Source organism: Leptodactylus fuscus, chromosome 1 (assembly GCF_031893055.1).
Source record: "Leptodactylus fuscus isolate aLepFus1 chromosome 1, aLepFus1.hap2, whole genome shotgun sequence".
Lineage (NCBI taxonomy): Eukaryota > Metazoa > Chordata > Amphibia > Anura > Leptodactylidae > Leptodactylus > Leptodactylus fuscus.
The window spans coordinates 332,009,277-332,117,799 of NC_134265.1; the positions used below are offsets into that span (position 1 = coordinate 332,009,277).

Sequence of the window (108,523 nt, forward strand, 5' to 3'; positions counted from 1 at the left end):
CACCTCCTCTGGGCTTCTAATAATTATACTCTGAGGTTGTGAAGAGTCCCCAGAGTATAATAATAGTTTCTGGATGGCGAATCCCCCAAACTACCATTATGGACGGGGACTGGGGGGTAAAGGGTGGCTCTTACAGAGGAATGTACCCCTGGAGATAGCAGGGCATACTCCTAGGGCTATGCATACTGCAGGTTGAGAACCACTGCCCTATATTGTGTCTTCATATGGTGCCAATTTTTTTAAAACAATTTTGTGAGAGAAATAGCAGCATATTACAGGAAGCATTGACTTTTTGGGAGGATGCAGTAGCATACAAAAATATCATATGGTGACTCACAGAACCACCGATTCCCTGAGTATCGCCATATCCACCCTGTGCACACACCTTAGGCATTACAATCTTGTCATGATGGCTTCCAGTAACTAATATTGGGAAAAAAACAAATACAGCGGAGGACAATCTGCGCTATAAAGCAATGATGTCATCCCGAGTTGTACTTTTCATACGATTCCGACTATTTTGATAGGAAAAGAGACGACGCGTTCCTTAATGAGTTTGCATCAGCTTGTAATTCCTGAGTAAATGGAAAAGTACGATCCCCGGTGACTTCAGGTGCCAGAGCAATCATCCAGTTGTGGTAGTCAGTCTGCGAGGAGACTATCCCACTGGGAAGAGTATATCATCTCTGTTGAACTACTGATTTCTCCATAGTAACCCTCCCAGACAGCCGCGTTTCTCGTATAAAAAGAAATATTTTCATCCCATAAGGTCAGCAAGTAATAAAACATTGCTTTAATATTCTGCAGGAATTATACCATCCCATGAGCAGAGGTCAACGCTGTTTCTTAAAGGAGCAATAACCTGAAAATAGGGAAAATATTCAGCTTCATCCTCAGCTCTAGGAGTGGAGACCATTCATTCAAGTTCATTTTAGACTGCCATGTTGTGTGCAAAAAACTCGGTCCGGGTAACAGACACATTTTCTGGACAGACCTCAACTCAACTGAAATGAAATCAAATACATATATACTCGAGTATAACCCGAATTTTTCAGCACAGTTTTTGTGCTGAAAAAGACCCCCTCGGCTTATACTCGAGTCAGCAAAAAAATTATTATTTTTTTTTTTAGGGTGTGTGTGTGTGGGGGGGGGGTCTATGACCAGCCGCAATATCAATGTATAGAATCTCCCATAAAATAGTGGGGAAAAAAGAAGCTTAAAAAAAAATAAAAAAAACAAAAGTTGTAAATCACTCCTTTCCCTAGAATACATATAAAAGTAGAAAATGACTGTGAAACACAAACACATTAGGTATCCCTGTGTCTGACGGTGCCCGGTCTACTGAATATAGGGTATCTGCAGTGCTCCTGTTCCGTCAGGAAGGGGTTAATAGGTGCACTGCAGATACCCTATATTCAGCCAGACTGAATTCCAAGTGGGGGGAAAAAACCCAGTCCTCAAGCTCAGGTAAGGGGCAAACAGACAACCAAAACACCCCCTCCCCTTCCCCAGCAACTACTGCACCCAAAAACTCCCACCATTTTAATTTTTGAAATTTTCCAGTAGCTGCTGCAGTTCCCCCCCCCCCCCCTCGGCTTATACTCCAGTCAATAAGTTTTCCCAGTTTTTTGTGGTAAAATTAGGGGCCTCGGCTTATATTCGGGTCGGCTTATACTCGAGTATATACGGTACATCAGTTCAGACAAGCCTTTGTAGATACAGGAAATATGGCCGCCACATGGACAGAACGTAGCCCTCTGTGGTTTCCTTACACTGCACCCTCTACTCAACAAATACGGCAACAAATGCAGCAACCCATTGGAGGAGGCTGGGAGTAGTAGTATGGTCATGAAGGCTAAGAATTTGATCAACTCCTGCAGATCACCTCCTGGGCTGGTGCATTGCTCCAGGGGCCTGCAGAGGACCTCATATGGTGGTGGCAGTGTTTCCTTCTGTGGGTGTTGTCAGCTTTTCCAAGCCTGATGGAGGTTGGAGTGCCCATGAATGTTGTGCAAGATTAATTTGTATATAGCTGGTCTCGCACACTCAGTAATGGTGGAGGTGCCAGGAGAAGGGTTCTCCAACCCGTTTCACAATGTACAGAGATCACAGCACACACCTTAGGTATTTTTAGCAAACAGTGAAAATGATTGATTTACATCTTGGAAATACAAAAATAAAAACACAATTTCACTGTTTGCTGAAAATATCTAAGGTGTGTGCTATGATCTACATTGTTGTGCAGTAATAAGACTCTGGAGACAAAGACTCTGCAGAACACGATAACTAACAGTTTATACTGTAGAACAGCGCAAAACAACATCCAATTTCTGGAGGTAAAATACTTTTGGTGTTACCCTTGGGGCCTAGCTGGTAGTTGGTGTGCCTTTCCTAGAATCTGTGTCTTCATTGCTGGGGCAGTCTTCACTTTAAATAATGTGCAAAGTCCACAACGTTTCTACAAGTTTCCATTGCAGGGTGTAGACCAGCAGGGTTATCGTGTTTGTCCTACAGGGTCATAGGTCTGAAGTCCATATAACACATCCTCAGATCCTCATCTGGCACACTCTTCTCTTGAGCACAAATTGAGCAGGAATTACTCCCATCTCTTGACTGTGTTCGGGTCATTCTGTTCCTCTATCCACATGAAATATGTGGAGAGAAAAGTCCTGCAAGCAGCACTTTGTTCTCCACATTTTTCGTGTGGAAACCACCTGGACCCTATTATAGTCAATGGGGTCCGTGGGTTTCCTTGGGTAAACACTTTTTTTATGCGGATAGGTTTCTGTTCGGGGGGTTCCCAAGCAGACTCCCCGGACAGAAAACTGAACGCAGATGTGAACCAGGTCTGACCCAGCTGAACACTTTCTGGAGTAGTTTGGACTCTGGCTCAATCTCTCCTCACACTCCACACTTCCTCCTTCTCCTGGTCTCTCCCCTTCCCAGAACGTTCTAGGTTTGGGTTATACCACCTCTCAGCACTCAGTCTGCAGTGATTCAGCCTATTAAACTTATAAGCAGTGACGTAACTAAACTTTTATGGGCCCCAGTGCATTCTTTTGTCAGGGGCCCCCTACCACATCCCTATAGTGAATTCTTGATAGTGATGGTTACGGGTGCTAAGGCATTTAATCTTCCTTAGGCTAAGGCCCCACGGGCCGTAAACGCAGTGATAAAGCGCTGTGGGAAGAACCGTTGCGTGATCGCATTGCGGTTCTTTCCGCAGCGCTTTGAAGAGAAAGTTCACAGTTTTCCTCTGTGGACTTTTTCTTCCCATTATATCTATGGGGAAGCAGTCGTTGGCGTTTCCGTAGATATAATTGACATGCTGCGATTTTCATAGCCGCAACGGCACTGCGTTTTTTTCCGCAAAGTGGGCATGGGATTCACATTAATCCCATCCCCTTTGCTTGCACTGTAAAACGCCGCAATTTTCCCCGCAGCATCTCCGCTGCAGGCAAATCGCGGCGTTTACATCCCGTGGGGCCCCGGCCTTAGTGTGATTAGGGTAATCTGTGAGTCTCCTTGGTTTATGGGCCAGATGGAAGCTGTGATCTCTATACTGATGCCAGTGCTTATGGGCCCCCTAAGGCTCCTGGGCTCCAGTCCGACTGCACCCTCTGCACCTCCTCAAGTTACATCCCTGCATATAATTTACACAATATATACATTACAGAGTATAATAGGTAATTAAAGGCACAAACAAATTATAAACCTCCTGGTGGGGACACTACATGGACAGCACAGATACTGCTACTCAACGCTATCACTGGAATTTGCTGCGTTGGCTTTCGGAAGAAGTCTCAACGTATACCACAAGTCCTACAATTAAAGGAGCTACTGCATGAAAAGTTATTTATATGGATAGAGGATAAATAGATGATCGATGAGAAGCTGACAGATGAGAACATCACCAATCCTAAGAACGGGGCTTGTTTTAGACCTATTGAGCGTGTAGCCTTGGTGGCTGTACTTCTGCTATAGCTGGAACTTTTATTCAAATAAATGAAAAAGGGGGTGTGTCCTCAGGATCAGAGAGGGTCTCAGCAATGTAACCTCTATCATATTACAAGATAAATATTTTTTGTACCATAGCCCCTTTAAGGCTATAACTGTGAAAGGGTTGGCTTCCACCACCTTACGTGGCTGTACAACTATACACTCCAAGAATGTCATCATTAACTCCTTTACTGCAATAGCCCAACAAGGACGGTTTTATATTACACCTTAAATCATTAGGTAAGTCATATGGAATATTTGGGGGTAATTTATCAAGCTCCCTATGCCACAAAGCTGCTGTTAAAAAATTGCACATTTTTGAGCAATGTTGAATTTGTATGAAAAAAATTACTTGTTATGTATGTGTGATGCAATTTTTATGGCAATGTTAAAGGGGTTGTCTGGGCTTAAAGGGATCCTATCATTAAAACTCAATTTTTTTGTCCCTAACACGTAGGAATAGCCTTAAGAAAGGCTATTCTTCTCCTACCTTTAGATGTCTTCTCCTCGCCACTGTTCTGTAGAAATCCCGGTTTTCGTCGGTATGCAAATGAGTTCTCTCGCAGCACTGAGGGCGTCCCCAATGCTGCGAGAGAATTCTCCAGCACCACCTCCATCTTTTTTAGGAACGGCCTCTCTGCGCGTCTTCTTCCGGCAGTGGCTTCAAACTTCTATGCCTCGGGCCTAGGGCAAAGCCGAATGTGCATGCCCGCCGACCACAGGAAAATGGCCACAGTATTGTAAGCAGCCATTTTCTTGTGGCCAGCGGGCATGCGCAGTTGGCTGCCCGAGGCCTAGAAATTTGAAGTCAGCGCCAGAAGAAGACGCGAAGGGAGGCCGTTCCTGAAGATGGAGGCAGCACTGCAGAGTTCTCTCGCAGCATTGGGGACGCCCCCAGTGCTGTTTGAGTGCTGGGGCCCGCCCCCCAGTCATGTGAGAGAACTCATTTGCATACTAACGAAAACCGGGATTTCTACAGAACGGCGGTGCAGAGAAGACATCTGAATTTATTAGTCACCTGCAAATCTGTGGTGGCAAATCCACAGCAAGTATGTCCTGTGAAAACTCAGGCCCAAAGGGATTTTCCATAAATGTTCACTGCATTACCTATCCAACTACCACAGAAGTCAATGGAGCAATGGTCATGCATGCACACTGATCCATTTACACAGAGTACTAGTGGACCCCTGTGCTTGTTATCAAGAGGGCTAGAATTGCAATGATTAGCCGCTAGTGTATGGGGTAGCGCTGCCGAACCTACATTCACTGCTACAATTTGTACAGCTCTTCAGTGCTGCCTTGGGACTGGTGATCTGCGGGGGGAGCCAGGGAATCGCACCCCCACAGATCTAATATTGATGGGCCATCAATCATAAAACCAGATGACCCCTTTAAAGGGATTCTACCATTAAAACCTTTTTTTCTCGTTGACACGTCAGAATAGCCTTAAGAAAGGCTATTCTTCTCCTACCTTTAGATGTCTTCTTCGTCCCGCTGTTTGCTTAAAATTCCGTTTTTCGTTGGTATGCAAATGAGTTCTCTTGCAGCACTGGGGGCGGACCTCAGCGCTCATACATTGGGGGCGTCCCCAATGCTGCGAGAGAACTCTCCAGTGCTGCCTCCACCTTCTTCTGGAACGTCCTCCTCATGCGTGTTCTTTCGGCGCTGGGGTCACACTTGTACGCCTGCGCAGTCGGCTCTGCCATCGGGCCGCAGGCAGCGCCGAATGTACATGCCGGTGGCCATGTTTTTGTGGCTGCTTACGCGAGCATATGCAGTATGCTCTGTACTCCGTTGAACTACAGGAGCATACCATGAACCACATGTGTACCCATTGATTTTAATGACCACATGCAGATGTCTGTTCATATTCCACGGACCACTGGAGAGATGTCTCATTTTTTTGTCCATTTTGCAGACCACAGAGAACCATTCTAGTCTCTGTTTATATGAAAATCACGTACAGCATACAGAGGCCATCCATGTTCATGGGCCAATAGAGACATTGTAACATATAGAAAAATAAATACAGAAAAAAAATCTAATTTTTCTTCAATAATAGGCCTGGTTCACATCTGCGTTTGGTATTCCGTTCGGCGACTCCGCTTGGGGACCCCCTCGAACAGAATACCGAGCGCATTAAAGGGATCCTATCATTAAAACTCATTTTTTTCTGTATACCATGTAGGAATAGCCTTAAGAAAGGCTATTCGTCTCCTACCTTTAGATGTCTTCTCGGCGCCGCTGTTCGGTATATAATCCAGTTTTCGTCAGTATGCAAATGAATTCTCTCGCAGCACTGGGGGCGGGCCCCAGCGCTCAAACAGCACTGGGGGCGTCCCCAATGCTGTGAGACAATTCTCCAGCGCCGCCTCCATCTTCTTCAGGAACAGGTCTTCTTTGTATCTTCTTCCGGGGGTTGGCTTCAAACTTCTAGGCCTTGGGCCTAGGGCAAAGCCGACTGCGCATGCCCACAAGAAAGTGGTCGCTTAGTATTGAAATGGGGTCCGTGTTTTCTGCACAAATCAGGCGGAGAGAAAAGTGCTGCACGGAGGACTTTTTTCCACACTGATGTCAGTTTTGAAATGGCAGAAAACCGATGGACACCCAATGGACCCCTAGAACGGTAGTCCGGCTCTCCATCAATTGGGTCCACCTGGGGAAGATGTGAACCTGCCTTGGGCTAAGGCCCCATGTAGCGGGGCCGCAGCAAAGAAACACTGAGGGAAAAACTGCATTAGAAACGCGTCGTATTTTTACAGAAAGTTTGCAGAGGTTTCCTTGGGAGACTTTTTGCTTCCATTATACCTATAGGGAAATTGGCGGCGTTTCCATTTATATTAATTGACATGTTGCGATTTCCAAATTTCTGCTGTGCTTATTTTTTCCTGCAATGTTTGGATGAATCCCATCCGCTTTGCAGAGACCGTAAGGTGTGCGTTTTTTGCTGCGATGTTTACGCCACGTATAGGCCCCGACCTTAGGGTGGAATTGCTGATTTTAAGGCAGAATCCTGCCCAAAATTAGCGCCAAATTCTCCCGTGTGAACCTACCCCTAGCGTGTTTGGTCTGTATCTGGCGCTATTCACGGAGCACTCTGGCGGGTACTGTTTATGGCGGCACTCTGCATTTTTTTAGGGTGTGGCCAGTATTTAAAGGTGGGGCTTAAAAAATGGGCGGTGCCTTTCTACTTTGCATCTAGATTTACAAGGAGGTGACTGTCTATAGTACTTGTATAATACTGTGTGACTTAGACATGCCTCACACAATAACCTAAACACAAAGTTATCCTGTGTATTATATGGTGGTGAGTCTATGGGAAGTTGTACGTTTTTCCCCCGGCCTCTCTCTTTGCCCACACTCCCTACACCGGCCATGTCCCCTTGCGTGTGTGTGTTTTTTTTTCCTCTCCTTTTCAACTTTTCTCTTCCTCACAGCAACGTCAAGTTCAACGTCTCCTATTGGTCAGCGCCTCAGCGAGCATCCCCGCTGTCACGGGCACTTTACATGACCAATCAACGCGCAGCACCTACTTAACATGCACAAATGTATCCAATCCTGCGCCGGGTGGGCGTGGCTTTACTCGTTGTTGCTAAGCTTCGGCATCTCAATCGTTACCATCCCTTTCACTAAGTTGATTGGGATCTGTCAACGTTCTGCGTGACTCTCCTCCTATCGCCTTTCCCCGCCCCCTAGTCTCGAAGCGCGCTTCCTATTGGCCTGGATGAAAGTGAAAACCACGCCTTGCCGCTTTTCGCGCTCTCCTATTGGACGGCTCGCCTGTCCGTCAGTTTATGTCAAACGAAGCTGTGCTCCCGTTTATATGGACTAAGTAGTCCCCGAAGCGTCTGAACTCCTTGTAGTTCGTCCCACTTCATCTTGTTTTGATTTTTCCCTCTTCGTGGATAGAATATTTTTTTTATTTTTTACCAGAGCAGAGATCTAGTTTTACACATATATATTCTATAGAGAGAGACATATATTTATATAGGCAACTATGGAGTTGAACTCTCTGTTAATCCTCCTGGAAGCAGCTGAATATTTGGAGAGAAGAGACCGAGGTATTTGTCACTGACAGTGGGTGTTATATGGAGGGAGGGGGCTGCCCTGCCTTGTACAGGGGCTCAGATACAAATATATATATATATATATATATATATATATATATATATATATATATATATATATATTATGTGTGTGTATATACATGGATGGCACTGTACATAGGTATATATACTTTACTGTGTCTATATGTATACATACTACACCCCTATATACCACGCTCTCTGTATATATATACTTTGCATGCTCTTTCTTTGCATATTTGTAGATTTTTATGCATTTGCAACCAGAAATTTGCAAAAAAATTCTGCTTTTGCATGCAAAATTTTCACCAACATGGAAGATCTCGTGATTACGGTATGGAATTGGCGAGCAAGAGGCTTGGAAATGTGTCCGACTGTGTGGCAAAGCCAAATTGTTTGCAGAAAATGTAATAAAAGTAGACAATATGTAGGTATATATTATAGATTGTATATACTATGCTATATACATGCTGGGAAATGTTATTCGACTGCTGCAAAGCAAAATATTTTTGCAGAAATGTAATAAAAGTAGACTATAGAGAAGATATATATATAAATATATATATATATATACAGTACATAGTATATATGACTGTACATTATAGACTACATACTGTATATATCAGACTGTACATAGTGTGTGTATATAAATAAATAAAAAAATAAAAATATATATATATGTATATATCTCAGTGCAGTGGTTCTTAACCAGGGTTCGATCGAACCCTAGGCCATATGCATGGATGATTTTGTGTACCAGTAAAAAAAACATATACCTATGTCTTGAATTTGGGAAAAAATCATATTTGATTTATCACTAAAGAGGGGTTCGGTGAATGTGCAGATAAAACTGGTGGGTTTGGTACCTCAAACAAGGTTAAGAACCACTAGTATAGTGTGTGTGTATTTCAAAAATTTTTGTGACCATGTTGCAAAGCAAAAAAAAAATTTGCCAAATTTTGCCAAAATTTATATATATATATATATATATATATATATATATATATATATATATATATATATAATGCTATACCATACATACATATATATATATATATATATATATATATATATATATATATATATATATAAATGCATACTCGTATACACACACACATATACACACACACTGTATGGCGACCCTTGATGCTTTATTTATCTTTTTACATAAGCACCATAGCATATAGCATGATGTAACTTTCTCTCCATATTTGCCAGTGTCATACGTGTTCCTGCAGATTGTATGACCAGAGCGGAGATAGCCACATATAGCATGGTATACAGTCTGTTGTATACAGGCAGTTCACGCCTGTCACTTGTATGTCACAACTACATATGCAGGGACATGTGTTGCTCTGCATTGTATTATTACATACATGTATACGTGCTGTCATGCCGGGACTATGCTCCATGTCAGATGATCGAGCCTTACCCCCTGCCTGTCAGATCAGCTGCAGCTGACACATGAAAGGGGGGGGGATCACAATGTAGTCCTGCAAAGGAGGGGTTGGGATTGTTTAACAATGTAGCAGAGCTGAATTTGTTTACTTTGGGACTCCATTATTTGTGCAACGTGTTAATAAGATATGTTCTTATCTGCAGCTCCTATGGAAAACCATACGTCAAATAACATGCCTGGCGCGAGTTCACTGGGTTCACATACTTAGCTCTGTTACAGCCACATTCCCAGTCAATCTGCCCTGCTGGGCTCACAAACTCCTCTCTGCTACAAGCACCTTATCCGCTCTGCTACATTAAAAAGTGCACAATGGCCTGCACATAATCCGCTCTGCCCTGCTACATGCACAAACAAACCTTGCCAAGTTGCACGCTCAGCCCTGCAACATTCACAAACTCCTAGAAAGCCACATACTCAACTCTGCTACGTTCACAAACTCTTGCACTGCTCAGTTTGGTATGTGGAAACTCAGTTCTGCTCCATCTGTATACTGTTGCACAAAATGCTCCTGTTAACCCTTGTTTCCCCCCCTCTCTTTGCAGAAGCAGAACACGGCTATGCATCAGTTTTACCCTTTGACAGCGATTACTCCTTGAAGAAAACCAAAGCAGCCTCACTATCTAGAAAATCCCAGAATAACAGGTAACCAGAGAAGGCCCCGAGCACCAATCCCACGGAGGACATGAGGGAGGAGGTGCTGTGGGCCGTCGCCATCTTTCCTGCCTGGGCTTGGCTCTGTTTTGATTTCATATAAACACTGCCACGCGTACACCATGCCTGCGAGTCCTGCTCTGCACTTCCCCCTGATCCCTCGCTCATACACACACGCAGTGTCACTGGCGCCGCCGTCCCCTTTCCGTGCACACATCTGCACTGTCCTTGCACTACTTTAATCCTTGTCCTGTCCTCTCCCCACTGATCCCGCACAGATGACACGTCTCTGCTGTGCTGCACCCGCACGCACGCCTTATGGAGATCTCTTCCCAAATTAGAACACGGCCTGTTTCATAACCTGGAAGTCGCTGCCGCTACAAAGCCTAGTTTTACACTTTTGTAACCCCTCATATTCTTGTTGTTTTTCTGTGTGTTACTTTCTACGTGACAGCCCCTTCCCCGCCCAAGAGCTTGGTTGCAGAATTTACAACGCTTTGGTGAAGTTTTGACATTTTTCTGTAGCAACGCGTTTCCTGATTATTCTTTTTTTTTTACCTATAAGGACGTACTAGGAATGGTCTCTTGTCACGCTGGATTTGATGAGTTTTTCAGTACTTTTTATTAGTCACGGAGGATTATGGTTTGATCGACTTTTCTGACATGTCTCTATTAGTGAATACTTAAATTCTTTATCATATACCAATTGTGGTGTGCTGTGCTGTCCCTCTGTTATTCTTCTTGGAAAAGTTTGAATACATTTACCCTTTGAAGGTATGTTCTTTCAGGAGGAATAAGAGAGGAAAAGCACAACAAAGACTCCAGAATTGTTATTTCATGGAGAATACAAGTACTTATGATATCAGACACATCAGGAGACCTAAGTATTGGTCCCGGGAATATGGGCGAAGTTTAGTGTCTGTTATATATGCTAAATTTAACTTCCCTGTGTCTCTGCTTAGACAAAATGACTCTTCTAGGGATATATATAACAATGTAAATTCAGTTTGGTAGAACCACGGCAGGCGGCAACGCTTGTGGCCATAATCTGGACGTTACAAAGCGGGCACCTGAACCTGGCCTAAGCGTCAAATCTGCAGTGCTTTGAGACGGTACTCTCTACTCCTAAATGGCTGATAACAGGGAACAAAAGATAGCATTTACATGATCAGCAAATGCACATAAGAGGCAGTCTGGACCTGAAAATCCAGTCCTTTTATATGTCTAGACCTAGTTTGTACTATATACAGTAGGGCTGGGCAAGTCATCGAAAAATAACTGAAACTGAACATCAACCAAGATAACCCAAGATTTTGTTTGGTTATTAGAATACTCGCACTGAACCGAAACTGTTATTATTATACTGTGGGGTCCCTACAGACCCCAAAGTATAATGATCGGAGGCCCCAGGGGTGATCAAACATAACAGGACAGTGTTACTCACCTCTCCTGGGCTCTGGTGTGCCTCCCTGCTGTCTCCAGGTCTTCTGACTGATGTCAGGCACCGCTGAGACCTGTGAGCCTTTCTTCGGCAGTTTCTGCAGCGGAGTCTCAAGCGTAGGCGTGAACCCAGCCTAAGTAGTCACGTTTTACTTTATCCTTTCCCTCTCTCAGATATACCTACTGCAAATAACTAAGTTCATGTAAAGGAGACAGATTGTTTTGACACTGACTTTCCAGTCTTTACTGTCTGTAAGGCGTCCTGCACCCAGGGAAAAATGGGCTGGATTTGCTGCCCCAGATATAGGGAGACCCAGACTCCTTGCGTCGTAGTGATCTATTACACTAGGAGTCCCTGCATCCTGGTGGCTCTTCTGTCCCATACTATGTACAGGACAGTAGTGCTGCAGGGACTCCTTGTGTCATACATCAATATGATGCAGGAACTCCGGGTTACCAGACCAGATTCAGTCTGGGAAATGCAGGCAAAATATGGTCAAGATATTCCGGACCATATTTGCCTGTGTTTAGTGGCCCAAATTGCATACATTTACCTAATTTGTCATACATGGACTGTGCAGCCAATCGTAGGCCCACTATGTTCACACCTCCATTGGGGTGTCTGTTCTGGTCCTAAGGATGATCAGAGCAATGGACAAAGGGACTGCTAAAATATTGGACCTGACAGATCTCATTGACAATAACGGGATCTGGTGTACGTTGTTTTTAACTGAAAGTGGCGGTGAAAAAGTGACAAAAAACCTCTGCCTAAATGTTGGTCAAACCCCTTTGAATTGCTTTTCACTCATTTTGTCGGAGACCATCAAGAACTGCAATACCCAGATAGACAGCGTGTGGACGAGGGCAGCACTGTGTCAGTAAGAGTGGTGTAGCATCCTGATCATATATTGATACAACTAAAGTCAGGGCCTATACCACGCATGTTCTAGTATTTTGCGAAGGTCTACCTGAGAGGTCGGTGCTCTACGTTGTGGTGTGTACAGGGATCACAGTGTGATAAGGGAGCGTTGGCTTTGTACCTGGTAGACAAGGATGGCATTGTCTCTTAGTAGGTCAGTGACCCTGGCCTGCCGACTCCCTGCAGCTCTGTCCCAGAGTTGTGTACAGACTAAGCAGGCCATACACAGACCAGCCCAGCCCATGGGGCCTCCTGATGGCAGATGTCAGGGGGGATGAAGGGTTGGGCATGTTCTATTTTACATGTCTGATCCGTTTGTTCTCAGAGGAGATAAGTCGCCATCAGAGATGTCTGGTGGCCGCTTAGTTCCTCATCCTGTTCAGAATATATGCATGCTTGGCTGAGCTGAGTGTGTATGTGTATGAGGGGGTTCGCATAGGATAGCTGCCACCCCTGTGTGTGGTGTATGGCTTATATTTATGGCGTATTGATAGGATATCGGTGGGAGTCCGGCTTAAATGGATGCAGGAGTTGCCTAATTCTGTTGGCATCAGTTTGGCTTTTATAAACTGTACCAATAATTTCCTAATGAAATCCTATCCATAGACCAGACCCCAATATGGTGGATTGTAAGGTCATTATTCTGTGTGCATTGTTGTCCTAACCCCTCCCCCCTGACTACGTCTATCTAGCTGCTATCTTGTGGATAACACAGACATGTACAATAGGATTATTTCGGAAATGAATAATTCTTCTCCTTTACCATTTTATTTTCATGCAGTTCAGTCCACCTCGAGTCTCCTCCACTCTCTATTATGTAGCCGTGGGCACTTGGTGTGTCGACATATATCATGGTATCTCCGTATTCTCCTTTAAATTCAATGCTCCTGGGGGAGAACACCTGCATAATATGGCATGAATGGCCACAGGGGCATAGTACAGGCGTTAGTGGGCAATGGGTGACGTATGATGAATCTATACAGCACAGGTCTCCAATATGGTAGCACACATGAGCCCTAAAAGGGGTAGGCCCATCTCGTAAAGTGATGGCTTATCACCACTTTGTAATTGGGGAGGGTCTGAGCTCTGGCACCCCCACTGAACCTAAGAATAATGGGGCTGCTGTGCAGATTTAGTGTCTACGGAGGAGCGCTGCCGCACTACACCAGCATTATGTGCCCGTCCTTCTCCAGTGCCCAGATATTGGACCCTCTTGACCATAAATCAATGGGGTAACCTAGTGATCGCCCGTTACTTGGTGATGCCTATCTAATGCTGCGGTGCCCGATTATTGGCGAGTGGAAAGTTCGCCGGTCATACATTGTAATACATGATTGCTACTAAAACTGAACTTTCTGTATCTGGAAAAGTTAGGTGGCAAACAATATGGACACTTATGTTTTTTCACATCTTTCCCAGACTCCTTGACGTGTATTATCACATTGCACCCCCTGCCCCTGTTCTGTGGGGAAGCTTATATGACTTGTCCTGATTTTGGAGGAATTTATTTTCACGTGACTTGTCTCACCCATATAAAACATGTCCGGGCTGTCATTGGCAGTGGCAGATAATGGCTGCTTTATGCCCAGTGTGTTGACATTACTCCACGGGACGATGGACTTGTCTGCCGCCATTGTAATGCCATGGAAATTGTGAAGAGCGGTTCCTGATTAGAATATCTTATGTCTTCTGCAAGGCAGGGCGGTCCAAAAAAGACAGGCTGTGTACTACCACTATTCCCAGGGATTTATATACAGACATCTGTCATTCACAACTCGCCCACATACCGCCCTCTAGTCACACACGTATGCACAATCCCTGGTCCCGGTTCTTCAGTGTGTACTGCCAGAATAAGATTAGAAATACATGGCTGTTATCACAAAGTAGAATATCCCTGTACTGTGACATCACTGTGTGTATTATCCCTGTACTGTGACATCACTGTGTGTATTATCCCTGTACTGTGACATCACTGTGTGTATTATCCCTGTACTGTGACATCACTGTGTGTATTATCCCTGTACTGTGACATCGCTGTGTGTATTATCCCTGTACTGTGACATCGCTGTGTGTATTATCCCTGTACTGTGACATCGCTGTGTGTATTATCCCTGTACTGTGACATCGCTGTGTGTATTATCCCTGTACTGTGACATCACTGTGTGTATTATCCCTGTACTGTGACATCACTGTGTGTATTATCCCTGTACTGTGACATCACTGTGTGTATTATCCCTGTACCGTGACATCACTGTGTGTATTATCCCTGTACCGTGACATCACTGTGTGTATTATCCCTGTACTGTGACATCACTGTGTGTATTATCCCTGTACTGTGACATCACTGTGTGTATTATCCTGTACTGTGACATCACTGTGTGTATTATCCCTGTACTGTGACATCACTGTGTGTGTTATCCCTGTACTGTGACATCACTGTGTGTATTATCCCTGTACTGTGACATCACTGTGTGTATTATCTCTGTACTGTGACATCACTGTGTGTATTATCTCTGTACTGTGACATCACTGTGTGTATTATCCCTGTACTGTGACATCACTGTGTGTATTATCCCTGTACTGTGACATCATTGTGTGTATTATCCCTGTACTGTGACATCACTGTGTGTATTATCCCTGTACTGTGACATCACTGTGTGTATTATCTCTGTACTGTGACATCACTGTGTGTATTATCTCTATACTGTGACATCACTGTGTATATTATCCCTGTACTGTGACATCACTGTGTGTATTATCCCTATACTGTGACATCACTAGGTGTATTATCTCTGTACTGTGACATCACTGTGTGTATTATCTCTGTACTGTGACATCACTGTGTGTATTATCCCTGTACTGTGTCATCACTGTGTGTATTATCCCTGTACTGTGACATCACTGTGTGTATTATCCTGTACTGTGACATCACTGTGTGTATTATCCCTGTACTGTGACATCACTGTGTGTATTATCCCTGTACTGTGACATCACTGTGTGTATTATCCCTGTACTGTGACATCACTGTGTATATTATCCCTGTAATATGTATAGTATCCCTGTATATGTATTCCTGAGATGTGATATATTTTTTTTTTCTTCTCCACTCACATCCAAAGTGAAATTTAAAATCCTATATATAAAACATATACAATGTATCTTTAGTTATGTAGCTAATATTCCAGCTCCCACAATGCACTGCTCTCTGGAAACAGGAAGCCAATAGAATTTGAGACCTCTTTGGATGTGACTGGAGAAGAAACGGTTGCAGTGCGGAGTTAGCCGGTGACATGTACTTGGAGTTAGTTTTCCTCTAAGGAGTTCAGCTCCGGAGGATTCTCAGATGCCTGATTTTTGCTGTGCAGGATTTGCAGTGATTAGACTTGAGTTTGCTCCCGGGCCCTTTAAGTGAAAGGAAAGTTTTCATGACATAACAAGTGCATAGTGTGACTCCGAATCCCATCTCTGAAGCCCCCACTGTTCCCAGGATTGTCGCCAGCTCCTTCTCAATAGGGTTCTCAATTATTTTCTTTGGTAAAGCTGTTGCAGCATTTTTTTTTGCCTTTTTGTTTAATTAAACATTTGCACTTTTTTGTATAACCTCGGCGTTCAATGTTTTATTTTAATTTTTTTTTAAGAATTCCTGAAAATAATGATTTTCCATAGTTATTGGATCAGTAATATCGTATTATCATTAGAGATGAGCGAGTAGTATTCGATCGAGTAGGTATCCGATAGAATACTACAGTATTCGAAATATTTGTACTCGATCGAATACTACTCGCTATTCGCAGTAAATATTCGATTCAGAACCAGCGTTGATTGGCCGAATGCTATACAGTGTATAGCATTGGGCAAATCAACGCTGGTTCTGCAGCAGGCTCGTCTTTGCTAGTCAGGACAGCTGGCAGCTTGCTGTTACGAGGGAGCTTACTTTTTCTCATAGGAATGAATTGACCAGCATTGATTGTCCAGTGTACAGCATTCGGCCAATCAACGCTGGTTCTGCCGGAGGCTCGTCTGTGAGGAGGCGGAGTCTAATATCAGACCACAGCAGTCTCCATTGTGGTCTGATCTTAGACTCCGCCTCCTCACAGACGAGCCTCCTGCAGAACCAGCGTTGATTGGCCGAATGCTGTACACTGGCCAATCAACGCTGGTCAATGCATTCCTATAAGAAAAAGTAAGCTCCCTCGTAACAGCAAGCTGCCAGCTCTCCTGACTAGCAAGGACGAGCCTGCTGCAGAACCAGCGTTGATTTGCTCCAGGCTTGTCCTTGCTAGTCAGGAGAGCTGGCAGCTTGCTGTTACGAGGGAGCTTACTTTTTACCATCGCAACTGAAAGCGATGTGCAGTTAAAGCCCACGGACCCCATAGACTATAATGGGGTCCGTGCGCTTTAACTGCACAGCACTCCTCCTAAACACTCTCCTCCTGCTATACGTGGACTTGGTGACTCTCCTTTAGTGGAATAGTGGTTTCCCCTGAAACGAGCATTTTTTCCCATAGACTATGATGGGATATGATATTCGATCGAGTAGTCGAATATTGAGGCTCTACTCGAAACGAATATCGAATCTCGAATATTTCACTGTTCGCTCATCTCTAATTACCATAGATATGACTCCCTCCTCCTCCTGCGTCACTGTGTGAGCGTACTCTTAGGCTAGATGGACATATGCATCACAGCGTGAACAAACTTTTAGGTTAAGTTCACACAATGTAACGTTGAGCGTGATCTGGCACGTATACACGTGCCGGCAGATGACGCGCTCAAAATGCTCCCATTCATTTCAATGGGAGTTAGGAGCGTATACGCCGCGTTATTTTGCGGCCGTGATTTTGCGGCCTGTGATTCCGTGGCTCCTGCTCATTTAATGAAAGGAGCCACGGAAGCACAGCCCATTTGTGGGCGACACGCGGGGAACATCCCCATGTCCCCCAAGTGCTGCCTTTGCTTTTAATTCACGGCAGGACGGTTACAGCACGGTTGTCTGCAACTGTCCTTACTGTGTGAACATACTCTTAGACTAGGTTGATATCTGTATCACCATATCGATCTTAAATCACCAGACGAAAATGTCTTACTAGCCCAACTTTTTCGTCCAATGAATTCACTTAATAAGAATGAACATCTAATGGATGGATCTCCTGATTGTCAATGGGGCTCTAATGGATGGGATTTTTTTTGTAAATTTTAAATATAATATATATTTTAAATATAATATATATAGGCCATAACCACCAGAGCATGCAATGCTACAAACCCTCCAAAATACCACGCCCAAAAATGCCACGTATAAGGACTTCTCAGTCATTTTCTGCAAATTTTTTAAGTGCACATCGACCCTCCAAGGGTATTTGATCTGAAAGTAAAATAAGGCGATGTGAAAGGGGTTGTGTGAATGCGGCCTTATGTTCCTAGTTCACAGCAGATTGTCAGGCCGACTACAGACAGCAGACAGAAGAGCTGGGAGCACTGTGTGTAGGCGAGGGGGTCCTCATAGACATGCATTTTGGAGCGCCATTAACCCCCCTCAGCCGTCCATGCAGCCAATGAGATGCCAGTCGTCCTTGGCTCTCATACTTCACATGTTTGCTGGGCAGCGGTACAGGTCATTCAGCGTGACATGAACAGGGACATTTTGTTCAGCTCCTTTGTTGTGGTAACATTTATACCGAGCCCTCCGTCCAAATGTGAGTTTCCTAAAGCAGCAGGTGTCCTCCGAGTGGTTGGACAGCACTAGACGCCGGCTGCAGGTGGATAGGAGGCGCTATCGTCACTTCACTGTCATCTCATATTGAAAACTAAACATGGACAGTAACAGAAAATGCATTTCTTAGTATTGTACCCGTTTGTTCTTAAAGGGTTAGTACTAGTAGTCCTTTTTGTTTTAGACTTTAAAGAGGCATCTCCTCTCCTATATCTGGGTTAGGGTCTCAGAGTTTGGAGCCCCACTGATCACGAGAATGAAGGGGCCATAGTGCTCTCTTCCCCTGCACAATGGCACCTGAGTCTGGGTCTCTGTGTCATATATCAAGCAGTGTTGTCTACAATAAAAGGGCTTCTATCTTTGGAATGGCTGAACAGATTTGGTTAAGCAAAACCCCAAACCGCTCAGGATGAGCGCGCCGATCAGATGATGCATGTCATTGGACTTTGCAGAGCCTTACGTTACTGTGTATTATAACCATGTGTCAGTTTGGCACTATTTTCCAGTTCTCTGCTTGCAGCCTGCGGTGTAAACAATGGTTACAATGACTACGTCCATGCTCAGGTGTATATGTTTGGAATTAATGTGATTGTCCGAATACTAGCCAAAGAATATCGCTATTGCCTAAAGCAGAGATGCTCATCCCAACGCCAAAGTATTACTTGCACCATACTCTATAAAGGGGAACCTTCCCTTTAAAAAAACATGTATGTATGGAGTTATCCACATCATGGTAACCACCCGCCCAGTATCTATGGTGGTTGGTCTGAAATGGGAAATGTCCACAGGAAATTCTCGGCTTATCAGTAAAGCAAATATTTAGTTTTGCTCTTCAGGAACTCCCCTAAATCTTTGGAGCGACTGACCTGTGGTCTGGGTCCTTCCTCCTCTCTTCAGTAATCCCATGTCTTTTAAGAAATTCCCCAGTCTTTTCTTTATATTAAAAATTTTGTTTACGAGCGTTAGAAACCCCCCTGGGTCATGGACCTTTCTGTTATGTCTGTGCATTTATCTCAAAATAATATGTATCCCTTTAAGAGATCCTGAGCCAGGGCCCCCGATTCTTTGTAGATGGGGAGTCTCCTACCTGCTTGAGCCATTCTAATGTATGTATACCATTACTAAGGCCTCATGCACAAGTGCACAGGCCGAGGGGGGGGATTTTTAGCAGAATGTACTGAGACGACATCCGAGTGCCTTCCGTCCCCCATTGGTTTCATTGGGGGCTTCCGTTCCGTTGCGACCTGCTCTATCATCATCGGAACGAAGCCCCTGGGATGGCACACTCATTCATGTCCATGGGGCATAAGGCCGGCCATACACATGAGGTTTGTGATGGCGGTCCGAGCAGGGAGTCTGCACAAGATGTGGACGATCTGGCCAAACACTGGTATTCTCCATAGGCGGCCAACTCAAAACCTCCAACATGGTGGTCCGCAGCAGCGCCCACGTGACAGATTGCCTTCATTTCACGTGTTTGCTGCACAGTGTGAACGTACTCTTAACCTACTGAGATAATTTTGCTATAAATTACAGCCGTATTGCATTGGTTATTGTACCATCTTGGCCGAGTGTGTTTTTGGCAGTGATCTAGCCTCCTGTAAATGTGGTATGGTGGTATTATTTTGGAATTCCGTTTTAGCATCGTGTGGAGAGTTTTTAGGCACGGTATGGCAGTAATATTTGCCATTGTATGGCAGTAGTTGGGTATAGACTTGTTTTCCACCAGTTACATGTTGATGATCTATCTTTGGAGTACGGCAGCCCCCTCCGTCATCCATATGTGATCAGTGGGACTCCAGCATTCAGGACCCCCCTACCCATCAGGTGTTTGAAGAGACTGCGGTGATCAGGATTGCGGCTGCTTCTTCTCTGTGCCGGTGATATCATGTTTATTGATAACATGGCACATCAGCAGCTCAGTCCCATTCAAGTGAGTGGTGCTGAGCTATGATGTACGGTGCAGTGCTTGGTATCCAGCACCTGAACATTGTGGCATCTTCAGCCATCTAATAGGACGGGGTCAATTAATGACCTGTCCTAAGTTATTCAACCATTGCTGAGTTGACCTAACACCTGCGGTCCTCCTAAAACCCTAAAACCCCTCATTCTGGTTCTCCTGGCGCTCTGCAGTATCCCTTTGCTGGGAAGGGTCTATATATAGGATCACGCAGGCGCTGGAATGCTTCGCCCTGGACTAAAATACATGTGTGGTAGAAATATGGTCAGTACAACTATTTTCTGCCTTCCAGTGTTTCTATAGACATATAAATAGTGGCCACGTAATACATGTGCGCTAAAGGAAGGAAGGTCGAAAATACACGACGGAGGTCTGTCTGTGCAGACACATGAGGGGCGTTGTAGATGGAAGCCGTGTTTTTCAGAGGGAGCCTATCACAAGGAATGTGGCCCACATGGACAATAATGGCTGCCATGTATAAAACCTAGCACAATGAAGAATCATTGGGATGGGCCTTGGTAGCTTCTTCCTTAAGGCACCGAAACGTACGGGTTGATATCATGACACCCTGTATATGGTGATGAGTGGTTCAAGGTTTGGACTTGATCGGCCCAACCACCAACTCTGACTCCTCTATTTTTCCACAGTCCAATTTCTTCCTAAATTACAGCCATGGTCAGACAGAAGCAGTAAAGCTCCTCTAATTTAGGGAAAAAAACAGTGATTGATTCTTTTGGCTATGGCCCCACATTGTGGAAATGCAGCTTTTTTTGTTGCAGATTTTGCTGCAGTTTTTTGAGCCAAAGCCAAGAATGGCTACAAAAGGAATGGGGAATCTATAGGGAGTTCTTATACTTCTCCTTCTGTTCAGGCCACTCCTGGCATTGGCCAAAAAAACCGCAACAAAATCTGCAACAAAAAAAAGCTTTTTTCCGGCCCATTCACTTTCAGGGAGGGAAAACCGCCTGGCGTTTTCTGAAGTGGTTTTTACCAAAAAACGCGCAAAAAATCGTCTCAAGGTCCGGACCAAATTACTCCACATGTAATTCACGAGTGAACTTAGCCTTAAGTTTTTTTTTCCAGCCCCAGACTGATTCTGACTACAAAAACGCCTCTGACAGTTTCCCAATAGTTTACTTCTTTGCTCTAGTTATCAGTACTAGAATTGATAGGCCCGAAGCCTGCAGCTCTCCTAACCCCGTGTCCTGTGTGTATAATATATATATACCGTATATACTCGAGTATAAGCCGACCCAAATATAAGCCGAGGCCACTAATTTTACCACAAAAAACTGGGAAAACTTATTGACTCGAGTATAAGCCGAGGGGGGGAAATGCAGCAGCTACTGGAAAATTTCAAAAATTAAAATGGTCGGAGTTTTTGGGTGCAGTAGTTGCTGGGGAAGGGGAGGGGGTGTTTTGGTTGTCTGTCTGCCCCTTCCTTCTGTACCCCCCCCCCCCCCACTTGGAATTTAGCCTGGCTGAATATAGGGTATCTGCAGTGCTCCTATTAACCCCTTCTCGACAGAACAGGAGCACTGCAGATCCCCTATATTCAGTAGACCGGGCACTGTCAGACACAGGGATACCTAATGTGTTTGTGCTTCACAGTCATTTTCTACTTTTATATGTATTCTAGAGAAAGGAGGGATTTAGAACTTTTTTTAAATTTTTTTTTTTTTTAAAGCTTCTTTTTCCCCCCACTATTTTATGGCAGATTCCATACATTGATATTGCAGCTGGTCATAGACCCCCCCCCCCCCTCCTCCTAAAATAAAAGAAAAAAATTTTTTTTTTTTCTTTGCTGACTCAAGTATAAGCCGAGGGGGGCTTTTTCAGCACAAAAACTGTGCTGAAAAATTCGGCTTATACTCGAGTATATGCTTGAGTATATATGCCGTATATATAAAATTCATTAATATTAAAATTATTTTATTATATACAGAATTTGAGATACACGTGTGTGTGTGTGTGTGTGTGTGTATTTTTATATATTTGTGTGTGTATAAATAATATATATTTAGATTTATGTCTGTGATATATATATATATATATATATATATATATATATATATATATATATATATATATATAGACAGATATTTTGACCCTTCTGCAGTATATACATATACTATATTACTGTATATTATATACTCGTCCAGACATTACTGTAGGTAATACATTTTTTTCACTCCCTGTGTAGAGATGGCTGTTACTGATTACAAGTTTTGCCCTTGCTAAAATACAAGGGGCCTCAGTGCTGCTCAGAGGTATAATGTCCTTGTTGCCCATGCCAAACAAGCATTTCATCATGCAAGCCTGCCAGGATTGAATAACCCCCACCCCACCTCCCACTTTAAAAAAAAAAAATTAAGAAAAAAAATAATAAAAACAATGAAAAACAAGACAGTATAAATATATAAAAAATTGCAGAGATTATAAACACATGTGGATATTTACGCGTTTTTATGTTTTGGTGTCCAAAAAAAATGTAAATGAGAAAAACCTGCAAAAAAATGTAAATAAAATGAATTATAATTGCCTACCTAGTAACCTATATATAGAATATACAGAATATTTCTGGGGTATTGCTTATAGTGTCGTCACCAGACAGGGGGGTTAGGTGTATCAGCGTGTATAATCTGGATTTTGAGGTTCTCTGCTCCCTCTTTTTTGAGGACTTTGCCTTTCAGTATGTGGTCAATGGCCGGCTATCTATAATAAAAGAGGCAGCTCCAGACTGTAGACAATAGCAGCGAGCGATGTGTGAATGTCTGCTATTCATTACCATTCAGAGCCTATGCTTTATGTGGAAACTATTAACCCCCCCCCCCCCCAGCCCAAACACAAACAAGGCGGCTGAATAGGCGCACAACAACGGTGTGATGACTGCCTCGTAAACACCATAGGAATGAATATAGTAGCCCTGGGACCTCCTACTGCCAGAACATCCCCTCACCACTGCTTTCAGGGTTGGGTGGAATTTCCCTTTAAATTCCCATGGATCAGCTCATACCCCAGGATCTAGTTTCAGCGCTTTATTCCACCCTATTATAGCAGCCGGGATGTTGAGTTTTAGCCAAGTGGTAGCCACTGCTGAAAAGTGGGGGGAGGAAGGTATAAAACCAGCAGAAATGAGGGTTATTGACTTAGTGCGCAAAGATGTCGTCCTACTGCCATGGAAAGTTCTCACTATACTCGTGAACATTTCTTTGTGGTGGTGCGTATAGATTCTGTATAGCAGGATTAGCTGGTAGGCGAGTACAAGTACCAAGGACTATAGGAAACTATACACCTGACCGAATTGTCTGACAATTATTTTGACAACGTCAACAATAGTTAAAGGGATTCTACCATTAAAATCACATTTTTTTTCTTGTTGACACGTAGGAATAGCCTTAATAGCCACAATCTACATAAAATACATAAATAAATAATCCTTTTAATTAAAGGGATCCTATCACTCCGACATGATTTTTTCTAAGTACCACGTCGGAATAACCTTAAGAAAGGCTATTCGTCTCCTACCTTTCGTCGTCTTCTCCACACCGCCGTTCGCCTACAATCCCAGTTTTTCTCGGTATGCAAATTAGCTCTCTCGCAGCACTGGGGGCGGGTCCCAGCGCTCAAACAGCACTGGGGGCGTCCCCAATGCTGCAAGATAACTATCCATCTTCGTCAGCAGCGTCCTCTTCAGCGTCTTCTTCCGGCGGTGGCTTGTAACTTCTAGGCCTCGGGCTTTGGGCAGAGCATACTGCGCATGCCCACAGGCCACGGGAAAATGGCCGCTTGCACAGTATTGCCCGAGGCCTAGAAGTTACAAGCCACCGCCGGAAGAGGATGCTGCTGACGAAGACGGAGGCGGCGCTGGAGAGAATTCTTTTGCAGCATTGGGGACGCCCCCAGTGCTGTTTGAGCGCTGGGGCCCGCCCCCAGTGCTGTGAGAGAGCTAATTTGCATACCGAGAAAAACCCGGGATTGTAGGCAAACGACGGCGGGGAGAAGACGATGAAAGGTAGGAGATGAATAGCCTTTCTTAAGGCTATTCCGACATGGTAATTAGAAAAAATCATGTCGGAGTGATAGGATCCCTTTAAAAAAATTAATAAATAAACTTCAGACTACGACTATGAACAACATTGACCTTGATCTTTTTTTTTTCCCGAAATATATATATATTTTTTAATTACCACTGAGCTTTTAAAGAGGAGAAAAAATCCTTTGGTCACCAAGAGGTTAACAACCAAGGTCTTTATTAATTTTCGGTTCTGAATTTCATCTCTTTGGTGTATTTCGCTGCCCATGTTTACAGGGAGCGAGGGTTCCCTTGGTAACGCGAAGGGTGTTTTAGCTTCATCAGCATGTAAATGACATCATCACCATCGAGCTAATTATATAGTATATCGCATGGCCGACTGTGTAATTTGTATCCCGGCTGCCTTATGTAATGGGGATTTTTCTCCCGCGTCTCCCTGGCATTCGCTTGGAGACCTTTCTCCGGTACGGCGAGGGTTATTCTTAACGGTAAGGGTTAATTCTAGGTCTTAAAGTGGTGCAGGTTGGGAGTTGTAGTTTTACAGCCCCAGATTGCCCCGGTCGGCCGTCCACGAGACAAATTCGTATTGACGTGTAAAGGTCCCTGGCGATATAACGCAGAGTCCATTAATGTAGGTGTAGTCAATACATATGTTAAAAGGTTCTTGCAAGGTTAAACAGCGCACAGTTGCAATGCCCTGGAGTCTAGACAAAGAGGATAAAGCAGTCTAGAGCCGGGTGAGTAATATACAAGCAGACACGGAGCGTCCTATGTATTATATGAGACCATGTAGTATATACAAAGGTAGGTGAATCACACACCACAGGCGCAGGGGAGACGAACCCTCACGATAGAGACCTACAAGAAAAGGCACAAGTGTAAGTGACGCATATACACCGTATATAACTCGGGTACACCGTATATAACTCGCCATATCCTTTAATAAACCCAAGTGTCCCCATGACCAATATATCCTCATGCAACCCTTCTAACAAAAGGGATTGGCAAAGCGGACCTATTGTTGGTTCTAGTCTCCTATCCTTTAATGGAAGGCCCTGCTTATTGGGGAGTGGGAACGACCGTATACAAGGAAGAACAGTGAATGGGACACAGCACATAATCAGCACTGCGGTCCCTCTATCCTTAGTCCCAGAAGTTGGGGAGGGGATTCAACAGCACATGCTGAGAAGTGATTCCTTAGCATAGGTCATTAATGTCCGATGGGACCTGGGACCCCCATAGATTAGCTACTTAGAAGAGACCACAACGTTCAGGTGAGCGCTACAGCCTGTTTGCTAAATACCAAGCACAGCGCCATACGTTGTATTCTGGCTGTGCATGGTATTGCAGTTGGTATTGAATGGGACGGAGTTTCTGCTCTATCATGTGACTGACTGATGGTATTGGCAGAGGGAAGAGCTTGTTTGTGGAGGTCCGAGGTATTGGGCCCCCATTGATCTTAAGGATAGGCTTCTGACCACTTTTCGCCACTTGCCCCCTATCCAAGGGACGGGTGATAAGTGTCTGATTGCTGGGGATCTGACCCCTTGGACCTTTGGTGCTCAAATGAACAAGGATCGCCAAATCGCCTGTGTGTACAGAGTGGTAATGTGCATGCATGACGTACACTCCATACACTTCTATAGCCAAGTCAGTCTAATAGAAGCGAATAGTGACATGGCTGTACATAGCCGCCCCACTCACACAGGGGGCCAGCGATTGGACCCCCATCGATAATTCCCTGTCCTGTGCACACCCTATTACTGGCAAACCCTGTTGAAGGGGAACTCGGGGAAACTGCAGCCTTCAGGTATAACGTAGGTACAAGTGACAAATCTGTGATTTCAGACCACCAGTGGTTTCCAGGCTCTTTGACTCTGCTCAGCTGTGTCCTCCAGTTACCCACCGTACATCCCCTTTGTGGGTTGGGGCCTCTGTGTATAGAGCCACATGAAAGAGCATTGTAAAGGCGGAGTGCACCCATGTGTAACCAGTCACTCTTCATCTGGCAGACAGAATATTGTGCTTGTCTGAGAGCAGGTGATGATTTATGAGAATACTGCAGGTAGTAGAGGCAGCAGCGGCGCCTCGCACAGGCTGGTACTTGCATTACCACTGACAAATCATGTATATCTTAGTGCAAAAAGTTAAGATTGTGTCTATATTTTTTATTTTATTTTTTGACTCAACCCACTCCAAAAGTGAAAGTGTCACCAGAGCTAATGGAAACTGGTAGAGCGCCAGGGGGAAGTATACTGGGCACGAGAGATAAGGCGGCGGGGCTGGAACATGCTGTACGTGCCACGTTATACGGAGGTGCCTTATAGCAGTGTTACATATTATATCTTTGGTGTTTTAAGATTTACCTCTAGTTTCAGAAAACTTTCAACATCTTATCATGACATGTCAGAAGTTTCAATTGACGGTGGGTCCGTGTGCCGAGAGCCGTGGGCACTTTTGGCTGTGTTAGGCTCTTCTTAGTATAGGATGTCCTAGATGAGTCCATATACTTCTCCTATCCTCAAGAATTGTCCACAGTGCTCACTTCTTCCCCCTTGTTTGAGTGATTAATGGGGTTCTCAACACCCAAACCCCCACTAATTGAGATTTCTGACATGTGACTGTGGCATAAGTATCTGAAATTATGGGGTTTAAGACTCCAAGTGTTATGTGCGGTGTCTTTACTGATAGGCCTTGTAAGTTAAAGGGAGTCTGTCACCAGAGTCCAGTGTATCAACCATGTCCTGCAGATAGATAGGTTAGTGTCAGTGGCGTAACTAGAAATAGTGTGGCCCCGTGGTGAACCTTTGACATGGGGCATCCCCCCCCCCGTTCACATTTCTGCGCACACTATAATACCCCATATTGGCTCCCTGCATACAGTATTATGTCCCCATACTGGCCCCAGTACACAGTATTATGTCCCATACTGGCCCCAGTACACAGTATTATGTCCCATAGTGGCCCCAGTACACAGTATTATGTGCCCATAGTGGCTCCAGTACACAGTATTATGTCCCATAGTGGCCCCATTACACAGTATTATTTCCCCATACTGGCCCCAGTACACAGTATTATGTCCCCATACTGGCCCCAGTACACAGTATTATGTCCCCATACTGGCCCCAGTACACAGTATTATGTCCCCATACTGGCCCCAGTACACAGTATTATGTCCCCATACTGGCCCCAGTACACAGTATTATGTCCCCATACTGACCCCAGTACACAGTATTATGCCCCCTAGTGGCCCCAGTACACAGTATTATGCCCCCTAGTGGCCCCTGCACATAGTATTATGCCCCCTAGTGGCCCCTGCACACAGTATTATGTCCCATAGTGGCCCCAGTACACAGTATTATGTCCCATAGTGGCCCCAGTACACAGTTTTATGCCCCATAGTAGCCCCTGCACACAGTATTATGCCCCATAGTGGCCCCTGCACACAGTATTATGTCCCATAGTGGCCCCAGTACACAGTATTATGTCCCATAGTGGCCCCAGTACACAGTATTATGCCCCATAGTAGCCCCTGCACACAGTATTATGTCCCATAGTGGCCCCTGCACACAGTATTATGTCCCATAGTGGCCCCTGCGCACAGTATTATGTCCCATAGTGGCCCCTGCGCACAGTATTATGCCCCCATAGTGGCTCCTGCACACAGTGTTATGTCCCATAGTGGCCCCTGCACACAGTATAATGTCCCCATAGTGGCCCCTGCACACAGTATTATGCCCCATAGTGGCCCCAGTACACAGTATTATGTCCCATAGTGGCCCCAGTACACAGTATTATGCCCCATAGTAGCCCCTGCACACAGTATTATGCCCCATAGTGGCCCCTGCACACAGTATTATGTCCCATAGTGGCCCCAGTACACAGTATTATGCCCCATAGTGGCCCCAGTACACAGTATTATGCCCCATAGTAGCCCCTGCACACAGTATTATGCCCCATAGTAGCCCCTGCACACAGTATTATGTCCCATAGTGGCCCCTGCGCACAGTATTATGCCCCCATAGTGGCCCCTGCACACAGTATAATGTCCCCATAGTGGCCCCTGCACACAGTATTATGCCCCATAGTGGCCCCAGTACACAGTATTATGTCCCATAGTGGCCCCAGTACACAGTATTATGCCCCATAGTAGCCCCTGCACACAGTATTATGCCCCATAGTGGCCCCTGCACACAGTATTATGTCCCATAGTGGCCCCAGTACACAGTATTATGCCCCATAGTGGCCCCAGTACACAGTATTATGCCCCATAGTAGCCCCTGCACACAGTATTATGCCCCATAGTGGCCCCTGCACACAGTATTATGTCCCATAGTGGCCCCAGTACACAGTATTATGTCCCATAGTGGCCCCAGTACACAGTATTATGCCCCATAGTAGCCCCTGCACACAGTATTATGTCCCATAGTGGCCCCTGCACACAGTATTATGTCCCATAGTGGCCCCTGCGCACAGTATTATGCCCCCATAGTGGTTCCTGTGCACAGTATTATGTCCCATAGTGGCTCCTGCACACAGTGTTATGTCCCATAGTGGCCCCTGCACACAGTATAATGTCCCCATAGTGGCCCCTGCACACAGTATTATGCCCCATAGTGGCCCCAGTACACAGTATTATGTCCCATAGTGGCCCCAGTACACAGTATTATGCCCCATAGTAGCCCCTGCACACAGTATTATGCCCCATAGTGGCCCCTGCACACAGTATTATGTCCCATAGTGGCACCAGTACACAGTATTATGCCCCATAGTGGCCCCTGCACACAGTATTATGTCCCATAGTGGCCCCAGTACACAGTATTATGCCCCATAGTGGCCCCAGTACACAGTATTATGCCCCATAGTAGCCCCTGCACACAGTATTATGCCCCATAGTAGCCCCTGCACACAGTATTATGTCCCATAGTGGCCCCTGCGCACAGTATTATGCCCCCATAGTGGTTCCTGTGCACAGTATTATGTCCCATAGTGGCTCCTGCACACAGTGTTATGTCCCATAGTGGCCCCTGCACACAGTATAATGTCCCCATAGTGGTTCCTGTGCACAGTATTATGTCCCATAGTGGCTCCTGTACACAGTATTATGCCCCATAGTGGCCCCAGTACACAGTATTATGCCCCATAGTGGCCCCTGCACACAGTATTATGTCCCATAGTGGCCCCAGTACACAGTATTATGCCCCATAGTGGCCCCAGTACACAGTATTATGCCCCATAGTAGCCCCTGCACACAGTATTATGCCCCATAGTGGCCCCTGCACACAGTATTATGTCCCATAGTGGCCCCAGTACACAGTATTATGTCCCATAGTGGCCCCAGTACACAGTATTATGCCCCATAGTAGCCCCTGCACACAGTATTATGTCCCATAGTGGCCCCTGCACACAGTATTATGTCCCATAGTGGCCCCTGCGCACAGTATTATGCCCCCATAGTGGTTCCTGTGCACAGTATTATGTCCCATAGTGGCTCCTGCACACAGTGTTATGTCCCATAGTGGCCCCTGCACACAGTATAATGTCCCCATAGTGGCCCCTGCACACAGTATTATGCCCCATAGTGGCCCCAGTACACAGTATTATGTCCCATAGTGGCCCCAGTACACAGTATTATGCCCCATAGTAGCCCCTGCACACAGTATTATGCCCCATAGTGGCCCCTGCACACAGTATTATGTCCCATAGTGGCCCCAGTACACAGTATTATGCCCCATAGTGGCCCCTGCACACAGTATTATGTCCCATAGTGGCCCCAGTACACAGTATTATGCCCCATAGTGGCCCCAGTACACAGTATTATGCCCCATAGTAGCCCCTGCACACAGTATTATGCCCCATAGTAGCCCCTGCACACAGTATTATGTCCCATAGTGGCCCCTGCGCACAGTATTATGCCCCCATAGTGGTTCCTGTGCACAGTATTATGTCCCATAGTGGCTCCTGCACACAGTGTTATGTCCCATAGTGGCCCCTGCACACAGTATAATGTCCCCATAGTGGTTCCTGTGCACAGTATTATGTCCCATAGTGGCTCCTGCACACAGTATTATGCCCCATAGTGGCCCCAGTACACAGTATTATGCCCCATAGTGGCCCCTGCACACAGTATTATGTCCCATAGTGGCCCCAGTACACAGTATTATGCCCCATAGTGGCCCCAGTACACAGTATTATGCCCCATAGTAGCCCCTGCACACAGTATTATGCCCCATAGTGGCCCCTGCACACAGTATTATGTCCCATAGTGGCCCCAGTACACAGTATTATGTCCCATAGTGGCCCCAGTACACAGTATTATGCCCCATAGTAGCCCCTGCACACAGTATTATGTCCCATAGTGGCCCCTGCACACAGTATTATGTCCCATAGTGGCCCCTGCGCACAGTATTATGCCCCCATAGTGGTTCCTGTGCACAGTATTATGTCCCATAGTGGCTCCTGCACACAGTGTTATGTCCCATAGTGGCCCCTGCACACAGTATAATGTCCCCATAGTGGCCCCTGCACACAGTATTATGCCCCATAGTGGCCCCAGTACACAGTATTATGCCCCATAGTGGCCCCTGCACACAGTATTATGTCCCATAGTGGCCCCAGTACACAGTATTATGCCCCATAGTGGCCCCAGTACACAGTATTATGCCCCATAGTGGCCCCTGCACACAGTATTATGTCCCATAGTGGCCCCAGTACACAGTATTATGCCCCATAGTGGCCCCAGTACACAGTATTATGCCCCATAGTAGCCCCTGCACACAGTATTATGCCCCATAGTAGCCCCTGCACACAGTATTATGTCCCATAGTGGCCCCTGCGCACAGTATTATGCCCCCATAGTGGTTCCTGTGCACAGTATTATGTCCCATAGTGGCTCCTGCACACAGTGTTATGTCCCATAGTGGCCCCTGCACACAGTATAATGTCCCCATAGTGGTTCCTGTGCACAGTATTATGTCCCATAGTGGCTCCTGCACACAGTATTATGCCCCATAGTGGCCCCAGTACACAGTATTATGCCCCATAGTGGCCCCTGCACACAGTATTATGTCCCATAGTGGCCCCAGTACACAGTATTATGCCCCATAGTGGCCCCAGTACACAGTATTATGCCCCATAGTAGCCCCTGCACACAGTATTATGCCCCATAGTGGCCCCTGCACACAGTATTATGTCCCATAGTGGCCCCAGTACACAGTATTATGTCCCATAGTGGCCCCAGTACACAGTATTATGCCCCATAGTAGCCCCTGCACACAGTATTATGTCCCATAGTGGCCCCTGCACACAGTATTATGTCCCATAGTGGCCCCTGCGCACAGTATTATGCCCCCATAGTGGTTCCTGTGCACAGTATTATGTCCCATAGTGGCTCCTGCACACAGTGTTATGTCCCATAGTGGCCCCTGCACACAGTATAATGTCCCCATAGTGGCCCCTGCACACAGTATTATGCCCCATAGTGGCCCCAGTACACAGTATTATGCCCCATAGTGGCCCCTGCACACAGTATTATGTCCCATAGTGGCCCCAGTACACAGTATTATGCCCCATAGTGGCCCCAGTACACAGTATTATGCCCCATAGTAGCCCCTGCACACAGTATTATGCCCCATAGTGGCCCCTGCACACAGTATTATGTCCCATAGTGGCCCCAGTACACAGTATTATGTCCCATAGTGGCCCCAGTACACAGTATTATGCCCCATAGTAGCCCCTGCACACAGTATTATGTCCCATAGTGGCCCCTGCACACAGTATTATGTCCCATAGTGGCCCCTGCGCACAGTATTATGCCCCCATAGTGGTTCCTGTGCACAGTATTATGTCCCATAGTGGCTCCTGCACACAGTGTTATGTCCCATAGTGGCCCCTGCACACAGTATAATGTCCCCATAGTGGCCCCTGCACACAGTATTATGCCCCATAGTGGCCCCAGTACACAGTATTATGTCCCATAGTGGCCCCAGTACACAGTATTATGCCCCATAGTAGCCCCTGCACACAGTATTATGCCCCATAGTGGCCCCTGCACACAGTATTATGTCCCATAGTGGCCCCAGTACACAGTATTATGCCCCATAGTGGCCCCTGCACACAGTATTATGTCCCATAGTGGCCCCAGTACACAGTATTATGCCCCATAGTGGCCCCAGTACACAGTATTATGCCCCATAGTAGCCCCTGCACACAGTATTATGCCCCATAGTAGCCCCTGCACACAGTATTATGTCCCATAGTGGCCCCTGCGCACAGTATTATGCCCCCATAGTGGTTCCTGTGCACAGTATTATGTCCCATAGTGGCTCCTGCACACAGTGTTATGTCCCATAGTGGCCCCTGCACACAGTATAATGTCCCCATAGTGGTTCCTGTGCACAGTATTATGTCCCATAGTGGCTCCTGCACACAGTATTATGCCCCATAGTGGCCCCAGTACACAGTATTATGCCCCATAGTAGCCCCTGCACACAGTATTATGTCCCATAGTGGCCCCTGCGCACAGTATTATGCCCCCATAGTGGTTCCTGTGCACAGTATTATGTCCCATAGTGGCTCCTGCACACAGTGTTATGTCCCATAGTGGCCCCTGCACACAGTATAATGTCCCCATAGTGGTTCCTGTGCACAGTATTATGTCCCATAGTGGCTCCTGCACACAGTATTATGCCCCATAGTGGCCCCAGTACACAGTATTATGCCCCATAGTGGCCCCTGTACACAGTATTATGTCCCATACTGGCCTCAGTACACAGTATTATGTCCCATTGGAGCCATGAGGGCGTTGCTGCTTATCCCTTTGGAACGCCCTCATGGATACAAAGAGCTCTTTTACCTATGGCTATAAACGGTGATCTCTTAAAACCAGGACCAGGTGATTGTAACCTATCTGTGGGGCTGGGTCTATCTGCAGACACGACTCCCTGCAACGTCCTTTGTTATCCAGGAACTTCCATTTCATTACCCTGAGCGCCTCCAGTAAAAGCCTATTTTTCCCCTTTTCCAGGCCTGTGATGTTTTAGTGCGCCTTTCCCTTTAAGAACCTCTGCTGTTTGCACATGGTAGTCATTTTGGCAGATTTGTGTAATTCATCTTCTCTCCTGATCAGCGAATAGACTCAGAATGTGCAGCATAAGCAGAAAATGTTCCTGAAAAGTAATGTAAATATTCCTGGCCTCGTGATTTATGTCCCTGGAGGTTACAGTATTGGCGTCCACCCCTGTGCAGTCCTCCGCCTCGACAGCTCCAGCGGATTGGTTTTTGGTGTAAAGTTTTCAGATGTCTACTATGTAGTGTGTAAACATGTCTGCCATGAGCGCTGTTACTTGTACAGACACATTGTATACACTGCAGTGCAGCTCTACGTGTAGGGATTTATATATATGACGCTGGGATTCTGCTGTGATGCTACAATATCAGGAATGTTCATGTGTGCAGGTTTTTTTGATCTTGCATCCATTATTTGTATCCATTAAACCAATGTAAAAAACATAGTGTGAATGGAGCCTTGTATTGTTTGCAAGGATCCCTTGCAGTCCATACAGGCTGCAGCAGATGCAATGCAGGGGCAGTAGGGGTGACATCAGGGGTGCAAATTCTGCTTAAAGTTTGGCTTCGGAAGGCCGTCGCCGGCTCTGCTATGCCGAGGTGTGTCCGCTGCAGCTGCTTTCCTGCCATGGCTCAGGTTTGAGGTGCAGGATCAGACATCTGTTATAGCGAGGAGCTATGGCCGTCCTATCAGCTTGTGACAGGGCTTGTTTTCAGTGAAAATACGCAGTAATTGAATACGCCCGCTGCGGAATGAACATTTGTTTTCATTTCTGGCCTGAACATATGTTTCATAGCTTTTACAGAATCCAGAAGGTGCCAGGTGGAGGAATCTGATGAAAACACTAAAAAGCCCCATAGATTGCAGCATTACTTACCCAGCATTCCTTGTAGGCTTGGATGGAACAGTTACTTGGTATCATCCTGAACCTCCTGGTTCAAGAGTAGATTTGCAGCATCAGCTACATAGGCTGGTTTATAGCAGAGGACAGGAAGGTGAAATATGTCACCAGGGTGGTGGAGTTGGAAATATATTATTAAAATGTATACATGTTATAGCTCCTGTCTGACCACGGCTGTCAGCTATTTATGAAGGAGTTGGAGTCAGTGGTTAGGCCTGCCGACTCCACTGACTCTGCAGCTGTATCCAGTCATACAGAAACAGCTCCTCTCCTATTCAAGTAATAGATGCAGAGCTGCAGCCCCATCCCCTGTATAGCCATGACGCTGCCTATTACTGGAATAGGAGCAGAGCAGTTTCCAGCCTCGTCCACAACAGAAGGCAACCGGGTCAGCCGATCGATGCTTGGTACGGGTGTAGGAGCCCCACCATCACCTGTGGATAGGTCCTCAGAATAAAATAACGCTTTGGGGCCAAAAAAAACCCTTTAAGGCCATGTTCACACTCTGTTCTGCCCTTGTACTTCTCTTTTTGTATGTCTATTTTCTGTCTTAATTTTTCTGTCACTCCATCTTTATTGAGAGGTACAAAAAAAGCAGAATACGACATAACGCTGCAGTATACATAATATTACAATGCGATATAACCAAAGTATCAATTTCCAAGAAATCTCCTGTAGGTTTGACTGTAAGACAACTGGCTGCAGCAGAAGCCTCCTCATTTTCCTGGTTGCAGCAGGAGCCTCCCCCTCTTCCCTGGCTGCTACAGGGGCCTTCTCCCCTCTTCCTTATCTGCAGCAGGAGCCTTCTCCCCTCTTCCCTGGCTGCTGCAGGGGCCTTCTCCCCTCTTCCCTGGCTGCAGCAGGGGCCTCCTCCCCTCTTCCCTGGCTGCAGCAGGAGCCTTCTCCCTTCTTCCCTGGCTGCTTCAGGAGCCTCCCCCCTCTTCCCTGGCTGCTGCAGGGGCCTTCTCCCCTCTTCCCTGGCTGCTTCAGGAGCCTCCCCCCTCTTCCCTGGCTGCTGCAGGGGCCTTCTCCCCTCTTCCCTGGCTGCTGCAGGGGCCTTCTCCCCTCTTCCCTGGCTGCTGCAGGGGCCTTCTCCCCTCTTCCCTGGCTGCAGCAGGAGCCTTCTCCCCTCTTCCCTGGCTGCAGCAGGAGCCTTCTCCCCTCTTCCCTGGCTGCTGCAGGGGCCTTCTCCCCTCTTCCCTGGCTGCTGCAGGAACCTTCTCGCCCCCCATTCCCAGTCTGCTGCAGGAGCCTTCTCCCCTTCTTTCTGTCTGCTGCAGGAGCCTTGTTCCCTGACTGCAATAGGACAAAAAGGTTGACAATTCCTGCCCTTTGGCTAAACCTCACCCCCTCATCCTTGCCAAAAATGGAAGAGATCAGCAACAAATTACCCCCTGTGTTCTCTCTAGGTTTTTTACAGACTCTGTTTCAGGGTCATACAGAAATCCTGCAGACTGACAAGCAGTGCGGTTTAATGACTATAGCGTGGCGGTGTTTACCTGGCAGAGAGGGCCGGTTATAACCTGTCTGTAGCAGTAAAATCGCCCTAATTCTTCACATTTCCAGGAATCGGGGCTGTCAGACAGCAGCACGCACGGCTCCTGATTTTATTTGTTATACAGAATAAACTGGAGACTGTACACACTGTAATAATAGTCAACTCAGCTGCAATTCTGCAAAGATGTCTGCCATAGGTCAGTAGAAATAATATGTGTATATTATAGCTGCAACCTCCAGTCCTGCTGAATTGGGAAAATCCCGGGGAAGGGGTGAAATATAAAAAATGTGATGCTCGCCGAGGTCCTAGTCAGAATAGATGGGAAGCCCCCATAGAGGTGAATGCGTCTTAGTCACTAGGATGTCATCCCAATGTTACCCGAGGGCTTTCGGCCTAGGACCTAGTGCATTCTGTTACAGAATCGACCTGCACACTCGGTCTAGGCCTCACATAGAGACTATTTAAGGACTGGCATCTCCAGTGTTTGGTTGTATTCTTATTGTACAGATTAACATGGGGTGACTTCCTTCATACTAAATACGTCACATTCCTGGAAGCTGAGACATTCTGGGATGGCAGCCATCCATGTTGACCACGTGATATTAGCTTTCAGTCTGTATGTAATCCGCCATAGTGCAGCATATGATAACTGGGCTTGTCTGGAAACTATCTATAACTCACTGTCATGGCTGATGTATAGGACTCCTATACTTACATATGTATTCAATGGTCCTTTGCTTATGTTAGATTTCCAGTTGTAGAAAGCTATAGGGGCTTAACTCGTACACAGAGGTCTTGGACGTCACACAGATGTAGCAGAGGTAACCCGAATTTCTGCAATCTGTTAACCTGCTGCAGTAGGATATCTTATCACAGAAGACAACAACAAAAAAAAACAAGGAAAAGTAATTAAAAAGTGTTTTTCCAATTACTCTTCCCTGGTTTTTGTTGCCCGATTGCAGAAGTTCAGGTTATCTGCTACATCTGTGTATGACATAGCAGCACTTTGTATGATGATGATGATGAATCGCTTCCTATGTGTAATTATATTCTCTTCTTTTACAGGTCATCGCACAATGAGCTAGAAAAGCACAGGTAAGATGGACGCTAGAGTCACGTACACGTTGACGGCCAAGACCGTGTTATATGTGGAGCTGTTACCTTATAATGGTTTTCGGAAAAAAACAGAGCGCCAGATGTTTGCTATAACGCAATAGGAAATTATGACATGCCTAACCAACAGTGTGGGGTATTTTTTTTTCCCCCCCCCCACTTTGGATAAATTTTTGGGAACCTTAACATACTGTATGTGTGATTAAAAAAAGAAAAATCAAGCCCAGAAAAACCTAAAAAAAAAAAAAGTAGGTAGTCAAAATCTTGTGATATTTGAATGGATAATAAAAATGTAAAAAGTTTCTGTACAGTAAATAGATGTAATACGCGATGAGGACGTGCGCTGGGTAAAGCTGCGCTCCACATATAAGATGTAGAGGGCTGTGCTGCGGCAGTATCCGGCAGGCAGCAGTGCTCTGTGTTGTTACCAGGACCCTGCGCTGCCCCCTCCCAGCCTTTCCTGCTTCCAGATCTATTTTAGGTGCTCTCTGCCGTGCTGCGTGTGACTCATTTGCCCTTTACAGGACACACTGGAGTTTGTGGTTGGCGTTTTTTTTAAGGAGAGAAAGAGGTTCATTGAATGGACTCGGCCTATACCACAAGATGAGAGACGATCTCCCAGTACATATCCATGCCAGCAGGTTCATCGGGCACAGACACTCTTAAGGCTGGAATCCCACTTGCAATTTTTGGTGCAGTTTTGAGCCGAGGCAGGAGTAGTTTCAGAAGAAATATAAGGAGGTGCTTGTACTTCTCCTCCCTGTTACCTCCACTTCTGGCTTTGGCTCAAAAAACTGGATCAAAAACTATATGTCATACTGTACTTTAAGGGTAGAGGAATTGGGAGCTGATTTTTAGGGCTCGTTCACACCGGGCAAGAGGGGGCTCACAATAATGGTCTATGTAGATCGCTAGCCTACTTTTTTTCCGTGAGCGGCATGTTACAAAAGAAGCAAGCTGCCCTTTCTTCTGATTCAGCCCCGGCGTCCGCCTCGCGGCAGCACCCTCCAGGCTAGGCCCATTTATTTGGGCCTACTCCGGAGCAAGAAGCCACGACTGTCGGAAGCCGCGACAGTCGTGTCAGGCTCATTTTGGCCCTATTGTGATGCGGCTTCCCATGTCACAATCAGGACCAAAATACGACATACCACCCACCTGTGTGAACTAGCCCTTAGGCGGATTTTGCCTCAAAATTGGCTCCAAATTCAGGCCAGGATCTGCCTCCCTCTGTTTTCATTGAGAGGCTTCTTTCTTTGAGCGTCCTGTTCAATCCTCTTGTGGATTCTGCCTCAAAATCAGCTCCAAATTCTGTTCGAAATCCGCCTTCCATTGTCTTCAATGGGAAGCAGTGACAGAAGCTTCATCTGTACAGAAGGTTGAAAAAAAAGCCTCCTGAACGATCTAAGGATATGTTCAGACAGCGGAATCTGAGGCTGATCTTGATACACAAAGGAAGGCAGAAATCGGGACAAGATGTGTCCTGCTCGATCTTGCCTTGCTGTGAAGTAGCTGCTGAGTCCCCAGCACAAGACTCCCCATTCATCTAGGGAGGGCCGGAAAATGAAGCAGAATGGAAGTGTTTTCTGCCTCAAATTCCTCCTCCTTTTCGGCCGTGTGAATGCCACCAATGCCATGGATTCCATGGATGATTCAGATACAAAAATTGCAGCACAAGACCAATAGCGATTGTGTCTAATCGCTGAGCGAACCTGAAGCTTTGCTTTGATTTTCTGCTGCGGGATCCACAGGGCCGAAATCCGAAGCCCCAAAGAGTATTTTTTTTACCATAGTGAAAGTGGTTTTTTGCATGCTACAGTATAAGTCAACATTTCCAAGATGTCTACTTGCTGTCAGTGAATAGAAACCTCCTTGTTCATATACAGAGACTGAACACCCGTCCTGTCACACCTGGCACACCAATATGTCCTTAGGCGCCAGTTTACCCGGTGAATGCCAAAAGAGTGCCACTATGACATAGGCATGACCACTGTGCATTAGTCTACATTTATATAAAAGTGTACATAGTGTGCTGCACTTTCCTACACAGAAAAATATACTGTAACGTTTTTTTTATATAGGAAGTCAGTGACTCAATAGAATTTCAGATGTGAACATGGCCGTAGCTGGACCTCTAACTATAAACAATACATTCACTGAGAGCAAGCAGAGATCTTACAAGTGGTGACCAATCTCCTCCCAGTCCACAGTACATAAGCCATAAGGAGGTCTGGTCCTGTCACCATCAGTGTTAGTCTATGTGCAGTATTAGGAGGGGTCGGGCGGAGGCTGCTGATGGACCACGTTCCCCATTACACCATTCTCATGACATGTTTTCTTTTAGGCGAGCAAAACTAAGACTATATTTGGAGCAGCTGAAGCAGCTTGTGCCGCTGGGACCCGACAGCAACAGACATACCACTCTAAGTCTCTTAAAAAGAGCAAAAATGCACATTAAGGTAGGGGTCTGAGATTTACTGAGCCATATTGGTGTGGTGTGTGGGGAGGCCAATCCCTGAAACCACCTCTAAACCCAAGATCTATCTATCTATCTATCTATCTATCTCTCCATCTATCTATCTCCTATCTATCTATCTATCTATCTATCTATCTATCTATCTCTCCATCTATCTATCTCCTATCTATCTATCTATCTATCTATCTATCTATCTATCTATCTCTCCATCTATCTATCTCCTATCTATCTATCTATCTATCTATCTATCTATCTATCTATCTATCTGATATCTATCTATTTATCTCATATCTATGTCATAACTATCTATCTATCTCACAACGATCTATCTATCTCATATATGTCATATCCATCCATCTATCTATCTATCTATCTATCTCGTATCTATCTATCCATCCATCCACTGTATCTACCTAACATGTTTATCCAATATATCACTTATCTATATTGTCTGTGTATTTATCTCCTATCTATGTAATATATGACTTATAGGACTCTATAAATGCTCTTTGTTATTGTTATGGTGACTTTTACATATTCTGTAACCTTCCTTTTATATACCCCTTTGTACTTGGCAGAGAATAACCCTCTTGGTGCCCTGTATCTGCTCATAAATAACTCCAGCCGTTACTATCAGGAATGTCAGTGGATATTGCTTTATCAGGTGTAAAATAAACCTCCACATCCGGCCTGTTTCTGTTCTTTTCATGTCAGAAATTAGAAGAACAGGACCGAAAAGCACTGAACGTTAAAGAGCAGCTTCAGAGAGAACATCGCTACCTCAAGCGCCGTCTAGAGCAGCTCTCCGTACACGGGATGGAGCGAATGCGCACTGATAGTATGGGCTCCATCATATCCACTGACTCAGAACAAGGTGAGGGCGACTTACAGGTTCGTGTGACACTACAGCTTCGGTCTCGGCTTCCCATTGAATACTATGGGGGTTAGATTCAGGGCGGAATTTGGAGCTGATTTTTGAGGTTGAATCTGTCTAAAAATCAGTACCAAATTCCTGAATGTGAACTTGCCTTCACTTTAAAAGAATCTCAGTGTCAGCCAGCCGCTCAGGCTACCCTATATACAGTACATTGTGCTGTAGTAGTCTGAGACCCCTCTCTTGTTTCCGGATTGGATAGCTCTTCTGACGTCCGGCCACTTGTTCGTAATGTGGAACCAAGTAGACTTTTGGCTTGTAGTAGTAGTTATGCAGCATTAGGGTGCATGCAGACTACGTAACGCCGGGCGTGTATGAGAGCCGTACACGCCGGCATTACGGCAGACTGCCGAACACTTCCCATTCACTTCAATGGGAGCGCTCGTAACAGCGGCGTTTACGAGCGCTCCCATTGAAGTGAATGGGAAGTGTTCGGCAGCCCTGCTGTAACGCCGGCGTGTACGGCTCTCATACACGCCCGGCGTTACGTAGTGTGCATGCACCCTTATTCTCATTTCTCCACGATTAGGTCAAGATGAATTAAGATTAGTGAGGTTGAGCCTTATGAGAAAGAACATTACTAAAGGTAGTCTTCAACCAATTGTATTGTCATCTCTTACCTTGTAGGAGACTGTCAGCAGGCTGGACAGTGGCCTGTAAGTGGTTAAATGTCAGGTCCAGACCTGCAGCCACATAGATCCCCGTGGTCACGTCTCATTCCCTTCTTGACGTTGAATACAATAGATAATTATTATAATCACATGGACCTGAGGCCACTTTGTAATTTCGGGTTGGTTAGTATGTAATGTAAAGACTGTTATCATTGCAGATGGGGGGGATATTGCGGGTGATGACACGCGTATATCCCATGTGATATTGCTAGCGGGAAGAGGATTCGGTTTATAAAGTGTTGCAGAGTCATCCTGTTATGGGTTCTTGTTGTTTTGTAGCTTTTCTACTATGGGAATTAAATGGGTTGGTATAGGGATGACACTTGGGGATCGGTGTCAGATCATTGGGGGAATTCTACAGAGAACTGGGGCCTAAAATTTCTCCTGAATGCGCCATATGGTGCGCATTATTGGACAACGCTCTATTCACTTCTATGCCAGAGTTAAAGAAGTTGAAGGGTTTCTGCCATTAAGTATCACATTGCTGAAGGTCTGATCGCCGGGTCGCCCAGCGATCAGCAGAACAGAGGACTAAAAGACTTGCATGTGAATGACGCACCAGTGTCCTTCCCTAATTGCAGCCCCCATAGCCCCATAGTAGTTGGTGCTTCAGTCATAGGGAGAATACAGCGGGACTTCTGGTCCCCTGTTCACCTGATCGCAGGAAACTCAGTGGTCGGACCCCCATTGATGTGACATTAATTTCCTATTCAGTGGATAGGGCATAAATGGCTTTAATGGCATTACCCCTTTAGTAGAGTGCTAGCCAAACATATACCCCTGCAGTCCATTCACATGGAGCATTTAAGGGAACGTTCATCTTTGAGGTCCCTGCTCTCAGACCCCCTGCGATCTGACAGTTATCCCGTATCTTGTGGTCGTCCTACCTGGCTGAATGTAAATAAGAAATCACAGTAAGTTCTGCCTGCTATACAGTGCACTGCTCTCATTGTGCACAGACTTGTGCTAAAACTAGAGCTAACAACACGTGATGATCAGAGGGGGATCTTGCTGTTTTTTTTCTGCATGTTCCTGAAACATTTGTAGGAATCCTGCAGATAACAAGGTGGTAATCTTCTGCTGATCTTCTCCATTTTTGCCTGGAGACCAGCTGAAGGAGGACTTGATAATCTAATATTTCTGTACAGCTGCAGACAGAGCAGAGTGGGGGGGAGGCTCCTGCTGCAGCTAGTTGTCTTACAGCCAGGCAAAGGACAGGGAGGAGGAGGGGAGACATGTCTGATCTCCTGGGACACAGAGAAGATTTGTTTATTTTATTTGTAATATGAGACAAATTAGGATCAAGGAAAGTAGAAGACGTGTTTAGTTTTCTTTCTCTAGCTTTTGACTGACAGCAAGACACCAACATGAGTAGTATCTGGTCAACCAACCCTATTGAGAACCATTGGTTCAGATGATACTTGTCTAATGTATACAGTCCCCTTTAGGACCCTTCTACTTAAGATAGGTCATCAGATCGAAGATCTGGGGGGGGTCTGACGGGACCACTGCAGATCAGCTGTTTGAAGCAGCAGCTTCACAGAACATATGACGTTGGTCACTTGGCCTGGTCACAGATCGGTCCCATCCAGTTGAATAAGCTGATCTGTGAAGAAAGTACACACTCTATACAAATGAACAGAGCTGTTCACACTAGTTTTTTGGTCAGGATTCACCTCAGAATCCTGACCAAAAAGATGGCTCCCGTTTAAATCAATGGGAGCCGGCCAGGTCTTTTTTTTTTTTTCGGGAGCTGCATGTTCCGGCTCCCGGAAAAAAGAATGGACATGCTCATTCTTCAGGCCAATTCGCCTCACCTGCAGACACTCCCGACTAGGCCCATTCATTGGACCTAATCCAGAGTGGAGTTCGTGGCTGGATGCCAGTGCACTGCACCGGCGTCCAGTTGCTGCTACCCGTTTTTTGATCCGGCCTCAGTTTCCGGACCAAACCCCCCCCTTCCCCCGTGTGCACTCAGCCTTAGACCCCTGGTGATCTTTAATTGATGACCTGTCCTTATACGCAAGTCACTGGCAGAGACCAGGGGTTCCCAAGCTCACATTTTGAATCTCTACACAGAGAATACTTGGAAAGATGTGTGTATTATGTATTCAGTTCTATGGCTAAGGAACCTTGTTCACCAGGCAGGTTGGGGGCTGAGGAAACCTTAGTTTCTCTATCAGACATTTATGAATTATTGGGTGGATATATATGCCATATATGTCCATGTTTGAAGTACCCCTTAAAGGGTTATCTGACCCCATATAGATTTTTTTTCCATCAGTATGTGATCTGTGTGGTCTGACACCCAGACCCTTCATAGATCAGCTGTTCTGGCAGCCTACAGATGTCACAAGCTGCTTTGGATTGAAAAACCATTTTGCAGTCGGACAACTCCTTTAAGTTTACTTAAATGGGATGATTGTATTGTTTTGTGCTAAGCTTATTAACCCCTTCTCCGTTCTCTGTCTTTTCAGAAGTGGACATTGAAAGCATGGAGTTCACGCCAGGAGAAATGGACAGTATTGGGAGTGCCAGCGATGTCGAAGACCACTACAGTTTGCAAAGCAGCTCGAGCGATAGCGGCTACACACATTCCCTGAGACTTAACTCTACTCTCTTATAGTGGCCAAATTACTGGACCAACTCAGGACCATCCAGCTGAAGGCACTTATTGAAAAAAACAAACAAAAAAAACTTTATAAAAAAACAAACAAACAAAGGAAACAACTGAAAAAAAAAAAAAGAATTGTTACCTTCCACTCAGCCAGGACTCGATCCAACACAGAGTCCTGAAAACGGAGCATTCTTGCTGAGGGGCTCCCTTCATTGCAACCACAACACTAGAGACCCCCGAGTAGCATCTGGTGGAATCCTGTGTTGTCATCTGGCGCGGAGGATGTTATGGTAGTAGCATATAAAAACTAAGAAAAAAAACTAAAAAAAAAAGTTAAGCCCAATTTTGCAGTCCTATCATTCCATTACTAAGTATTACATGAATATACAGGATATAAAAAAAAGCAGGTCAGATATTTTTGATTACAGAGATCATCTAGTTTTTCAGAATGAAGTAGTATTTGTACATGCCAGCGAATCTTCATAGCTAGACATCACATAAGAAAGGAGTATGGCTTGTCTGAAGAACAGCGAGTAAGACTTGTCAGAGTCAGTATTTTCAAGCACCTGGATTGGGAGAGCAGGAGGAGAGGAGCGAGGGTTCTGTAACTTTTTGGGAGGTGATTACAATGTACAGGTTGTACTGTATACAAGGAGAGTGACTTCATATACGTACATTGCATTCTATCTCTTCTCTGCCGACCAATCAGCTTTTACATTGCAGTATATGGCGCTGCGGATTAGTCCGTGGCATACCGAATTATCGCTCATGTTCAGGGGAATGGTCTTTACATATTAGGATTACTGCATTTAGGTAATGTGGAACCCACACTAATGGAGCAATGATCAAAATGGGTCCTCATCCTCTTCTGGAGAGGGGAGTCCTGCACAGGTGACCAACCAAGGCTGAGACCCCTCTCTCCAAGGGCCCACAGTAGCCACATAACCTGCCTTTATGTCGTATATACTATATACTACATTGTGAAGTCATGATCTATTGTGAGGCCCCGTATACCATTCACTTAAAACTTTGGGACAGATTTAGGGCGTGTTCACATCTGCACCATTGTCTAAATTCTTCTGATTCAGGACCAGAACGGAAAAACGGTCTGTCTAAGTATACGCAACAATGGATTCCTATAATGGGGCTCATTCGGATGAAAAAATTGGGCTTATGTTCAGGATTTTTGACAGGTTCTGAACAGAGACTCCGATGTCGATGTGAACATAACAGAGTCCAAATTCTGATGCACCGCAGTTGTCAAGGGGGAGTGGCTTCATTGCAAAGGGGTGTGTCTTAGTAATGATTTACAGTGTGCTAAAATTTGGCACAATCTAAAGTAAAGAAAAATCACGGCCGCAAAATAACGCGGCGTATACGATCCAGGCTCCCATTGAAATCAATGGGAGTGTATACGGCGCTCAAAATCTCACATGGCATATACGTGCCAAGTCACGCGGCACGTTACTCCGTGTGAATGCACCCTAAGATGTACCAGATTTATGCATTTTTGATCAATATGGTGCACCCCATCTAGTTACAGAGATTAATACTAAATCTGTCCCATTGTCTTTTTTTGGATGAATGCCTGTGGTCCCCCAAATACGGAGACCCTATTTGAAATTGGATCTTCTGACCCGATGACATCATCAGAACTCCCTGACAATACAATGTAGCATGATGGTGTTCCAGTATTATCTAATGCAGTACACAGTAATGGGACCATCTATCTAAGTCTTCTATATTATGCACTCAGATGTACGTGTAAGCCCCCCCGAGACGCCCCTCTAGACATGGTACTCGGTTTGATAACACAAAAGCTGTTAGCATTTTATGACTAAGGAGAAAACTGCTTGTTTTGTGTGTAACCTTTCCGCTACCGATGCATTTTTTTTTTACTGAAGGCATGGCTTACGGCTGCTGCATATTACATTGTGTTTCCTCAGCACACTAGGAACTATGTTTTGACGTCTAGAATGAAAAAACAAAAAAAGTAACAAAAACAAAAAAAATGTAGGGAAAAAAAAATCATGCTGTGAAACGGCACTGTTTATTTTGTATACTTTACATATGTATCTATGAGAATTGTAGCAATACTATGAAGTCGTAGTCTAGTTTTATTTGTGTAACACGGCCTCATTTTCTCTTGTGAAGTCTGTTCGGTGGCTAGTGGGTAGCACGACTGGTTAAGCTGGGGGTACATGGGGGGCCAGGTCAGAGCTATTACGACCACTCAAACCCAGTACCGGGTGCGGATTTAGTCCCATGTGGGGTAAACTGTTGTAATATTGCTCTGGTAACACGTCGAGCCACCATTGTTGTTGACTTGGCAAGGCCCGTCATGTGTCCCTAGTCCTGACGTTTCATTTCAGTGAGGTGGTAGCCATTTTTTGGGCTCAGCCAATGCGACCTGTGACCTTATTAAGCCCAGGGCACTTTATAGTATCACTAACCTCTTCTAGGACTTGGCAATTGCAGCTATTAGGCTGAGGCCCCACGTTGCGGAAACGCAGCTTTTTTTGTTGCAGTTTTTTGAGCCAAAGCCAGGAGTGGATTGAGCAGAAGGGAGAAGTATAAGCGCTTCCTATAAATATTCCATTCCTTATGTAGCCATTCTTGGCTTTGGCTCAAAAAAACGCAACAAAATTTGCAACAAAAAAAGCAGCGTTTTCGCAACGTGGGGCTTTAGACTTAAAGGGATTTAACAGTTCTTTAATGGAAAGTTGTGTCACTAAGGCTGGGTTCATACTACCGCCGCTGTCCGCCCCGGGGTTTCTGTCCTAAACCCCAGGGAAACTGGACAGGGGACGGCTTGCCAGTTGCCAAATGAATGGGTTTTAAAGCTGACCACTGGCAAGCCGTCCCCTGTCCAATTTAGGATGGGGCAGACAGGGGCGGCAGTATGAACGCCCGCTTAGTCTTTATGTTCTTTACCATGTCCAAGACCTCTGGCTGCTGTCAATGAATGGGAACAATTATGTTTATCCTCAGATTCTGGAAACCTATATAGTATACGTCTATATTAGAGATGAGCGAACACTGTTTGGATCAGCCGATCCGAACAACACGCACCCATAGAAATGAATGGAAGCACATGTGACGCCGGCCGGCCACCGGTAAAGTCAGCGTCACAGGTGCTTCCATTCACTTCTATCGGTGCGTGTTGTTCGGATCGGCTGATCCAAACAGTGTTCACTCATCTCTAGTCTATATGTGTAAAGTAGGCTGACAGGGGCCGGAAGGGCCTGGAGATGCAAAGAAGATTGTTAGAATTCACTGACAGCAAACTAAGATCTTGGAAAAAGCGAGAAATTAAAACACATGACATATATGACATTTGCAAGACTTTTCCCAATATGTCGATCAAACTTTATTGACTTGAACACCCATTTAAAGGGATTATCCAGGACTATGATATTGAGCTCCATTTCCCCTTCTCAGGCAGTGACATCACGTCTATTAGTCACATGGCCATGAGTCCCATTCATATGAGTGCAATACCAAGCACAGCCACTATACAATGTATAGCAGTGTGCTCCGTAAGTAATGAAGCGGCCACAGCAAACGATATCCTAGTCCGAGCCTCTTTAACAAGTCGTTGGGTCTCCTAGCCAAATTTCCAGGAGCGCCTCTATATAGAGGTACAATTACCTCCGTAGATATGTACATGAGAAATCGGCTAGTTCTTTGCTGACACAAATAGCTGCAATTCCTAAGTCGTGGAATAAGAGTTGTCCAGGATTAGAGAAACTTGGCTGCTTCTTCCCATAACAGTGCCACACCTGTCTTGAGGTTGTGCCTGGTATTGCAGCTCGTCCACCTTCACTTCAATAGAGTTGAGCTGCAATGCCAGACACACCCTGTGGACTGGGGCGGCGCTGCTTCTGGTGGAAAGCCGCCACGTTCTTCTACTCCTGATTTTGGCTACCACCGCCACATGCTCATGACGACTTGACTTTGTCAGAATGTCTATGTTCTGGATATACAGAATATATAGAAATGTTAGAGATTGTAGTAAAAGAAGAAAAAAGCTATTGACACTTTTCTGATGAGTGATTTTAGTAAGTGTAGTCTATATTTCCTGTAAAAGATTTTGTATTATATTTTCCTAAATGTTCTCATTATATTGGGGGAGGGGAAGGGGGGGGGGGGGTCGGGGAGAGGAAAGAATCCAAACTAGAGTCTCAGGGACTCTTTTATTTTTTTCATATTGTGCCTTGTTAATCAATTATATTTTATTTTGGCTATTTCTGAGATTATTTTTTTTGTTACGAGACTTTATTTTAATACATATATCGCGTCACATCTGTGTCCAGTGCCCTTTACAGAACCAGTATACGAAGTCTGCGTTACTGGTGACTTTCCAATGGAGATCGTATAGGCGTATAAATAAGTAAGAGCCCCCTAGAAAGAACGGAAGACGACAAAATCACGTATATGGTCACCTAAGACTATAAACACTAATTCACCTTTATATTCATGGGCCGCTTTAATGGTGGGGCCACCCCCACGTAATTTTATGTCCCCACGAAATAGTGTCTTCCCAAGTAGCTCCTATGTAATACTACATGCCCACCATACAAACAGTATATTGAAAAATAAGAAGTTACACTCCCCTAACCCCATTCTTATGGCGCTGCCAGTAATGATGTCATCGGAGCAAAGCCTGAATAATGGAGCTGATCGCTGCCATTGTATCCAACTTTATCTGCATCCTAAGGACACAGATACAGTTGAAATTGCAACCTCCCACCACACAATGGGGGTTTGTCCCTATTAGAGATGAGCGAACACTGTTCAGATCGGCTGATCCGAACAGCACGCACCCATAGAAATGAATGGAAGCACCTGTGACGCTGACTTTGCCGGCGGCCGGCCGGCGTCACAGGTGCTTCCATTCATTTCTATGGGTGCGTGCTGTTCTGATCGGCTGACCCGAACAGTGTTCGCTCATCTCTAGTCCCTATCAGTCCGGGTGAGCTAAGGGGACCCCCACTACCAAAGGGCTCAGTTCGGATGCACCTTTTGCCCTATGCCTAAAGCGGCCATTTTGTAAGATCTTCTAAGTCTAGCTCCACTCTTGTAATGCATCTTGAGTTCACGTTACCTAGCTTGGCTTCCTGTGTGGGAGACTACCCTTTAAGCACATGTACATGTGTGCCGAAGTAGTCACACAAAGGATTATGTGCTATACAGTACACTGCCTCACGATACTATACAGACTTGTTTTGGGGTCCTCCATGTAGGAAACAGAAAAATATAAAGATAAGGGGGAGTACAGGAACAAAAATATTATATCATATAGGTTTCCTTCTATTTTTCTACTGAGAATGACTCTTTGAGGAGAAATTGTGTAGTATCACAACTCCTAAACCTATAGGATGTGTCTGGTTGCATCATAGGAGGGCTGCTCCTGTTTTGTGTAGGCAGCTGATGCACATTAAAGTTTGCGACCCCTTAAAGGGGTTGTCTGGGTCTTTGATATTGAGCTCCACTTCCTCTTCATAGGCAAGTGACATCACATACAATAGTCATATGGCCATGTTGCAGCTCAGTCCCAATCAAATAAAAGGGGCTGAGCTGCAATACCAAGCCCAGCCATTCTACAAGGTACAGGGATGTGCTTGCTATGTAGAAAAAAAGACCACAACAATCGATATCCTAATCCCGGACAACCCCTTTAAAGTACTTTCTTGTGACATGTCTGAAGATGGCATCAGGTCCATGAGCACAAAATCTCTACCAATGAACCATTGAAATCAAGGAAGGGGTATGGTGCTTTGGTAAAGGGTCAAGACCCCTTTTACCGTTATCAATGGAACTCCCGACTCATAGACCACCAAAGATGCTATCTTCTGATGTTAAAGGTGCTCATATCCTTTAAGAACCTTTTAGAACTTTTTTGTCACTAAATGTTCACCTATCGCTAGATGTCTCTTCTGTGGTCAATACTTTTGGAGATGACACGATTGTGGAAAAGAGTTGCCGTTAGGGTATGTTCCCTGCTGAGCACCACTCTTAGGCCGGGTTCACACGGAGTATTTTTGCTCGTAATGTGGTACGTAGAAGCCGCGGGAGCTTTTGCGGGCCGTGTACGCTCCCATTGTTTTCAATGGGAGCCGGTACCGTATACGCGGCGCTATTTTGCGGCCGCCGCAAAATCACGGCCGCAAAATAGCGCCGCATATACAGTACCGGCTCCCATTGAAAACAATGGGAGTGTATATGGCCCACAAAAGCTCCCGCGGCGTCTACGTGCCACATTACGTGCCAAAATACATCGTGTGAACCCGGCCTTAGGGTTTGTGCACACGTAGGGATTCCACCCCCGAATCCGCAGCAGATTCTGCTCTGAATCTGACTCCGATTCTTTTGAATGGGAGGCAAAGATCGCAGCAGGACGCTGAAAAATTTTTTTTCGTCCTGCTTGATCTAGCCGCAGACTCCGTGGCTCGATACTGATGCCAGTGAACATAGCCTTTAGGGTATTTTCACACAGAGGAATATGGAGCGGATTCCTCCTCAAAATCGGCACCCGATTTCTTCCTAAATTTGCCTAAATTTTGCCTACTATTCAAATTGCTGAATTCTGCCGCGGATTCCATGGCTGATTCAGCCACAGTTGCTGATTGGTCCTTCTGAAATCCACAGCAGAAAGAGGAGAAGAATTTTAAGACCAAAGTCCGTCTGATTCCTTTTCCATCTCCATGGTGTGAACATACCCTAAAAGAGATTTCCAGTACTAGAAAAAAGTGGTTGCTTTTTTTTTTTTTTTTTTTCCAACAACAGCACCACACTTGTCTGTTCCATTGACATGAAAGGCACAAAGCTGCAATACCACACACAACCTGTGGACAAGTGTGGCGCTTTGTGATTTTTGGACATCTGTAAGATGGTCAGATGCCAGATCTCAAGCTTTGTTATTGTCCAGTTTTTGGGTTGGTTAAGAAAATAAAACGGGCCGAAAGCTATAAATCTCTTGACATCTAGTAACGTATTAGTCGCTGTTTCTGAAGACCAGTTACTAAAAATCTGAATATAATTTATGGCAGCTTAAGACCAGTGAAGGGCATGCACTGCATGAAAAAGGTTCAGCCGGCCAATCAGAATCTGTTTTGCGCTCCCTTTGATTGGTCGGAATGGAACCGTTTCCTGTATATTGTATTTTCGTGAATGTGCCCTATTGTTTGCACTTACTTGGCTCATGTCTTGCCAACGACGACCTATATTTGTGTATGTTTTATTTTCTTACGATCATGTGATTCAGGTTCAACCCTTCGCTAGAGAATACTGGAGGGGGGGGTGCAGTCACAACATGGCAGCTGACTATTCTCCTTGTGACTGCCCTGAAGAACTAGTGTTATGATATGTTGCTCTTTAGTATCTCCTTGTCGGAGAATTTAGCAATATTTGCTTTTATTTGACAGCAGAAATCGATAATTCCTCTGTTATGTTTTGTGTGCCTATTACCTGCAGATCACATGGGCAGCCATATTGTGGGCTGGAAAGATTATGTACTTAAAATATAGGAGGCGTGTCCTATTTAAAGGAACACTCCGGGCAAAAATGATGCACGGTCTTATGCCTAGGGTAGGATCTATGGGGAGGGGTGCATGATGCAGCAAGTCAAAAACACCAGAGACAGTCACTGTATCATGCGTTGCAATCTCAGACCCTGCACTAATAATAATTAAAAAAAAAAAAATTCCCCAATATTTGCAAGTAACGTGAGATAACATATAACAGTCCAGTCCATCAATGCAGATCTCTTTAAATTACTGCTAAATGGATCAAATATTGGTGGAATATGGATTATTACTCAGTTTGGGGGAGGGGGAGAGGAGATGGAGTTCAGGGCCGGTCTTAATACAACATTTATGGGGGAAAAAAAAAACCAAAACTTCATGTCATGCATAACTTTTTTGTGATTACTATTGGCTTAAAGAGGCATCATGTGACTGCACCTTTCTTTCAGAAGAGATGGAGCAGGTCAGGTGATCCTTTCAACCAATCAGCTGAGACTATTCACACCTCAGTGATTCGTGACCGTGTGCTATCCATTTTTCTTAGCCATGTATAAATCTATTCACGTGACCGTATTTTATTGATCCGTGCGTCCGATCCAATAAACGATAGAACGTGTCATATCTTGGCCCCTTTTTCCGGGTCGGAGTACACCCTCGAAATCAGTGGATCTGGACGGACATCTTTCACGGATCAGTTTTTAGGAAATTGGAGGAAAGTTTTTCATGGCCTTCAAAAATGGATGACTCTGTTGTGTGAACCATTGGTTAGATGCTATTCCATCTTAGCGTCATACCCTTACTTAAAGGTAATCTCTACGCAAGAATAAAATTTCATAGTTCAAATCTACATAAGAAGTTCAGTAACTTTGTAAATACCTTCCATTACTTATCTTGTACTGATTTTGAGCTTTATGTTGTTTTCTTCTCTGTTTACACCCAAAGCAAAAGTAAAAGTTCTGCCGCTTCCTTCTTGGAATGTTGATGCACTCAGACAGTCATGTGACCAAACGTGTGAACTCCCACAATGCACTGCTCTCTGGTAACTGGACTCCTGCAGAAATCTTAATGGAACTTTCTGCCTGACCGGAGAATAAAATATCTTATTGTGAAAAAACAGTACAAGACGAGTAATGCAAAGTATTTCGGAAAGTTATTCAAGACTATATGGAGGTTTAGAGACTGTTCACATCTGCAGAACGGAAAAATGGTTCGTCTAGGGGACTCCACTGACTATAATGGGATCCATTTTTCCCTTGTCGAAAAAGTCAGGCGCGCAGGACTTTTATGTCCAGGACGAACGCCTGACGCAGATGTAACCGTAGCCTTAGACAATAGGATGATGTAAAGACGCCAAAGTGAGGTTTCTCCTTAAAGAAACCTGTGACGTTCTATGAATGTGATGGAATAATGCCCAAAACATGGCCGCCCTCCGTGTATGTAGGACGTGTCTCTGCGTTCACAGTCAGTTGGAACGATTACTGGTCATTAGTAAAAAAAAAATTAGCAAAATGGACAGATCCCCGATAATGCACGAGTAGATTCTGTTGTCATATTTGTTTTTTTTTAAGACGATCAAATATGGTAAAAATTTGCACTATATCGCAAAGGAATCGAATGGTAACCTGTGAGAACTGTGGAGTGAACCAATCAGAGTCTTTCTTATTGGGCGGTGGTCTACTACAAGTCCCAGCATGGAGTTGTTGGAGACCACCAGTTGACAAGAAACATGGCTATGTGATTGGTTGTCTTTATAGCTAGCTCAAGTTCTTCCATATTGTTCGCTGTCCATCTTACATGTTAATATGCACTAACCGTTGGCGCACATCCTAATAAGCCGCGCAAAGGAAAAGGTTTCCGCAGCAACCAATCAGATTCCAGTTACCATTTTTCTAAAGCGGATCAGTAATTGAAAGATTAAATCTGATTGGCTGATGCTGGCAACGAGACCAATGAGCCTCTTGTTTAAGTATAGAGGATTTCTCATAGCGGCCAATCAGATGGCACTTTACATTTTCCAATCCGGATTAGCAAATGAAAGCTGATCTCTGATTGGATAATGCAGACCTCCCTCAAGGGCCTCCTTTAGAAGCAGTTTCCCCTAGCACCCAATCAGATTACAGTTTGCATGTTTCCTGTTAAGGTTACAAAATGGAAGCTAAGCTCTGATTGGTTGACACTGGCTACAAGGATACCGGTAGTTGCCCATATTCAGTAACCTGAACTGATGAAACTGAACGACTATTGGTTGCAATGGGCAACCTCTCCACTTTTTGTCTGCACTAGTCGAGGCCTAAATGCAGCGGCCATTTTGTGGGATCAACTTCTCATCCACGTCCACAAAAGTGTTTTCCGTCCTACAAAATGGCCGCCTTCTGCACCTTGAGACGGACAGTCGCATCACCATCACTTTAGCAATCCTGAAAACACATTCCAATTATTATTGTTGATGATAATTTAGTATTAATAAATTCATTACCATTGCTATGCAAGTTTTTGTCAATCCTATTATGTCATTTAAAAACTCGTATGAGCCGGGTTCACACTGGGCGTTTTTACAACGTTGATTCCTTGCCTGTTGACGAAAAACAGGAATGTATTCATTTACCTAATATTGGGAGATTGTGTGGTTCAGTTCTTCACCGTTTTTAAGATCTGTGTTTGCTGTCAGTGAATGGGAACATTTATGTTTACACCCAGAGTTCATCTGCGATGTGTGAACCCGGCCTTACTCGATACTGTAAAATCTGACAGTGGAGGTCAATGGGAGCGACTGTGCATGTGCAGACGTCCATTTGACCACATTGTCCGATTACGTCCTGGGGCCTTGGAACTTGTTCTGTGGGACTTTGTGTTCATGAGAATATCATGTACGGATGTGTAAGACCATGCTGCAATACATGTGATGTATGGAAATAAATTGTCTATAAAGAGGCCTTGTTCACATCTGCGTTGGCATTCCATTCGAGGGAGTCCGCATGGGGATACCAAATGCAATTGCAAGCGCTATTGCAGTAAAAGCACACGGATCCCCATAGACTATAATGGGGTCCATGTGCTTGCCGCCAGATCTCTGCACAGAACGTGCGGACAGGAAAGTAGTTCACAATTCGCATGATTCGTGCTGGCATTACACGGCAAGCACACGGACCCCATTATAGTCTATGGGGTTCGTGTGCTTTTACTGCACAGTGCTTGCATTTGCGATTGGTTTTCCATTCAGGGGGATCCCCATGTGGACACCCCGAACGGATTACTAAAGGCAGATATGAACGAAGGGCAAAGGCTTGTTTCAGGTTTCATGGCTGCGTTGTACAACATGGCATCCACACATAGGTCTCCACTTGGTCTAATGTCATACATTTGCTATCCAATAAACATTGTCATAATTCACGCAGCCATGATATTATTTGGAATGTCCGACTTTGTGTCCGGTTATAAAAAGCGGTTTCGCTGCGGAGAGGCAGAAGACGCTCACGGGCGGTCACTTTGCAAAACCATTCAAGTGAATGGGTTTGAAAACTGACCGCCGGGTTTCCATCCCCTGTCCAGTTTCTTGGGGCAGAAGACGGAAACCCGCCGCATTGGCTAAAGCGGAGACCGGGCGCTGGTGTGAACCCGCCCTAACCAGCATTATGGGTCAACTGCTTGGTATTAACGCACCATGAATTTTACACAGGGTGCCGATTATTTACCCATCAGTACTGGAAATCATCAAAATAGCCCGGAAACATAAATATGTGATAATTGTGGGTGGAGGATTTTTGGGGACATTATTATAAAAAGAACATGATGGGGTTAACAGAAAAAACATAATTGCAACTCTACAGGCTATTTTGGTGCAGTAAAAAAAAATTTCAGCAGTTACCATCTTTATGGCTGAAAGAGTTCAATCGCAAAAAAATCCAAAATGACACATTTCGTTCCTATTTGCATAGGACCAGAAATGCGTCACAGCACATTGTGGATTTGATGCATACAGTTGCTAAGCAATAACTTTACTTGTGCAAAAAAAAAAAAAAAACGGATGCGTCCTGTGCAAACGCAGCCTTGACACGTTCTACACAAGTTGGATGTTACTCGATATCACACATTTATGGTGCTTCTACAATTCTATTAAAGTGAAACGCCACCTTCAATTAAAGGGTTTACTTTGGACTTGAATGGTACGGAGCTGCAGTACCAGGCGCAGCCACAACCGTAGGGATGGCACTGTGCCTGTGTGACTAATGAAGCAAGTGCTGCGGCTCTTTTTCATTCTACGGATGAGTCGAACTATTGAAATATTGGTGGCCTATCCTAAGAATAGGCCATCAATAAAAAGTCTTTTAAAAAAAAAACTAAACATCAGCCATTTTGTCAGCTAATTGACTGTATAAATTACAATGTTGTCTTTTCTCTTTACCATGATGTATTGCCCGATATGTGATATAAATCCCCAAGGGAAATGTTCACAATAAAATCTATATATGATACACCAGATTTGTTTGATTGTTTTTGGATATAATCGGGTATTTTCATGAAAAAGGGTATTCGCCTGACAACTGACAATCCTGGTTGCTATATGGAGAATATCTATTATATCCCATAGAGACATAACGGACGTAACGTTACATAACGAGACATAACGTTAATTCTAACGATTTGTCAATTTTGGGTTTCCTTTACACCTTCTCGACTACTTAGTGTGCAAGACCGTTCAGAGTGAGTTGAAAGGTAGTAACCACCCAAATAAATTCATCCAAAATTTAGGATCTTGGGTATAAGATTCTTATCCTATTTTAGACCTTAGAAGGGTTTGTACAACTACAGTACAAGGCCCATCTTAAAAATAACATGTAGAAGACCTTTCACCACCTCCACCGACTCTTTGCATCTTTGAATAGTTGTCACTCTACCGATTTTGGCAAAGTTGGAATTTTTTCTGTAGCCCACGCCATGCCAGCGCAATCAGTTCTATTAGATTGACGCCTCGTTCACATCTGCGTTGGTATAACGTCTGGGGGAGTCGACATGGAAACCCCTCCCCGAACGGACTACCAAACATAACTGCAAGTGCTGTGCAGTAAAAGCACACGGACCCTATAGACCAGGGGTAGGGAACGTACGGCTCTCCAGCTGTTGCAAAACTACAACTCCCAGCATGCATACCTGCTCTGCTGTTCTGGGAACTCCCATGGAAGTGAATGGAGCATGCTGGGAGTTGTAGTTTCACAGCAGCTGGAGAGCCAAAGGTTCCCTACCCCATGCTATAGACTATAATGGTGTCCGTGTGCTTTCTGTCAGATCTCCGCACAGAACATGTGGACAGGAAAGTAGTTCACAAGGCAGTGCGCGGCAAGCACACGGACCCCATTATAGTCTATGAGGTCCATGTGCTTTTATTGCAATTGCGTTTGGTATTCCATTCGGGGGGTACCCATGCGGACTTCCCTTAACGGATTACCAAACACACAGATGTGAACGAAGGGTTAGCACCCAATATGCTAATGGAGCTCTTTATTGTCAGGTGGGCGGTCCCGGACTGTCTGTTCCTGCTCAAGACTGGACACTTAACAGTAGAGAGCCCAATTAGCATATTGTGTTGTGACACTAACCCTGATGGCTCAGGAACTAGTGAAAATATTCCACCTGTGCCGAAATCAGGGGATCAGTGCCTACTGAGTGAAATGGTGAAAGGTTAACCTTAAGGCCGGATTCACATGAGGTTTTTTGGTCTGGAAACTGAGGTAGAGGCCACCTCAGTTTCCAGACCGAAAAAACAGATAGCTACAACTTGATGCCAGTGCAGTGCACCGGCATCCAGTCGCGCGCTCCGCTCCGAAGTAGACCCAATGAATGAGCCTAGTTGGGAGGAGGGAGTGTCTTCAGGCGGATTCGCCAGGTGACTCGGCCTGAAGAATGAGCACTTCGCTTCTATTTTCTGGGAGCTGGAACAAACGGCTCCCGGCAAAAAGAACTGACTGGCTCCCATTGATTTCAATGGGAGACATCTTTTTGGTCAGGATTTTGAGAGGAATTCGGTCTCAAAATCCTGACCAAAAAAACTACGTGTGAACCTGGCCTAAAGGGGATGTTAAGGATTAAAAAAAAAAAACATGTTTTAAAAAGATTGCCAGACCTGTCCAAAAGTTGTGTGGGATATTGCAGCTCAAACCCCCTGATCTATAAGGAATAGATCCCAGATCAGTCTAGAAGGGTCTTTCCGTTACCACAAGATGTCTTCATACGGACAAGTGGAGAACCCCTGACTCTATTGATATTTGGGTGGTTCCTGATTTTAGACTCTCCTGGTATTGTCACCGGACACCTGAGATAAGACTTCGCCAGAGCGGTGCGTCTCCTCATATAAATATCCGTGTAATGAATCGGGCCATAGTAGTGTGTCTATGAGCACAGATGTGTCCTTCAGTAACTTTCCTCTAGGCTGGAGATATCCTGAGATGTCTGGCGTGACGGCTTTGAGAACATTTTTTCCATTGCTCTGTTGGGCATTGTTAATGCTCTATGTATCTGCGTGAGAATGTATTGAATGTGTATCATGAGAGATCGGCCATCTGGACAATATGTTCCACCTTAAGGCCGAGGCCCCACATTGCGGAAACGTAGCTGTTTTTGTTGCAGATTTTATTGCGGTTTCTCGAGCCAAAGCCAGGAGTGGATGGAGCAGAAGGTAAAAGTATAAGAACTTCCTATATATTCCCCAATCCTTTAGTAGACACGTCTGGGTTTGACTCCATAAAGGTTGCGTTTCCACAACGTGGGGCCTCCTCAGCCCATAGGCGGTTTTCCAAGTCTCAGTATTGATGGCCTGTTTTTAAGACAAGTCATATCAGATTAGTGGGGTTCTAAAATCTGAGACCCGCATCAATGAGCTGACGGCTCTGTACACTCTGTACTTGGATGGCCATTGCAGCTCAGCTCCCATATGGGCATTTTGTATGTTACCCTGCCCTTGTTTATTTGGGAAAAGGTAATGCCATCCGAATACAAAGGTCACCCAACAAGATCGATTGCAAAATGAAGGTTACCTTCTCATCAATTTCACCATGGGCTTGATTCTGTATTCCAGCTCTGCTTTGGGTTCAGAATAGTTGTCACTTCTCTTCCCCCCACAGATATGGACGCAAAGTGCAAGGAACTATGGGGCAGATACAGTGGCGTAACTAGGAATGGAGGGGCCCCGTGGCGAACTTTTGACATGGGGGCCCCCCCTTCCCAATCGACGTCGAAGACCTCAACTGACCCCCTCCTCCGCACTCTATTATGTCCCTTAGTAAGCCCTGCACACAGTATTATGTCCATTAGTGGTCCCTGCACACAGTATTATCCCCCATAGTGGCCCCTGCACACAGTATTATCCCCCATAGTGGCCCCTGCACACAGTATTATCCCCCATAGTGGCTCCTGCACACAGTATTATGTCCCTTACTGGCCCCTGCACACAGTATTATCCCCCATAGTGGCCCCTGCACACAGTATTATCCCCATAGTGGCCCCTGCACACAGTATTATCCCCATAGTGGCCCCTGCACACAGTATTATGCCCCATAGTGGCCCCTGCACACAGTATTATTCCCAGGGGCGAACCATGGCTTTCTGCCGCCTAAAGCAGACGTCAGAAAGCCGCCCCCCCCCCCCAGAGGAGGGGGCAGGGCCGAGCGGAAGTGGGCGGGGCGAGGCCAAGCAGAGTGAGCGTCTTTAGCAGGCAGAGAGCAGGCACGGAGAAGACCTGCTCTCTGCCTGAGCGTGAGGGGAAGCCGCTGGAGCAGCGCTGCTCCAGTGGCCTCCCCAATCCACCGCTCAGTGATGGTGACCCTAAGCCAGTCCAGGACAGCTTGTCCTGGACTGGCTTAGGTCAGCAAAAATGCCGCCCTCCCCGTGGCCCTGGCATAGTGCCGCCTGAAGCGGTCACTTCAGGTCGCCTCATGGGAGGTGCGACGCTGATTATTCCCCATAGTGGACACCCATAAACAATTATTATACTCTAGGGACTTTTCAGACCCCAGAGTATAATAGTCGGAGACCCGGGGAAATAAAAACATAAAAAATGACTGTTTCTTATCTGTCTCCTACGCTGTCTTCTCCGCTGCGGTCCTTATGAAATGACGTCAGACGTCACATGACCTGGAACGCAGGCCGGGTTCATGTGACATCAGAGACGTCAGAAAGGAGGCCTGGCAGGATCGTGGAGAGGTAAGTAACACTGTTTGTTATGTTCCCTTACCTCTCCCGATCTGCCGATCATTATACTCGGGGGTCTGCAAAGACCCCCGAGTATAATTATAGTATTTGTGGGGCCCGCGGTGTCACTTGCCGATCCCGGCCTAGCCAGGATCGGCAAGTGAATAGGGCCCGTAACGGCCTGTTTAAAAAAAAAACGCAGCGGTAGCGGCTGTCACCGGACCCCCTAATGGCCCGGGCCCTGTGGCAGCCGCCTCCACTGCCTCTATGGTAGCTACGCTCCTGGGAAGATATATTAAAACTGGCAGTGCCGAATAAGCCCGGCCTGTACATGCTCCCTGTCCACTGCCGTAACTTTGAACATCCATAGTCATACAGCGGAGTGTCAGACCCCCACAGATCACATACTATACTGAATCAGCCACGGAATCCGACTGAAGAAAGGGCAGCTCGTTTGTTTTTTCCGTGAGCGAAAAAAGTAAGCTAGCGGTCTATATAGACCTCCATGGTGAGGGGGCGGATTCTGACGTGGATTTAGTGCCAAAATCTACCCTTTTCCCCCGTGTGTTATCCAGTTTAAGATCAATAACTTATCCTTAGCAAAACCTATTAGACATATTATAGCACAATATAATATATATCATAATATGGCATAGACATATTAGATCCATGGGATTCCAATACCCTGGACCACCACAGATCACCGATACCAGGCAGTGTGGGAGAGTTGTGTAGCGGCGACTATAGGAACTGTATTGCTACCCTATAGGCTTCAATGGGGGCAGCATTGCAGTCCCTACACCTATGGCTATCCTGTGCTGCTTCGGCATCTCACATGCCGAACCCCCATAGATCTAATATTGATGGCCTAATTCTAAGGAAAGGTCATCAATCTTAGAAACCGATAACCCCTTTAATGTGAGTGTACCGCACACTATCCCATGGTAGACAATGGCTTCATTACGCAGGCAATGGCTGCAGATCTGCTCGCTCTGGCCTAGCATGCAAGCAATTACGAGAAGGCAAGGCGCTTGCTGCAGCTCCAACATTCCTTTCCGAGATGATTTGTTAAGTGTCCCAAACCACAGAGCAGACATCAGTGTGTAAGCGAGAGTCCCAGATGAGGGAAATATTATCAAACAGCGAGCGCCACGTGTTCTGGTCGGGGTAAAGACGCCATGAATATTGTATTCTAATGAATATGAATGTCTCCTCTGCTCTTGTTGCCTTTAGCTGTTTTGCTCTCTCCTCAGCCGCACTCCAGTGAATACTAAAATGTATAAAATGCTATTTTTTGGCTGAGCTTGTCAGAAGTTGGATTTGTGCAGCATTTTGGGAAGGATGTGACCTGCTTTCTTGCATTATGTGCACATGAGTGGCTTAGCTGCAGCATTATGTGAATCCTTAGCACAGAGCAGCGTGCGGCCTCGTGTTCACCACATATGGTTATACATGCTATAAGGGAAAGACAAAAATATAAGTCAAGGTCCACCTTAAAGGGAATGTGTCACCAAAAAAATAACCAAGTTTTTATGTTAAACAACATTTTTTGTATATTTTTTTCTGTATTTTAAAAAAAATTACTATATCTTCTATATTTCACATCTGCATTCGGTATTCCGTTCAGGGTCGCATTGAGAAGCAGTGAGTTTATGAAAGCACACGGACCCCTTAGACTATAATGGGGTCCGTGTGTTTTCGGCGCGGTCTCTGCACGAGTCATGGGAAGAGGAAAGTAGTTCATAAAGTATTTTTCTCTCTGCATGTTCTGTGTGGACACCATGTGAAAAACACACTGGCCCCATTATAGTCCATGGGGTCCATGTGCTTTAATAAACTCACCGCTTATCAATGTGTTGGGGTGCCCATGCAGACTCCCCGAATGGAATACCGAACGCAGATGTAATCCAGGCCTAAGACTATTAATAGACTGACACTTGCCAATTCTGTAGGGTTTTCTTTGCAGCAGACAACTCATTTACAGACAGAATTACAATAGAAGATAACACCTCTATAGATTATTTCAGTTTATCTTCTATCCCTCCCTGCAAAGAGTATACTTAGAAAACTTCCCCAATAAGTCAGCTCCAGACTATTGCTACCAATACCTATGAGCTGGAAAATACTCTGACTCCTGCGGCTTAACTCCTTAGTGCCATGATCAGTAGTGATGGTGGTTCAGGGTCAAGATTGTACCCCCTAGGATCCCTCTCAATGAGATCAAAGGCCTCTGAGCTGCTTACGGCTACTGCACATAGGGAGCTCATGCGGGATGGAGCTGATCCCACGTTCAAGTCTTCTTGTGGGACAGGAAAAACGTTTAAAAAAAATAAAAAAAATTCAGAGTTAAAAAAATAAATGATAAAAATTCTAAAACTCCATCTATCAATTAAAAAAAGCATAAAATAAACAATCATGTTAGGTATCCCCATGTGCGTATAATCCCCCTTATCCAAAAACAGCGTTATTTATGCAGTACGGTCAATGCTTGAATAGTACAGACCACAATGCTCAAATTTACGTATTTTGGTCACCTTGCTTAACCCCAAAAATAGCAATAAAAAAGTGATCAAACAGTCATATATACCAAATGTTAGTATCAATAAAAAGTACAACTTGTCCCACAAATAAAGAGCCCTGACATATCTACGACAACACATCAGTAAAAAAAAGTAATAGGCGTCAAACTTGGTACAAACTGAAGCACCTTCATACGACTTTGCATAATGAAAGCATAATGGGACAGATTTATTGTGCCCTCTACATACGTTTTCTGTCATTTTTTTGTGTGAATTGGATTTTTGCGCTGCTTACTCCTCTTTGCCAAATAGGGTTTACGTGCGATTGGGTGCAGGGGAAGATTATTCTTATTTATGTTATTTCCCTCCTGCAGATTTCACATGTCGCTTATGTCTCTGCCTACGTACCCATGATCACAAATTTCCCAAAAGAAAAAAAGACAAATTCTAAAATTCAGACCTACAGTGAAGAAAATAAGTATTTGATCCCTTGCTGACTCTGTAAGTTTTCCCACTGACAAAGACATGAACAGTCGATAATTTAAAGGGGAGGTTAATTTTAACAGTGAGAGACAGAATATCAAAAATAAAATCCAGAAAACACATTGTATAAATCTGATAAATTTATTTGCATTTTGTATAAAGAAATAAGTATTTGATCCCTCTGGCAAACAAGACTTAATGCTTGGTGGCAAAATCCTTGTTGGCGCGCACAGCAGTCAGGCGTTTTTCTGGATGATGATGAGGTTTGCGCACGTCAGAAGGAATTTTGGTCCGCTCCTCTTTGCAGATCATCTCTAAATCATTAAGATTTTGAGGCTGTTGCTTGGCAATGTGGAGCTTCGGCTCCCTCCATAAATTTTCTATGGGGATTAAGGTCTGGAGACTGGCTGGACCACTCTATGACCTTAATTCCTTCCCAGCAAACACCGTAAAATTACGGCAGATCCCGGGTGTTTATATATGGCGGCAACTCGGGAGCCAGGCAGCCACCATAGACTGTTTTATACAGTAGATACCCAGCGCTAATGCCCATGTTCGGTGCTCGCACTGATCATGGGCATTAACCCCACTGGAGTCTCGGTGAAAGCTGACCGAGGTACTATTTTCCTGCGATCGCCTGGGATCCCATTGTCATGACAGCCTTGTGAAGGCTCCCCGGCCTGTCATTCAATGGATAGAAGAGCCGGCTTTTAGCAATGCATTAGCATTGTAATGCATTGCATTAGTGATCCGACCCCTTTTTTTGTAAAAAAAAAAAAAAAAATTCAAATCACCCCCCTTTTTCCTAGAACACATATAAAAGTACTTAAATACTGTGAAACACCTACACATTTGGTATCTCTGTGTCTGAAAACGCCCGCTTATTTTTCCTGTACGGTAAACGCCATAGCGGGAAAAAAAGTCAAAAGTGTCAAATCGCCCATGACGTTTTGCCCATGATATAAATTTGAATAAAAAGTGATCAAAGGAAAAGCAATTCCCCAAAATGGTATAACTAAAAAAGACACCCTATACACGGAAGTATAAAAAAGTTAGTGTCAGAATATGGCGACTTTTAGAAAAAAAAATTTGGGCACAATTTTGGATTTTTATTAAAGGGGCTCTATCAGCAAAATTATGCCCCACATATATTGTGCCCCACATATACGTGAATAGCCTTTAAAAAGGCTATTCAGGCACCATAAATGTTATATTAAACTACCCCGGTCTCTTTTTTAAATAAAAGCATAAAAACATGCAAATCTTACCGAACGTGCATCGGGGATGGGGATGCACGATGCGACGTCAGCTTCGGGCACGCATGCCTCTTCTGTCTTCTTGGAGCGACGCCCTCTGGTCCCGTCTCTTCTGCCGGCTTCCTATTGGTCTTCTTCCGGCTTGAGGTCTTCAAATCTCGCGCCTGCGTAGTAGCGCTTCCCTCCGGAGCACTACTGCGCAGGCTCACTCGCCATTTTACTTAATGGCAGTTCGCGAGCGTGCAGTACGCTTGTGTAGTTCTACGGGGACTGGCAAGTGAGCCTGCGCAGTAGTGCTCCGGAGAGAAGCGCTACTACGCAGGCACAGGATTTGAAGACAAGAAGACGGAAGAAGACACGGAACCAGAGGGCGTCACTACAAGAAGACAGAAGAGGCAGGCGTGCCCGATAATATAACATTTACGGGGCCTTTTAAAGGCCTTTTTAAAGGCTATTCACGCATATGTGGGGCTCAATTAGCATAATTTTGCTGATAGAGCCCCTTTAAGGGGTTAAAATGTGAATAAAACCATATAAATTAGGTATCCCCAGATTCATACCAAAACATAGAATAGAGGTGACAGGTCATTTTGGCTGCACAGTGAACGCTGTAAAAACAAAACCCGTAAGAAAGTCGCACAAATGCACTTATTTTTCAAATCCCCCCCACTCTCATTTTTTTTTTCCAGCTTCCCAGTACATTATACAGAACAATTAATTGTAACTTCATGAAGAAAAATTTGTCCCACAAACATGAAGACCATGAGAGCTGAAAAATAAAAATGTTATGGGGTTTGAAAGGAGGGGAGTCAAAAACAAAAAATGCTATTGGTGGGAAGGGGTTAATGTGCTTCTTTTTGAGCCTCCTTTGTTGCCTTGGTTGTATATTTTGGGTCATTGTCCTGCTGGAAAACCCAGGCATGACCCATTTTTAATGTCCTGGTGGAGGTAAGGAGGTTGTCACTCAGGATTATACGGCATATGGCTCCATCCATTCTCCCATTGATGCGGTGACTTAGTCCTGTGCCCTTAGCAGAGAAACATCCCCAAAACATAATGCGTCCCCCTCCATGCTTGACAGTGGGGTCGTGGTTCCTTGGGTCATAGGCAGCATTTCTCCTCCTCCAAATAAAGCGAGTTGAGTTAAATTTTTGTCTCATCTGAACCTTCTCCCAGTCACTCTCAGAATCATCTGCAATCGCTGGTTCTAATCCCTGGTGGTCCAGTGTGCAAATTGTAATCTATGGTGGGCCCATGGGGTCGCCTTATTGTTGGTGGGAGTTTGTGTCTTTCGGTCATACAGGACAATAATGTGATATTATATGTATATTATATATGTTACGCAGATTATAAAAACAGAATTGAATTTGTAGAAGGAATTTTAATCCATTCTCTCTTTAGTTTTAAGTCAAAATGGAGAATAAAATCTAATCTGATATTTTAGTCATACAATCTCCTTTCGGGTTTCTAGAGGAGGGGGATGTGAGAGCCAAGTCCTAAGTCAGATATGGGAGCAGATGGCGGGGAGGCTGCAGGAGGCCGGGAATTCGGATGCTCATCGGGCAGTGTAATGAGATCTTGGAAAATCACAAGTAAATCTCTGCACAGAACCCGGCCACAGCAGAAGCTTGACTATAAGCCGTGGTGCACGTGTAATAGTGGTGTAGTATTACTGCGGTATATACATACACCAAAGAGCGGTATCAAAGGGATGCCCTGGTAATCACCCTATACAGGGATCTGGACTTTACTACAGTGAATCCTGTTGGTCTCGGATGTAATTTTTAGCAGAGATGTGTCCGCTTCACCCGCACAGGTCGTACGCTGTGTCCATGATCATATATACATATCTATACAGTACTGTACAAAAATTTTAAGCAGGTGGGGGAAAAAATGCTGCAAAGCAAGACTGCATTTAGAAATAGAAGGGTTAATAGTTTATTTATGTCAGTCCCGGTTCACATCTGCGGTCGGTATTCCGTTTGGGGACGGATTACTGAACGCATTAAAAAGTGGTGAGCAATGAAACCACACGGACCCCATAGACTATAATGGGGTCCGTGTGTTTTTGTACTTTTCTCTCCGCATGATTCATGCAGACACCGCATGGACAACAACCGGACTCCATCATAATCTATGGGGTCCGTCTGGTTTCTATGGTAACCACTTTTTAATGCGTTCGGTATTCCATTCGTCCCCAAGTGAACTCCCAAACGGAATACCGAACACAGATGTGAACCGGGCCTGACATAAATACACTTTTAACCCTTCTACTTCATAAAAATGCAGTCAGGGCCCAAAAAACCTTTTCGATGCCCTTGGTTATGGAACGTGACATGGAAGAGATGATATAGGCGTAATGGTCAGGTGAGTGGACTCAGCATGGAAGGTAACGTACACAATGTAGCTGCCCTCCTCATAGGGCAGGCTGGTGGACATACTGGTATATACCATCAATGACTTTACCATTCGCTCAGCATTCTTTACCTTCATCGCCTGTTTCCGACATGTGTTTCAGTTCGGGCTGTCACAGAGCACTTAGCCTCGTGTCTTTCAGCCATGCTTTTATAGCCTCTATTGTGTTTACAAGCCATAGTAAAACCTAATAGAACCTTTTACAGTAATCCCCAAGCTATAGGTCACCTTATAAAATCATACTTTAACAATCTTCACTGAGAAATCACAGCAAAATATTTAGGATCCGTAAAAAATACAGTGCGTAACATATGTCAGACTGCAGAAACTTTGTGAACCCCCCTTTCACTGCAATGGCGATGGCCCTCCTGCTAACCAGCTGACAACATGTGCACTTATTACTAACACACCTTGTCCAGATATTTAAGGAATGCCTGGGTACTGAGCGTCTATGACTTTCCAACACACGCCAGTATTCCACAAGGCAAAACCTTATGTCAGAGCTCACAACATGCCGTAAACAGCATTTCTTGGTGAAGCTGCATGGTTGTGACTTTCATTACTTTCCTATAGAAGAAAGTGACTGGCAACAAGGGCCCTTGTTCTGGTGATCGGTGAGCATCCCAGTGGGCAGTCCACCCACTGATATAGCATTCAAAGGGGTCTCCTAATTCATAACCATTCATATGCCTAGTGGTTGTGCTTGGTATTAGAACATATTTGCTTGAATGGGACTGAGCTGTTGAACAGACCATCTGACTCAATGTTACAATTGTTGTGTTCCTAGGCCCTCTGCCATTGGTCATTCAGTCTGGCTTAACTAGGAATGGCAGTGCCCCTTGGCGAACTTTTCACATGACCCCTGAGTATAATGATAGTGTTTTTGGGGTTGCGGCCTTACTTACCTCTCCACAGAAGTGACGGTGGCCATGAGCAGGAGCCAGGATTGGTAAGTAGATGGGGCCAGTTACCGGCTGGAGTTACTCCGGCAGGTAAAGGCCTATTGAAAAAAAATAAAAAATCCGTAGCGGCGTCTGCCTGGTCCCCTAATGTCCCAGGCCCTGTGGCAGCCGCTACCCTGCATTAGGTGATAACAGTTTAAAGGGATTCTACCACTAAAACACATTTTTTTCTAGTTACCACGTCGGAATAGCCTTTAAAAAGGCTATTCGTCTCTTACCTGTGGAAGTGCTCTCCGCCGCGCCGTTCGTTCAAAATACCGGTTTGTACCGGTATGCTAATTAGTTCTCTCGCAGCGATGGGGGCGTCCCCATTGCAGCTCGAAAACCGACCGCAGCGCCACCTCTCTGGTCTTCTGTATCCTCCCCTTGCTTCTTCAGCGTCTTTCGGACGCCTGCGCAGTACGCTCTGTTCGGCGAAGATTGCCGAACGTACTGCGCATGCGCGAAATTGCAGTCCCAGCCATAGTGCGGGCACAGCAATTTTGCGCATGCGCAGTACGTTCGGCAATCTTCGCCGAACAGAGCATACTGCGCAGGCGTCCGAAAGACGCTGAAGAAGCAAGGGGAGGATACAGAAGACCAGAGAGGCGGCGCTGCGGTCGGTTTTCGAGCTGCAATGGGGACGCCCCCATCGCTGCGAGAGAACTAATTAGCATACCGGTACAAACCGGTATTTTGAACGAACGGCGCGGCGGAGAGCACTTCCACAGGTAAGAGACGAATAGCCTTTTTAAAGGCTATTCCGACGTGGTAACTAGAAAAAAATGTGTTTTAGTGGTAGAATCCCTTTAAGGCATTGTACTGACAAACCCCTGTTTATTCATAAATTTTTAGGAGGAATAACAGAGGGCAGCACAGACCCATAGACTTTGGATCTATTGACGTGACCATTGTATTAAGTCTGTGTGAACAATCCAAGAAAAAACAGAACCTGTCATCGAATTGGGCCAAGTTCACGGACCCTTCAATAGACTCCTGTTTATGAGGGATCTGTGAAATCGGATTACCCTGAGGTGTGCACTTGACCGTAAAAAAAACTTCATAGCAAGCCTCCCCTACTAAACCCAAGAGATCCCCTATAAAACATAAATGGGTGATGTTTCTAAGCAGGTACCTAGGTTCCACATATTGAAAATGAAGGGCACTAAAATATTAAAGTGGCTAAAGGCAAAAACCTCTTTCGTTTCGTCCTTGTACTAGTTTTTACACGACGCCTGGAGAGCTCCATTGCTGTAAAGTTCTGTTTGATCCAGAGTACAGCTGGGCCGGAGGGGCGAGCGCTAGGAGAGGACCTCATGTTCTTCTATGTTTACACTGCAGCTGGAAAGGTCACCATGCTTTTCTGTTATCATCCATTGTCCCTGTTTGTTTTATGGTCAGATTTTTGGAGTCTCTTATACTACATCATAGTTGGCTGGAATACAATGCTATAAGTGCAGCTTAAAGGAACACTCCGGGTGTTTGGTGTATGGCAGTATTGGTGTTCTACCCATGTTGGATTCCCTAGATTCTTTGTTTTTTGCCCGCACATTGACCATATTGATCTGGTATATGGCTTTGCATACAATTGCAGTGTATGTGGGTGTAAGAGATATTGAAATTAGATTGTAAGCCTCTGTGTCTAAGGGACTGAGGTTAGTGATGACAGTCTCCGCACGGCGCTGCGTATTATGCGGGTGCTATATAAGCAATACATAAAATAAGCACATGACTACTTGGTAAGTACAGTATAGTCATATAGACATGTTATTCCCGGGTCCATAGGATATGGGATAACTTGCAGAGGACAGGAGATCGGACCGCTCAGACTTTGGTCCCCTTTTCTGAGTGGAGCGGTGGTCGGGCGGTGTGCACGCTGCTCCATTCATTCAGTGCGAATGCCAGAGACAGCGGCTATCTCCACACCCCCATTAAATTGAAAGGAACGGAGTGCAAGATGCCCGATCACGGTTCTCTTGACAATGGGAATCTGAGCAATGGCTGGAAAATTAATTGAAAAATAACCAAAACCAACCATCAATCCGGACAACTGATAAGATTTTGTGCATATTGGTTATTTCGATTCAGTTATTACATTTGTAAGCCGATAGCCGGCAAAATAATGGAGGGGGTGTATATCTCGCTCAGACTACTCACATGGGCAAGATGAGAGTAAGTCCAGGAATGACTTGTTCTCAGCAGACAGCTTTTGTCTGCTGAGCATTTTGTTACATGCTCAGTATTAGGCTGGATTTTTTAGGAATGGCAGGTAGGTTGGCAGTGGGACCTGTTATTCCACCCCCCTCCAGTCCACACATTGTGGATGTTTCTGCAGCGTGTCAGCTGCTGTGGATTGTCCTCATCAGTGAGGTTTAAAAGGTCAGCTCCAGCAGCAAGACAGGGCCAGCTGGAAGGTCACACTGTGGGAGCTGTGTCTTGTACCCTTCAATTTTGCCATTGAATCTGCTATCATAGGTGAGGTAACCTATTCTTATGTTTAGTTAGAGCCTAGCCGGGCAGGGATTTATTTTTGTATTGTTTTCCTTTTGTTGCTGCACTACCGTTTTGTTTTGAGTGAAAATAAACTCTACTTTGGTTTTGGACTAAAGAAACTGGACTTGTGTGTCTATGCCACCCCACCTAGCAACCCCAGACCCTGACACATTATTTATAAGCCTTTACCTACAGTTTCAGACGTTTTAGACCCCAGAGGTCAACTGAAGGTGAGATAACAAAACACAGTATTACTCAACTCCCCTGAGATTTGGTGCTGGTCTTCATCCTCTTCAGGACTGCTGAAGCCTGTGACTGGGCCTGAGCAAGGACATGGCATAGTGACACAAGGATGCAAGTGTGAGGACTTGGATCACATCTGCGTTACGACACCACCAACCATTCAGGCCCAATCACATTGCCTCAGCAGTCCTTGATGTTGTTCCGGCCTGAAGGAGACCAGTAGCAGCATCGGAGCCCAGGAGAGGTGAGTAAGGGCGGGTTCACACCAACGCCTGATCTCTGTTTGGCAGGTTTCAGTTTCCTGCCCGAGAAACTGGACAGGAGACAGAAAACCGGCAGGCAGTTTGCAAACCCATTCTTTTGAATGGGTTTGCAAAGTGTCCGCCTCTGAGTGTCTTCTGCTTTCCACGACGAAACAGTTTTTTTAAAACCGGACACAAAGTCGGACATGCAGGACTGGTTAAAAACAAACAAACAAACAAAAAAAACAAACGGTTTCGACACGGAGAACAGAAGGCTCTCACCGGCAGACACTGAATGCTGGGTTTCCGTCTTCTGCCAAAACCTGCAAAACGGAGATCGGGCGCTGGCGTGAACCCGCCCTAACAATGTTTTTTTGATGTTTCCTCACCTTCCCTGGACCTCAGCATCTGAAGAGACCTCACAGTATAATAATAGCAGCTCTGATTCAGACATTTTCAGTCCGAACAAAACTGCTGGACCAATTTCGCTAAAGGTTCGGCCATCAAAATCATACTGTAAAAGGAGCATGGCCTAAATAATCGCCATTAATTACAATCAAAGTAAGATGCTTGATTACTCATGACTTTGACTCAGGCTCTAGTTCAAGCAGTCGGACCCTCACTGATCTGCAGTGGGGATAGTAGATATCTGGGGGAAAACCCTTTAAGTAACATATACTTACCCCCCATTACTAGTACTCTTATACGGATATAGAAGGAAGGCTAGTTTGCTCATTCAGAAGTTATTTAAAAAAAAAAAAAAAAAATCAGTTCTGTAATCTACATTGACATGATATCCATCAGCCATACCTATCTATGTTATACAGTCTGTCTATCCTTATCACAGTCTAGCGAGTACTGATCTTCATCCTGTATCTCTCCAGTGTTTGCAGAACTACAGCCCAGAGTTATCAGGCAGAATATCAGTCTTCTTAAAATATCTACTAACATGAATGTTTCTTTACTGGGAATGTTAAGCACTAAAACCCGCTTTATACACCTAGATTCAATAAAACCATTGTTCTACTGTGTCATCATCAGAAACTTCAGTATGAAAGACCTGAAAATGGACTCAAAGGGGATTTTTAAGACTAATGACAAGGGCTGTGGTCCCTCCTGTTGACCAGTGGGGGCGCCAGGAGTCAGCTCTGTCCTATTCACTTGGCTGTGGCAGAAATCGGCATTACCAGGTACAACCCTATACCTGGTGAACAATATACAGTATATATGACATGGGTTGTGGCCCCCTCAGCTGACCTGTGGTGATGTCTGGGGTCTGTCTCCGTACTGACCCGATATTGATGGCTTATCCTGCAGAAAGGTCATAAATATTAAAGTCCTACAAAACGCATGTGAGAGTACAGAAGACAGTAAAACGAAATGAAGTTAAATGATTATTTTTTTGACATGTTAAAACTATTTAAAAAGATAAAAATGCCGCCATAAGAGAGCGATATTACACAGGACTAGCACAGACTTTACATCAACATTGTAAAATAGGACATAAAATACTATATGCAGGTAGTAGATAAAATGATGAATGTGAGAATCGTGTTCTGACGCTGATCAAGGTTTCCATAGTCAGTCCTTACTACAAAAGGACCCACATATAGGATGACTGAGACCATTCAGTACTTCATTGATTTGGGGAGCAGGTCTCATTTCATCTCCTGATAATATTAAATGGCATAAAACTAATATAAAAGGAATTAACCTTTAAGTAAAGGTAAAAAGTCAGTAGAAAGTCAAGGTACAGTAGGTCATCGATGATGGATACTCACAGGACTCTTGTTCCAAACTTCATTGAAGGTTCCAGCCGTCGGACCCATGCCCCCATACATTGGTGTCATATCCAAAAGAAAGTCAATGACCCCTTTAACAATAGTATTTTCACCTCTTCATAGTGTTTGGAGCTTTGTTCTTTAGATACGGAGCCCTGAATTATCTGTATACACATCTATTAGGATGCTAAAACCGTAGCTTCCTGCAGCCACCACTAGGAGGAGCTCTCTCCATACAGTTATTAGGTAAAACTCAATAATACCGCAGCATGGCGTAAACTCTTCAGCTCTCCCTGGAGGCGGCAGCTAGTATATTGCTTAATGCTATGGAGCTGATTTACCGTGGCTTATGCACCAGAAAACCGGTGTACAAGTCATGGAGAAAGATGCAAATTTTTGGTTTCAGATTTGTGAATTTTGAAGTTTTGCCTCCTGCTCACTACCTTTTCAAAGGAGGTGTGGCGGAGGAAGGGTCATCGATGCTGACAGTTTTATCATTATTTATCCCAGACGGGGAGGTGGAATAGATTTCAGATTTTGGACCCGTTTTGATAAAAAAAAAAACCCACAAGATTACATTTACTATAAGTAAAACCAGTTACATTTTGCAGAGACAGTGATTGAATCTCTACAAAGAGCGACTACGAGGTGTGAATATCGGCCTGGCGCTCCAGGTTTTGCACGAGGCCCTTTAGAAGCTCTTCATTCTGAAAGAAGTAAGTGTACAGTTCTTTTTCTAATCTGTCAAACTTGCTGGACTCTAAAATCTTCCTCTTCACCCTCAAATCCTCCAGAACTTCCAATAAAATCTCATTTAATTTGTGCAGACTGGAATTCAATTGCAGAAAAGTGGAGGAGAGTTCCTGAAAACACAAAAGCATAGAACGTGATTTATTACAGAATTATTACACATCGGTGCGACCGGGTCACCTCGGCCAATCTGAGACATTGTGCAGAGAATTATATCACGGTCTAGATCTCTACGTAACCTCAGACTCTTGGAAAGCTGGATCACAATCCTAATGGGAGATGTAACGACAGCTATAATGATTGTCACCCAGCTTTCCCAGACCAAGATACAACTTGGAGTGAAGAAAGTGTTGGCATCTAGTTCGCATTTTTTTCTCTAAGTTAAACTTTATTCCCCTGTTATGTAAAAAGAACAAGGTGATGACAAGACAGGACAAGGGGTTACTTGCAGATTAATGAGGGTCCAACCAATTCAGGAGAACGGGGATTTTTGCTTGGATATTTTAAATGCTCCCTTTGAAAAGAATCCCCCATTCTGCAGATTGGTGGGGGGCTTAGTGGTTGAACCCCCAATGATGTGTACGTTATAACTTGCGATGATGAGAAACCCCTTTAACTATATTTTGTGCTATAGTAGCTCTTTAGAGGAGTGGGTCTTTACTCTACACATCGATGAGTCTTCGGCGCGCATAACCCTGCCACTGCTCCCCATTTGGTATACCTGGGACTTCTTATACTAGGTACCAACCACTGTGTAGTGGGACCACCCTACAAGACCTGCCATTTAGAGATACTTGGACACAATTGTCTATCCGTCACAATTTACAGAATCTTGTACCAAGACTCTGTCGAATATAAGCCGATAATGTCATAGTGTGTGTGATGCTGGGGTCGATGTCATGAGATTCGGGCATTGCTATCTACCTTTATGAAGTACAGCAACTCCCACTTTCCCCACGCCCATACCTGTTTTTTTTCTCTTCTCTTTCACTCTCTCCCTCTCTATATCTTTCCTTTCTATATTTAAACATGGTTATGTTAGAGACCTCTTGCTAGCCTTATACTGGGTATGGAGATTTTTGTGCCCCATTCGTTCTGTGTGGACGAGAGCTTTTTCTACTGTATTGTATTTTTTTTAAAGATTGCATTAAAGGGATCCTATCATTCAAATGCATTTTTTTAATGACTAACATGTCGGAATAGCCTTAAGAAAGGCTATTCTTCTCCTACCTTTCGTTGTCTTTTCCGCGCTGCCGTTCGCCTGAAATCCAGGTTTTTGTCGGTATGCAAATGAGTTCTCTCGCAGCACTGGGGGCGGGCCCAATGCTGCAGGAGAACTCTCCAGCACTGCCTCCATCTTCGTCAGCAACGGCCTCTTCATCTTCTTGTGCATGGTGGGTCAAAATTCAACGCATGCACAAGTCGGATCTGCCAGCGGGCCTCAGTAGAGCCGACTTCACATGCGGGCGGCCATTTTTGGGCTTACATGAGCAGGCACAGTAAGAACTCCATAGAACTACAGGAGCGTACTGCAAAAAAATGGCCGGCACGGAGAAGACAACGAAAGGTAGGAGAAGAATAGCCTTTCTTAAGGCTATTCCGACGTGTTAGTCATAAAAAAAAGTGTTTGAATGATAGGATCCTTTTAATAAATAACAGAAAAACAAACAAACAAAAAAAATAAATAAAAACCTTACCTGGGTATTTAACATGAGCTCAGTTCCACCCGGATACATATAATCTTGCAACGTCTTCAGATTGGATTCGAGTTTTGATGTAAAAATTGATTGTTCTTGCTGAGAAACGGCCAGTTGGTCCTTCATAGACTGGACATCCGAGGATAACTTCTGCGTCGCCGATTCTAACCCGCTGTACGTTCTGAAGAGCTTCTGCGTATTATCCCCATCCAGAAGCTGGAATAATCTGCAGCATATGAGATATCACATAAAGTCACACACAGACAGCACATGAAACAATTCGGCACAGCAGCATATTTTTAAGGTCACCCCCCAACTGTGTTTACCATTATACTTAATGTTCCCATAATACACTTGCACTTACGTACGGACTTCTGGTTACTGTTGTCATCCTGCAGGTTAACTGGACTACAGTTAGATAATTTCGGAAGCCTATGGTGAGCTCAAGCTCCACGTGTCGCACTCATAACAGAGACACGAAAACATATTACAACCTTACAAAAGAACTCCGGACCTGGCTGGCTCCTCCAAAAAAATACAAGAACAACAGTACTGAAGTAGTGAGTAGTATAGTTTGTCCTGACATATACGGCTGAGTACGAGTAACTCCAATTAGTCAAAGTCCTTACTGAGCAAATCTACACACTTCACCCCATAAACTCCTAGGCGAGCATTCATTTTGCCTGTGCCCAATGAACATCAAGAGCTGTGGTTGCCAGACTTCGAGATCAATATTCCATTCAAGGGGTTGTTCGTGATAAATTAAAACTTTACCCCTAAGCTAAACCCCCTCCCCCGGCCTAACTTCTAATATACTCCCTTTAAAAAAATGTATATTTACCCATATGCCTGGGGCGGTCATGTGACTGCTCCTGGCACATTTTCTGATTTCCTAGTGATGTTCGGTTTTGCCGTTTCCGGAGATGGGAGGCCACTAGTACTCCTCTCCCCCACTCATACTCACCAACGCGGACTTCCTCTTCTGCTGGGTGTCGCTTCCTTCACAAGGGAGCCAGAGCTGGCGTCTGCGCACTAGAACCCCAGCAGAAGCAAAAAGAAGCAGCGCTCTATTGCGCATGTGTGGCGTCTGTCGGCATTCTATTGCGCAGGTGCCTATATCTGGATCCCAGGTGCAGGTAGAAGAGGGGACAGTGGCACCTCCACACCTCAAAGTCTTCTCCAGGACGAGAAAAAAGGTAAGTATGATGGGGTGGGCAGGGGGTTAGGGGACTGAATTAGGTAGCTAGGCAGGGCTTGTACTCCGCGGACTAGCTAGAGGGGAGTGAGTTGAGCGAACTGCAATGCATCATGGTAGTTGTAGGCTAAACAGCAGGAACTTTTAAAAGAAAAAAATAAATACATTTTGGCTTGGAAAAACCCTTTAAGGGCGCTGGGTAGAAATCACAGACGAGAACAGGTGTTTCAGCAGATATGGCCACCCCCACATATACATAGGTTTATTTTGCTAGCAGCAATATTGCACTTTGACACACTAACCGCCCCTCCAACACCATATAAGTGGCTTAGAAGAGATTTTTGTTGTGCCATGCTACCTTTAATAGTTTATTCCCATCTGTGCACTAAGGATTATACAACGGCAACCTTTGCTTTTTTCAGAACTCCATACAAGTAAATGGAGAGGCCAGCATATGCATCTCTCCCTTCACTGCAGCCTTGAAAGGGGGTCAGAGGACCCCGGTTCTTGACATAGATACAGATTCCAGAGATGAGACCCATTTATGTAAAATTCTGTGGATTTACATAATACCTCTATAAGCTTGGGAATGAACTATGGTAAACAAAATTGCAGGTGACTTCCCTGGATTTCCAGAAAAAATTGACCACCTTGCAAGCTCAGGGTTTCCCCACATGGTGATCCTACTGCAATTTTGCCATGCCTTACTGGTGACACAAATATTGCTTTTACCATGCCAGTACATACAGAATGTTACTTTGGTATCATTGATCTCCTTACCCATGGCCGGCCGAATCTCTAGAATCAATGTTGTTCCTTGGCTTGTCTGAAGCCAACAAAGAAGGGTTAGACATCTTCATTAATCTGTCTTCCAGTCTATCGGCGCTTTGTCTTAGCTCCTGAATTATGGCCTCCAGTTGCCGCTTAACGCTTCTGTGTTTCGTTAGCTCCAGCTCAAAGCCGAGCTGCAAGAGGTCGAAGGAGGCCCTCTGCTTCAGCAGATGACGGCACACCAGGTCCTGCCTGGACGTATACATTTTGAGGCGGGCCTTCTGTAATTCATAGTCTCCTTTCACAATGGGTATATTCAGTAGCTGGGCATTCTCCCGGACCAGGACTGGCAGGATCTCCTTTTCTATGGATTCTATGTTACTTTCAATCTGCGACGTCTCATCCTTCAAGCTTGATATCCTCACTAGCAGACTGTCTTTTTGGGAGGACTTTGTAATGCAAAGAAAGGAGGTTATACAGCATGTAATATATACTTTGTATATACTCTTATACATACTCAGTATATGTGATAAATATCTAATAGGAAGGGCCCCTTTGCTGGGAATCCCAACGATTACTAGAATGAAGGTCCTTTGCCTCCTGTTCTCAACCACAAAGAGGAGGATTTGTGTAAGGAACATCTATGGCTAAGGACAGTCTGTACAATATACTGATTATTATGGAATTGTTGTGGATGCAAGACCCATATGTAAATTTATCTTGGTGTGCAAATGTCATGAGAGCAAATCGGGGCCTTTGCAGGCCGATTTGCAAATGTATAAAAAAAATATCACTATCTGTAGATTGTGCCATTGGTTTGACACCGTATAGAAATGTATTGGAACGTGATCTCATAAATAATACAGTATGTGCGATATTACTGCTTGCCAATGGAAATGAGTTTGCACAGTTACCAGCTGCAACATGGTGCCTCATAGTGTTTTGGAGAAGAATCCTCCAGATTTTGGAGCACGGACATGACTCCTCCATGCCAAATTCTTATCAGACATGACAGGTGTATAGTATAACCCACCTACCTTGCTTTGAGCTGCACTGGCATTGGCTTGGACCCACTGCAGACCAGCATTTATACTTGAGTTCTTGGCCTTGGCCTCTATTAGCTTGTGCTTTGCACTGATGTACGCCATCTGGAGTCTCATCATCTCTTTGCATTTTTCCTCATGGGCAGGATCACAAAGAACATCTTTATCCAGTTGGATTTGCTGAAAGTCATCATCTGTCCCTTCGATACACTTGGATAAGTCCATGAAGAAATGTTCCTTAGTGAACTTTTTGAGTGCGGCGGTGCTCTGTTCTTCACATGATAAGTACTTATCTAGGAGAACCTGGAATAAGAAGATGGGTGATGACGATGAGGTGGAGGATTCATCGTTTTCACGGGGGCAATAGAATGAAATAAGCTTCTCGATGCCTGTAGCAATTTCCTGGAGCCCATGATTCATCTTGTTATTTAACACCTGCAGGTCACTCAAGGTTTCATTCAAAGCTTTGGCAGCTTCGTCTTCCTCATCTTTCAACTTCAGACCAGAGTGGACATTGGCAGACGCCATCAACTGCAGCTTATTACGTCTCTGTAGGCGCAGCCCCCGCAATTTCTGCAGATTACGAAGTTCTTCCTCTAGCGTCTCCACTGCCACCTCTTCCAAAGCAGAGGCCTTTGAGCTGGTTGGTTTGCAGGTCTTCATCACCTCCTCCAAAGCCTTATCATCCAAAATAGGTTTTCCAGACTCCTTTAAGTCACTAAAAGCTTGCAGCTTCTCCTCCGATACCATATTTTGCTCTGTAACATTGGCACAGAACCAGTCCAGGAAAGATTTGGCATCTGTGGTTTCAAAGAGCCAGTCAAAGTCTTCTCCATCCAGCTTAGAGGCTTTAGGATAGCCCACCTTCTTCAATGTCTGAACGAGCCGATTGCCGCTATTCATGGTGGTCTCTATACAAAAGCATGAAACAAAAGTTATACCAAAAGGTCAGTCCAAGTATGTTTCCCTATTTCTTTCTACAGAGACCCTTCCTTATCAAAAAGAATATACGGTGGGGACTTATGCTGGCCATAGATAATAGATGAATGGACCATACCATCTCGCTATAATCATCAGCTTATGAGAAGTTATAGGGGTGTTCCCATATATACATCCATAGAATATACCATTTAGAATTTTTTCCGGCTCCCGGTTCATTGTACTGGATATTAGTGGTGCTACTATGAAGCACAATTTGTCCAGCAAAAATTAAGCTTTCAAAAGCTTTTGGAAAAAGTGGGGAATGAAAAAAGAAAAAGGCAAAAATGGTAAATTGCTGTTCAGTCCTCCCAATCTCTGTGGTACTATTACGTCACACTGAGGCATGGAACAGGTCCATGTGCTGTTCAATCATGTACCCGACTCCATAATCTGTGTCTCCATCCTACTCTAACTGGGTAAAGCATTCAGCCCAGCAGTTAAGAAACTATTGCACCTGAGGAAGGGCGTAGTCTGACGCCCGAAACGCGTTGTGTGAGTTTTAAATAATAAAGCCGTTACCATTGAATACACTAAGGGGAGCGCAGTTTCTTTCACACCAGATTCCCTCACCGAATCTGACTGGTTGGTCCATTCTACAACTAACTGGGTATATGACCCTCTTCCATCTCATCCCCAACCTTGCTACTCTGTTTATCTCACCATAACCCATATTTTCAAGTTATCACTGACCAGGGTATCTTCCCTTCCACCTTCCCTCGCCACCTATAGGTGAGAGAAGTCACTGCTGTTTATCCTGTGTTGTATGACTAACGTTAGGCTCACCTCTGCATTGGGGTGTCCACCTAAAATCAGCAGAGAGAAAAGTCCTACACCCCATTATAGTCTGTGGAGTCCACAAGTAACTGCTCTTTTAGCGGACGGGCTCTACGAACTCTGCGAATCAGAACAACGGACAGCCAAACACTAGTGTGAACCTAGCACAAGCCTACATTTACATGGACATGGTAAACCACCATCACACGAGTGCATTCTGTGAATGGGGTTATTCATGTGACTGATATTTTGAGGGTCCATTGTCAAGACCATAAAAATATAGGTCATGCTCTATAGAACACAATGTATGGGGGAAACCGCCGTGAAAAAATTCTATCATGTGAATGTAAGGCGGAGGCTATACGTTGATTTTAGACGCAACTCTCTTTTTCACGAAGGTTAGTGAACTGAGTCACATGGTGCCGTCACCAGAACGTCTAGTCACAAAAAGATCAGTCAACTTCTTATGTTTTTGCCACTAGAGGTCGCAGTCACGGCACCCGGGGTCACAATAGGACTCCATTCGCCAACAGTGAAAAAGTCGCAGGGCAATCTTTGATCATGGAAGTCGCAACCAAAATGGTGGTGTAACCTGAAACTTAAAACGTGAAGACCTCTGCTTTCTGTCAGTGACTATAAAGGCTGAAAACCCATCTTACAACCATCTGCCTGACCCCGATGCAGGCCTGACTACACGCCAGCATTGCTGTATCCTCACACAAGCTCAGGATGGATTGCCTGCCTTTGTATTCACTGGCTGCAAGCAGAGGGGAGCAGTCTGGACCAAATACCAGGTTTATATCAGCAGTTGTCTCCCATAGCAACCAGATCACCAAAGGGATTGTCCCAAGCAACCATATGCTAGTGCAGCACAGATAACGAAAACGAAACTAGCAATGTTATTGGTTGCATGGGGCATCCTGAGACTTCTAGTACAGCCGGCACGTTACTACATAACCACATAGGCGACGATTAATGCTCAGTACACAGAGACGTTACTCACCTGCTTGTTTTGTCTTTATTTTTCCCGCTGCTGGTTTCCTCCATGTGACGTCAAACAAAGAGTACGGAGCGCTGCAGAGACCAAATTGTATCAACGACGGAAAAACGCGCTGCTGGTCATGCTTTTACGGCGCCTTACCTGCAGTGGTCGGGAGGGGGAGCTGGTGAGGCGCTGTGCTTGATTTCCCGCCCTCGGTGGTCTGTTGTGTGGTGTGTACTGAGGAGGAATCGTGTGAGGGGAGAAGTCAGTGACATCCCCGTGTACGCAGCTTATCACCAGCACTACTTTATCTCTATGTGGCAGCTTTCCGCCGTGACTTCAGTGAAGAGGGCTCAGATAATTCACAGCAGTCAATGGGGGAATTTATTATGGGCAAAATTTTGCATTTTTTTCCCTATCTGAGGCGACATTGTGTCAAATCTTTCACAAAATTCACCTCATGGACATTGTGATTCCTATGCTGCCTGATATTACGGTCTTCATTACACTACCTAAGTACTGGAGCAGATTTGAGCCCATTTTTGCACCTTTTTAGACTAATTTTACATGTGTATTTTGACGTGTTTTTTTTTACACATGTAAAAAAATGTCTTTGAAGTCAATGGGAGTCTTATTTTTACACATGTATTTTTTACAAGTGTATTTTGCCAAAATACACACGCGTTTACTCCGTGTGAACGGGCTCTAAGACCCCACATAGTGAAGTGCAGCAAAAAGAAGAAAAAACACTGCAGAAAGGCAGAGTTTTTCATTGCAATTTGTCAGAGTTTTCGTCTACGGACTTTCTGCCCTTATTATACCTATATGGAAACCACCAACATGTCCGCATGGTATAAATGGGATTAGCTAGAATCCCCTTCACTTTGCAGGTAATGTAAAAGACAACACATGTTTGTGAAAATGCACCAATATGTCGGCAGTCATTAGGGCGTTCCTGACAGAGTAGCTGGGCTGTGAGGATCGTTCCCTCTGACAGTACTCGTCCATAGCCCTATACTAGGGGGAGTTTTCCTCACAGCCCAGCGTCATCACTAGCCGGTAAGGAACGTACCCCCAGTACAGGACTATGGACGAGTACTGTCAGAGGGAACGATCCTCACAGCCCAGCTACTCTGTCAGGAATGCCCTAATGAGAGGGAGATATCTTCAACACACAGCCGGCTTTCTAGCGGTATATAAAACCGCATGTGCCCGAGGACATGAAAGGTCCTCTTTAGTCCGGGGCCTCAAATGACATAAACGGCACGATTTGCCATCGGCGTAAAAAAACATGGGCAAAGTGGATGGGATTGTAGCGAATCCCATGCCCACTCTGCAGTAAAAACTGCAATGCGGACACACGACGATTTCCAAAACCTGTGCGGTAATAACTACAGAAATGCCGGTGGTTTCTCTATAGGTAGAATTGGAACAGAAAGAACGCAGAGGAAACCTCTGTGAACTTTCTGTCTAAAACACTGTGAGAAGAACCGTGATGCGTTGTAGTAGTTTGCAAAAAAGTGCTGTGGGATGCAATGTAGGGCCTTAACATTAAAAAATACAAATAAAAAATTCTACAGGAAAAACATTCTCACATTTTCGCTATGAATTTAATAAGGGAAGAAAAACCGCAGAAAAAACCCCCCACTAAGGCCCCACGTTTTTTCTGTTGCAGATTTTGCTGTGGTTTTTGGAGCCAAAGTCAAAAATGGCTACAAAAGGAATGAGAAATATCTAGGAAGTTCTTATACTTCTCCTTTCTACTCAATTCACTCTTGTATTTGGCTAAAAAACTGCAACAAAAAAACCTGCGTTTCCGCAATGTGGGGCCTCAGCCTAAAAATATGTTTTTGCTGCATTTTTTTAACAGTGTTCTGCAAGGTGGGGCCTTAGCCTTGTACTCACCCTGCCGCTGTATTCATGCCAGTGCAATTTTTCACTGAAGCCAGAGGAGAACACCTTGGGTTCAGTACACATGTGCCATACCTCAGGCGCATGCGCAGTGATGCTGGTGTATACATCTCCAGATGCACTGACGAAGTGCGCAGGTGCCGGGAGCAACAGAGATAAATCTTATAAAATGTATTTTTATTTTTAAAAGGCCTGTGGGTGGTTTAGAGTCCTAAATCGCCCTGACAGGCTCCCTTTACTTAGGCGCGCTTTGTAAAGGTGTTGAAAAAAGTTACTCCATAAAAGCCTGCCATATGAGATGATCCCAGGTGTCAGACCCTAAAGCCAGGAGTGGCTTCTAAAGGAATAAGAAATATAAAGGAAGCACTTATATGTCTTTCTTCTGTTAAATCCATTCTATTTGGCTCAAAAACTGCAGCAAAATCTGCAACAAAAAAACAGCTTTTCCTCAATCTGGGGACTCAGCCTTAAAGGGGTTGTCCAAGATAACTGCTTTTTTGATATGAGGCTGGGAAAAATGAACCCCACCTCCCCAAAACTTACTCACCTGCCCTGGTTCTCTGGTGTCTCCCTTCACAACCCAGTCCTGCTGCTCTGGGGTCTTGTTGTGGTGGAAGACCCCACTGCACGTGATCGCTTAGGCCAGTCAACGGCCTGAGGAAAGGACGCAGGATGTCACAGGTGATGTTTGCAAGTGATGTCCTTGTTCCTTTACTGTGGCACATGTAGTAGGGACTCCCGTCGAAACAAGACACCAAAGCAGCAGGACCGAACTGCAGTGGGAGACACCGAAGCAATGGGGACAGGTGAGAGTGGCTTTTGTTTTTTATTATTTTTTTTTTCACCTTCTCTGGCCTCATATAAAAAAAGTGGTTATCCTAGAAAACCCTTTTCCGGGTACGTTGACAATTGTAGGTGTAACACCCCCTTTGGCCACACCCCCGGGTAGCGGGGCGTTCGGATAAGTATGAGTTGCCGTTCTACCTTGCTTAGCGCAGTGCCTCCACCCTTGTCGGTGATATTCTGGTGCTTCCGGGTTGACAGTACCTTTCTTCAGATCTCTGTCCGGGGCTTGACAAGGGAAAGCCCCCCCCACACCAACACGCCAGAGAAGATTGTGGTATAAACAAAGAAACTTTTATATGGAACTTAATAAAAGTAATGGTGAAGTACAATATGCAATAACATTCACAGCATCAGTAAGAGGTGGTGCTTTAAACGATAAACCTATCTAGAAAATGGCAGGTCTATATGGCAAAGCCCTAGGACAATGTATAACAATCACAAAGCTCAGTCTTAATACAAGGCCTGTTGCCGCGGTTCTGGAAAGAATCTTCTTTCGTTGGTGCACATGAAATATGTCAGAAATGACCAATGCTCCTTTAATTCCTAGCAGGGTAATATTCCTTAGTCCAGAAGGTTTGGTACACTGCAGAAAATCCATTAATGGCTACAATCATCTATCAGCAGCAGCAGGCTCTATCCCTTACAATAGGACATGGCAGCACGGCAGGTGCCTGGATGCATCAAGTCTCTTTTACTCCTTCTGCAGTGCTCCAGCTTAAACAGTTATACTAGCCAAGAACAAGTTACTCCTGGATCATAGGATGCAGTCTAAATAAGAATGCTGTTGATAGGTACACTTACAGTTCCAGAGGAATTAACGCTGTCCTATCCAACAGGCTGCCAAAGGGTTAAGTCTGGAAGAACATTCCGATGTAGCAGGGAGGCGCCTCCGTTGGTTGTGGAGAGTATGGATACCCTGTATATTCGGCAAATCGTCCCCTGGAGTCGGTAGCCTTTTCTATGAAAGAATTGAATCCTCTTTTCTTTTTCTTTCAGCCTCTGGGAGCTCAGGAGATCTTATTACTGCATCCACCTGTGATCTCTCTCTCCTGCAGACTGCCTGAGCACATGGTCTCCCCTGCCAAGTAGCACCTCCCATCCTCCAAGGATTTGATAAACAAACACAATTGCTTTCATGCTGCATGCACAATGTTTGCAAACTGTTAACCCCTTGTTGCCTTGAACTGCACACAGGGGTTACATAGGAATTTGGTGCTGATTTTGAGGCAGATTTTGCCCTGATTATGTCTCCCATTGCTTTAAATGGGAGGTCAAGATCAAAGCAGGACTCTGAAGGAATAAGAATCCTGCTCCATCTTGATGTAGAGTCTGCAGCAAGGCCCAAGGGCCAAAAAATTAAAAGATACCTGAGATGGAAATTCACCTCTACAAAGTGTGAACAGCCCTTAAGGATGCATTCAGACATGATTTGGTCAGTGTTTGTAAGGGGGCGTTCACACTACCGTCAGTGTCCGACAGGTAGTGTCCGCTCCTAGTGTCCGTTCAAAATCTGGCACGGACACTAGGAGCTGACACTAGCTGTGTCCGTGACACTTGTCATTCATTTAAATGGCGATCGGGTGCGTTCTTTTGCACTCCGTGCCCTTCCTTCACTGTCCGCATGTAAAGATGTCCGACTTTTCAAGCGGACAGAAAAACCCGACATGTAGGTTTTTTCTGTCCGCTTGAAAAGTCGGACATCTTTACATGCGGACAGTGAAGGATGGGCACGGATTCCAAAAGAACGCACCCGATCGCCATTTAAGTGAATGACAAGTGTCACGGACACAGCTAGTGTCCGCTCCTAATGTCCGTGCCAGATTTTGAGCAGACACTACCTGTCGGACAATGACGGTAGTCTGAACACCCCCTAAGGCTGAGTTCATATATGTGCCCAAAATAAGCGCATATGTGAAAAATGGTATACCCCGGCCTTATAAATAAATATATGGAGGTGCCAATGTGTGAATGTTTAAACAGTATGTACCTATTTAGTGTGAACTAAACATTTAACAAAACATTATGGTGCATTTATTAAAACTAGTGATCTTCATGGTATATATTTGTGGTATGGTAAATCTGGTGGACCAGGTTGTTCCCATCCCTCCCCACCCAGATTCATGCCCCGCTCCACCTAAAAAAAAGTGGCAAGTGGAGCGCAGAAAAGGGCCCTGATAGAAGGGTATCTAGAACAGGGTCACCCCCATTCTATGACATCCATATCCAAAAAAGCGTTGTCTAGTATTATGCAGATAAGGTAGTGCAGTGTCATATCATGGCTATTTGTATTTTTAAGGTGAAACATGGAAAACTATCAACAGGACTTTGGATTTTACTGCAGTAAAGAACCGATCTCCCTTATTGCTGGAAAAATATTGTCCGCCCTGCAACCTGCTCATACAGGTAGTGTCTTATATTCAGTGTATGCAGTGACCCACATCACATATACACAGTCCAGTCATATTAATGTGACCACCTGTCAAAATCCAGAATAACCACCTATGGCAGAGCGGACCGCTGCGAGACGTGCAGGAAGAGAGGGGATGTTGTGATGATGGTCACTGGGATGTTGAGCCATGCCGACTCCAGTGCCGTGTCCAGCTGTGCTAGGTTACGTGGTTGAGCATCTATGGCGCGAACAACCCGAGCGAGGTGGTCCCACAGATTCTCGATTGGGTTCAAGTCCGGGGAATTTGCTGGCCAAGGGAGTTTGGTAAACTCATCCTGGTGCTCCTCGAACCACGCACGTACACTGCGAGCTTTATGACACGTCGCAGTGTCCTGCTGCTAGATGCCATCACCCTGAGGAAAAGCAATTCGCATGAAGGGGTGAACATGGTCCGCAAGGATACTTGTGTTGATCCATCGTGCCTTCCACAATGATGAGTGCACCCAGATGGCTGATGACACGTGCCTTCTGCGATTGGTTATTTAACGTTGACGTCAAAAGGTGGTGGTCACATTAATATGACTGGACTGTGTATAAACACCTATAGGATTAAAGGGGTTGTCCCATCACAAGGATCCTATCTATACTGCTTGTTAATGCGAATGTAAGACTTTTCCTAAATACATTGCTTCAGCAAAACTGCTTTGTTTGGCCGCTATATTACTTTATTCATTTTTTTGGGACACATCCCTTGACTTATCTGCTCATAAGTCAAGTGATGTATCTGCTGCTCTGAGGGGGGAGTGAGGAGGGGCTAAGTGCACGGGAGCGAGCCTGGAGGGGGGGTAGTAGTTTACCCTTTGGGGGGAAGGGGCCGCCAATGCAGCAACATCTGCTGCAACATCGCTATGCTTCTGCCCTGCATGAAGCCAGCAGCGGCAGGAGCGGAATAACAGCATCGCTTCTGCCGCTGCTGGCTTCATGCAGGGCAGAAGCATAGCGATGTTGCCGGCATCTGTGTATCTGTGCCGGCGTCTAACCCTCCCCAGTATCCGCCTCTCTATTACAGCGGATGCCGGGTTTGTATTCACATATGCACAGCCAGCGGCGAGATGCCCCTGGCCCTGCGTGCACACTCATAGACCAGTCTAGCCTTCACAATGCGAATACAGACTCGGTATCCGCTGTAATAGAGAGAGGCGGATGTCGGTTCTGTAGTCGCATTGTGAAGGCTAGACTGGTCTATGAGCGCGCACGCAGGGCCAGCGGCATCTCGCCGCTTGGCTTTGCATATGTGACCCCGCCCACCAATGACGCAACAAAGCCAGAAGACAGAAGATTTTTCAACAACGAAGACTGGTGAGTATGCGACGTGGGAATACCCCTTTAATGCTCGCCAGAGTCTTTCATGGGCTATGTATGAGTTTCTCACGGTGATAAAATGGTTTATGACAGGGTCATGTGTAGCAACTGTCATGTGGGCCCTCCATGGCAAAAAAAAGAACCCGAATTTCCCCACACAAACTGTGGTTGTATTTTATTATGTTTTTGTTATTGTCGAGGCCTATGTTGGTCTAAAGCTACATAAAAACGGGGGGGGGCGTGGCTAGCCGGCTAGGAGAGTAGACGTGTTCGTCGGAGCTCCCGGCGACCCTGCCTGAATCTCCTCGGCATCCTCGTTTAACTTACCTGTTTTGGGTCGGTGACACCCTGCGGTCTTCTCTGGAGACTGCTCTACTGCAGTTTTTGCCTCCCTGCGAGACCCGGCGGACTCCCTGCCTATTGCGGCCTACTCACCGTTCCGTGGAGCGCCGCCATCTTGGTGTCCGGGCCTTCTCCATCCCTGCGCTGTGCTGCGGTCGGGTCCCGTCTTGCCTCCTCCGGATCCTCCCTGGTGGTGAGCGGAGTCCATCCAGCTTCTGGGCGCCGATACTGAAGTGCTCCTCCGGTCCTCCTGCTTCAGTGGAAGCCGACGAGAAGCCTGTGGCCTACCACCGGAAGTGAGGCGGCAGCCATCTTGGACAGGCCCTGCGGTGCTGTTTCTTCCCTGCTCTGGCTTGGCTGTTATTCTGTCTGCAGAATCCTGCTGTGGATCTCCTGCTGCCTGTGTCACAGTTTTATTGAAGATCTCCCTCTGCTGCTCCCACCTCAGGCTGTCACTGCTTTTTCTGGTCCTGGAGCTGCATGTAAGTGACTGTTTACTGTCTTGGCTTGTGGAATTCCAGTGAGTGCTGAGCCCCTACACCACCATCAGGGGGGGCTCCTCACCTTTCTCCCGGTCTGGACTTTGCATGTTACCTGGCTTGCACCCTGCCTTTTTGGTTGAGCCCTTTGTGAGTGCCGAGCCCCTACTCCAACACCAGGGGGGGCTCCTCACACTGGGCTCCCATGGACTTGTAATTGCCTGTATGTCTCCATTGCAGGCCACTTCTTTTGTTATGCTTGACTAATTTGCCAACAGGGTCACCTCTGGCGGCTCTCAGATGACTGTTAGGCTTCCTTCCGGACGGCCCCCATGGCCCTGACGGAATTTGCTGCTGTTTGACCTGCTGCGCTACTCCGCAAATTTTGTACCTGTCGCATTGATCTGCTGTCCTGCCCTGTCCTCCTAAGTTGCGTCCCTGTCCTTTCCTACCATTGCTATTATGCCTCGAAAGAAACCAACTTCCTCCAAAACCCCTAGGAAGCTTTCTGACTTTTTCTCGAGCAACATGTCGCATTCTCTACCTTTCTCACCGTTGGGTCCCCGCTCCCCAGCGAGGTCGCCTCCGCGGTCTGAATTGGTGGACTCTTTACCTGACGGGGGCTCTCTCTCAGTTGATCGTCCTCCCCTGCTGGTTGATGGGGGTAAGAGAAGTTTTGTTGTGTCTCCTCAGGGTTCCCCATCTGGCAAGGAGCCGTTGTGTAAGCGGGTCGCTGATGTCCCACCTGCCTCTGATACTCCTTCTGATTTTGTTCATTCGGACATTTCTGACTTCCCGGCCTCCTCAGACCCTGTAACGTGTGATACATTGAAAGGGATGCTTGTTCTTCTACAGGCGGGGATCAACAAGACTGTCTCCTCTGCAGTGGGCCAATTGCGACAGGATATCGATGCTTTGGGAGAGCGGACTGACCATCTTGAAAATAAAATGGAAGAATTTTCATCTGCTCATAATGACTTGGTTGACGCTCATAATACTCTGGAGGCGGAGGTCAGATGGCTCAAAATTAAAGCGGCTGACGCTGAGGATCGGTCTAGGCGCAATAATATTAAGATCCGTGGTGTCCCCGAAGATGTGGCATCAGAGGACTTGATGGCCTATGTTCAACGTCTCTTTAAGAAAATTCTCCCGCAACTTACTGAACTGGAGCTCACCCTCGATCGGACCCATCGTATTCCTAAAGCGAACTCTGCTCCTGTGGATGTCCCGAGAGATGTGCTAACGAGGGTCCATTTCTATCAAGTTAAGGACTCGATTCTTGCGGAAGCCAGGAAATGTGGTACCTTACCAGCTCCGTTTGCATCCATTTCCCTGTTCCCTGATTTATCCGCAGCTACTATGCAGGCCAGACGTGAACTGGCTCCCATCACCAAGATCCTCAGAGACCGGGGCATACGATACCGTTGGGGCTTCCCTACTAAGCTGCTGATTCCCCGCAATGGGGTTTTCCATTCCGTCCCTGATGTGGAGGCGGGCATGTCCCTCCTCCGTAAGTGGAAGCTTGCACCTGCTGACTCTCACTCATCTGTGCCTGAATCCTCAGTGCGGCCTTCTCATCTTACTAAGGAATGGACTGTGGTGGGCGGTCGTAAGTGAATCTGTTCACCGCCTCGGCGGACTGACTCGCCTTGCCTTGCCTAATCTTATGACTTTTTCCTTTGTTTTAGGTGACCTGTGTGCCTTTCTAATACTCACTCTCGCTGAGTGTTACTGACCTGTTTTTCTCCCCCCCCCCAACTGATTACTTATGGTTATTCGGTGTTTTTTGACACTATGCTATTTTGTTTGCATTCTTTGTTCTTGTTTCATACCTGGAATGTTGTATGCTCATTATGCCTGTTCACACATACTTTATGCATCCTTCTTTTTCTGTGTAGCCACCTGGGTCTTCCGCCATTTTTTTTAAGTTTGTCACTATGGTACTCCGTATCTCTTCACTTAATGTTAGGGGTTTGAATAGCCCCTGTAAGCGGAGTTCTGTCTGGAGGGAGGCCCGTCGCCTCCGCTGTGACGTGCTCTTTCTACAGGAGACTCATTTTTGTGTTGGCAAAAGTCCTAAGTTTTCTAATCCCTCTTTCCCTCATATATACCAGGCTTCCTGCACTGCTAAACGTAAGGGGGTTCTTATTGCTGTGCGGGATTCAGTAGCTTTTTCCCTTGAATCCACTTTAGTTGATCCCGGGGGCCGGTTTTTGGGGCTTAATTGCCTTATTAATAATGTTAAGTATACTTTGGTGACTGTTTATTTCCCGAATCGTTCACAGGCGCAGTATTGGAAATCTGTTCTCTCCAAGATTCGAACTTTTGCTACTGGTATGTTGATCGTCGGGGGGGATTTTAATTGCTTAGCTGATAATTCCCTAGATTCTTCCAACCCCAAGCGATGCTCCCCTATATTGTCTTCCTCTTTGATTGACCAGGGCCTTTATGACGTCTGGCGTTGTCAACATGGCGGGGAACGAGATTATAGCTATTTCTCTTCTTCGTCCTCCTTACTCCCGTATTGACTTCTTTCTCACTGATAAAATTGGGTTGATGCAGACGGAATCTACGGATATTGGGCTGATCACCTGGACTGATCATGCTCCGGTGTCCCTTTCTCTACATGAGAAGTTTTCCTCTGCCATGCCTACCCAGTGGCGCTTGAATGAGTATATCCTAGATCACCCCTCCTATGGTGAGCACCTCCGTGAGGCCCTGAGGGAATATTTTTCCCTCAACTCCCCCTCTGTATCAGATCCTCATGTGCTCTGGAATGCCCATAAGGCATATATGCGAGGGATGCTTATTCAGGCGTGCGCGAGGGCCAAAAAGGAACGGTCTAAAGACATAGATGCTGCACTTCGCTCCCTATCCTCCCTCTCCGCACTTAATAAGCTTAACCCTACTCCTACTGTCTCTGCGGAGATTAGGCAATGTCAACTTAGATTGCAGGGCCTTCTGGCTTGTCAACAGGACTTAGCTTTTAAGCGCTTTCAATGTCAGGCCTATGTGCATAATAGTAGGGCTAGTGCCTTTTTAGCCAGAAAAATCAAACAGTCGCGCCCCAAAACCCGTATTGCCCACCTCGTGGATGACTCAGGTACTAAAGTATTTGACCCCCGACTTATTGCAGAGCAGTTTCGCTTATATTATAAGTCATTATACAATCTTAGGGATGATCCCCAGACATACCAGCCATCTAAGGAAGAAATTGATAGATTCTTAGATTCTGTGGCCCTGCCCCGCCTTTCCCCTGCGCAGTCTGCCTCCCTAGCCTCGCCTATCACCTTACTTGAAGTTACGGAAGCCATAGCCTCACTGAAACCGCTGAAATCCCCTGGCCCTGACGGCTTTTCCGGGATCTACTACAAGAAATACGTTGATATTCTGTCCCCTTATCTTTTAGCTGTGTTCAGAAAGGCGGCGGAGGAGCAATGCTTCCCGGGAGAAATGTTGTCGGCCACTATAGTGACCATCCCTAAACCTGGCAAATCTCCCACTGTCCCGGCTAATTTTAGACCTATTTCCCTCCTGAACACGGATATTAAACTGAACGCCAAAATCCTTGCTGAGCGGTTACTCCTCCTACTCCCCCAGTTGGTTAGTCCTGACCAGGTAGGTTTTGTATTTGGTATAGATTTAGAAAAAGAAGGTATTGGAGCTCACCGTGAATGGTAATCAGTCCTAGGCGGGGTGCACGATAGGTTTGTGGACCAACAAACGAAGGTATGGGATCAAGAAAAAGAGAAATCGGCATCACTCCGCGGACGTGAATAAAAAAAGTCCTTTATTCCATCTGATATAAACTTACAAAAACATCAAAAACAAAGACAAAAAAGAATAACAGACATTAAAAAACGCCAACGCGTTTCGGGACGCACAGTCCCTTAGTCATGGCATCCTAAATCAACAAACGTAAAGGCTGGTATATATACTGCAACCACAGGATCAAAAAAGTCATGTGATAGTAATCAATAAAGATAATTAGCACCTGTGTATCTATTTCGCAATTCAATATTAACAACAAACAAAACAAAACAAAAATACATATTAATTCCTTTATACATGTAGAATTAGATAATCACAGGATAAAAACAAGACACATAGCCAGAAGAGGTAAAGGCAAAACATAAGATAATTCGTGGTGTAATATAATGAAAGAGCAGAATACAAAGGGTCATTCGACTACTATGACTCCATTCATATCTTTTAGTCCGGTCACGTGATGTATATAGACCAATGATGTTGTTTTGTATTCATCACACAAGATAGACCAATGGAAAGAAGAAGATACACAGTATTCATTCATGACTAAAAAAGTCACGTGATGGTCTGGAGTCAATAGAATTCCACTATGTCGATGTAATAAATTTCACCCACGTGGTATACCCAATGTAATTGCCTAAGATGAAAAAGCAACACACAGGTAAGAGCAGGAAAGAAACGCTCCATATAATAAACGGCATATAAACATGAAAAGAAAACCTTACAAAAATCATCACCGAAGGTAAGTATTATAATACAATATATAGAAATACGAAATCTAAGAGATGTGACTATACATAATGGTAATAATAATAATCGGCCACCCATCTCTAGATGAAAATGTATATAATATACTGATAAAAACTGAATCCGAAAAATATCACAGCTACTATGACTCCATATATCTATTTTTTTCCAATCTAATTACGTGATGAATATAAACCAAAAATATTATTTTAGATTCGTCAAACAGACGAACCAGTAAAAAAGAAAGATACACAGTATCCATTTATGACTAAAAGGAAAATCACGTAATAATCTGGAGTAAATAAGATGCCATTTTTTAATACAGCGAATTTTACCCACATAATATACCAAATATAATACCCTAAAATAAAGAACAACACTTAAAAAAAGGGGGAGGGGGGAGCATAAAAGAAACGCTCCATATGAATAACAGCGTGTAGATGCTAAGAGGAAATCCTTCTAGACAACTCACAAACGTAAGTGTAATAATATAATGTATAGAAAAACTAGATTTAAACAAATATATCTATACATAACAGACAAAAAGTCCCCAAATAAAGATGTTAAGATGTTAAAAAAAGTGTTTCTTCTATTAGGATAAGGAAATAAATTAGTGGATATAGGTAAGGTCCGTTTTAATATTCATCCCATATGGTACTCTGCAGTTAAATTGTAGGATCCAATAGGCTTCCCTAATAAGGAGGGTTTTCCTCCAATTACCACCTCGCATCGGTTTTTTGACCCTTTCTAAACCACAAAAGACCATGGATTCAAGATTACCTGCATGTACAGTAGAGAAATGTCTAGACGCACCTGAACAATTCTCTAAGCATCTCTCACCATCTGATATATGTTCTGATATGCGCACCTTAACAGCCCTAATGGTGCAGCCAATGTAATCTAATCGGCAGGTAGTGCATTTAATGCAATATACCAAGTGGTGAGAATCACAGTTCATATGTGAACGTAGTCTAATCGAACATTCCGAAGCATAACTACTTACATGATTGGATCTAAGAACGTGTTTGCATACCATGCAACGTCTCTTACCGCATGGAAAAAATCCCTCCTGAGTAAGCCATTGATTGTTGGAACATACATTAGACTGAAAAAGACTAGGAGATAACAAATCACTCAAAGATTTTCCTTTTCTGGCCACAAAAGATACTCCCTTTTCTAGAATTTTGTTGGTAATGTCATCAGTGCACAGAATAGGTAGGTTTTTTTTTAACCACATGAGGACCGCCGTACGTAAATTTACGGCCTCATGTGCTGGTACCTAAAGACCGGACTATTGCCGAAATACGTCCGGCCTTTAGGTACCTTTCTGGCGGGGGGAGGGGTGCGGGGGGGACAGGGGTTAGGTGTTACTAACACCTAACCCCTTCCTCCATAACGTCCAGTCGGAACTGAGTCCGACTGGACGTGTTAACCCTTTCGATCGCGCCGTCAAACATCGCGGCGCGATCGAAAGGGATCCGCCGACAGGTTAACCAGATCGGCACCCCCCGCGGCGAGATCGGGGGGTGCCGATGTCAGTAGAAGGTAGTCTGGGGTCTGGCCAGTGACCCCAGACTACCGGAGCCCCACATACCTGGTGATCCTGCCAGGCGGTGGAGGAAGTGAGCGATGTGTCTCACTTCCTCTGCAGCTTACAGGACACGAGCAGGCTCATGTCCTGCTCGTGTCCTGTCTGCTACTGTGTAGAATCAGCTGATGCTTTCATCAAAGCATCAACTGATTCAAGTGTCCTAAAGGGACACATGAAAAAGTTAAAAAAAAGTTAAAAAAAAAAATAAAGTGTATGAAAAAAGTAATAAAGTTCTAAAGTCCAAAAATCCCTTTTTTCTATACAAAATGAATTATATAAAAAAAAGCACTAAAAATTAAAAAAAGCAATGCATATTTGGTACCGCCGCGTCCGTAACAACCTGTACAATAAAACTGAAATAATATTTAATGTACACGGTGAACGTCGGAAAAAAAAACCGGAAAAAACTCGCCGGAAATAATGATTTTTTGCCATCTCATCCTACAAAATATGCTATAAAAAGTGATCAAAAAGTCATATTCACCCCACAACAGTGCCAATAAAAAGCGCACATTTTCCCGCAAAAAATAAGCCCTCAACCAACACTGTCAACCGAAAAATAAAAATGTTACGCCTCTCAGAAGATGGCGATGCAAAAATCACTGATTTATGTCCCCAAATGTGTTTTTGTTCTGCAGACTTAGTATCGCATAAAAAAATAACATAAATGAGGTATCGCCGTAACCGTACCGACCCGCAGAATAAAGGACACATGTTACTTATGCTGTACGCTGCATGGCGAAAAATTTAAAATGTAAAACTCAATGCAGGATTGATTTTTTTTTTTTTTAATCCAGCAAGAAAGAGTTAATAAAATGTAATCAGTAAGTTGTAGGCACCCAAAGATGGTGCCATTACAAAATGCATCTCATCCTGCAAACAACAAGCCCTTATATGGCCATGTCACCAGAAAAATAAAGAAAATATAGCATCTAGCAATGTCAAGGCAAAACCCCCCAAAAATCGCCAAATTATTAGAACACAACTGGCTGCGGCAGGTAGGGAATATATAAGCTGTGCGAGCGAATATCAGGGGACACCCCAGATTTACAGCTTATGAGCGAAAAAACACCAGAAGTGACCCCCAAAGTGACCCCCAAAGTGACCCCCAGAGTGACTCCCCCAATCATAGGAGCTACTGGGACATAGTAGGGAATTTGGTGTCTGCAATGTTCTCCGCACAGCTTATATATTCCCTCTTCGCCATCCGCTGTGCAGTCACGTCCGGATACTAATACTCACTACACCCCCTGATAAATTCTTTGAGGGGTGCAGTTTTCAAAATGGGGTCACTCCTTTGGGGAATCCACTTTTCTGGTACCTTACAGGCTCTACAAACATGACATGGCATCCAGATACCAAACATCAAAATCTGTACTCCAAAAGCCGCATCGCGCTCCTTCGCTTCTGCGCCCTGCTGTGCGCCCAAACTGCAGTTTATGACACATGTATGACACATGTATGACACTGGTGTACCCGTTATATCGGACGTAATGTCATATGTGAGTATAAACTGATATTAGGGCACAGCTGGACGCAAAAGGGAAGAAGGGTTATTGGGTTTTTGGAGCACAGACGGTTTGGTTTTTGGATGCCATGACACTTTTGTAGATCTGAAACGCCAGTAAAGTGGAATCCCCTGATATGAGACCTTATTTTGGAAACTACACCCCTGAAGGATTTCTCCAGGGGTACAGAGAGCATTTTTAACCCCCAAGTGTTGCTATAACTTATTATCCATAAATGAATACGAAGCTGATTGTGAAAGGTGAAAATGACCATTTTTCCAGGAATACGTCATTTCAGTGTGTAATATGTTGTGCCCGCCTTGTATCAGAGATGAACGCTCTAAAAGCTGTTGTGCCCAGGATACCCGCTTACCAGTTTTTGGAGTGTCTCTGCTGACATAAGTTGGGCACAACATATCGGGCACTAAAATGGCGAATCTCTGGAAATTTTTCATTTTTAACTTCTCATTATCAGCTGTGATTTCATTTCTGGAAACTAAATAAATGCAACACTCAGGGGTTAAAAATGCTCGCTACACCACTTGATAAATCCCATGAGTGGGCTAGTGTCCAAAATGGGGTGACATGTCTGCGGATTCCACTTTATTGGCAATTCAGGGGCTTTGCAAAAGTGGCATGGTGTCCTAAAACCAAACTGTGCTCCAAAAACCAAAATAGCGCTCCTTCCCTTCTGTGCCCGGCTGTGCCCAAACAGCCATTTATACCCACATATGGCATTAAGTCCGTTATCCGGGGTACACCAGTGTCATACATGTGGGCATACACCGCTATTTGGGTACCCAGCAGGGCGCAGATGTGAAGGAGCGATATGTGTTTTGGAGTGCAGATTTATATTCTTTGTTTTTGGACACCACATCACATTTGCAGAGGCCCTAAAATTGTCCCTACAAAATGGGGTCACTTCTTGGTGAATTCCAGTTTACTGTCACCTGTGTAGTTTCTAAAATGGGGTCACAATGGGGGGTTTCCATTGTATTGATACTTTAGGGGCTCAGCTAATGCGACATGGCACCTGAGAACTATTCCAGCCACATCTGCTTTCTAAAAGCCAAATAACGCTCTTTCCATTCTGAGCCCCACCGTATACCCATACAGCAGATTATGGCCACATATGGGGTATTGCCGTGTTAAGAAGAAATTGTGTAACAAACTCTGGGGGGCTTTTAATTCTTCAGCTACTTGCAAAATTAAAAATATGGCGCTAAATGGACGATTAATTGGAAAAAAAAGTAATTTTTCATTTTTACGTCCCATTGTTAATAAAATCTGTGAATCAGCTGTGAGGCCAAAATGCTCACCAAACCCCTAGATAAATTCTATGAGGGGTGTAGTTTCCAAAATGGGGTCACTTTTAGGGGGTTTCCACTTTATTGGTACACTAGGGGCTCTGCAAATGCGACATGGCACCTGAAAAATATTCCAGCAGAATCTGCCCTTCAAAAGCCAAATAGCGCTCTTTCCATTCTGAGCCCCGCCATGTTCCCATACAGTAGATTATTACCACATATGGGGCATTTCTGTGTTCAGGAGAAATTGTGTAACGAACTTTAGGGAGCTTTTTCTCCTTTATCCTCTTGTGAAAATGAAAAATTTGGGGCTAAATTGACAGTTTGTTGGAAAAAAAGTAAATTTTCATTTTCATGTCCCAATGTTAATAAAATCTGTGAAACAGCTGTAGGGTCAAAATGCTCACTCTACCCTTTGATATGTTTTGTGGGGGGTGTAGTTTACAAAATGGGGTCACTTTTAGGGGGTTTCCACTGTATTGGTACTGTAGGGACTCTGCAAATGCGACATGGCACCTAAAAATTATTCCAGCAAAATCTGCCATCCAAAAGCCAAATAGCGCTCCTTCCATTCTGAGCCCCGCCATGTTCCCATACAGCAGAATATGGCCACATATGGGGTATTGCCGTGTTCAGGATAAATTGTTTAACAAACTTTGGGGGGCTTTTACTCCTTTAACCCCTTGTGAAAATGAAAACTTTGGGGATAAAGTGACATTTTAGTAATTTTTCTTTTACACATTCCAATGTTAGTAAAATCTGTGAAACAACTGTACGGTCTAAATGCTCACTATACCCCTTGATGAATTCCGTGAGGGGTGTAGATTCTAAAATGGGGTCACTTTTGGGGGGTTTCCATTGTTTTGGTACGCTAAGGGCTCTGCAAATGTGACATGGTGCCTGAAAATTATTCCAGCAAAATATGCTGTTCAAACACCCAGTGTCACTCCTTCCCTTTCGTGCACTGCCGTGTGCCCAAAAATCAGTTTACACCCACATGTGGGGTATTTCTGTGCACGGGAGAAATTGCATAACAAAATGTGAGATGCATTTTCTCCTTTAACCCTTTGTGAATGTGTTAATTTTAGGTCTAAATGAATGTATTAGTGAAAAAAAATGAAATGTCTAAATTTGACCTCCATATTATTTTTATTCTTATGAAATGCTTAAAGGGTTAACAAACATCCCAAATGCTGTTTTGAATAATTTGAGGGGTGTAGTTTTGAAAATGGGGTGATTTATGGGGGTTTCTATTATATAGGCCTTTATAATTCCTTTCAGAACTGAAGTGGTCCCTAAAAAATTAGTTTGAGGAATTTTCTTGTAAATCTGGAAAATTGCTGTTACACTTGTAAGCCTTGTAACATCCAAAATGAATTAAAAGACGATCAAAAGATGATGCCGATATAAAGCAGAGATATGGGAGATAATATTTATTCATGTATTTGGATGGTATGACTATCTGCCTGAAAAGCAGAGAATTTCACATTTTGAAAATTGCAATTTTTTCCAAATTTCCATCAAATTTGCTAGTTTTTTTTATAAATAAATACAAAAATATTGATTAGTGTTTACCACTAACATGAAGTATAATGTGTTACGAAAAAACAATTTCAAAATCATTTGTGTAAGTTAAAGCGTCTCAAAGTTATTGCCATTTAAAGTGACACATGTCAGTTTTGAAAAAAGAGGCCCGGTCCTTAATGTACTTCTGGGCCTGGTCCTTAACCGGTTAATTATATTACTAATTTTATTGAATTGCGTACTGTATGGTGTCGAGAAGACTATATTGGAATATTTACCAGTGATCTGCATTTGAGATTTTTCTAATAATTCAGAACGATCTCTATTTGAGACTAATGTATCTGCTCTATCTAGAATCCAATTTGGATAGTTTCTAGATTTTAGCCTCCTCAAGGTTTCATCTTTTATTTTGCTATAGTCTTCTGGTTTGGTACACGACCTTTTTACCCTTACCAATTCACCAACTGGGATAGCTTTGACAGTATGCGGGGGGTGACAACTATCACTTCTAAGAACGGTATTACCTGCGGATTCCTTGCGATATAATTTAGTGACCACTTTACCTAAATCTAAATCCCCTGTTAATACAATATCCAAAAAATGAATGGAAAAATAGTCAAATTGATGAGTAAATTTCAAATTAAACCGGTTATTATTTAAATAAAATAAAAATTCTGGTATGGGCGCTACATCTCCGAGCCACACGATGAGTATGTCGTCGATGTAGCGCCCATACCAGAACAAATGAGAACAAAAAGGATTAGTGTCCGAAAAAATAAAACGCTCCTCCCAATATGCCATGTATAAACATGCCAGAGAGGGTGAAAAAGGGGCGCCCATAGGCGCCCCACAGATCTGTAAAAAAAACATGTTATCGAACATAAAAAAATTATGTTCCAATAAATATTTGGTCACCATAAGGATATATTCACACGTAGGTTCCGTATAACATCCATATCCATAAAGATGGTGTGCCAAAGCTTCGATAGCTAGATCATGTGGAATGCTGGGGTAAAGGGAAGAAACATCGCAGGATATCCAAGAAAGTCTATCATGCCACATAAAATTGTCAAAACATTTAATAACCTCCCTACTATCCTTAATAAATCCAGGAAGTCTGGAAACAAAAGGTTGTAAGATGTTATCCAACCATATTGCAATCTTTTCATTTAAGGAGTTATTACCAGCCATTATTGGACGAAGGGGAGGTGGAACAATCCCTTTGTGGATTTTAGGTAAGCCATACATGATAGGTATGCTAGGTGTGTTGTTAACCAGATATTTCGATTCATTTTCTGAAAAAAACTCCTAGAGCAACACCCTCTGAGATTAAATCATCCAATATTTTCGCATAGGCATCAGTAGGATTTTTTGTCAATGGTTTATAGGTTTTAGTATCTTTAAGAATATCTAAACAGCTATTTCTATAGTCTTCTCTATCTAGTACTATTATCTTGCCCCCTTTGTCCGCTTTTTTGATTATTATTTGCTCATTGTTTTGTAATTCTTTTAAAGCCGTTCTTTCCCTGTAGGTTAAATTATTTTTTCTTTTATAACCTTTAACTGCTTTTACATTCCTATCTAATTGTAATAACTCTTGTTCAACTTTATGTTGAAAAGTGGAAAAATTGTTACCTCTAGAACCTATCGGGTAAAAAGAAGGGTTAGTTTTAGTCACACAGATAGAGTCAATATGTTTAGTGGATACAACATTTTGTTTTTCTAAATCCATTAACGCATTAGTCGCTACATGTTCCCTGAAAAAAAGATTTAAAGATGATGGAATAAAGTTATCACAGGTGTTATCAGGAAGACCAGGTATTGCGTCAATCTCAGCTGGAACACATACATCTTCTTTATAAAAATGTCTCTTTACAGTGACCGTACGCATGAATTTGTTTATGTCCAGGATTGTTTGGAACAGATCAAAATTTGTAGTAGGCACAAAATTCATACCTTTATTCAAAAGACGTATCTCAAAGTCATTAAGTGGATAAGAAGATAAATTTACCACACTAGATTCAGTTTTGGACGCAATATTCACTTCCTCCTCATCATGTATCGCGACTTTGTCCTCTGCTTTGGTGCTCTTTCGGTGTCGTCTTCCAGCTCTTCTACCCCGTTTTTTGAAGGTGAGTATTTCCTCTTATTTAAAGAAAGGGTATTAGAATCTCCTGTCGTGTCAAGACAATCAGATGATGTGTCTGTTCTGACTGTCGAAAAAGATGATTCAGTATCCCGAGAAGAGTTGAAAAAAACTTTTCTAGGAGTTTTTTGTCGTGCACCCCTTTTGGCCCCATTTTGGTTATTTTTTAAGATGGATCTAGGATTACGAAAATGAAAATCCTGATTTTTTTTATAGACATGTCCAGAGGCATAATCTTCCAAATCCCTATTGAATTTGCGTTTTTTAGTCTCCATGATTTTTTGTTCCAATGTTTCAACCTTACGTTGAATGTTTTTCTCCCATTCTGATAGTGATTCCGGTAATTTTAAAACATCTAATTTAGCTTGAATGCCAAAAATATCTTCTTGTACTTTTACAAGTTTTACCTGTTCATGTTGAACAATCAATTCCATTAATTTTATGGAGCAATCCGATAAAATTCTATGCCAATTTTCAATAAATTCATCACTATATGAAAAGGTAGGTGATTTTCTTAAACGCAACCCCCTAGGGATCATCTGCTTTTGAATATATTGTTGCAATGTAGTATGGTCCCAAAATAATTTTAGTTCATTTATAAGCAGATTTTCTTTCTGTATAAGTAAATCTTTATAGGAACCATATTCCTCTTTAGTGGTATTATCATTATGTCCAAACACAGCTGCGATCTTATTAGATCTATTGTGGTCCTGCATATTCCAGCCAGATAGATAATATATTTTCACAAAAAAGGACTATCAAAAAATTATTCCTTTTAAATAATTATACACAGCAGCTACACAAAAAAAAGTCCAATAAACATAGATTTAGAAAAAGAAGGTATTGGAGCTCACCGTGAATGGTAATCAGTCCTAGGCGGGGTGCACGATAGGTTTGTGGACCAACAAACGAAGGTATGGGATCAAGAAAAAGAGAAATCGGCATCACTCCGCGGACGTGAATAAAAAAAGTCCTTTATTCCATCTGATATAAACTTACAAAAACATCAAAAACAAAGACAAAAAAGAATAACAGACATTAAAAAACGCCAACGCGTTTCGGGACGCACAGTCCCTTAGTCATGGCATCCTAAATCAACAAACGTAAAGGCTGGTATATATACTGCAACCACAGGATCAAAAAAGTCATGTGATAGTAATCAATAAAGATAATTAGCACCTGTGTATTTATTTCGCAATTCAATATTAACAACAAACAAAACAAAACAAAAATACATATTAATTCCTTTATACATGTAGAATTAGATAATCACAGGATAAAAACAAGACACATAGCCAGAAGAGGTAAAGGCAAAACATAAGATAATTCGTGGTGTAATATAATGAAAGAGCAGAATACAAAGGGTCATTCGACTACTATGACTCCATTCATATCTTTTAGTCCGGTCACGTGATGTATATAGACCAATGATGTTGTTTTGTATTCATCACACAAGATAGACCAATGGAAAGAAGAAGATACACAGTATTCATTCATGACTAAAAAAGTCACGTGATGGTCTGGAGTCAATAGAATTCCACTATGTCGATGTAATAAATTTCACCCACGTGGTATACCCAATGTAATTGCCTAAGATGAAAAAGCAACACACAGGTAAGAGCAGGAAAGAAACGCTCCATATAATAAACGGCATATAAACATGAAAAGAAAACCTTACAAAAATCATCACCGAAGGTAAGTATTATAATACAATATATAGAAATATGAAATCTAAGAGATGTGACTATACATAATGGTAATAATAATAATCGGCCACCCATCTCTAGATGAAAATGTATATAATATACTGATAAAAACTGAATCCGAAAAATATCACAGCTACTATGACTCCATATATCTATTTTTTTCCAATCTAATTACGTGATGAATATAAACCAAAAATATTATTTTAGATTCGTCAAACAGACGAACCAGTAAAAAAGAAAGATACACAGTATCCATTTATGACTAAAAGGAAAATCACGTAATAATCTGGAGTAAATAAGATGCCATTTTTTAATACAGCGAATTTTACCCACATAATATACCAAATATAATACCCTAAAATAAAGAACAACACTTAAAAAAAGGGGGAGGGGGGAGCATAAAAGAAACGCTCCATATGAATAACAGCGTGTAGATGCTAAGAGGAAATCCTTCTAGACAACTCACAACCGTAAGTGTAATAATATAATGTATAGAAAAACTAGATTTAAACAAATATATCTATACATAACAGACAAAAAGTCCCCAAATAAAGATGTTAAGATGTTAAAAAAAGTGTTTCTTCTATTAGGATAAGGAAATAAATTAGTGGATATAGGTAAGGTCCGTTTTAATATTCATCCCATATGGTACTCTGCAGTTAAATTGTAGGATCCAATAGGCTTCCCTAATAAGGAGGTTTTTCCTCCAATTACCACCTCGCATCGGTTTTTTGACCCTTTCTAAACCACAAAAGACCATGGATTCAAGATTACCTGCATGTACAGTAGAGAAATGTCTAGACGCACCTGAACAATTCTCTAAGCATCTCTCACCATCTGATATATGTTCTGATATGCGCACCTTAACAGCCCTAATGGTGCAGCCAATGTAATCTAATCGGCAGGTAGTGCATTTAATGCAATATACCAAGTGGTGAGAATCACAGTTCATATGTGAACGTAGTCTAATCGAACATTCCGAAGCATAACTACTTACATGATTGGATCTAAGAACGTGTTTGCATACCATGCAACGTCTCTTACCGCATGGAAAAAATCCCTCCTGAGTATCATGATTTGTTATCTCCTAGTCTTTTTCAGTCTAATGTATGTTCCAACAATCAATGGCTTACTCAGGAGGGATTTTTTCCATGCGGTAAGAGACGTTGCATGGTATGCAAACACGTTCTTAGATCCAATCATGTAAGTAGTTATGCTTCGGAATGTTCGATTAGACTACGTTCACATATGAACTGTGATTCTCACCACTTGGTATATTGCATTAAATGCACTACCTGCCGATTAGATTACATTGGCTGCACCATTAGGGCTGTTAAGGTGCGCATATCAGAACATATATCAGATGGTGAGAGATGCTTAGAGAATTGTTCAGGTGCGTCTAGACATTTCTCTACTGTACATGCAGGTAATCTTGAATCCATGGTCTTTTGTGGTTTAGAAAGGGTCAAAAAACCGATGCGAGGTGGTAATTGGAGGAAAAACCTCCTTATTAGGGAAGCCTATTGGATCCTACAATTTAACTGCAGAGTACCATATGGGATGAATATTAAAACGGACCTTACCTATATCCACTAATTTATTTCCTTATCCTAATAGAAGAAACACTTTTTTTAACATCTTAACATCTTTATTTGGGGACTTTTTGTCTGTTATGTATAGATATATTTGTTTAAATCTAGTTTTTCTATACATTATATTATTACACTTACGTTTGTGAGTTGTCTAGAAGGATTTCCTCTTAGCATCTACACGCTGTTATTCATATGGAGCGTTTCTTTTATGCTCCCCCCTCCCCCTTTTTTTAAGTGTTGTTCTTTATTTTAGGGTATTATATTTGGTATATTATGTGGGTAAAATTCGCTGTATTAAAAAATGGCATCTTATTTACTCCAGATTATTACGTGATTTTCCTTTTAGTCATAAATGGATACTGTGTATCTTTCTTTTTTACTGGTTCGTCTGTTTGACGAATCTAAAATAATATTTTTGGTTTATATTCATCACGTAATTAGATTGGAAAAAAATAGATATATGGAGTCATAGTAGCTGTGATATTTTTCGGATTCAGTTTTTATCAGTATATTATATACATTTTCATCTAGAGATGGGTGGCCGATTATTATTATTACCATTATGTATAGTCACATCTCTTAGATTTCGTATTTCTATATATTGTATTATAATACTTACCTTCGGTGATGATTTTTGTAAGGTTTTCTTTTCATGTTTATATGCCGTTTATTATATGGAGCGTTTCTTTCCTGCTCTTACCTGTGTGTTGCTTTTTCATCTTAGGCAATTACATTGGGTATACCACGTGGGTGAAATTTATTACATCGACATAGTGGAATTCTATTGACTCCAGACCATCACGTGACTTTTTTAGTCATGAATGAATACTGTGTATCTTCTTCTTTCCATTGGTCTATCTTGTGTGATGAATACAAAACAACATCATTGGTCTATATACATCACGTGACCGGACTAAAAGATATGAATGGAGTCATAGTAGTCGAATGACCCTTTGTATTCTGCTCTTTCATTATATTACACCACGAATTATCTTATGTTTTGCCTTTACCTCTCCTGGCTATGTGTCTTGTTTTTATCCTGTGATTATCTAATTCTACATGTATAAAGGAATTAATATGTATTTTTGTTTTGTTTTGTTTGTTGTTAATATTGAATTGCGAAATAGATACACAGGTGCTAATTATCTTTATTGATTACTATCACATGACTTTTTTGATCCTGTGGTTGCAGTATATATACCAGCCTTTACGTTTGTTGATTTAGGATGCCATGACTAAGGGACTGTGCGTCCCGAAACGCGTTGGCGTTTTTTAATGTCTGTTATTCTTTTTTGTCTTTGTTTTTGATGTTTTTGTAAGTTTATATCAGATGGAATAAAGGACTTTTTTTATTCACGTCCGCGGAGTGATGCCGATTTCTCTTTTTCTTTGTATTTGGTAGGCAGGCGCCGGACGGCACACGGAGGTTCATAGACCTTGTTCAGAAAGCCGAAAGTGATGGTACGCCTTCTCTGCTTCTGGCTTTGGATGCTGAGAAGGCTTTTGATAGGGTCCACTGGGGTTACTTAGACAGCCTTTTGGATAAGTTTGGTATGGGGTCGGTCTTTAAATCTGCTATTCTGGCTCTGTACTCCCACCCGTCGGCTCGTGTGCTCTCATCGGGCTTCCTGTCCGAGCCCTTTCGGATCTCGAATGGTACCCGTCAAGGTTGCCCTCTTTCCCCTATTATCTTTGCGCTTGTGATGGAGCCCCTGGCGGAGTCCATTCGGTCGGCGGGAAATATTGAGGGTATTACTGTGGGTCGCCAGCAGCATAAAATCGGCCTATATGCTGATGATGTCATACTGGCCCTGACTTCTCCTGGTTCCTCACTGAGTGCTGCCACGGAGGTCCTAGAGGGATTTGGTAAAGTTTCTTATTATAAGGTAAATTCCTCCAAATCGCAGATATTGCCTGTTATCATCTCCCCCTCGTTGAGACGGGATCTCAGTTCTCAATTCCCTTACCAATGGAATGATTCCCGTGTAACTTATCTTGGCATCTCCCTGACGGCCCCTAGTTCTGACTTGTTCTCTGCCAATTACATTCCCCTTCTGACCAAAGTTACTTCTCTTCTTGCTTCTTTCTCACAACCGATGTTGTCTTGGGCTAGCAGGATTGCCATTGTCAAAATGATGGTGTTACCCTTAATCTTGTATATGTTCCGTACAGTCGCTATCCCCCTCCCTGACTCATATTTTACCAAGCTTCAGTCTATTCTCTCCAACTACATTTGGGAGGGTAAGAGATCCAGGGTCCGATTTAAGGTGATGACGCGCCCTTGGTCCCATGGGGGTGCGGGTGTCCCAGATGTTAAAAAATATTATATGGCGTCTGTTCTAGATCAACTTAAGGTCGGGTGGGACGAGACTTCTAAATGGCGCTGGGCTGAAATTGAGGAATGCCTTCTGGACGCCCCGCTTATGAGTATTTTACGCCCTAAGGATTCGAGTCCGCCCGTCACTTCCCCTCCCTTACTGAGTATTAGGGCCACAGTGTCTGCTTGGCGTTATTTTTTGTCATATACCTCCAGAGAAGACCTGGTCCCTTTATCTAAGTTACCCATACTATATCTAACCTCTTTTCTCCCCCAGCTCCGACTTCGTGGATGGGTCTCTATAAAGTTGCTCATCTGTATACGGATGACGGGCTTAAGTCGTTCTCCATGTTACAGGAAGAGTTCCAGCTCCCTAAAACGGATTTCTTTAAATATTTGCAGCTGCGTCATTTTTTTTCAATCCTACGAGCCCTCTAGATTGACCTTTCCCAGGCTAGCTTTAAAGCTGTGGAATAGGTCCACGCCTGTTAGAGGTGGGTTATCTGTGTTTTATGGCTTTTTCTCTGTCCCTTTGGAGCGGGTCAAGCCTCTTCACCTGCTCCGTTGGGAGGCGGATCTTGCCAGAACCATTCCTCTGTCGGGTTGGTATGTGGCAGCTGGGTTTGTTAAACATGTATCTAAGGGGGCAGCACATTGGGAAACGGCTTTGAAAATTATGCTGAGGTGGTATAGGACTCCGACCCAAATGGCGCATATTGACTCTTCTTGTTCTAGGCTCTGCTGGAGGGGGTGCGGACAAGTAGGTTCATTCTTGCATCTATGGTGGGACTGCCCACCGGTACAAACCTTCTGGATAGCGGTATTTCATTTCATGTCCGCCATAGCTGGTTTGGATATCAGTCCTTCTCCTGGCCTCGCCCTTTGTTTCTTAGATATTGGTAGTTTTCCCTCGGATATGCAGGTCGTTCTGGGACAGATCGTGCTCGCAGCTCGGGCCATGATCGCGCGTCAGTGGAAGTCTGCTCTTTGTTTGACCTTAGCTGAACTATTTCACCATGTGAACTTGGCATGTACCTTGGAACGTTTGTTGTCTAACAAAAACCATTCTTACGCCAAGTTTCGATCCCAGTGGTCTCTCTGGATTTCGTACGTGGAGTCTACTAAGGGTGTTCTTTCTCCTCGGCCCCAGACCGCCCCCATGGGGACCCCCTGATTACTATCTGCCTAATATGTTGTTATCCCATGTGGCTTTATTTTATTTTGTTTTATTCAATTTTTTGGATGTATTTTGTGTTTCTCTGGTATTGTATTCAGGTATGTGGTTATGTTGTTCATGTTATTGTTTAGTTTTCTTGTCCTTTTCTGTTCCTATTCCGTCTCCCCTGTCTCTCTTTTTCCTGTTTCTTTCCTGTTCCCTTCTGGTTGTGTTCCCCCTTTTATCCCTTTCTTGTCTTCTCGTAGAATTGGTGTCTTTGTAGCGTTTGTATATCTGGTCCTTTGGTCTTTGTATGTTTGGTTATGTTAGTGTCAGCTTCTAATTTCTACTGTACTACTTGGACTCATGCCGATTCTTCTTATGTTTGTAGATGCTTTTTATTATATTGTAAAAGCTTTCTTCTTTTCAATAAAAATCATATTTAAAATAAATAAAGCTACATAAAAACTCTAAAACCTATTGCGCATCACAAATGTCACATGGTGAAATTTATTAAAACTAGTGCAATATTTATATGTGAATTATTATTATTTTTCAGATGTATCCCGTCTACCTAACACATTCCAGGAAAAGTATATTCAGTAAGTGTCTGTGTGGGGTGTGATGGGGAATTTAGATTGTGAGCCCTATATGAGACCATATCAGGAAAGCTCTGAGGAATATGTTGGTGCTATACAAGTAAGATAAATAAAAGATATGAACCTTAAAGAGGACCTTTCATGTCCTCCTGCACATGCGGTTTTATATACTGCTAGAAAGCCGACAGTGCGCTGAATTCATTGTACCATCAGCCTTCCCATTCTTTGCCCCGGGGCCAGAGATATTGGTGCCGTTAGTTTCAGCACCAACCTCTACCCACTGTCAGAAGGGCGTTCCTTACTGGCCAGCGATGGTGCTAAGTTGTGAGGAACGCGCCACCCCACCCCCCCCCTTCCCCAGTACAGGTCTATGGATGAGTGCAGTCGGGGACTGTCAGGAACGCCCTTCTGACAGTGGGCAGAGATTGGTGTTGAAACTCCAGCCTCGGGGCACATAATGGGAAAGCCGATTGTATACTGAATTCAGCGCACTGTCGGCTGTCTAGCGGTATATAAAACCGCATGTGCAGGAGGACATGAAAGGTCTTCTTTAACAAAGACAATAGTCACTTTCACTATTTCCAATACACATGGGCCAGCCTATTTCTCAGTTCCAATACAAATGACTATAATACTGCCTCCACAGGACGGAGAATACACAATCAAGTTTGATGTTTTATTTTGCCTTCTCTGTATTAGGTTCCATGTACATCAGTGTCAGAGACTCCGTCACATCTGCAGGATAAAAAACCAGCTTTGTCCAGTTATTGTTTTTTTCGGTTTCTATAATGGAACATAAATAACGCGAATAAATTACATTAATAAATTAAGGCAGCTTAACACCGCCTTATGCAGGTTTCATTGACTCTGCAAGGTACGGTCCAACACTGTCCAATACTACCAGATGGTGCAGACATGCAAGGCACAGACAAGGCACATCTGATGTATTATAATACAGAGAAAGACTACAGTATCATAATACGTGTCTAATGTTCTCTTTCTGTCATTTTTCTTTTAAAGTGAGGTTTTACGGCCCACAAATCACAAAGAAAATGAGGGAAACACAGACATGGATGACTGGAATTACAAGAAAGAGCAGATATTTACAGAGGAAGAGACCTACTCTAACCACAGTGAGAGAGGAGGAACCCCGACTGTAATGACTTATAAGCTCTTCAGTAAGACAATATTACTATATTTATGTGATATAAATTCCTGAATATGTGACCCTTTTACACCCTTCTTTTATACTTTGTGTTTCAATTTTTCATCATTTTGAAAATCTCTGCTAAGGTAGGGTTGACACTACTGTTGGTTTTAAAAAAACAAACAAAAAAAAACCGGAGACCTATCATAACGGACACAAACGGACAGTAACTGATGGCTATTAGAGATGAGTGAGTAGTATTCGATCGAATACCTCC

The 108,523-nt window shown here is 44.2% G+C and overlaps 2 protein-coding genes and 1 long non-coding RNA gene across 3 annotated transcripts; 2 read left to right on the plus strand and 1 right to left on the minus strand.

Moving 5' to 3' along the window:
• Nucleotides 1-7,866: 7,866 nt before the first annotated feature.
• MXD4 (MAX dimerization protein 4) lies at nucleotides 7,867-44,196 on the plus strand. The gene is made up of 6 exons (XM_075261140.1): nucleotides 7,867-8,060; nucleotides 10,086-10,185; nucleotides 36,794-36,823; nucleotides 39,183-39,297; nucleotides 40,029-40,188; nucleotides 43,397-44,196. The coding sequence occupies exons 1-6, from the start codon at nucleotides 7,997-7,999 to the stop codon at nucleotides 43,543-43,545; spliced, it is 618 nt and encodes a 205-aa protein (XP_075117241.1). The 5' UTR covers nucleotides 7,867-7,996; the 3' UTR covers nucleotides 43,546-44,196.
• A 5,724-nt stretch (nucleotides 44,197-49,920) lies between these two features.
• Nucleotides 49,921-55,536, plus strand: LOC142186319 (uncharacterized). Its single transcript, XR_012712011.1, has 2 exons — nucleotides 49,921-53,981; nucleotides 54,326-55,536. It is a non-coding gene; the product is annotated as an uncharacterized LOC142186319 (long non-coding RNA).
• Nucleotides 55,537-72,257: 16,721 nt separating this feature from the next.
• Nucleotides 72,258-77,979, minus strand: HAUS3 (HAUS augmin like complex subunit 3). Its single transcript, XM_075266363.1, has 4 exons — nucleotides 77,067-77,979; nucleotides 76,039-76,478; nucleotides 74,064-74,289; nucleotides 72,258-72,479 (listed from the first exon to the last, which is right to left on the minus strand). The coding sequence occupies exons 1-4, from the start codon at nucleotides 77,973-77,975 to the stop codon at nucleotides 72,258-72,260; spliced, it is 1,797 nt and encodes a 598-aa protein (XP_075122464.1). The 5' UTR covers nucleotides 77,976-77,979.
• Nucleotides 77,980-108,523: the final 30,544 nt, after the last annotated feature.

Bases quoted from the DNA above. Each gene is read 5' to 3' on its own strand.
- HAUS3 (XM_075266363.1), bottom strand. From the start codon at position 77,975: ATGAATAGCGGCAATCGGCTCGTTCAGACATTGAAGAAGGTGGGCTAT. The intron at 76,479-77,066 runs GTAGGTGGGTTA...TGCATTACAAAG, and splicing joins CCAGTGCAGCTCAAAGCAAG to TCCTCCCAAAAAGACAGTCT. The intron at 74,290-76,038 runs GTAAGGAGATCA...CATATGCTGCAG, and splicing joins AGAGATTCGGCCGGCCATGG to ATTATTCCAGCTTCTGGATG.
- MXD4 (XM_075261140.1), top strand. From the start codon at position 7,997: ATGGAGTTGAACTCTCTGTTAATCCTCCTGGAAGCAGCTGAATATTTG. The intron at 10,186-36,793 runs GTAACCAGAGAA...CTTCTTTTACAG, and splicing joins AGAAAATCCCAGAATAACAG to GTCATCGCACAATGAGCTAG. The intron at 39,298-40,028 runs GTAGGGGTCTGA...TTTTCATGTCAG, and splicing joins GAGCAAAAATGCACATTAAG to AAATTAGAAGAACAGGACCG.